The sequence below is a fragment of the Nuphar pumila genome, chromosome 12 (genome assembly GCF_984573655.1).
Source record: "Nuphar pumila chromosome 12, dmNupPumi1.hap1.1, whole genome shotgun sequence".
NCBI classification, from domain to species: Eukaryota; Viridiplantae; Streptophyta; class Magnoliopsida; order Nymphaeales; family Nymphaeaceae; genus Nuphar; species Nuphar pumila.
In genome coordinates, this window is record NC_143260.1 from 7,163,607 (window position 1) to 7,285,502 (window position 121,896).

The window sequence follows — 121,896 nt, forward strand, 5'->3', positions numbered from 1 at the left end:
GCCAGCAGCACTGATCATAGTTTGTCAAGTGAAGCAGTGTTCAAAGTCCATTAATAGACAAAAATAAGTTACTTAACAACAAAGAAAGCTGCCTGTCAGAGTAACTATGACATAAGCTTCATTTGGATGTTCATCCATAGCTTAAAGATATTACTCATCATTCAGAAGTTCAATTACGATGTTCATATCCTATTAAACAAGGATGAAACATTTGGGTAAAATATGTATGACGCAGAGCATACTTACCAGGTGAGGAAATCACTGCTCTGAATTGATCAGTGTCAGAAATCTCTTCCACTTCACCTCCAAATTTCATGTTGTAGACTTCCTCACCTCTCGACTTTTTCAGTGCAACTTGGGCATAAAACAATGCTTCTGCTACCTCACTGTCATCTGGCAATTCTTTCCTCAGCACTTCATAATCATGAACTGCTTCCAACCATCGCTCCAACTGCAACCCACACAACCAGACCCCATGAATGCATCAGCATCAAACTTGACTTGTAATCATGCAAGTGATGCAGTATTACAGTACTATAGACAGAACAAACTAGTCAACCAAGATAGCATGCATGCAGTCACTCAAAGCGGTCCTAGCTTATCCGCAAAAATCTTTACCAAGATTGTCTTCAGGCGGAAGGTAACACTGGTCTGTAACTAATGGAGAAATTACTAAGAAGTTAAGTCCTCAAGTGTTTCAAGATAAAAAAATCCAAATACCCCAATAGCAATCCACTGAACTTGAGATGACTTGCAGATAATCCCTTGTTCCAAACAATGTACAAAAGATAGAACAAGAATATAATAGAAGACTAGAAACTACCTTGCTGTTGGAAGCAGCTCGTCGAAGAAGGGCTTTGGTGTAATTGGGCTGAATTCTCAAAGCTTGATTACAATCATCAATTGACCGTTCCCACTGCCCAAGTTTTGATCTACAAGCTGCTCTGTTGCAGTATAGGACAGGATTGGATGGATCATACTCTAAACCTTCCCCATAAGCAGAGCAGGCCTCAGCAAACTTTCCAGCATTGAAAAGATCATTCCCTCTTGCTCGAGCTATGGCCACAGCTCTCACCTTGCTCAACACTACTGAAATTTCATGGCTTTGCGGATCTAATTGCCCAGCTTTTTCAGCAGCTGAAACTGCATTCTCGAACCTGCAACAGATATACAATGTGCTCTAAACATTGGGAATTATAAAACTAAAGCAAGAGCTTATGATCTAAAACACACCTTCCTAATGACATCTCGATCTGTGCACGGACAAAAAACAGATAAGAATCACCACTCATCCCAAAGAACTTGGTATGCGAACAGGAAGGTGGGGTTGATTCAAACTTGGGTATACTAGATAGAGCTGAATCTGCTTCATCCAGCCGATGAAGTTTGAGCAGAGCTTCAGCTCTGGATGCAAATAGCTGCAAATACATATTTCATATAAATACACCGCTTCTTTGCTTTCTATGGGAAAAATATTTGAAATATCATTCTAGAGAGAGAATTTTACTTGAGGAGAAGACTCTGCTCCAGCAGCAATGGCTGCATCACCTTCTCGTAAAGCACTCTTCCAGTCACCAATTTTCCGGGCATCAGAACATCTGTTTAGATGCCTCTCTATAGTCTGCAGTTTTTGCAGCTCCCCTGGGTCTGGCTGATGACCAAAATAATAAATATGGCTTCTTGCATTTTCCACTTGTCCTAATCTGCATAAGGAATAACATAAAAATAAACAAATTGAACCACATACTAGAATAGTCTTAATGCGATTAATAAACAATTCAAGCAAAACAAATGCTGCAATTAAGTAGTCATTTCAGAAAACAAAAGCATGAGCGCAGGGTATGAAGCCATAAGCAATTGTATAAAGCAAAATTCACCCGAAAGTTCGAAACGGTTAAGAATGATAAAATTCATTGCCCAAAAGCAAACCCAATAAAAAGTCCAGATGAACTGCATTAAAACATGAAGCTAAAGTCATGTATTCAAAGAGAAACAAATCGACTAGGAGGAAGAGAAGGCCCCATCACAATATCAATCAAGCACCATGCGCAACAGGGAAAGATTAATGAAAACCAGACTTACTCAAGCAACTCAATAGTGAGAGCCTGGAACTAGAACTTCTGAACCAATCTCAGCTGAAGTTCTAGAAAATTTCAACAAAAGGCATGAGCATCAATAATAAAGGCATGACCATGAATTGAAACCAGCAAGAACAGCTAAATGACAGATAATTACAACCTATAGCAGCAACATACTGCTAATTGAAATCAACCAAACCAATTGACAAACGTAGATCGAGAGCAGTAGAAGGAAATTATGATCTGATGAAAAATTAAAAATCAGACCATCTTATAAAACACAATTACGAAACCAAATTCCTCGAATCAAATTCAAATGATTGTCTTTAAACAAGAACAACAGCAAAACCAGTGCACTTTAACTAAATCATGATACAAAAAGAGGTTGGCATCCGGCAAATGACTGGACGTGCACAGAATAAACGAAACATATTTCACACAAAAGACTCGATCCAGGATCAACAATTCTCCCAACCAAACTTATAAGTTAACCATAACACAACTCCTACAGTAAAGATATAAATAATTCTAATGCTCAAATACATATTTTTCCAACTGAGAGTACCACGAAAAAAATCAAGAAATAATCAGAACAGAGCAAAATTTTCACCTGAGATACAATGCGACCAGCCTCTGGTGCGCCCTCCCATAATTTGGATCCAGCCGGATCACCTCCTCGCATTCACGGACTGACTCCATCAACCTCCCCAGCGCCGCGAGCGCTGCTGCCCGGTTGCTCCGGCAAGCAGCATTCTCCGGGGAGATCTCTATTGCCTGGTCATAGAAGCACAGCGCCTCCGCGAAATGCCCCTTCTTGTACTGCTCGTTCCCTGCCTTCTTCACCTCCTCCGGGTCGCCGTTCTCGATTTCCCGCCGCACCATCACCGATCTCCCGGCAAGCCGGATATTCCCGGACGCCGGAGAGTCACCCTGCCTCCCACCACCCCGCATTACGCTCCCATGCCCATAATTCCCCATCCCAGAACCAAGCACGTCGCTTCGTCCCATCTTCGCCGGTGTCACCGGTGAGCTGCTTCTCACTGGATTCCCCGACTGGATCAGCAGCCCAGTGGCCGCTGGGCCGACCTGCCTCCTTGCGCAGGCCGCCTCAGCAGGGGTCTCTGCTGCAGGAGCAGCGCCAAGGATGTTCCCCGCCTGAACAGATCTACCGGAGTTGCGGACGCTCTCAGCAGTAGGGCTGTTGCCGCCACCACCGCCACCGCCGGAGCTGCCGCTGCTCCCGGCAGAGAGCTCGCCGGAGTTGCTGTTGCTGGCCTTCCTGGGAGGTGGGGCGCCGGAGGAACCGGAGGAGCTGGTGGTGGCGCCGCCTCCGCTGGGGTGGGAATGCGTCAGGAGTGGGGACACCGGCGAGCCGAGGCTCAGGTCGATTGAGTCGGGCTTGTTGGAGAGCGCGGCGCGGAAGTCGTCCGCTAGGGCTTCGAGGCCCAGCTCCCTCGGTGGCGGTGGTGGCGGTGGTGGCGGCGGAGTCGTCGCCCTCCTCTGGTTCGCTGGCGGCCATCGTGGTCTCCGGTCCCCGGAGTGCGACATCTCCCCCTCTCCCACCACGACAATCAACCAAATTAACCAAAAACAAAATCCACTCCTGTCGGGAAACAGAAAACCTCTCTCTCTCTCTCCTCGGATCAAGAATATGTAGTGCGAGAGAGACGAGAGAAGGACGAAGATTTAGCCCGACTCCTCATAGACATGAGAGAGAAACCAAAGGAGGCTAGACCAGAGAGAGAAAAGGCGAGAAACCCACAAAAATGAGACGAACAAAAATAAAAGAAATCAAACAAAAAAAAACAGGGGAAGGGTCTCGCTTAGACCACTCTCCCCTCTCTCTCTCTCTCTCTCTCCACCCACCTCGCCCCCTCTTCATGCCTGCCTCTGTCCTCTTATTAAATTAATTGTTTTTTGACCTTTTGAGTTATTTTTGGGACGAAAAAAGCCCTCATCTCCCTTGGGCAATTAATAGCGGTGAGTTTTCCATTCTCGACTAGAGGGATACGTTCGTCTTTTCCAAGGAGCAGAAATTATTAGGCGACGATGGGGTTTGCCTTCCACGTTGACGAGGCTCCCTCAATTGATTCGTATCGGGATATTCCGATACGAATCTCAAGTCGATTCGATCTGCTCGTCGCATGGATTACCAGAATACCCCTCCCACTGTACTGTGTAATAATACAGTAGCCAAGAGTATTCCAAGCCGCCCTCCTGAATAATGACAAAAATATCCCTGGAGAAGGTTTTATTGTCTTCCGCACATAGGAAATTCGTAGCGTGATTTAAGGTGACTGCCTAAGGGTGGTTTAGTCATTTACGCATGAAACGGGATGGGACGGTAGGGGCATGTTCGTCCTTGTCTGAAAGACTGGGCTTTTCTTGGTAAACATTTTTCGCTCCGGGTGCGTTCAACCAGGGTCCGAACTGGCGAACACGGGTATCTGTTGTGGGTATTTTCGTCCTATAAAAAATTCATCTCATTCCTTTCAAAAAGAAAACCACGGAAAAGTCGAGGAGAGAGTGCGGGGGGTTGTTGAAAACGATCAGGGGTAATCTTGGCATCCCCTTCCCCACTGTCAATATTTGCTTCCAAAGAGAGGCCGAAAGCGTTAAAATGACGTAATTACCACTCATTTCAAACTGAGACAATTGCCCGCGCAGATGAAAAAAAGAACTTTCTTCGAATTGCGCCAAATGGAATCGTTATTACTTTTAGGTCGAAACTACCCCCAATCTTAACGATATTGACATCATTCCGAAATGGTCGATAAACCGTCCCTTCTTTTCATACAATTTACAACTTATGCCACTCTAGGAGAAATACGCGTTATTTACCCATAATACCCATCAACATAAAAAAAAAACCATTGCTTCCCAACCTCTTTTTAGGATAGGAGGGCAAATATGCATTTTTTATAGAATCTAATTGCTTGATTTACAAAGGACTCTATTTTTTTCCTAAGTCAGGGCTCTATCCTAAGTCTCCCCTAAAATATAAATTTCAGAACACCTGAATTTTCTCTCTTTTTTTACGGAGTAAGCTTCTTTGGGGCTGGGGTTTGCGTGGGGGAGGGTGAGAAGGGCATATTAGGAATAAAAAAGTATTCTCTCTCTAAAACGATGGAGCAGTAGCTGGCCATGTGCGGAGTGCCGCTCCAGCTGGACCATTAGCCAAAAACCTTGAAGATTCAGACGTCCCGCCAGGTAAGCAGGAGTAACGGAGAGATGACGAAGTTATCGGAGAAGGATATTCCGTCCGGTGGGTATGGGGGATAAGCCTCGGGTTGACGAGACGCTGACCAAGCCTCAGCTGTCATCCACGTTCTCTTTGGGCGCATATGAATGATGACCGGGACTCACGTATCGCCTCTAGGGGTGTCAACGGGCCTGGTTTACCCGGACCCGACCCCGAACCAAACCGTATAGGGTCCAGGTATGGTGACAGATAAGAAGACTCGGGTTCAGACCCATTAATAGATGGACTCGGATATAGTTTGTGAAATTTTATATCAGACCTACCCGAAACAAGTTCTTATTAAGGCCCTTAATTTTTTAACGTAAAAATGATAAAAAATATAGTTTTAACACGGTCCGGGTTTGGTTCATGTAGTTCTTATCGGGTCCGGGTATGCTTTTTCTTATAGTGGACGCAATTAAACCTGGGTCCTGACCCGATACCATATCCAAAAATCTGGTCCAAGTCTAGTTCTACCTGAGTCCGAACCAAACCCGACAGTTGATACCCCTTGCTGCCAGCTCACCACCTTTTTTTTCTAGATTTTTTCTTTCTATCAAAAGTCATAATATTGATGAAAAATACCTTTATATTTGATAAACTCGATATGAGTGATGTAAACGTTATAAAAGGGTTTATGGAGATTTTTTTTGTTTTATTTTTTAATTATGATTGTACAGTCTACGTACTTTATTTTATAAGGGTCGAAAAATCAAGGTTAGGCAAATCTTTGCAAATTTTCTAGGTTCTTCGTATGATGTTTTTTTTCGTCGTTAGTTCCTGTTAAATTGACCCTACTGAACATACCAAAAAAATCTGAAAAAAAATACCAAAAAAATCTGAAAACCCCATTTAGCTTGGTTGAAATCATGCAAATATGTTAAATAGGGTTTTCTAAGTTTTTCTTTTGTTATGACGGTATAGATTGTTAGGTGCAAGAAGGGAGGGGAGAAAAATTCCAAGAAGAAACGTGGGGTTGTTTTTAGCTTTTGGAAAATGTTTGGTTTTGAATAGTCCCATATTGATTGTGTTAGAGTTTGTTGTGGGGTTAACTTTTACACTTGTTCTTGAAAACAAGGCGTTGGGATGACTACCACACACGCATGCCCGCCTGCTAGGTCGGGTAATTGGCTTTTTAGGGCCATATCCAATCAAGACCAAAATACCTTTTTACCCAAAGTTTCTGTGGATACGGGTTATGAGAAATGATAACGGGTCACGACTCCTGAGTTATCCCGAAAGGGGTTGTTTTGCAACATTGGTTCGTAGAGGCTATTTTCGAAGGACGATCCATCGAAGTGCACCGTTCTGATCGCCATGGCTATTGTATCTTGGGGGAAGGAACTGCACTAAAAAAACCCTATTTAACATATGTTTGCATCACTATGTATAAAAATCTCGGTTCACACACTCTAGCAGCAGTCAGAAAATGTTGCTAATTTTTTGTGCATCCTTGATTTTGCGAGATTGGATGGCCGAACTTGGTCTGATTTCTTGTTCGTATTTTTGTAGCTCGTAGGAAAGAGTAGAGTGTAGGTCTCGAACAACATTATCTTCTAAATCATCTTAAATTGCTTTAAAAAAAACATGTATAAAACCATAGGAGTTAAGTTATTTTAAACTTATAGTTCGATTTTGTAAAATTTGATCAATTGAAAAAATGTTTTAGTTGAATCCTTTTTCAGATTTAAATGTTCTTTAGAGCAATAAAAATATCACTAACTCATATGGCACAACAACTTGACAATTAAAAAAAAGAAATTTTGCTAATTAAATTGATTCCATGTAAACCGCAATCTTTAGTAAATAAACATAGTGGTATTTAGGGCTAGTGTTTGCTACCCTCTTGGGTAAGGAACCCATTAGTGAATATTTATTTTTATTTTTATCAGTTTTTTTGCACATCTGACCCTTTAGACATGATCTCCATACTATGTTAGTAGAAACTAGCCATTAAATCATGTTTTTTTGAGATATATATCAGATTTTATAAGAGTTAAAAAATCAATGGTCTATAATGTACTGGATTTTTAAATCTCAAGAAAACATATTTTTACGTTAAAAAACTATGATTCAACAGTCGATTCCTACTGTTTTGAACATATTGAATACATCCATGAGGTTAGGTTTGGTGAAAACAACTTCTCCCTATGAGTTTCAATGAAGGGGTTTCTTACCGGTGAGCAGTGTTGAGGCATAGCCAGACGCTTCACCAAAAACTGAGGTGAGGGGTATGCCTCGAGACGTAAAGTATAAGTCTCAATTTTTTTTTGAAAACTTTAAAAAATTTATAAAAAATATCTAAAAATATAAATAAATAAAGAAAGGTTTTAATTTATTGATGAAGTAACAACCAATAAGAAATAGAAAATTTCAAATAAGTACTAAAAAATATAAAATTAACATATAAAAGTAACTAAGAAACTGATTACATAACTAAAAAACTGATTACACTGGTTAGCAAAATTTATAGAAAAACAAAGAAAATCCACTATCATGTTTGATTTAGTAGGTTTTGTATTTTGTCGATTTTCATTTCTTGATATTTGAAATATAACAATGTATTTTTTAGAATATTGTTAAAAATTGTTAAAATAAAAATAATATTTGTTCGGGTCCATGTCCAATGTCAGTATCATAGCGTGTCTGGTCGTGTCACGAGTGGCACAGGGCGGCACAGCGCCAAAAGGACGAGTCTGTGTGACATTGAACCCTAAGTGAAGAATAAACTAATAGTACATTTGATCACCAATATAGTAGAAAAAACCTTGTGAATGACCTCCATAATTTGCAACTCGTAAACTTTGTTTCATGTAATGTCCAAATGTACTCTTATTCTGAAGGCTACTTAAGGAGAGGATTAATATGACATTTGCACTTAATTGTTTTCAAAACATGGATTTCCTCTAGAAACTTGCTAATTAATTAACAATGACCTTAATGGTACATGCACTTCTACTAGGGATGAAAATGGGTCTGATCCAGGATGTAGGTTTTGTAATTTTTTACGTACTGCTTTGGTTCCGGTCCCGATCCAACTCCTCATGCATTCAGCTGTTCCAATTCAGATCTGTTTGCATCCCTAACTTCAGCATGCATTATTCACATGTAGATCATGACAACCAAGCTAAAAGTACATGAACACTTGTTAGCACATTTAGGGGTGTAGACGGTTCCTATTCGGGTCGATTGTGGCTAATACCAGATCTGGATACACATAATGAAAAGCTCATACCAAATCTATTTTTTTTTATATGTAATCAGATTAGGATGTCCATCAAATTTAGTTAATCAGATTTTAGCAGCAAAAAGTCAACACCATGCCTGCATCTGATCATAATCGGATATGGCTTTGGCTTACCAAATTTGAATAAATGGAATAAGATTCATTAGATAAAATCCAATCAGTTCATATCCCTATGAGTAGTGTATGCATGCATTGATCGATGCGTGAGTGCATGCTTGAATTTCACACTTAATTAGCTCTCTCTCTAAAACGTTTTTTTTTAAAGGCAAGCTGGGGTTAAGCAGACGCCCACCAGTTATTATTCAACGTAGGGTTTTTAACCTGCAAAGTCTCACCACAGGGAGACGTGCACCGATAGCTCCTACCAACCATGCGGAGCCCCCGTTGATCTCAGGCACATATTTTTCTTTTTAGTCAGACCCCCACCAGTTATTATTCAACATACCACACTGGGTTTTGAACTTGGAGCATCCCACCACAAGGAGACGTGCACTGATAGCTCCTACCAACCACGTGAGAGTCCCTGTTGGTGTCACACACATTTATTATCATTTGGGTACTTAATTTTACTAAGATCATGAGGTAGTCACAGAGAGAAATTGTTTAAAGTATGATAGATATAAAAGTGCAGGATGTTTGTCCATGTTTAAATGGCATGAAAAATTAGTTTTTAAGTGAGAAAAGACAAGTGGCTTTGTTGACATGAAAACAGTATCAATGAGTTAAAATGAGCAATATCTCTTGTGTGCAACTTTTTTTCAACGATAAAAAAATTGATGGATCATATCTATATGAGATGAATATCATGAAATGGAATATTAAATTTTTTGGTTGAAACAACATATCACCTAAAATCATGTTTTTAGCTCATAGAAGCACAACTCAAATATCGATTCCTAGGGTTTTGACCATACTGAATTCATCCATGAGGTCCAACTAGAACAGAACAACATGCCCAATGGTAATCTAAAGGCATTTATACCTACACATGTTGGTAATATATATATATATATAGTAAATTACTAATGAAGGTGAAGAACTGATGAGTAGAAATCATTTTTTTCTTCAAAAATTCTAATTTTTTGTAGATCAAATGTTACTCATGTGATTGACATCATTTGTTTAGTAGAAAACTTATTTTGAATAACGTGATTATGATAAGTAATTAGATTTTTAAAGGGATCAAAAAATCAGTGGCCCACAATGTACCAAAATTTCATAACTCAAAAGATCATATTTTTATATTAGAAAAGCACAATCGAGGCTTGATCCTTAGCTAACAAACCATGTTGAACACATTTATGTAGTTAGATTGAGTCGATACAACTTGCACCTATGATTTTTATCTCATTAGTTCCGTACCTTCATTAGTAGCTTTTTTTTCTATATATATAAGAGAGAGAGGTATGAAACTATTGAACTCAAAATCATAGGTGCAACTTGTATCGGCTCAATCTGACCATATAGATGAATCCAACATGATTTGTTTGCTAAAAATTGAACCTTAGATCATATTTTACCGATGTAAAAATATGATTTTTTGACTTGTGAAACTTTGATACTTTGTGGGCGGTTAATTTTTTAAAGTTCTTGAAAAACCTGATTACTTGTCACGATCATATGATTCAAAACTCATTTCTTACTAAACAAGAAACATGGATGCAATCTAGGCACCAGTTGGCCATAGGATGGTGGGGCTGACAATAGGATGGTGGGGCTGACATGAGTCTTGTTGGAGAGTGCCATCACTACCAACAGAAGGGTGGAGGCTGGCTGGAGCTGGAAAGAGCAAATACCACCATCACAATGACACCCAAAAGAGCAAATATCTGTTCATCTCTATGGACTGTGCATGTGTTTTCATCAACTGATGCATGGCCTAACCCCACCCAATGTGAAAAATGAATTGGATCCAATCCAACCTGGACTTTGGCCAGTAGTACAGCTGCAAGCCTAAAATTGTTATTTCTCTTTAGCATTCAAATCGACTGGATCTCGGCCAGATCCAAACATGTGAATCAGTCCAAGATGCAGATCTAATTTGACAATTCAAATCCATCGCATTGGATTATGGCCGGAATCAAACGTGTGAATCTGATTCAAGATAAAAAACTGGCTAGTGTGAGTGTTTGATCAAAGCTTGCAGTGGTTTTCAAGTTTGTCATTACCCAATCATCATCCAGCCCAGATCCAGATATGGGTATAGACCCGAACCGACCCCATCCGACTTGTCCAACCCAGCAGCATCTCCAAAGATAAATTATAATTTCCTGTAAACTAATAAGCTAAATCATTTACATGTGTGCTGTATGTATACGTTACAAAAAAAAGTAAATTTTGTAGGTCAATTTGTAATAAGTAGGTGTGCTGCATAGTTACAAAAGTTAAAAACGGCAAAATATATGCATCCCAAAACTCGCAAGAAATTGAAAACTTTTTGAAAATCTCACATTTTTTAGGCAAAATCTTGGCAATAAAAAAAATTAAAATTATAAAAGGCATTTTTATAAGGAAATAAAAAATAAAAGGCACACATTTTTTCATGATAAATGGCCGATAAGACACAAATATTGCATTTAAAATGTGATATTTATATTTTTGATGAAAAACTCATGAGAATTTGAAAATATCACGAGAAATTACCGTTTTTTAACTTTTAATGTATGGTGAGATTTGTCACTATGCTGCAGTGAAGCATAAATACTCTCTCTCTCTCTCTGGTAAATGAATTTGATCATGTTCATGTTCAGATCCAACTCATTATTACTCTTTTTACCACGTTAAAATCCAATTGGAGCTCATAAACCACAAGAGATGGATCAAAGGAAAATTTAAAATTGTAGGTTTTAGGATTTTTGTTGTGAGTTTTGGTCTAAAGTGCAGTTGACCAGATCCGACAGAGATGGACGCTAGAGTACCATCAGATCCAAACATTTTGGGTTCATGACTTTGTCCTGACCCATTAAAAGCTCCAGATTTCCTGACCCACCTGAACATCTCTGATGTGTATGCTATCTTACGCATATATCTCAAAGACCTGCCTCTGCCACAAACCGATCCTCATATAGATGTTTGTGGTCCTCAATGAGTGTTCTGTTTTGTGTTATTGGTGTTCTCATGTTATGCTGTTGTGTTTGTGTTTGTGCTTGTGGGTCTCAAAGCTTTGTTGAGTTTCACTTTTAAGTAACGTTGATCGCTTTTCGGCTCTCTCTCTCTCTCTCTCATGGCTGATAAATGATGGATTTTGGTATTAGTTGGAATTTGAGAAAGGAAAAGCCTTAAAAGTCTATTTTCCCCTTTTGTTTTGTAGCAAGTGGGTACCAATGTGACCCATAAGAAACCATTTTCTAACTCTCAATGACTTCTTAAGAAACGATTTTCTAACTCTTAATGACTTCTTGTCTAGAGAAACAACAAACTCCTTAACAGGCAACAGGAAAAATAAAAAGGTACTGATATATTTTCTCTTTTATGAGAAAACAAAAGGTGAAAAAGCATTAAAGTTTAATTAAACAGCATCAACCATAAGCGATCAAGAAGATCACAATGTCAATTGTCTTCAAAGTTGATTTTTCGGCCAATGACCATAATTGACCACGAACTAGAAACATGACATGATATAGTCCCAAAAAATTGGGTGCTTTGTAAGTTTTGATAAAGGTGCCTGATTTTTTCATGCTAGAACTTACATGGTGCATGATTTTTTTCAATCAAAGCGCTTGGTTTTTCAGGCGAGATTAATTTTTCAGGCGATAAAAGGGCAAACCCATCAAGAAAAAAGTAAGTTGGCCACGTTCGTCATATTTTCTCAGTCGTGGCCAAAACATAAAACAGTGCCAAAAGTTAGTGCCATCTACGTCTTTATCAGTTAATTTTATTTACTTTACTGTGAATTTAAAAGAACTTTTGACCAACCGCGTGGTTGGTAGGAGCTGTCAATGCACGTCTCCTTGTTGGTGTTGGTGGGAGGTTCAAAACCCAGTGGTACGTTAAATAATAACTGGTGGGGTCTGCCTAACCCCAGTTTGCATTTAAAAAACATATCTTTTGACTAAGAATTGAGGTAAGCTTTCGGGTTTGAAGAAAGATGAAATCATGAATCAATAACCCCAAAGGCGGGTTTGAAGAGAGATGAAATCATGAAACAATGACCCCCAAAGACACACAGTTATTATAACTTAACTACTTTCTCCTTTTTTTCTTTTCTTTTTGTTGACAAGGAACCAGTTTACAAACAGCCCCCGCATAGATAGTAAACCCCAAAGGGATTGTCTTAGCCCACAAAGAAAACCTATATATTAGGTAAGCCACTGGTATGATCCCAGGGAGAATCAATACCCGTTAAGATGGTTCTATCATCTTTCTAAGAATCACCTTGACCACTTGGGCAACCTAGGATAGGTCCCTAAGTTAACTATCCCTTTTAAGCTTTATAGACAAAAAAAAAAATCTTATAGGCCTATAACTTTTGCTTTAACTGCCATTTAACAAGAAAAAAGATTCAATCAAAGGATAAATTTCATCTTTTGAAAAAAAACAAAAAAACAAAAGGTGATACTTTGTGCGTGTGTGTGTTTTTAATAATTCAAGATGGCCCCTAGGGATGGCAGTGGACCGGGATAGTGGCAGGGGACAAGGTCCCCACCCTCACCCTGTCTAAAAATCCAATCTTCTCACCTTCATCCCTGCATAGGATCTCCATCCTCGTTTCATGTCTTTCATCCCTGATCCAAACGGTGGGAGGCAGGGCCCAATCTCCCCGTTCCACTGTCATCCCTAAAGGTATTTTAATTACTTTACTAACGGGGATTGAGGGCGGGGTGCATAAGTTCATCCCTGCCTCCATCCCCATACGGGTTTTGATTTTAACTTTCATCCCCGCCTCCATTTTCATTTCGTCCTTCATCCTCAGTCCAAACAGAGTGAGGCGGGGGGCGGGGCGAGGCTCCATTTTCCCCTGATCCACTGCCATCCCTAAAGACCCATCTAATTTATTGAGTTATTTGGCATAAAACAGGTGCATATGAGTCAGGGGCTCTTAACCCTAACCCAAATGTTGTGCCTCCTAAAATCCCACCCATCTCTCTCTCTGCCAGCTGGTCAATTTCTCCTTAATTTTGATTCCTAACTCTGCCACTGGCATAGAGCTCCAGGTCACTTGATGGGCCCACCTTGCTGTGAGGTAAAACTTCAGGACCAGACCACCCAGATTTACGGCACTAAGACCAATCCTAAGAGACATCTATACCACTGTATGTATTAATGTATAGTGACATGCAACATAGCACATGTACAGACTACACCCACATACAAACATTCATGTGTTTTTAGTGGGACAAGCCACTCAAGAAACGTGCATAATGTGTAATCTACTGAAGCATGTATACTCCAATTCACCTTGGTGTCTTGTGGGGCTGTCTATGCATGCCAAAAAGTGAATTATATTTAAGAGTAACACTACAATACCTAATCTTAAATACTAAAAATCATAGTTGTAGGTTGCATCTTCTCAATCAAACCATATAGATGTACTCTGCATAATTTATTTGATAGGAATCATGATTTTGATAATATTTTTTTGGATAAAAAATAAGATTTTTAAGTCATAAAAGTTTTGACACATTGTAAGCAGTTAAGTTTTAAAGGTATTAAAACCTACATGTATGTTATAATAACAAGGGGGCTTGGCATAGTGGGGTGGGGCCTTGGCCGTTAGACGGGCAGTCAAGGTTCAATGCTCATGGGTGTTGCACCTCTACGCAAGCCAAAGCGTAGCATATGCCCCAGGGGCAAGGGTCTTAGCCTCAAAGTTTTACGTTGCCAGCACGACGACCATAGGTATGAAAGGTTGATCCACCGTGACTAGGTCTTTGTGTCGAGTGTAGTTTCTTCAAGTTACAAATTCAAAAAAAGTAACTCTATTGAGAGGCAATGGTTAATAACCACACTCCTTAATAATATTTGAGATAGATGGATCACGTGAACTTTGGTCTTAGACAATGAGTCCTATGTTAGTATCTTATGTCTATGTAATGGGTAAGCAAAACTTTAATATGTTTTTAATATGATCGCAGTTAGTATTTTAATAATTATGTGTTTATTAAGTTAAAGTTGTAATTTGCTAAACAATTTTTTTGTAAAATCTTATGTTTTTGGGACATGTTATCATTATTGTATTTGTTAAATTTGGTTTTTTATAATATTTTAATTTAAAATATTATCTAATAAATAATGACATTGTTAATTAAGAAAGTGTGTGTGGTGGTTGGAATCATCTGGGACTTATTTTCATTGAAAGACTGGAGTCATCGTACTATATAAATAAAGGATCTCAACTTTAAAGGAACAATGGAGAAATCCTTATGGATAGTCATGTGCCATGTAACCATGACTCCAACCCAAGACTTTAGTATGTTTTTAATATGAATAGTCTTGTGTAAAACTTTATAATATTTTTTAATATTTAGCTTTTTATAATATTTTAATTAAAAATATTATCTAATAAATAATGACATTGTTAATTAAGAAAGTGTGTGTGGTAGTTGGAATCAACTATGACTCATTTTCATTGAAAGACTGGAATCCTCATACCATATAAATAAAGGATCTCAACTTAAAAGGAACAACAAAGAAATCATTATGGATAGTCTTGTGCCATGTAACCATGAGTCCAACCCAAGACTTTAGTATGTTTCTAGCTTGTGCTTAACTTTAGCATGCTTTTAATATGATCTCAGTTAGTATTTTTAATAATTATGTATTTATTAAGTTAAAGTTGTGATTTGCCAAACAATTTTTTTGTAAAATCTTGTTTTTGGGACATGTTATCATTATTGTATTTGTTAAATTTGGCTTTTTATATTATTTTAATTAAAAATAATATTTAATAAATGATGATATTGTTAATTAAGAAAGTGTGTATGATGGTTGGAATCAATTCTGACTCATTTTTATTGAGTCCTTATACTATATACATAAAGAATCTCAACTTAAAAGGAACAATGAAGAAATCCTTATGGATAGTCTTGTGCCATGTAACCATGAGTCCAACTCAAGTCTGTACGGTGTGCATGGACATAAAAGTTTTAACCAAATTCTTTTTTTATGCTTGTTCAAGTTAAAATAAGTTTATTTAACTTTGTGACTTATTTTTTTTTCAATCAACATGGATTTGAGAGTTTAGTTGATGAGAGGTATTTTTTTTCTTGACATTACTATTAATTAATGTATATTATTTGTTCAAAATTGTGCTATACATATATTTAGGTTAAATCATATTTGAAATTGGATAGCATTTCATATAGTCAACTTGCGCAAGCCATAACTTCACAATCATATATCAGAATTCAATTATTTTTGATACCTTGAAAAAATGATTCAATTAACTAATTCTTGCTTAGCCAAGAGAAAATTTTGCATCTTTCATGTTCAAAATTGCATAACAATCAAACAATTTTTGTTTTAATAGATTCAATTGTTTATCCAAATAAGTTTGCTCTTATTTATGATCTTATAACTAAATGTTTGTTTGTGATTGCACTATTATTTAAAATTTAATTTATCTAAATTAGTATAAATATTTTAATTGATTATTTATGATCATATATACTAATTTAAAATATTGATTTGATCATAAAAAATTTATTTGCATATTTAAATTAACATATCATATAAATCATATATAAAAATGTATAACATCTCTCATTATTATGCTTATTTTAAATAAATAAAAATTTAAAAATATATGATTGTTTTTCATAAAATAAAGTAATAAAATTCTATATTAAATTATAATTAGAGTGATAATGTTTCTTACAATATTTAAATTTTATAAAGTTTATAAGTTATTTTTTAATCCTAACCTATCATGTTTTTCATCATTAGTCTTGGTTAAGTATAAACGCCTTAGGTCACCTCAGGTTTTTTGTCATCCAGTGGCAACCTTAGTTTGGTAAGACTTTCTAGTGTGACAGGTCTCTGAACCGACACCAGTTTTCCCATTTAATAAAAAAAAAACAAAAAAAAAACTCAAAAGTCACATAATGATTAAATCTAGAACACTTAAATATACATATGCCCCCGATGGATTAAAAAAAAAGATAAAAAATAAACAATCGCATTTTCTTTTGACTCCTTTAAATACCATGCATTCATGAATTCCATTGAACGTATTTACGAATTGCTTCTCAATTGAGAAAAGTATTTATAATATTTACACACTGAACTTTTGAAATATTATAAATACATGCTGAACTTTTGAGAATTGATTTGTTAACTAGGAGTGTATCCATAATATCTGAAAAGTTAGGCCGTGTTTATAAATAAGCTCAAAGTTGGGCATGTTTTTATAATTTTTTCAAAAATGAAAGTTAAGGTCTTCCCTGGTGCTTTCTTATGGAAATAAACGGACACGTTAGGATGTCATAATCAATACACTTTGGGACAAAACGTTAGGTAGAATTTAGCTGAGCCATTTACTTATTCCATGTGGGCACTATTATTGCAGTTCATTCTTGTGCAGGTAACTCGTGATACATTGAAATATGAATGAATAAGTATTTATGTCACCTTTCGACAAAGTTCTTTTATTTGATTGGTACATTTCTGTGGCTGCTTTATCACCAAAAAGCAATCATTTCATTAATTTTTTGCTGTTCTAAGTGTCTAAAATAGACAGCTTACAAGGGCATTACTTCTTATTTCTTGGAAAAAGCTTCAGTCAATGTGGTGAAACAAAAGACTGGTTGAGTTTTTGTCATTCTAAAATAGCTTTCTGTTATGTCAGATTTGTTAGGGCATGCCCACAAACGGACCTCAACCATGCCAACCCCCAAAAAGGATCCATCCTTTGACATAGGATGGGTTTGATCTTAGCCGTCCAGCCGAAGCATTTGGACAGTTATGATCAGTCCACATCCTGTTGAAAATGTGGACCATAACCATTGATTGGATGACTAGGATTGAATGTAGGATGAAACCCATCCTATGTCAAATGACCCTTGTTCAGCAGCAAAACTTGGGTGCACAACCCAGCCCGCAGAGATGGTGCATCAGGCTTGATCAAGATGATTATGAGAGGATTCGAACACAGGATGTCCATGAAAACTCGAAAAATCATACCCGTCTCTAACCATGGCAGCAGAGCCCATAAGCACATCATTCTAAAATAGCTTAATGATAAAAATAATGCAATTTTGATCAATTTATAGGGGACAGTGGTCTTAATAACAAAAGGGTTGGTTAGAGGGTGCAGTCTTGGTGGGTTGGTTTGGTGTTCAAGGTTGAGGAACACTCCATGCCCTTTAAGAGCACGCAATGGCAGTGTTTCGAACCGCCATGTTTTTCACCTTTTTGCTATGATGTATATATCTCTTTGACACTCTAGAGTGCCCCACAAGGCCTTACGGCCTAAGAACCCTGTGTATTCGGACCCTCTCTTCCCCTCTTGATGTACTTTGCTTTTAAGTATCTATAAAGAAGCTTTTTGCATCCTTGTCTCTTTGCTCTCTCTGTGTTTGTGCATATGCGTACTCTTGCTTTCACTCGTGTGTGTGTGTTGTGTGTTGCTTGTGCGCTTAAAAGGCCTGCCTTCGGTATTTGTAATTGCTCGAAGCTACGTCGCGGGGGCCTTCGCTTTCAAGCCTGTGACAAGTTGGTACCAGAGCCTTGTCGACATTGGGAGTGACAATAGCACCAAAGAAGATTGTCATGACCCCTTCAAGCAGTATGGTTCCTGCTGAAGAGGACTTCATGGCTGATGATCGGGTGTCAGTCATCTCATGCGATGTTGTGGAGCTGACTGGGTCAGTGACCAACATGGAGAAGTTGGTTAATGAAACTTATGTCATTTTTAATGATCTCAATGCAGAGATCAAGGCAACAGTAGAGGGAGTGGAAGACTCGATGAAAAGTCTTGCCACTAAACTTAACTACTCGGTGGAGGACTTTTTCACCAGATTTGATGATTTGTTTGGTCAGTTTAATATCATGGCTACTGAATTGGTTGTTGTTCGATGAAAGAATGAACAGCTGGAGCGGCAGTTGAGAACTGTCTCAGCTGGCGGTGTTGCAACATACGTGGATAGGCCACGTTACAGGCTACCTAAGCCCGCAAAGTATAAAGGCACGCAGAACTCAAAGGATCTTGAGAATTTTATCTACGAAATGGACCATTTTTTAGAAGCTATGGGGATAGAGGAGAACGCAGATAGGCTGCGGACCGCAACAATGTACTTTGCGGATAAAGCGACCCTCTGGTAGAGACGTCGCTTGGGTGATGTTCGACGGGGTTTGGTTGTTATAGTCTCATAAGAGGACCTCCAAAAGAAAATGCGAGACTACTTTCTACCTAAAAATCAAGAGAAAATGGCCCGCAAAAGGTTGTTGGCATTGAAACAGACAAGGTCAGTGCATGACTATGTCAAGGCATTCTCTTCGATAATGCTGAAAGTGGAGAGAATGGATGATCAGGATCGGTTGTTTTACTTTGGCAATGGGCTACAAGGATGGGCAAACCAAGAACTCATTCGGCATGACCCTGCAATGCTAGCTGAGGCGCTTGTGGTTGCAGAGAAACTTGCCAAGCTTGATAGAAATGATCCTGCATTTCAAGGCAGACAACAGGGAAATGATCGCAACAATCAAAGGGACAACTGAAGAAATGGCCAAGGACAAAATGTTGGTCGAGAAAACCAACAGAATCATGGCCGACAAGATGGCCAAAACAATAATTAAAATTGAAATAACTTTCAGGGTGACAATTATCGTTGTCGTGACTGTCGTATCTGCCATGGGGATCATTGGCGTGATACATGTCTCAATAGAAATCGCGGTCAAGGGAATGAAGATAACCGTGCACCCTGAGTTGCAAATGTTGTTCATGGTGAGGAAGATGATCAACCGGCAAAGGCGCCAACAGTTGGCGTGATGCAGATGATGAATACAGTAAAGGTCACAACCGTTGTGGAACCGACAATATGCAAAGAATTGATCTATTTGGAACTTCTGCTCAACGGAAGACTTACCAAGGCATTGGTAGACACTAGTGTCACGAACAACTTCATCCCGCGTGAAGAAGTAGAACAGTTGGGATTACAGTAGGAACGAAAAGAGAGTCGCATAAAAGCGGTTAATTCAGAGGCTAAGGTCATCTACGACGTCGCTCAGGATGTACCAGTGTGGATCCATAACTGATCGGGAAGGATTGCGTTATCAGTCGCACCTATGGATGATTTTAAAGTCATCCTCAGGATGAAATTCTTGAGAAGCAACTAGGTAGTGTCGATGCCCCACCTCAACGTTGTTAGCTTTGAGAGTGAGAGTCATCCCTGCATGGTTACTGCGATGACAAGAAAGTCCTGTGAGCGCTTGGTGTCTGTGCTCCAGTTGAAGAGAGGCATGAAAAGCGGTGACGAGACTTTTCTTGTCACAATCCGCGCTACAGACGAAGCAGAAGAAGTCGCGGATGTCCCAGAGGCCTTAGCGCCAGTATTGAAGGAGTTTGGCGATGTTATGCCCATCGAGATGCCAAATAAGCTACCTCAGAGGCGAGAGATAGATCATCAGATTGAATTAGTATAGGGTGCACAGCCACCCGCAATGGCTCCTTATCGCATGTCAATTTCTGAGCTGCAGAAATTACGCAAACAACTGGATGATATGCTCGAAGCGGGGATCATCCAACCATCCAAAGCTCCCTTTGGAGTGCCCGTGCTATTTCAAGCAAAGCATGATGGGTCGAAGAGGTTGTGTGTCGACTATAGGCCACTGAACAAAATTATGGTGAAGAACAAGTACCTGCTTCCTTTGATCGCGGAATTGTTTGATCAACTTAGAAAGGCAAAGGTCTTCTTTAAGTTGGATTTGAGATCTGGCTACTGACAAGTCAAAGTTGCAGAAGGGGATGAGCCAAAAACTACCTATGTAACGCGATATGGGGTGTTTGAATTCCTTGTCATGCCCTTTGGCTTGACGAACGCGCCCGCTACCTTTTCGACCCTAATGAATAAGATCTTCTACCCGTACCTTGACAAGTTTGTCGTCCTGTACTTGGATGACATAGTGGTGTATAGCGACTCGATGGAGCAGCATTCTCAGCACCTTCAGATTGTGTTTCAGACTCTAAAGGACCACGAGTTGTATGTCAAGCGAGAGAAGTGCCTATTCGGCCAGAAGGAAGTCCATTTTCTGGGGCATATTGTGGGAGGAGGCACTCTCAAAATGGATCATAAGAAGATTAAAGTTATTCAAGCATGGGAGCCGCCCTCTAAGGTTCCTGAGTTGCGCTTCTTCTTGGGACTTGCAAATTATTATTGACGCGTCATCAAGGGATACTCCCAGATTGCAGTTGCGCTCACAGATCTGTTGAAGAAAGATAGACCATGGCTATGGTCTGATGCCTGCCAGAAGGCTTTTGATAGGTTGAAGCATTCCTTGATCGAGGAGTCAGTGCTAAAGTTGACTGACTGTCGGCAACCGTTTGAAGTGCAGACCGATGCGTCTGACTTTGCTATTGGTGGGGTGTTGCTCCAAGAAGGACATCCTATCACATTTAAAAGTCGAAAGTTGAACGACGCTGAATGTCGATACACTGTACACGAACGCGAGATGTTGGTGGTTGTACATCGTCTCTACACATGGAGACACTATCTTTTGGGATCGCAGTTTGTTGTGCACAGCGACAACGTTGCGACTAGCTACTTCCAAACTCAGAAGAAGTTGAGTCCAAGGCAAGCGCGTTGGCAAGATTTCTCGACAGAATTTGATATGGTCCTCGAGTATAAGTCAGGCAGGACCAATGTTGTGGTCGACGCCTTGAGTCGAAAGGCAAAACTTGCAGTTTTGCTCTCTTGGGAGGGCAGTGTGAGCCAACCGACGAGCGATCATCTTGAACAAGTGCGAGAAGCTTCAAAAAGTGACCCAATGGCTCAACAATTGATCGCATTGGTGAAGGAAGGAAAGATGCAAAGATTTTGGCTAGAGGATGGTTTGCTCCGCGCTGCGGGCAATCGTTTATATATGCTGCGACAAGATACCTTGAGGAGACTCTTGAGGCACGAGTGCCACGATACTACTTGGGCGGGTCACCCAGGGCAACAGAGGACCTTGGCATTGTTGGGACGTACATTCTATTGGCTACAGATGCACGATGACGTAGATGCTTATGTGCGGACTTGCTTGATTTGCCAACAAGAGAAGCTCATCAATCAGAGACCTGGCGGACTGCTGGAGCCCCTACCTGTGTCAAGTCGTTTGTGGGAGTGCATAACCATGGACTTCATTATGAGCTTGCCGAAAGCACAAGGATGCAGTTCGATTTATGTGGTTGTGGATAGGTTCTCGAAGTATGTTGTCTTCGTGCCTGCCCCAGCCACCTGCTCAGTTGCAGATACTGCAAAGTTATTCGTGTGGAACGTAATCAAGCATTGAGGAATTCTCGAGAGCATCGTCAGTGATCGTGATGCACGCTTCACTGGCAAGTTTTGACGAGAAGTGTTTTGCTTAATGGAGACAAACTTGCATTTCAGCACAAGTTTCCATTCTCAAACTGACGAACAGACAACAAGAATAAATGGCATGCTGAAGGAATACCTGCGACACTTTGTCAGTGCCAACCAAAGGGATTTGGTTGATTTACTTGATGCGGCTCAATTCTGCTACAACCTTCAAAAGAGAGAGTCATCCGGGCATAGTCCATTTGAAGTCGCAACCGGACAACAGTCGCAGACTCCGCACTCCATTGCTATGCGAGGACGTAGCAAAGTACCTTATGCATACCAATTTGTCAGAAACTGGCAAGATCAAACAGAGTTGGCGAAGGCATATCTAAACAAGGCAACTAAGCGCATGAAGAAATGGGCAGATGAGAAGCGTTGTCCATCAAAATTTCGTGTTGGAGACAAAGTCTTGGCCAAGCTCTTTCCTAACCGCACAACTATCTTTCAGGACCACCACCAAGGCCTTATTCGCAAGTATGATGGTCCTTTCACAATTATCAAACGTGTGGGGAACTTGGCATACTGACTGGACTTGCCTGCAAACTTTCGAGTGCATCCGGTATTCCACTTATGTAACCTGAAGTCGTTCCACGAAGATGAAGGAGATCCTCAACGGAGCATGCATCAACGTGCTCTAATCCTGCAGCGGGCTCCTTCAACAGTCAGTATACCAGGCAGAGAGCCAGATGTCATTCTCAACCATTCCAACAACTATCTAGGGGAAGTCAAAAAGTACTTAGTGCAGTGGAAGGGATTGCCATAATGTGAAGCTATCTGGAAAAAGGCCAGCAGCATGTTTCAGCATCGACAGCTTGTAGAAGGCTACCATGAATAATTGGCGTCGAGGATGGCGCCAACTTAGGCAGGGGAGCGTGTTTCAGACTGTCATGTTTTTCACATTTTTGCTATGATGTATATACCTCTTTGGCACTCTAGAGTGCCCCACAAGGCCTTACAGCCTAAGAACCCTGTGTATTCGGACCCTCTTTTCCCCTCTTGATGTATTTTACTTTCAAGTATTTATAAAGAAGCTTTTTGCATCCTTGTCTCTTTGCTCTCTCTGTGTTTGTGCATACGCGTACTCTTGCTTTCACTCATGCGCGTGTGTTGTGTGTTGCTTGTGCGCTTAAAAGGCCTGCCTTCGGTGTTTATGATTGCCCGAAGCTACGTCACGGGGGCCTTTGCTTCCAAGCCCGTGACATGCAACATGGGAGATGATTTAATGATCATATGTGCATCACAAGAATAATATCATTTTGCTCCTCTTACATCCTCTTAGATGACCTTCAGGGCATGTTTGATGTGTTGGACAAACGTTGCCTCAACAAGTAGGGTGGCGCTTGTCCATAACGTCCCAGTTTCACCCATAGGGGTGCGATTGGTGCCCCTTAAAAATGAATGCACTGGAACAAAACAGTCCCCCTAGAGACCGCTTTGTCCCATGTTCAAATGCAAGACAAACCTGCTCAGGTCTGCAGTGTGTCCTCTGTGCTATATTGTCCCATGTATCAAATAAAAATGCCTTAGGGCGTGTTTGATTGCTTGTCCAAGATTGGATGGAAAACGAGAGGATCCGAATTAGACCCCTCCACCTCAGTTTTTATTTCAAGTGTAGCTGATAAGATAGAATCGACCTGAATCAGCTGATTCGCAATGATATTGACTACATGGAAACATTTAACTGCGGGAAAACATGGAGCCTGAATTCGTTTCTATGTGAACCGCAGATTCATGTTCCACAACCGTTTACATCTCTGTGCGCGTGCGCGCGTGCATATGAGATCCAGCTCTCAATTTCCTAGATGACAAAACGAATTACTATGGTGGGAGAGTAAACTAAATGGATAAGGATTTTCATCTTGTACTTCATGCAATGCAGCAACTGTTGTTGGGCTTATGACAAATAGGGGTGGGCAACGGCCCGGCCAAAAGCCCTGTTCGAGATGGCCCGTTGGGAAAACCCTGTCTCATGGCCCGACCGTTAGCCCCATGGGCTTAATCAGGCCGAGTTGGGCCTATTATATATGTAATATATATATATATATATATATATATATATATATATATATATATATATATATATATATATATATATATATATATCACACGGACTGAGCTGGGCGGGACCAAAAGCCAGTTGGAGCAGCACTTGAGTCCTAATTTAAAGGCCCAAACCCGGAACCCCCCGGCCCATTCCCACCTTTAGTGGCAAACTTGGCTCCATGCAAAGGATCAGACAACTTTTACTCATCATCCAACAACATCAACGTACGTGGACTATAGGCACGCCCGTGACCTTTCTCACCTTTCAATTTATACCCAACGGCTTCCTTCCTGACACCACAACCGCATGTGATTCTCAATTTTTTCTTTAGACATTTCCACAAATAGATTGTGTATTTGTGTGCATATGCCAGTGGAGATCATCACGCCACCGTTGTCACGTTCTGGGCATAAGTGCATAATTCATTCACTCATACAGTCAAGCTCATATGCATAAACGTGCACGCCGCTCATGTTTTCATTTGCCGCAACCGGTTGACAGAGATCCAGGGAGCGTTTAAGGTGAAAAAGATGCACAAAATATTTGTACATTAAGCACTGATCACCCTCCATCTTGGGGACAGGGCCAGTTAGTTGTGAGGCCCAAGGCGATAGAGGGCAATCAGGTGCTTAATGCACAAATTTATGTTATGTGATTGCACCCGATCCGGACTCTTGTTTAAGTGCCTGCATATGTCACATGACAGTATTTCATGGACCCCACCCAGCAACTGAATACAGGCTTTGTTATGTGATTGGCTTGTGTCACATACACTTAAGCGATCCGTGTATGGACCCCACTCACAACAATAGGCCTCAACTAATAAAACCACTACGCCTCCCGACACTACTCTCAGTTTCAGCCTTGTGGTAAAAGACGTACAGCTTGGGTATCAAACTCACAATGTTCTTCAGTTTGAACCCTTTTAAGCTGGCTCACCTGAAAGTGTGAACATTTAACAAAGATGTGTCCAAGCCTTTCTGTTTCTAAAATTCTTGAAGGGCAAGTTCGAAAGCAAGAAAAAATCTCATAGGAAAAGACAATCATGTTGGATATAACGGATCTGGGTCTAACCCATTGAGTGACCTGATTTGACATCATTAGTAGGCCACGTAATGGGGAGTTAGTGGGTGAGAGTTACTTGGAGAGACCAAGTTCACATAACAATCTCTTTTCCTCCATTATATATGGGGGTAGGCTGCCACGAAAATGATGAGATTCATAGCAGGGTCCTGCTCACCGTCGACCTAAGGCTTGGGCTCATCGTGGGTGTCGGTTGGCTGAGGAGAACACCGAACATTCACACTCGCACACCATGGTGTCTTCAGGTATGCTTTTTGTGTTTGATTATGCAGATTCACCAACATTGGGTTATGGACTCACAACTGCACAATTCTGCTCCGCGTGTGGGTGCATTGGGAGCATTCAATTTACGCTCGTCGACGACATACCTTTTTTTGAAGGTTGATGTGGACTCGAGTCAGCTTTCATTTTTTTTTCTCGACGCCGACAGGTAGCAGAACGAGGTCAACATATGTGTATGTCCGTTCAGCTAAGTGGTTCTCTTGTGGATTCGCAACTTTGGCCAGGGGTGAAAGGGAGAGTCACACATTTAGTGACCGCCGACAAATAGGGGTTGTCGACAGTCGTTGATGCCTAGTCCTGCCGACCTCAGTGGCGACTATAGTCTTGACGATCCTTTGCTTAAAAATAATAAAAATAAAAATAAGAATAAACTGGGGATCGAACCCTTGCGCCATCGGGTTGCAGGGTGGTCATCTGTCACCGGGGTCACCGCAGAACGTCGTCGGAGGGGGGGAGCTATTTTTGTCGGATTGTCGGCGTTAGTCCGACGACGTGCGACAACCAGGGTTTTGAAAACCCCTATCTTTAAAACTTTGTTTGCCACTTTAGTCGTCGGGTTGGGGTTTCAGCAGGTGGCTTTTCACCGGGGAGTTGAGAGGGTCATGGATAGACGGCGGCCTTGCCAGCGCCGCTGGCTACCCAGCGACATCGCCGATTCACCGATAGCATCGCCGACGACTCTTCCTTCATCTTAGATGTCGAAGGGGCATTTGCCCTTACCGGTCGCCATTGTCGGCGATCGTTGACTGCATCGAGACCATTATCGATGTCGGTCGTCGTGGGGCGACGTGGGTCACCGGTGGAGCAACGCAGGTCAACAGCAATGCCAGGCAGCTCTGGCGACAAATATTAAAAAGGGGTAAATACAGAACCTTACCTCTTGTCGGGGTGTCGTCGGAGGTGTGTCGTCGAGGGTAGGTGATCATCGTCAACTGGGCACCGGTGTCGGTCGTCGTACGATGAAGTGGATCACCGTGGGGCGATGTGTTGGTTGAGGGCCTTTCGGTTTCTAAGAAACTGAACTTCGATTTCTCAGACACTGAAAGAAGGTTCTCATTTTATGTTGGGTACTAAGTCGGATCAGTCAACCGACCCGGTGACAGGCCTGATCCAAAGCCATTTTGGGTGTATCGGGTCTGCCCGTTTATCGAGTCAATTTTTACTCAGGCTTGAACCTGGACCCATTTGGGTTTCGGGTCAGGGTTTTGATTCGGATGCACCAGTTTCGGTATGGACTAGGTCTGACCCAGATCCAGTTTAAGATCAGGTCCAAACCTGGGTCTTGCTTGGATCGGGTCAGACTTGGTTCCTGTTTGGACCGAGTGCGACCCAGGTCTTGTTTGGATCGGGTTCAACCCGGATCCAGTTTGGACTAGGTCCGACCCGGGTCCAGTTTTGATTGGGTCAAACCCATGTCCAGTTTGGATTGGGTCATACCCATGTTTTTATTTGGATCGGGTCAGACCCAGATTCGATTTGGACCGGATTGGATCCATAACAGGATCCAGGCATTATTTGAAACTGAACCGGATCTCTGACTTATACGACACTTTCTAAGACCGGTTCAGAGCCATTTTTGACCAGTTTCCTTCAGTTTTTCACTGGTTCCAAGTTGAAGAGACCCTCTTTTCATGAATTTTATAAAAATAGAGAGATTTTTTCATTTGATTATAGGGTTTTATGAGCATTTGCTCATATTTTTACATCGATTTATTTGGTCCAGAACCAGTTTAGACCCTTAGATGACCGATTGAGGGCCGTTTTAGACTGGTTCCAGTTTGAGGACCCTGAGTTTTAGCCATATGAGCTTGTTTTTGTTATTTTTCATGCATTATAAGTATTTATTATTAAAAAACATGATTTATGAATGTTAATTCATGCATTTTATCTTGGTTAAGTTAAGCATAATGTTTTAGGCATGAATTATTACCAAATTTATGACATTTTATTATCAAAACTAGTTTATGCATATAAGTTAAAGCATGAACTTGTATTTTGATGATATAAAATATATTTTATAATGAATATACATTCATTAAAATGTGTGCATGGGCATGCTCCATAATACGAATATGTTTTTGATAAAAGATCTTGATTGACTGATTCATGTAATCACCAAAGTGATCTGAGCTGTGTTGATTAAGGATTCTTTCGACCATATTAAGATTCGTTATTATGATTATGTGTGAATTTATGAAATATCGATTCTACCCAAAGGTAGGTCATTGTTTTCCAAATTCACACAGGGTGTAATAGTATATATGTATTCCAGCCCATGAAGCATGTTTGTACCTAAATGTATAGTGTTGAATTGTCTCTAGTTACATGATCTGCTAGTTTCACCAATTAAAGTCAATTCCTTGAAAATTGAAGAGACAAAGCAACTATGAGTATTATCATTTCCACCAAAGTGGAACAATAATGGCTCAACTATGCTTGTCTTAGAAAAGGTGAAAATAAAGGGTTTCACTTTTACCTTTTCATCATGAGTCTCGTCTGAGTAATATTAATAATATCTTTTTGTTTTTGTTTCTTGTTGTATCAGGTTGTTTTCTTATCGACAGTTCTAGTAATATCCTCCTTTTAGACAGATCAAAATTTTCTTATTGAAACAAAAATATATTATTCACTTTGGGCTATATGGATCTAGATTTGGCCCTTAGAATTAACATCAAGAGCAAGTTTTTTGGTAATTGAAATATGCATTTGATGGGCAGCCTCTTCAAATCTTTGTATTCTCATGGAAGACGATGTCCAATAAGCAACACTATCATGAATTCTTTCTCCAATCACAGCCAAACCATCTTGGACAATCGAGTTTAGAATATGTGCACAATAACGCATATGAAACAATCGCCCATGTAATATTAATGAACCAAATGAAAGTTTATCCAATAAAATATCCATAACTACATCATTAGTGGTACAATTATCGATCGTCAAACTTATCAACTTTCTATCAAGGTTCCACTCGAACAAACAATCCATCGAACACTCAGCAAGAACTTTCTTGGTATGTCGATAAGGCACATATAAAAACCTGGACATAATATAACGAAGGTGATTAAATATTGATATTGAAAAAACATGTTAGCAATGAATGAAAAAAAAAATGATTGACATTTGATAAGTACCTTATGATTCGACTTTGCAAGCTCCAAGAATTATCAATGAAGTGTGCAGTGATAACCATATATCCCTTCTTTTGATTGGTAGATGACCACATGTCTGTAGTGATAGCAACTTTACTCTTAGTTTTTTCCAACAACTTCATTGTCTTATCTCGTTCCATATTATAAATTTTTTGAATATATTTTTTCACAATGTTTCGAGTAATCATTTTGAACAAGGGTTGAAGAGAATATTTTTTAAACCCATAATGATCAACCATACTAAGAGGATATTCATGTAAAATAATCATCATAGCACGATCCCTTCTTCCAGCATTTTGAACAAATTGTCAATTCTCTATTGTTTTCTCGGCATTCACTGTAGCTTTGTTTGTAGCCAAAATATATTGTTGAATATTATTATGCTTAATCTTAGAAAAGATTTTAATATGATCATGCAAATGAGTAGTTTCAGCCTTGGCACCACCAACAAGACATTTATGATAATGATTATACTTGGACTTATCCTTTTCACCAATCTTTTTCCTAGTGAAATATTTCCATACAACTTATTTAAGCCTACTTGTTTGTGCAAGTGCCAATGTACCACAATTAGTTGATTGGTCTTCATTATCTTCCATTGAAACATGGTTGCTATCAACTGGTGTTAACTGAGCTTGAAACATACTATGTGAACTTGAAGGTTGAGAAATTAAATTATTGGTTCTTGGTTCTTCTTCTTCCATATCAAATTATGGCACACCAACTTATAGATCTATAAAACATAAAAAAAAAATGACATACATATAACAATTTCACTAAAATCTAGTTCAAAATAAAAATAATAGAAGTATGATAATAAGACATAATAGAATTTCAAAGAGCCAGAATGATGCAATAACACATAAAAAATTAAACGTTAACAATAGAGAAAATGAAAAACATCAAGAATGGGCTAATGTCTAGTGAGTAGTGACAGAAGCTGGATGAAAATTTAAGAAAATAAACTTTACAAAAAATATCAGGAAAACTTTACGGTAATGTAACATGATGGAGAAATACAATTGCATAAAAAAAATTGTTGTATGTTGTTAAATACACTTTCATGTAAAATTCTCAAGATATTGTCGACCTCACTCATGTAGACACCCAAGATAATAACAAAAAAAAACAACACAATAAACAAAAGCATGAAAAATCTAAAAAAAAAACAATAGCATGTTGTCAAATCCTATATGAGATGAAGAGTTGTTCTCCTAGTTTGGCACCCATTGTGAAAGGGGATAAATTGAGCTTAAAGGATTGCCCTCAGGATGATATTGAGAAGGCTCAGATGACAGTTATCTCATATGCTTCGGTAGTTGGGAGTTTGCAGTACGCGTAGACCTACACTAGACCTGATATAGTGTTTTCTATAAGAATGCTTGATAGATATCAGTCAAATTCAGACATTGCGCACTAGAAGACAGCAAAGAATGAACGATTATATGTTGACCTATAGAAAAGGTGACCACTTAGAAGTTGTTGGATGCAGACTTAGGAGGGTGTATTGACAGTAGAAAATCCACTACTGGATACATTTTCTTACTAACGGGTGGTGTTGTCTCATGGAGAAGTGAAAAATAGTCTACCATTGTTGCTCATACCATAGAGGCAGAATTTATTGCTCTATACGAGACTTTATCATAGGTCATTTGGATAAGAAACTTCATTATAGGTCTTGGTATTATGGACTCTATTGAGAGACCACTAAAGATCTTTTGTGATAATGAAGCAGCCGTGACTTTTTCAAATAACAACAAGAGCTCAACCTCGTGTCGACACATAGAGTTAAAATAATTTGTTATTAAAGAAATGACTAAGAATCATCTGGTATGTATTGATACAATTGGGACAAAAAAAATGACTGTAGATCCTCTTACTAAAGAGCTAGCACTGAGATTTTATTCCCAACATGTAAAGGGGATGGGTCTTTTTTATTTCTTCTAATGTATGATAATATATTATGTGATCACATTTGTGTATATGAATTTGATTCTCTATGGCTTTGTATATTGTTGATTTTGCATAAAGGATCTCTCATATAGGTTAGAGAGAATAGCAAAATAAAAATATTTAAAGGACCAATAAAATAGGTAAGAGACCAACCTATTCATAAAGGTAATTTCAACATTCTAAAGCACTAAAGGTGAATTATAGTGTATTACAGGGAAATATGATATTTCATAAAGAAATGTTCATCTTCATGACTCATATGATTCATTCTTGTCATAAAGGGTAGCATGTGAACCCACATAAAGAATTAAATCGAGATAACAGTAAAAACCTTGATTTAGTGCACTTTTGGTGTCAATGGGTCAAGTGGGAGAATGTTGGACATAACGCATCTGGGTCCAACTCATTGGGTGACCCGGTTTGACACCATTAGTGGGCCATATAATGGGGAGTTAGTGGGTGGGAGTTACATGAATGCAAAGAGACCACATTCATGTAACTGCCTCTTTCCCTCCATTATATAAGCGGGTAGGCTGCCATGAAAGTGATGAGAGATTGATAGTTGTTAGCCTACCCAAATTCCACATAAGGTTTACGTGGTATAGGGTCCTGCTCACCGTTGACCTAAGGCCTGATTTCATCATGGGTGTCGATGGCTGAGGAGAACATCGAGCATCCACACTCGCACATCATTGCGTAAATTATGCAGATTTGCTAACAAATCTTGCTTATGAAAAGTTTTGATGTGATTTTTTTACATGAAAATTTTTCACTTGTTTGTGTAGCATAACAAAAATAAAATCAAAAAACTTAAAAAATGAGATAGGAGGGTGGTGGTGGAGCTTCTCCACCACCTCTCTCTTTTGCATACTGTCAACCCACCTGGACGGACAGTGCCTTCCCTTCTCCAACGATGTCTCTCTCAGGGGTGTCAATGTTGTGAGGCGATGAGATCGACTTGATGACAATCCAAAGGACGATTGCAAGAGGGAGTGGCAGTTGAGTTGCGACTCAACGGAATTCTATGAGAAGACATTGCTCATGTTGATGGGTGACTCAATGGAATTCTACGAGAAGACATTGATCCCATAGCCGAGCCCATCCGCAACGGGCCGAAAAGGCAAGAGAAGGCATTTAGGAGCTAATGGGTGGCGTGGCCTTGAGGTCTCGCAGCATCGAGATGTCGTCGATAGGGATGACACGAGCATTGAGGGAGGACTTCAATCAGCTCGATTGCAAGTTGTTGCCGAGGAAATGCAGGGTAGGGACGTTGGGCTGAGGCCATGCCAGGAATGAGTGACCAACCCCGCCGGACGAAGACATAAGTGACGTGAGGATGATCACCTGAAAGAAGGGAGACATGGCGGACATGCTCGATGAGGACGAACCATCATCGCAACCATGTCGAGCAGCTTAGAGAGGTCACGCCGGCCGGTGAATGGGAGGAAGATGAAGATGGGATAGAGATAGACTCAAATGCAATTTTTCTTTGGTAGGAAACATGCATCCACCCCGTTTCTAGAAGAATGTTTCTTATCAAAAAGTATATTTTTTGGAAAAACTTTCTAGGAAAAAAAACTCTTGTTTGAAAGGGTTAAAAAATTCATACATTTTTTCTTCCTACCTCCACTTTTCCTACATCTTTCGCACTTTCAAATTACATGCTCTAAGATTTATATTGGACATCATACATGTTATATAGGTGAAACGGAACATTTTGAGCCGTTTTACTAATTGATTCAATGCTTTTCCTATAGGATTGAAGCATATTTTGAAATGACGGTACCAAGAGTAGGGCTGGTAAACGGGCCAGAGAGCGTGAAAGCTTGACTTATTCTTGCGGCAAGTCAAGCCGAGCTCATGCTCATGGTGAGCTCCAGTTAAACAAACCCTAGCTGTATCATTTATCAAAAAATACATCTTAAAAATTGAAAATAACAAAATTGGGACTCTAAACTTATAGACCAAAGCTCAAACAGACCAACTTATAAAATAAATACATTGTTTCAAAGTTGTAGGCAACAAGATTTGAATTCTAAACTAATTGTTTGCAAGTCAAACCCTTTAATCATCATCTATGATATAAAATATATTTATTACCAGTTAATGAGCCTATATGAGTGGAGTCAAGCCAAACAACTCTTGTTCATCTATGCTGGTCGAGCCCATTTTATGAGTTTGAGCAAGCCACCAGCAGCTCATCTTGTTTCTCTGTTATCAGTTGCAGAAAAGTGATGGAGACAATCGTTGCACAGAAACGTTGGCCGTTGGGGCCTGTAATGACAACCATTCAGCGCATGATATCATTGGTTGGTGGATGCCTTAAATTTCCTTATAGATCGCTAATGAAAATGTGAAGATAATGATGATGGTGGTCGCTTTAGTGACACGTTGGGATTTCCACTAAAAATGTTTGAAGATTTCAGCAGGACTAAGTACTTCAAAAGTGGATTGAGCAAGGCCAAAGGTGCTAGATCTCTGATCTTGGGGTGGTTTCTCCTTGTAAATATAAAAGAAAAAAAAGGAAAGATCAGTGCCCAGATCTCAAGTTTGACCTTCAAAACTTACTGGTCCAATGGAGTTTAGATGGCATTGGTTGTTGAAAACAGTATTGAACAGTAAGCAACATTACCATCTTTTTTTTTCCACAATCAGGGAAAACCATCTCATTCACTGAGCTCATTGGTGTAAAACTCTCATGTCCTTACCCACCTGAGAGTACACCCAGCTTCGCCTTTTGACAAGGGCATAATAACCCTCAAGATATGTGATAGAGAATGGAGCTATACTAATGGATAGGAAATGGATAAATTCTTTTGTGCTTTTAAAAAAGCATTTTAGGCAAAGAAAAACGATCCCATTCCAGTAGTTATGGTAACCTTTCCGAACTCGATAGCCGTGCCCGGCCTTTGTCATTCCATCTTTTTTCTGACAAGGTCTTGTCCTTGGTTCTGTAACTTTTTCTTTGTAAGAAACTTCTCTGTTCTTAAGTATACCCACAGGAGATAGATCTCTTTTTTAGCTTTTTCTTTTATATTTACGCAGACGAACCACTCCTCTACTTACATGCACATACATGACAAACAGATGAAAAAACTGTAAATGGAACAATAGCGCCCTCCAAAAACGTGGTGGAGTACATTATACACCAGCAAGTAAACACCAACAAAATCTGCTCCAAGTAGTAATAACTACTACCAATAAAATGAACATCTTCCTGTGATGAACCTACAAAAAACTAACAGAATAAATGATTCAACAAAAAGAGGCTGATGTATCCAATTAGGACGGGGAAACAAGTTCAGCTCGTAAAGTGCTCATTAGAACTTGTAAAATAGGCTCAGAATATGGACAATAGGTATTCGGCTCAGCTCAACATGTATATGCTCGTTAAGTATTAAGAAATATATTTTACATGTATTTTTTTGTAATACTGTTTCTTTCAGCTCTAAACCAATGTATTTTTTCTATAAACAAGTCAGTTCGAACTCAGCTTGTTTAACTCGGACTCACTGTGAGCTCCAACTCGGCTTGACATGCTACAGAAATGAGCCAAAAAGAATTAGTTTTCCAAAAATATCGTGATACTATTGCAATAAAATATCATGATATATTGCCGATAATATTGGCTGACCTTAAATCACTGACATTATCGTAATATTTTTGAAATATCGACGATATTGTGTAACACGCCGATTTAGGACTTCGGGAGTCTGAGTTCGGTAGGTATTACAGTATTACTTCCCCGAGGGAAAGAGTACAGAGTTCACACAAAGCAAACATGGCTAAATTTTTTTTTTATTCTTATTCATAATAACTCATTTTCTTTACAATGTTCATTATTCATAACAAAAACAAATAACAATTACATGAAAGATAAAAACTACCAATTACTCTGTTGAAGAAGAAGTCGATCAAGTCCTGTCTTTACTAATATGCCTGGAACCTACAGTTGTAATCAAACATAAGGGTGAGTCTACAACCTAGTACGGAATAATTATAAACAAATAAACACTTAAACTTACAATTGTAGTGGGCTCTAAGCCCCTAATCTTCGTTTAGTTTTTGACACACCACACAAGTTTGTATATTTTAATTACTCTTATTAACTTTCTCAACACTATCTCACAACAATCTATCACTAGGTCGGCTATAGTAACCCCGTAGAATACCCCCATTTTACACGTTGTCCAGACAATAAACCATACACTTTCAGTGGTCTCCGGACCACCCGGCACTGCAGTAAATTCATCATGGAGACTCCACCGGTAGCTAGCCGGGAGGTCAGGCTCTCAATCTTGGTATGATTTATGCTACATCCTAACCATGATGGTTATCAACCATCCATGGTCCTCTATAGTCTCAAACCCTATGTGAGTGTAACCCTAAGTTATAACTAAGTTCAACACATTGAATCACATTCTCAAACTTGTAATTCACCCATTCTCTCACGAGTGATGTCGTATACTGATCACGACGGATCTCACTCTTTAATCTCATGATGACATTAGAACTCACACTATCTCTCACAAAGCACACAATAATGTAGTGTCTCTACATCGTTAAATCACCGATGGTTCACTCTCCATGGTGGTTGCACTCTGGCCATGAACCAGGTAGCCCTTGCCACAGGTTGCCACTTTCGGGATTTAAGGGGTTATGCATGTTGATCTCAATATATTCATTTACACAATATGAATAGAATAAATGGGACTCCAATCTACATAAACTCATCGCAATGCATGATAATCACATAGACATGCTATCACAAATATAATATCTTTCTAACATGCATGACATACCATAACTAACAACATATCACACTAAACATGTATATGAAATCAATTCACAATGTCAAGCAAAAAAAAATTATGCATGTCATGTCTCACTCGAAACTATCATACTAATCATGTTTATTTATAATATTATAATAGCATGCAACGTAAAAATATTTATTCACATCTAAAAATTGCTCATAATATCCCTTACCTTGAGTGCGAATATTATGCTCTGGTCAAAATCAAGTCTCAAGATGCTCTAACCGTATGATCTGGTTATTACACAAATATACTCGCATTAATGCACAAAACCTCTTACAGAACTACCAAAATACCCTTCCTAAATTTACTTATGAAACCTTAATTTAGGTATCATTGATTTGACTGAAACTAATAGACCAGTAGATTCTCATCTACGATATGAGTTCAACGCACCAAACCTCACCCAATTCTGAGTTCGGGGTACAAAGTCATGCTCATTTTACTGAATTGGATTTCGGGTACCCAAAAGGGTATTTTAGTTATTTCAGATTTATTTACAATTTGAGACTATCTCACAACCCGATTTAGATCCATTTATGATCTGGATCCAACCCTGTCTTATTGGATCCAGAACAGTCTGACTGGATCCAAACCTATTACTCATCTAGATCTAGACAGTCTCACTGGATCCAGAATAGTCAGTCTGGATCCAGATTTGGTCTGATCCAGACCAAACTATATTCGTATAAGAACCAAGACCCAGTCAGATTGAATCGGTTCAGTCTGACCCAGGTTGATCCAAACCGGTTCAAACAAAACCCCTTTTTCCTTCAGTCTCGGTCTTAAATTCCTCGAGTCTGTCTCGGTCTCGGTGTAACCCAGACCAACCCGGTTCGGTTTGGGTCGCACCTAGGCTGAATCAGCCACACTTTTTTTTGTCTCGGTCTAGTATGACTCAGACCGGCAGGCTCAGTCTGGGTCACGCCCAGACCCACCCGGTTCGGTCCGGGTCACTCCCGGACCAAGCCAGTCTCCTTTTAAAACATAAACCCTAAAAGCAGAAGGGGCTCTGCCCCTTCCATTTGTTTGTTTTTTCATCGCAGAGGGTCGGTCGTTGTCGGCCCTCTCCCTCTTTCTTTGTGGTTGAGGGGTCAGCCACCGGTGTCGGTCGACTCTCTCTCTCTCTCTCTCTCTCTCTCTCTCTCTCTCTTCTATTTTTTTCCCTCTATAAATCGTCGGTTGCCATGGTTGCCGGACCTCACTCACCGGAAAAGAAAAGAATGAAGAAAAAGGAGAAGAGGAGGAGGAACCTTACCTCATCGTTGGTGCCGATAAGTCTGAAAAAAAATCGTTCTCTCCCTGCTGCTCTCCTTGCTCCCTCTGTCACTCGTCTGGTACGAGAAGGAGGGCCTATGTGAGGGCTTTTATAGCCCTCACGCAGGGTGAGGATAAACCTCACCCTCCCACGGATTTTGGGGGGTGAGGTTTATCCCCACCTCCTCTGGCAACGAAGTTTCCCCAAAAGGGAAACCGTTGTTTTTTTTTTAAGTTTATCCCCTTCAAAGCTTTCGTTGGAGGGGGGTTACAACTCTACCCCCCCCTTAAGAGAAGATTCATCCTGAATCTTTCCTAGAAACAAATATGGAAATTGCTCACAGATGTTCGATTCACGCTCTCATGTAGCCTCCTTATTGCTGTGATGACTCCATCTAACTAATACCAGAGATAACTCTTTGTTTCTCTGTTTATGTATTTTTGCATCCAGAATCTCTATGGGCTTTTCATTTATGCTTAAGTCATCTTGTATTTCTAGCACTGACTCAACAATATCTAGTATGTAGGAGGGATTATGCACATACTTCTGTAACATAGATACGTGGAATACATTATAAAATTGAGATAAGGAAGGTGGCAAAGCCAGTCTGTATGTCGTCTGACCAACTCTCGTGATTATCTCGAAGGGTCCAATATATCTTGGATTCAATTTTCTTCTTCGACCAAAATGACAACTCTCGTAAAAGGAGATATCTTCAAAAATACATGATCACCTTGCTTAAATTCTAACTCACAACGTCTTTGGTTTGCATAACTTTTCTGACGACTTTGTGTTGTCAAAAGATGCTCTCGAATAAATCTCACCTGGTCTGACATCAGTTTCACCATATCAGGTCTTAACAATCTTCTTTCTCTGACCTCATCCCAACACAAAGGTGTTCGACATTGTTGACTGTATAATGTCTCAAATGGAGTCATGCCTATACTTGCTTGAAAACTATCATTGTAGGCAAACTCTATCAGAGGTAGGATGTCATTTCACGAGTCACTATATTCTAAAGTACATGCCCATAGCATGTCTTTTAAGGTTTGAATGGTTCGTTCCGATTGTCCGTCAAACTAGAGGTGAAATGTTGTGCTCATTTTTAACTGCGTCCTCATAGCTTCTTGAAAACTCTGTCAGAATCACGACGTGAACTTCGAGTCTCTATCCGAAACAATCGAATCTGGTACTCCATGAAGTATAACAATATCTTTAATGAACAATTGGACCAACTGGTCACAAGAGTGAGTTGTCTTAAAGGCCAAAAAATGTGCTGACTTGGTTAGCATGTCTATAATTATCCATACAGAATCCATCCCATTCTTAGATCTTGGAAGTCCTGAGACAAAGTCCATCGTGATATCTGCCCATTTTCATTCAGGTATTGGGAGTGGTTGCAGTAATCCACCAGGTCGTTGGTGTTCAATCTTTACTTGCTGGCACACCAGGCACTTGCTTACAAACTGAGCAATATCCATATTTATACCGCTCCACCAAAATATATCTTTCAAATCTTGATACATTTTGGTGCTGCCAGGGTGAATGGCATATCTAGAGTGGTGTGTCTCGCCCAATAACTGATGCCTGAATATGTTATCTTTTGTAATACACACTCTATTACGAATTTTGAGAAGTCCTTGATCATCAACTTTGAAGTCTGACTCTTCACTTTTCGAAATCTTCTACATCACTTGGGCCAATTCAGAATCTGAGGGCTGTTTTTTCTTAATTTGCTCTCACAATTTGGACCTCAATGTGGTTTGTACAAATAATAACTGACCTGGTAAGCATTGAGCTTTTGCTTTCTGATGCACGACTAAAGAAAATAAATCTCAATTTGTGAGTCGGGCTAATGCTTCTAACTTCACGCTAAGAGCATCAACGACTATATTCACTTTTCAAAGATGATACTTCAGCTCAAAATCATAATCTTTTAAAAATTCTAGTCATCTTCTCTACCTCAAGTTTAAGTCTCTTTGCGAAAATACATATTTAAGACTTTGATGGTCGGTAAAAACTTTAAATTGCTCGCTATATAAATTGTGTCTTCATATCTTGAGGGCGAAAATAACTGCTGCAAGCTCCAAGTCATGCATCAAATAGTTGACTTCATGTGTTTTGAGTTAGTGAGATGCATAAGCTATCACCTTACCATGCTGCATCATAATGCAACCCAATCTCTTATGAGAGACATCTCTATAAATAGTGAAACCTCCGGATCTATAAGGTAAGACCAACACTGGAGCAATAGTCAAATATTTTTTTATCTCCTGAAAACTCTGCTCATACTTGTCATTCCACTCGAACTTTACGTCTTTCTTAGTGAGCTTTGTCATTGGAGCTGCTAATAGGAAAAATCCTTCCACGAATCGCCGATAGTACCCAGCTAATCCCAAGAAACTATGAATCTCAGTTGGATTCTTGGGTCTAGACCAATTGGTGATTACTTCAATTTTCGTTGGGTCTACCATGATTTCATCTTAAGAAATAATATGTCTAAAGAAGGACACTTGTTTCAACCAAAAGGCACACTTAGAGAATTTGACGTAGAGTTGATATTCTCTGAGTGTCTGCAAGACTATCCTTAGGTGTTCTTTGTGTTGCTCCCTTGTGGTGGAATAAATAAGGATGTCATCAATAAATACCACCATGAACTTATCCAAATATGATCTAAAAACTCTATTTATCATATCCATGAAGGTTGTTGGTGCATTAGTCAGACCAAAAAGTATGACCAAGAATTTATAATGGCTATATCCTGATCTGAATGTCATCTTAGCTACATCTTCTTTCTTAATTTTCAGTTGATGATAACCCGATTTCATATCCAACTTCAAGAAACATGCAACTCATTTAAGTTGATCGAACAAATCATCAATCTGTGGCAATGGATATTTATTCTTGATGGTCATTGTATTCAGTTGTTGATAATCTATACACATTCTCAGTGATCCATCCTTCTTCTTGATGAACAGAATTGGATCATCGTAAGAAGATACTGACGATCGAATAAAACTTTTTTTCAACAATTCTTGCAATTACTCCTTGAGTTTCATAGGTCTCATCCAATAGGGAGCCTTCAAAATGGTGTTGTTCCCTGAACAAGATCAATTTGGAATTCAATTTCTCGACCAGAAGGAAGACCTGATAGTTCTTCAGGAAAAATGTCAGTATATTCACATACTATGTCAACATCAGATAAGGTGAGGTCTTCTCTCTCTTCGGTCGTCATGTAGACTAGAAATTTGATGCATCCTTCTTGAATGTGTTTGTTGGCCTTTAGGCATGATATAATCGTTGACTTTGGTAGTTTTCTAATACCCTGGTATGTGAAAGTTGGTATTTGGAGGGTTTGAAAACTGACACACTTTTTTATGCAATCAATGGTGACATGATGGTCTGACAACCAATCCATGCCAAGAACATCGTCTATGTCTTTAAAATCGAGTTGTAGTAAGTTCACAAACAACTCATGAATTTCTATTTTCATTATACAATTGTTATATACCATGTCCACAATGGTGGACTCGCTTATAGGTGTTTCTATCAAGTAAGAAATACTCAATCGAGAAGGTACAATAAGTAATCGTTTCTCAAAAGTTGAGGTAGTGAAACTATGTGTAGCTCCTGAGTCAAACAACTCATGAGCTACATTGAAATTATCACATAAGTAGCTTATCTTTATTTGCATCATTCATACCCGCACGAGATTTTATTACATACAAACAATTATGACACTCATATAGAAAATATTTGTTTTATTCATCATTTCATTACATGTAAGGAAAATATCACTAGCAAGCAAGAAGAAAAAACATTGCAAGACAAAAGATAATCGAACTAGACTAAATAAGCTAAGTATTCTTAAATGCTTCGCCATATCACTCTTTAATCCATTTGTGGCTTGGTTCTCTCCCTAAACTCCTTCGTGTCTGCTAAAGGTGAGTCATAGGAGGATTATTCAAGTCATATTGGGGCAAAGCAGGAGTGTAGGTAAGTAAAGCAAGAGTATAGGTAGGTACGACAGGATTAATAGTGAAATCTTCATCCTCGCCTCCTTTCCACAAACTTTTCGATGTTGCTCGACCCTATACTAGTCTTGGGCTGCTTCTGTTTGCCTATGTGGCCTGAATTGCTGCCCTCCTAGTTTCTTTAGATAAAAACTCTTTGACTGGATGTGGAACTCTTCGATTTGTTCTACTCGTGGCAGCCGCATAGCTAGCTCGGGACATATGTCGTCTCCATGCACTGGCCATACAAGACCCTCCCCGAGGCGCAAAGTTTACGCTAGGGGATACTCTTTTCGCGACTCCTCCTCATGCCGCCATTCAATCTCTCGTCATTCAGCTACGTACTGACCTCGTTCTCTGACGGTAGGACTGGTGAGTCCCTCGCCCGTATGGTTGTGATTGTCGCCTCTGAGTAGTGTAGGGGTAGTCATGTCAGTACATATCTCTTTCCTTAGCTATGATGTGAATCAGCGGGGGTCATGGCGTCAACTTTCTAACAATATGAGTCATGCTCGCCATGACTTTAGTAACCAACGTCATTTTAGCGATGAACTTTTCTCTTCCTATGACAGGTAGCTCAGAAAGGTCTTGCACCCTAGGGTCTTTATGATTTTCATGCTCGCTAGCAATTTCTAATTACAAAAAAATCTAATTACTAATGTGTTCTTATCGAGTAGAGACTTATATCATATCTTATATCATTGAACTTGTTATGAATGATTAACTTCTTTGTATAAACATGACTTTGATACCACTTTGTAATACCCCGATATGGGACTTCGGGAGTCTGATTTTGGTAGGTATTACTTCCTAGAGGAAAAGAGTACAGAGTTCAAACAGAGAAAATATGGCTAATTTTTTTTCATTCTTATTCATAATAACTCATTTTCTTTACAATGTTCATCATTCATAACAAAAGCAAATAACAATCACATGAATGTTCAATGACATGAAAGATAAAAACTACCAATTACTCTATCGAAGAAAAAGTCGATCAAGTCATGCCTATATTAGTGTGCCTGTAACCTACAGTTGTAATCAGACATTGGAGTGAGTCTACAACTCAGTAAGAAATAATTATAAATAAATAAATACTTAAACTTACAACTGTAGTGGGCTCTAAGCTCCTAATCTTAGTTTAATTTTTGATACACCACACAAGTTTGTATATTTTAATTACCTCTATTAACTTTCTTAACACTCTCTCACAGCAAACTATCACTAGGTTGGTTATACTGGTCATAACCGTCTATGGGCATAGCAACTTCGTAGAACACACAAATTCTACACTTTGGCCAGACAATGAACAATACACTCTGAGTGGTTCTCGAACCAACAGGCACTGCAGTAAAACCACCATGGGAACCCCACCGGTAGCTAACCAGGAGGTCAGGTTCTCAATCTTGGTATGGTTCATGTTACATCCTAACCATGATGGTTATCAACCATCTATGGTTTTTTAGAGTCTCAAACCCTATGTGAGTGTAACCCTAAGTCATAATTGAGTTCAACACATTGAATCACATTCTCAAACTCGTAATTTACCTGTTCTCTCACGAGTGATGTCATACACTGATCACAACGGATCTCACTCTTTAATCTCATAATGACATTATGACTCACACTATCTCTCATTAAGCATGCAATGATGTAGTATCTCTACATCGTTAAATCACTGGTGGCCCACTCTCCATGGTGGCTGTAAGACCCATGGATTCTTTAAGAAAAATATAATACATGATGAAATTTCAAAAGATATTTATGTAGGACTATGTATACGTATATGTAGGTACATGTATATACATATGTGTGTGCATATTTGCATGTATAAATATATATATATACATCGCAATGAATATTCAATCTTTAAGTTTTGTTCAAATTACATAAAATTAATCGAACTTCACATAAAAGAGTTTAAATAATTTAAAGCTTTTTCATTTTACGTAAGTTGATAGAGAATTGAGGATTTAGAGATTCTTAAGTTTTACTAGAACTTAAATCGAGCATTTAATATATATATGTATATATATATATATATATATAAAACTTCAAGTGCAAGATTTTGATGCAACAAAATTCATTTTTTTTCTTTGGGTTTGGTTGGGCTCGACTTGGTGAGCTCAGACCAAAACCTTAGCTGGGCGTATTTCACCAGTTGGGCGGTGGCCCAGCTGTAAATAACTCAAAAGGTTTTAAGAAGGATAAATTCTCATTGGCCATGGGGGTGTCAGCCCTATGACATTTTTGAAAGAAATTTAAGTGCTAAAAAAGAATGAATGTCTATTGGTCACAGGGGGCGGCAACCCTGGGACACTTTTTGAAAAATTTTAAAACCAAAAAGGGCATAAAAGACTTTGAGTAATGGCGTTTTTGAAAAAATTCTCAAAGAATTCAAATGCTTGAAGCCCATAGGGGGTGTGGGAGGCATACTTGAAATATTTCAAGTATGCCTTTGCCTAGACGGGTGTGAAACACATTCCAACCATCCCTTCTCTGAGATTTAATCTCAACCACACATTGAAAACCCTAGACTATTTAGCTTTTAAGAAGGAGGAGAGTGAAGAACAAGGGGCGATTTTGCTCCCTCTCTCTCTCTCTCTCCCTCTCGCCCTATCCGACAGTGGGCTCCATTGAAGCTGCCTCTTTGCCTTTGTGTAGGGGTGGGTGCCAAGTTTTGGAACTTCCCCCTACACTCCTACTAAGGGAGTTGGCATCTTCTCCTCTCATTGTTGCAGGAAATCCGATAGAGGTGAGGATATATCTCATCTTTTTCATTTTTTTTTCTTTTTGCTGGAAAAATGTGTTTTTGTTTATTCCTTCAAGCATGAAACTGAAACCCATAAGACATTTTGTGAAATGCACGGGTGGCTCGGTGGATTAGAATATAAATAGCATTGTTCTGAGCTTACTTGCATGCTACCACAAGCATTGCCACACACACAATCCACAATACGTGATGCTTTATTTTTTTGTACCTTGTAGTTCAACCCACACCTTGGTTGGGTCTCCCATGACCTCTTCATGGTCGTGTGGACCCCAAGCTCAGGTAGAATTAACAGTATTGTGGCTAGACCGCACCCTCTCAACCGTGGGTGCAAGGATTGCCATTCTGGCACCCTATCTTCAAAAGAAAAATATAGGTATAAGGCATTAAGTTGTTTCTCTTTTTTTTTTATCACCTTTCAGTTTTTGTTGGGGGACTCTGACCAGGGTCTGAACACGTGGTTCAAACCTGATCAGTCCGCACAGATCTACCTGCCCCAGGTCTGAGTCCATTCAAAACAGACCTGGGCATCCCCTATTTCCAACCGAATAGCCCGTAGACGTCGGGCGGCTATTGCATGCACCGCCCACTCGGCTAGGCTGAGTTGGGTGAAGCCCAAGTGAGTCCAGGAGCAACCCACCACCCTGGGGTTGCTCAGTCTTGGATCTGCCTGCGTGTAAAGAACATATGTCGGATGATTTTTAAGACTCAAAAGAAAAAATAAATAAAACAGAAGTTGGTTTCTTTTTTTTTTCTCACATTTAAGGGCTGAGCGAGTGAGCCCGGACCAGCTGGTCAGTGAGCTGACCAGGCTGTGTATGTGTCAACCCCATTTTGGTAGCATCTCATGGCTGCCTGGCTCAGCTGCTGGGCGCTCCAGCCGTGTGAGCCTGGGCAGATTGTTCTTGCAACTGCATGGCCTTCTTTCAGCTCACCAGCCGACGGGTCTGGGTCTGCATTTCAGGCCAGACCAGGTTGTATGTTGGCCCAGCCGTGGGCTGGTTACCCACCCCTCCAACCTGTCCAGCAGGGACAATAGTTCACACCCTTGCACAGTGAATGTTCGAACCTCTGCCTACATGGAAACCGGCAAGAGTCGGTGTGATCCTTTGTATTAGGAAAATAACCCTTAGGTCAGCTCTTCGCCAGCCCATGTTCCGCACTTAGAACACCTTGTGACAACACCTATAGTGTTGAGAATTCATGTTGCACGACTGTCCCCTCTTAGGCAGCACTTGCATCTCCGTAAATTCACCTTTTCGCCACAGTTGGACATCACCTCTCGTGTTGTGTTTTCCTAGTAGCAGTGCGCTTGCTGGCAGCACTTAGCGAGCTATGTTTCCCTGCACACCTGGAGTGCATGGCAACAAACTAGTTGCTGCATTGTTTCCATGCTCTTGACACGCTTGGGCAGCACTTTGGGTTGTTGTTATGGCTGCAGCTAAGCATTGTCACATCAACATATAGCTGCTGCAATTTTTTGGTGCACGTTTGACATCTTTGGGGCAACACCCTGGCCACTGTGTTGCGGCAGTAAGAGCGTGTTGGACAGCATATAGCTTTCATCTTTCTCTGTATACATGACATTCAATTGTATGCTTTTATCTAAGTGGCATATTTTGAATCCAAATAAATGATATTGAGGCATGTTTGAATGTGATGAATATCGCTCATCTCTAAGCGCAGTTGTGAACTTTACATGATATTCAAGTATTGTAGCTCTTTACAATATGCGTGATGAAATGACTTAGGTCGCATGCACTTGTCGCACGTCTTGACACAATTGTAAGTATACAGATGTGCATGGTATGACATGAAATTATCAATGTTATAGCACAGATGAAAACTTGCCACTTACACATCATGTCACTGAACTCAAATGGGTTGATTGAACCATGCTTATAGTCGAGTGCCTATACCTGCAGTTGAGCTATGTATGTGCAATGTTACTGTTGTATAAATGTCTCAAATGGATTCTTGTACGTTTCACATCACATGGATGTATTTGCACACTTGCCACTTGATTCGTTCCGTAAATGCAAAGGGAATTTGGAACACATTGTAGGGGTAGACTTGTCTTTGATACTTGGTTGAATGTTAGAAACTTTGTGGCGAGTTTTGTGCGGGCGATAGACCCACCTCATGAGTCAAGCTCACTTGTTTAAAAATATCATACACTCCTAATTGATGAATGTGATGTCGCCTTTACCGGCGAAGTGCTCCTCTTGGCTTTGTTGTGTTAGAGCACGTGAATAGACGGGCTAAACTTTTGTGTATTGTCTGTGTTGCCCTACGGGGAACACAAGGCCAGATGGGCCTAAGTACCTCAGAATGAGGGAATGTTGCTATAAGTCTCACTGCCCGATCACCCATTTCACAAAACGGTCAGCTTGAAAGAGCGTAGTTTGAAATTTGTTTCCTATGCGAGTTTCTTTCGCGTACCCGAAGAAGTAATCAAGACAGAACGATTAGGCTAACATGATTATGAATGTTATTTATGTTGTAGTTCATTTTCCTACTTGTTTACTTGCTCACTTGCTTAAATGTTTGATGTTACTATCTAAGCATGTTAGTTACTTGACATTGTCGCTTATTGCTTAACATTATCCTGCTTACTGCTTCTTTACTTGTTACAGTTACACTTGTTTAATTATTGCAAATGTCCTAATTGTTCCATAATGTTAGATTTACTTATTCTATTGCCTTGATTATCTATGTTAATTGTTGTACATCATGATATGGATACTCATATTTTTCATAAATGGATAGTGGTGGATATTATCTCACCAACTCGCAAGAGTATTGACCCCGTTATATGGGGATGCATGTGATTGACATGTTGTGTGATGAGGCTCAATGTGTTGTGAGGATTGGATCCCACACTTCTAAACTTCTCGCAATTCTAGCAGTTATTTAGGGAAATGTCCCATATTTTTGTGAGACATTTTATAAATAAATGAATTGTACATCTTTATGTCTCATTTTGTAAACCAATGGCAATATGTTGTTTCTACTTATTGATTCACCCTATAACCCGCTCAGAATTTTCAACTATCTTCCCTTATAGTTTTTCGCTTGCGCAATATTTCAAAAAAAAACTCTAAAAATCTAAGGATTTTCCAAGTTAAGATTTTGGGGCGTTACATTGGATGCACTCTAGCTGCGAACCAGGTAGACATTGCCATAGGTCGCCACTTCCGATATTTAAGGGGTTATGCATGTTGATCTCAATATATTCATTCACATAACACGAATAGAATAAATGAGACTCCAATCTATATAAACTCATCGCAATGCATGATAATCACATAGATATGCTATTACAAATATAATCTCTTTCTAACAAGTATGACATACCATAACTAATAACACATTACACTAAACAGGTATATGAAATCAACTCACAATGTCAAGCACGAAAATTTTATGCATGTCACGGTCTCACTCGAAACTATCATGCTAATCATATTCATTTACAACATTACAATAACATGCAACATAAAAATATTCATTCACATCTAAAAATTGCTCATAATATCTCTTACTTTCAGTGCGAACATTGTGCTCTAGTTAAAATCAAGTCTCAAGATGCTCTAACTGTATGATCTGGTCATTACACAAACATACTCGCATTAATGCACAAAACCTCTTACAGAATTACCAAAATACTCCTCCTAAATTTACTTATGAAACCTCAATTTATGTATTATTGATTTTAATTCCCCCTTGCAACACGAGTCTAACGCACCAAACCTCACTCAATTCTGAGTTTCGGGTGCAAAGTTATGCTCATTTTATCGAATTAGATCTTAGGTACTCAAAAAGGTATTTTGGTCATTTTAGATTTATTTATAGTTCGAGACTATCTCACAACCCGATCTAGATCCATTTATGATCTAGATCCAACCCTGTCTGACTGGATCCAGAACACTCTGACTGAATCCAGACATATTACTCATCTAGATCCAAACAGTCTCACTGGATCCAGAATAGTCAGTCCGGATCTAGATTTGGTCTGATCCAGACCAAACTGGATTCGTATAAGAATCGAGACCCAGTCAGACCGAACCGGTTTGGTCAAACCTGAGTGGATCAAAACCGGTTCAAATGTAACCCTTTTTTTGCCTTCAGTCTCGGTCTGACCGGCCACACACACACACACATACATATATATATATATTGTCTTGGTCTGGGTCGCGCCCAGACCAAACCGGTTCAGTTTGGGTCACTCTCGGATCGAGTTAGTCTCCTTTTAAAACACAAACCCTAAAAGCATAAGGGGCTTAGCCTCTTTCATTTTTTTTTCAATCGCAGAGGGTTGGTCGTTGTCAGCCCTCTCCCTCTTTCTCTGCGGCTGAGGGGTTGGTCGACGGTGTCGGCCGACTCTCTCTCTCTCTCTCTCTCTCTCTCTCTCTCTCTCTCTCTCTCTCTCTCTCCTATTTTTTTCTCTATAAATCATCGGCAGCCATGGTTGTTGGCTTTCACTCACCGGAAAAGAAAAGAATGAAGAAGATGAAGAACGAGAAGAGGAGGAGGAACCTTACCTCGTCGTTGGTGTTGGTAGGTCTGGTTTTTTTTTCGCTCTCTCCCTGCCGCTCTCCTTTCTCCCTTTGCCGCTCGTCTGGTGCGAGAAGGAGGGCCTGGCCCTCACGCAGGGTGAGGATAAACCTCACTCTCGTGAATTTTGCAATGCGGTTTCCCTAAAAGGAAAATCATTGTTTCCTTTTTTTTTTTGAAGTTTATCCCATTCGACGCTTTCGTCGGAGGGGGGTTACATATTGCTAGCACCGGTAGCATTTACTTAAATTGGGTGACACATTGTACTCAATCATAACCAACCTCAATCATGCTTCCAAGCCCTTGCTATTGTATATATATATATATATATATATATATATATATATTAGTAATGCATTCCTTAGGCCCCCTTTTTCGTTGTCTCGTTAGGCCCTTTCAAAAATCATAGTTTTAGGTATTTTTCTCACGTCTAAGCAGAAACCAACTTTTGGATCACCAGAATTTGAACTGTATATAGGTTTTCTGGTGATCCAACATCAATGGCTACGAAGGTACCAGTTTTTCTCGGCCCATGAAATCAAGTTTTTTTATCGAAAAAACATGATCCAAGAGTCAACTCCCACTATATTGATCATGTTAAACACATCTAATGGTTTAGATCTATCATAAAACACTTAAAACCTACAAGACAAAATGAGGCAGAACCATAAATTGGGCCTAATATGTTTAGTTCTCTCTCTCTCTCTCTCTCTATATATATATATATATATAGAGAGAGAGAGAGAGAGAGAGAGATAAAAACCTTCTCAATGAATATTTTTTTGAATTTTTGGTATTTTTTGTTTAAATTCCAACTGTACAGATATGATCTATATGCTTGTTTTTATAGGAATCGGTTCTTCGAGCATTTGATTTTGATGTATGTATAGGTTTTTATAAGTTTCAAAATCAACACCGTACAAATTTCATAAATTTTTGATGCTCCAAATACCATTTTTTCTATCCAAAATTCATGATCTAAGTATCCATTTATAGTAAATTCATCATGCTGAACGCATCTGTACAGTCAAGATTTTTCCACTGGGGATGTTTTCATTCCCCTATATATATATTGGATAATCCAAGGAAATCCCCCCACCCCCCACCCCAAATCACTGATTGGCTGGCCTCTAATTGGTAAAACCTTTGAGCTTGTCATTGTCCCACCTATGAGTACATCTATAGTCAACCTTGCGGAAAGAAATGCCAGCTGTGGGTTTTGAACTTGTGATGTCTTGTCAACTTGGTGACATTCGAAAGGTCGCCCCCACCTGATGAACAAAGGAGAGAGACAAAGCGATCCAAATTTTCATAAAGGTAAAAGATTATGAAAAGTAAAAACATAGATACAATAAACCTATGAGATTGTGTATACTAAATTTTCATATTGCACCCAACCTCATTGAATATGCACAAAACAAAAACAAACAAACAATAGTAACAAAAAAAAGGCTTTCAACAACGGCCCATAGTTACCAGAAGCTTCTTACTACATGGAAAAGCTCGTGTAGGAAGTGCGGAAACTCTTCGTTTCTCGAAAATGAGAAAAAGCTTTGAAAAACTCGATTCTCTTTAGTGGAATGTCCGCTTTCTTTTCACAAATTGATTCCCTTGTGCTTAACATTTTTCTCTTACTTCTTGTTGATTTTCACTTGTTTCCTCACTTTTTTTACACCACATCTCGTATCTATTTCTTCTATTTCTTTTCCTGCTATCTATGCACCGACCACAATCAAGCTTAGTCATTGTACCGGATTATTTCACTGCGACAAAAGTTTGCAAGAAATACAAAGGCTGATTGGCCATTTCTATGTACGTGACAAAGAACTTAGTTTGGTAGACAAAAGTGGCCTTCTAAACTATCAACCACCAAATTTGAAAGCTCGGTCTGGGAGAGTGAGAAATATTCAAAATAAGAAAAGAATCTCTCTCTAGAAAAATGAGTCATGGGGTCAACCCACTGGCTCGCTTTCTCTCAAAATTGGAGAACCATTTCCCTTTCGTCTCGTTATCACGCAACCATAGGAGAACTATTTTCTCACACTTGCAATCACGTGAGATTTTGGTTCTTCTAAGAATCATACTCTCCAAAACGATGAAAAATGATTCTCATAAGGGTCTAAGCAAACGTGCCATTTCTCTACTAGTTGGTGAGCGAGATAAATAAGTCCTTACAGTGTCTGCTGCCACTTTAAGGGTCATAAATGTTTTTTTATCCGAGTGTTTAAACATTAAAAAATAATAAAATACTATTAAAATATTGGTTGTCCCGGGTTCCCTGTGACAAAGATCCAACCACAATACCTCATGCGTTTCCATGGGGCCCACTGCAACGACACAAACACGAACTCTTGTTTCCCATGGAAAGAGGAGTTTGTTTTTAACAAGTGGGTCCTCCATTTTGCATTTTGTGGGGTGAGGATAGTGACCCAAGTAAAAAAACGGCAAATTCTCGAAAAATTCATGAAAAATATATATATTCTTGTAAATCTCGTGTTTTTGTTGATAAAATCTCAACAATAAAAATAAATAAAAATTATAATAAATAAATTTGTATAAATAAAAGAAAATAAAAATCATTTTTTTATGATAAATAGCAGATAAAAACATAAATATCACATTTAAAACATGATATTTATTTTTTGATGAAAAATAATGAGAAATTACTGTTTTTAACTTGTAATTTTTCATGAAATTTTCAAAAGATTTGTCATTATGGTGAGGCTTTACAGTTTTTTTAGAGAAAAAATTTGAGAGAAGGTGAGGGTTTACAGTAGGTGGTGCAGTGGAGCTCTTATCCGTGGAATAGAAACGTGTCGTAAGTAGTTATGGTTTGGGAATCTTCGTTATCCGGTTTAAGACTAATTAACTAATTTGACATTGAAAGCTACACGCTAATAGGGATGGAAGTGGACCGGGGTGAATGCGGGGAGCCAAGGTCTCTACCTTCGTCCCATCTCAAAATTGTGTCCTTCGTTCCCACCTTCATTTCTACATGGGTTTTGATTTTAAGCTCCATCCTCGGTTCAAACCGGGCTAGATGGGGCAGGACCCCGTTTTTCCTTGGTCCACCCTAAAGAAAGAGGTCAAACCGTTGAAGAGTATTTTAATTATTTTACTAACAGGCATCAGGGATCGGGGATGAAGTGAAGTGAGAGAACATGTAAGTCCATTTTTTATTAACATCTAAACAGAATGAGACGGGGCGGGGCCCCATTTTCCCCAGTCCACTGCCATCCCTACACTTAAATCCAGCCAATTAAGTAACCAAATTGATTCTATTGGATATCTAAACCCATGCCACCGATACCAGTTGGCCCATTGAAAAACCCTTCATCTAGAACGTTCGATTGCCAATATCAAACGGCTTATATTACAACGCATCTGAAACAATTCCCATGTTACGTACTAGAGCAAAACAAAGGAAAAGAATTCCCTAACAAGCTGCTGACTTAAAGATAAAGACCTAATCAAACAGTAAATTTCATATTAATGCTTGAAAATGACTTTTTTTTTCTAATGATGAAGTTAACCAACACTGAAGCCCACACGTAAAAGGCATAGCACAACCAGTGGGAGTCAAACTTGGGACGAAGGGTTCAACACCTTCTCCCTAAGTCAGCTAACACTGGAGCGACCAAGGACGGTGTTGCCCGAGTGGTAGCAGCGTGGTTGCGAGGGTGCTGAGTTTGAAGGTACCAAATCAAACCCCATTGAAGCAAGGGTGTGTCGGTAGCTTTCAGAAGTGGGTCACGTAAGGCACACTGATCGTGGGGCTCCACTCAGGGTTTTCCTGGCGAGGGTCTCTCGTCATAAAAAAAAAAAAAAAGACATCTTGACCCCAAGAAATTTTCCATAAGACAAAGCCTTCAGTGGTTACCTTCGCCTGCAAGTTTTCAATGCTCTCACTTCCCAATATCTCCTTGACATTTTTCTGTTAATTTCAAATATATCCCTCCTTACGCTTTGGAGACCATAGGAAGTCCAGTAAAATAGTGTTCAAGATCAAATCATTTGGGTCAGCTCAAGCTCGAGGCAGGTCGAGCCAAGTTCGAGCTCATGATGAACTAACCAAACAAATTTGAGCTGTTTGGCGGGCAAGGGTCCGCTGAGGGGTTTTGACGGTGGGGTGAGCCATATGGTAGAGCCCCAAGCCCAACCATCTGACCCATTTTTTTTTAGAAAAAACATTTTAATGTTGACATCAATAATATTTTTGCTGGCCAAAAACATTAATCAAAGCTTTTAGCTTATGTTGCAAAGATTTTGATGTGTAAGTGCCAAAATTTTTTGAAGGCTAGGGTAACCTCGCTGTTAAAATGAAGACCATACCATCTAAAGGTTCTGCTAAATAAAAAGAATCTTGCCAATGTCTATGAATGATAAATCATAGGTCGAACTACTAAATTGAAAAAATATAATTTGGTGCCATCATATGCTTTTAACTAAGATCATAAGTTGGTCTAATTCATATGCACACCTAACATTTGATAGCACCAAATTGCATTTTTTACAAATTACCAATTTGGTGCCAATATGTCCGACTCGTGTCAGTCATGGCACAACTTCTAAATGGCGAGTCACTGTGACATAGTATTTAGCTCACAAACAACAATTATTTTTCGTCCCCTATTACTTTCAACATTAAAAGTGATTTTCCTTCTAAATGAACCAGCTCGAGGTATGCCGGTTTTGATTGGGTGGGTTCATCATGAGCTCAATTTCTTTAGCCAAACACATTTTTGTTTTTGTTTTGTTGGTGTCAAGTCATCACTGGAGCTCGTTGTGAGTAGGGATGGCAGTGGAACAGGGCGGGGAGGGGGACAAGGTCTCCACCCCTGCCCCGTCTAAAAAATTTAACATTCATCCCGGTCCATCCCCGTGGCCGGGGAGACTTTGGGCCTCCACCCCCGCCCCGTCTCAAAATATTAATCCTCGTTCCCACCCCTGCCCCATCACCGTCGGCCTTCACCGAAGCCGTTCTTTGTAATCAGAGGGCGTTGGCTCATTTTTTTTTTAGGCTTTTGATTTTTGAGAAATCAGAAAGTGAAATGGCCCTCCATCGGCAGATCGGTAATGGCAAATAGTGGTCATCGTCATCATCGACCAATCTTCGTAGTCGGCTACCTAGGTTGGCGACCGACAACCATGATTGGTTGCCGATGGAATGGTTAAAAAAAATTGCAACCTTCTTTCGTTTAGAACCCTTTACTTTCATGGCGTTTGTCGGGGAGGTGAGGGGGCCGACGATCGCGAGAGACCTCGTCAACATCGCTGGCAGAGCAGGAGCATCGTCGTTCGCCGGTGGTGTTTTCAGTCGGCCTCAGGATCGGGTGGTCGATGATGGAACCCCTTCGTTAGAAGGGGGTTCCGTCGTGGATAGCTGGCGGCCTCGCCGGCACCTTTGGCTGTAGAGAAGGGTCGCCAGATTTTCATCATCACCGAACCGCTATGCTAGTCGAAACCCTAAATCCATTTGTCGGCTGGGTTTTCTCGCTAGGGTTTCTGCAGTTAGGTTGTCACCGAGATAGAGGGTTGTCTTTCGCAGGGGGTCACCGATTCACCGGCAGCCTCACCGACAACATTCTGTGTAACCGGAAGGTTGATGGGGCTTTTGGCTGCAACTTCTCATATATGGTATAAGAGAAAAAAAAATTACATTCTCTCTCTCTCCTCTGAACGACGATGGCTCCGACTGATAATATATAGGGTTAGGTTTAGTAAGTGGAGTATTTATATTTTGTAGTTTTATTTTTTATTTAAGGTATTTTAGTAATATTATTAACAGGGCGGGATGGGGCAAATGTCAGTCCATCCCCGCCTCCATCCCCGCACGGGGATGAAATTTAACCTTCATCCCCGCCTCCATCCCCATTTCATGCCCTCCATCCCCGGTACAAACGAAGCGAGGCAGGGCGGGGCGAGGCCCCACTTTCTTCCGGTCCACTGCCATCCCTAGTCATGAGTTGGATAGTTAAGACTTCTTCTTCTTTTTTCAAAAGGCAAGCTGAGTTGAAGTTGGGCAGACCCCTGCCAATTAACAACAATACCATTGGGATTCGAACTTACAACGTATCAATATCAACACAAGGTGACGTGCACTAGTTGCTCCTATCAGACAAGCGGAGAAAATGCAAATGGGCACATGGAGAATCAGACGCCAAACAACTAAAATTTGCAAAATCTCCATCCTGAATTAACCCATACCATTCTGAGAGCTTAACAGGCTCATTCAGAAGCAGCTCATCATCTTTCTCAGCTCTTATGAGGCCATGACAATCCACTTAAATTTTTAAAATGCCCTTGACTTTCCAAATGTCACGTAATATTGGCAACTGGACATTAAGGTGTCTTCTTGGTTCCCTGTATCATTGGAGAAATACATTGCAATAGTCCAATACAACAAAGACAACTCAACAACCAAGAGAGAGAGAGAGAGAGAGAGAGAGATGGTGGGGAGACTGTAAATACCCCAAATTTTCACCCTCACTCAGTGTTTACACTTTATGTGTCATTGCATATCATTGTATGCATTTGGCATATCATTTCATTGCATTTTATGGCATTGCATGTCATTGCATCTCATTATCGGGATCCAGCACTTTTGTTTTCAAAATATTGAATCCAAATTCGAGTTTTAAAACTTTTCTTTCGAAATCAAATTAAAAAACCTGGGTTTTGAATCGACATTCTACCATTTGCCAACCCCCAGGGCTTTGTATTTCTTATTTCAAAGACATCTTCTTCAGAAAAACAATCTGGATTCATTTTAAACTCAATTTCAATTGATTTCAAATCTCAGATAAGACCCATTTAGGTGGTGTCACTTCTGAAATCTTTCATTTATAATTTTTTTCAAAAAACACAGAGTCCTAGTTGAATCAGGACTTTGTCTTTTCATTTTTTTAAACTTTTGCAAGACTCCATTTTGATTTTAAACCAGATGTAGTCATATCCCTTGTCCATTTCCTCCATTTTTGGCCAAAATTCTAGAGTCTCAGTCGAATTAGGACTCTTTCTCAGGGTCCTAATCGAATCAGGACTCTGTCTCAATTTCATCATTTATTCATGTCCTTCACTTGTTTTCAAAACTTTTTTATCTGATTTTCAAAAGAGCCAAAATTCTAGAGTTTCAGTCAGATTTGGAGCTTTTCTCAGAGTTTCAGTAAGACCAGGACTCTATTTTTCGTTGATATTTTACTTGTTTTTAATCAAATATTTCAAAATCTTTCAAAGAGAAGTCAAAAACTCAGAGTTTTAGTTGAATCAGGACTCTGTTCGAAGAGTTCCAGTTGGATCAGGACTCTGACTCTGATTTCAATTTTGAGAGAATCTTTGCAAAATCTCTTCATTTATCTTTCCGAATTTTAAAATTGTTACACTTTTATCACAGGGTTCTAAAATTTTGGGATTCTATTCCAGAGTCCTGATCGAATCAGGACTCTATCCCAGAGTTCTGATCAAATCAGGACTCTATCCTGAGTTCATTTTCTCACTTTATTTTCACTGGTTTTCAAAAATCCTTTTTAAAATTCTCATCATTTGCTTTGCAGAAAATCAAAATTCTTCGAGTTCTAATCGAATTAGGACTCTTCTTTAGAGTCCTGATTGAACCAGGACTCTAACCTGACTTCAATATTTACCTCATTTTCACTTGTTTTCCAAAATCCTCTCATCTGTTTTCTCAGAAAATCCAGAATTTTGAGAGTCCTAATCAAATTAGAACTCTGCTCCCAGAGTCCTAGTTGGATTAAAACTCTGTCTTGATTTCAGTGTTTGTTGCTATTTTCACTGATTTTGCAAAAATTTTCATCTATTTTTTCGAAAAGACTCAAAATCTAGAGTTTCAGTCCGATCAGGACTCTGTCTCAGAGTCCTAATTTGATAAAGACTATTCTGAATCTTGTTTTACCTCCATCTTCACCTTCTTAACTTATTTTTCAAAAAAAATAAGTCATTTTTGCAGAGTTCCAGTTGATTCAGGACTCTATTTCAGAGTTCTGATTGAGTTAGAACTCTAACCTTGACTGTATTTTCTGACTTATTTTACCAGTTTTGATAAAAAATTTCAAAAACTTATTCATTTGGCTTTCAAAAATCTAAAATCTTAGAGTCTTAATTGGTTCAGGACTCTGGTCCAAAGTTTCAGTTTGCTCAAAACTCTATTTTCAAAACCTTTGAATTTCATCTGCCGGTTTTAACCCCCTTTCAAAGCAATTTTCAGTCTTTTTTTTTCAATTTTTTCAAAACTTCGATGTGGGGGGCACTTAGTTGGCGCCATATCTGGAGGAATTCTGACCCAGTCAGGACTCTATGTCATTTTGAAACTTTCAATTTCAAGTTTACTTTTTAATCTCTTTTGAAAAACCTCTCATTTACAAGTTTTAAAATCGCTTTTGAAAATTCAAGTGGGGCCCACTCAGCGTGGCGCAACATTTGAAGAAGTCAGGGTTAGTCAGTGTCCTAGTTAGATTAGAGGTTTAGAAGAGTTCAAACCAATTTCAAAATCCATTTCTTTTAGTTTTTTAACTAGTGTTTTTTAAACTTTTAAATTAAAGTTTAAAAAAAAATGTGGGCCCACACTAGGTGGCGCCACATTTGGAAGTCTTTTAGGTCAATTTGAGGTCTAGTTAGGTAGTTAGGGCTAGGGGTGGGATAGTAATCTCTCTTGAAAATTGCCTTTCATAAGGAGTCAAATTAAGAAAGAGTTCGGAATTTTCCAAACTCTTTAAACCAAAACCGAATTTATTCCTATAAATAGAGCCAAGGGGGGGGGGGGGTCGACCCCTACTCTCTCTCTCTTGAAATCTTGGAGCTTCTCTCTCCTCTCCAGCATCTCCTTCTTCCTCCATTGCAGTTGCAACCCCCAAGGTAATTTTCTATGCTTTATTTCATGTTTTTTTATTATTTTTTATGTTTTTTTAATTGATTTCACCATGGGCGCCCCCTTTGTTCATGGTTTTTAACCATGGATTTCATCCAAAAACACCAAAATCGATTCAAGAAGATGATCTAACTCAGTTTGAGGATGTTTTATAGGATTCTAATCCGTTAGAAACGTTTAGAGGTACGTTTTCTATGTTCTTAACTCGTGAAATATGATATTTGCTCGTTAAATGGGCTAAATCCATATTTTCAAAGAGTAAATCAATTCCATCCATGGATTCCCTATATTTTTTTATTATATTAGTGTTTATTTCATATATTTCAGTATTAAATTAAGTCTTGTTAGGTTGTTCATGTATTTTTAATTAGTTTCCATATTTAAATCAGTTTTTTTTTAGTGTTTTATTATATTTTCGTATGTTTTGATTTTAGGTTTATAGAAATCATGCTATTTCATGTTTAAATATTCAGTGGGAAATTTTAAATTTTTTATGTTTAGTCCACAGATTTGTTAGTAAGTCCTTGTAAAAAAAAAACGGAGGTTTTGAGGTTCGGAAACCCTATCAGAAAAATACAAAGTCGAATCATGATTCCTGTTATTTAAAATCGCTATTGATATTCAGGTATAAGTTGCATATGTGATATTTCTATCATCCGAGGTCCGATTTGCAAACCGTAAATTGCATTAACTTCGTGTTAATGCCTTGTTTTTTTTTGTAATTTTATTATATTTTTCTATCTTTGTCTGCTATTTTTTCTTTGTCAAAAAGTAAGATCAATGTCTTAAAACTTGTTATGCTTGAACTTGTGTCAATCGTATCTCCCTAACCAAAGATCCGATTGACAATCTGTAAAAAAGGGAACTCTTTCTCTGTATTTCTGCTATTCACTGCTAAAATTTCAAAAATTTTGAATGAAGTTTACTAATTTTCTCTGTACCCAAAACCAGAAGTACTTGTTTTAGCATATTTTATATTCGTAAAATTTAAGTACAGATTGTCGGAACGATATCTCTCTAACCGAAGATGATTTTTTTGATCTGTAAAAGGAAGAATCTCTGTTTTTGTCTATTATTTTTCTGTCAAATTTTATGAATTTCCATGGTGATTTGACCCCTGATTCAGGTTCGACACTGGGATAGGTACGTGCCCACAGGTAAAAATAACATATTTTAGGATTTTTGTACAATTTTCGTATTGGAATAATGTCAAAAATAGATTTTATAATTTTAATTTAATTTTAAAGTTATCAGAAGTGCATGTGTCAATTTTTATTAATTTTGGAACTCATTTGATGCTTGAATCAATTATATTGCGAAACAGGGTGCCCGCAGGATCCTGAAACACTGGCAAAATCATGTTTTTATGTTATTTTTAATTTTCTTCATATAAGTTCATGTTTACAATCATGCTAAGACATTGCATATTTTCTAAAATTTTACCAAAATATTTTCTAAAAACCCTGGTTTCAAGACCATAGTCTTGTTTTGGGGGGTATTTTTGTCATTTCCATCATATTATGAATTTCAAAATTGTTTATATTTGTTATTTCTTCAATTTTATTCTATATTTCATTGTGTTTATCTTAGAAAAATATGCAAAAAGGCTTATATCTAGGTAAATCCAGTAATTTATAGATATTATTGCATAAATCTAGAAAAGCCAACATATCTTCACTAACAAGTTTTCTAGTTTTGCAGGGATATTCAAGGCTGTATTTAATTTTGTTTTCCTTTGTTTAAATTCAATTAGTGATGTAAATTATAAATAAATTTGGAATAAGAGTTACATTTCTGCTTAGAATATGATGCATTGAATATAATTTGCTTTCATATAATTTCAATATTTGATGTATGATTAATGCATATTTTTCTAAATCTAATATGGTTGACACGAATGGTATGTGCACAAGCTCTTAGGGAGTTAACAAACTTGGTGAAATTCGTATTTATGGCTATAGTTAGAATATGAATGAAACTCAGATTTGTGATCTTCCTATTAGCCACATTCAACATACATTCTTAGGCTAACTTCAAAAATGCACTGCATTTTTCAAAAATTCAAAAGGATTTTCTTAGAAAGTATCTTTCAAATCTATATCCATTCATTTCAATCATTTCAAACAATCATATGCTTTCAATTTAATTTCGAGAAATCGATTTTGTCAAAATTTTGTAAGTCTTTGTCAGGAATTGATTTTTCCAAAAACTCTGAGTTTTCAAATGATATTTCAAGTATTTTTCAAGTTCAAATCATGATTTTCTAATGTTTTAACATTTTCAATTTTATTTTCAAAGTTCACAAATCGATTTTCTCAAAATCTTTGCATTACTTCTGAATTTGGTTTTCTCATAATTCAAAAAACCTCTTTAGAAATTAGTTTTCTCAGAAAAAGCAGTTCAAATATCAAAAATCGATTTTCTCAAAGTTTCAATCTTTCTGAGAATCAATTTTTCCTTCAAAAGTTATTTTCAATGCAATTCCTGATTTCCAACGAATCCCTTTTTCAAGAATTTCAAAATCTCAAAGCAAACATCTTATTATTCAAAATGTGCATATTTTCAAAACTTCATAGCACATGCTTGATTCTATGTGCATTTTAGAAAAATAGAGGATAATTTAGATAATTGAACTTAGTTAAAAACATTATTGATTCTTTGTTCAATTACTCTCGGTAAAGGCGTCAAGAACGGTTGAACCTCGTACCGACAGACGAATCCCATTTCACAGAATTTTTTCACAAAATTTTAAAAAACAGAGGCGAGTAATTTTCAAAAATTGATTTTTAAAACTTTGATGGAGTTTGACTCACATAATCATATATCTCTCTCACACAAATTTTTTTTTTTTTTACGATGATAGCATAGCGTCGTCTTCTTCCCTCGTCCGCATCCTCGGATCCAGAAGAAAGGTATAGATAGAGAAAACCCTACGAATTGGGATTCCGACGACCTGGTTTTCACATTATATTATAACACTGACGACTTGACATTAACGTATTCCTTAAATGCCCTTAACTTTCCAAATGTCACATACTATTGTCAACTGGACATTAAGGTCTCTTCTTGGTCCCCCGTATCATTGGAGAAATACATTGCAATAGTCCAATACAACAAAGACAACTCAACTACCAAGAGAGAGAGAGAGAGAGAGAGAAAGAGAGAGACAGATCTGAGGGGGAGACCAAGTCTGCGTCGTCTTCTTCCCTCTCCCTCCTCCTCTGATACAGAAGAGAGGTATAGAGAGAGAAAACCCTACGAATTGGGATTCCGACGACCTGATTTTCCTGGGAATTCCGATTCCGAGATGGCGCTGAACATGAAAACCCTAACGCAGGCACTCGCGAAGACGGCGGCGGTGATCGAGAAGACGGTGCAGACGACGGTGCAGGAGGTCACCGGCCCGAGGGCCCTCCAGGACTACGACCTCCTCGACCAGGTCGGCTCCGGCGGCCCCGGCCTCGCCTGGAAGCTCTTCTCCGCCAGGCCCAAGGTCAAGCCCTCGCAGGCTCAGTACCCGCTCGTCTGCGTCTGGATCCTCGACAAGAAGACCCTCTCCGACGCCCGCACCCGCGCCGGCCTCTCCAAGGCCGTCGAGGACGCCTTCCTCGACGTCATCCGGGCCGATGCCGTCCGCCTCGTCCGGCTCCGTCACCCTGGCGTCGTCCACGTCGTCCAAGCTCTCGATGAGAGCAAGACGTCCATGGCGATGGTCACCGAGCCGCTCTTTGCGTCCGTCGCGAACGTGCTTGGGAATTTCGATAACATCGCCAAGGTGCCCGCCGAGCTCAAGGGAATGGTAAGCAGACGACGGATTCGTGCCGAATTTCTAGTTTGTGTCTTTTACCCAATTTTTCTTTTAGAGTTCCAGGTTCCTAGTTGTGAATTCTTGGTGAATTTTTTGTCTGATATCGATTCGGAGAGACAAGTTCCTCTTTGTGTTTATTGGTGTGATTTTCGATTTATTTCTAGTGTGTTTAGTTCTCAAATCTGTTCAGTTGAACAATAATTGGGTTTCATCAAATGTGCAAGAATTAGTTATTGAATTTGTCCAATTGAATGGTTACAAGGGATCCTAGTTCATGAGATGAGGAGTTGAATGGTTTTTAGTACAAGGGATCCTAGTTCATGAGATGAGGAATTGAATGGTTCTTAGTTCAAGGGATCCTAGTTCACGAGATGAGGAATTTAATGGTTTTTAGTTAGGGGGTCCTAGTTCATGAGATGAAGGTGATTGGTTTTGAGTGGTGGGGTGTTTTTTTTAATTCCTGGCATGTTTAGATATGAATTGTATCAAATTGTACCTTTTATCCTCAATTTTGTTGAAATGGGTGGCCATAGTCGATCATAAGAAATCTCAAGTGTGGCGATGCCAGGGTCTGCTAGTAGTTTACTAAGGAACGATCAACGATGTCATTCTGATGACTATCCGACTTCTGACAGTGGAATGCTTCCTAAGGTTGTTTCTAGCCCCCCTGTTAGTTCATCATAATAAGCATGCTGATCCCCTGTGTGCAACTGGAATCTCTGACCGTGTCCTTATGTGGCCCATTCCTTTGCCAAAGGCGGCAGAACTCATCAGCTGAATGCTGAAACTTAAACCTTGAGAACACTGTTCATGACACCATTTCGCTCTTTTTACCAATAGAATGCTTGATAAACTTTCCAGCAGTCTTGCCAACCTTCATTGGTGCAGTTTGGAATGAGGTTAAATCTTTGGTCTACTGATTGTCCCCAACTTTTTGTCATCATGTTCTCCAATCTGTTCTCTGATCTCCTATCCCAAATTTGTGGTCCCTGTGGAACAATTTCAAGTTCTTACTGCAGTATGGAGCCAGGACAACTTTTCTTCCTTTCTCTCCTGATTTTCATCAAACTTTCCCTACTGAGCTAGTTCATCCTCACAGTTAATCTCAACCCTCATCCACTTTCCATTTAATAGTGAATTGCAAACATTCATTATATTGGTTTGCTTTGTTCCGTCTTCTTCCATGAGTTACGTACAATTACATGAGAATTTTATTACTTTTACTAAGCCTTTAACAGTTACGAGCAACCCTTGTGAGGTTCAAGTTCCAAGATATTCACGGGAAAAATTCAAACAACTTTCATTTGCGGGTGGTAACCTTGGTTTGTCTTCTTTTGACAACGTCAGAACAGGTGCCATAGCTAGAGTCCGTATTACTGTCCTAGTCAGAGTTACCGGAAGCGCCTAGGCAAAAGGGGAAGCGCGCTTCGGAAGCGCGAAACGTCGCGCTTCCGAAGCGTGAGGGGAAGCGCGCTTCCCTTTTATGGGAAGCGCATCCCCCTTTTATGGGAAACGCGCTTCCCATAAATGGGAAGCGCGCTTCCCCCACGCTTCCCCCTCGCTTCCCCATTTTTTTCATTTTTTTCGCTTCCCCTCGCTTCCGGTTCGCTTCCTAGGTCGCTTCCGGTTCGCTTCCGAGACGGTTCGGAATTTTCTTCTAAGTGGTCCCACGCTTCCCCGCTTCCTAAATTTTTGAAAGTGCCTCGCTTCCCGCTCCCGCTTCCCGTATCTCTTCCCGCTCCCGCTTCCTCGACTGGTAACTCTGGTCCTAGTTTGATTGTCGATTTTAACCTTGGAAACTCTCTCTCCCTTTGATTTGTGGATTTTGGATGTTTAGAACATGAAATTTCCTCCATTGAAAAATAATTGCTGAAAGTCACCATTCCTTCCTAGATGCTTTTGATCAGACTCAATAGTGGTCTATTATATTCTTGTCACGGTGGCCTTCAAGGGAAAACAGTCATAATATTGTGATATTTTCACCCAAATAGATGATAAATCTACTAACCCTATTTTGGGATCATGACTATAACTTTGTTTTTTTTTTTGCTGGGTTCCTAAATTGTAAACATTACAAGATAATATCATGTTGCTCCCTTACATTTAGACTAAATTATGTGCTGAATCTGATCGTGCAATGCGCAAATTTCAAACTTTAAGTAAACAATTGGACTCAGAGTATGCAGTGACATTTTTAGTTATATATTATGAATGTGTCTACATTTTATATTTCTATTATCACCACCTGACAACCTATGATCCCTTTAACAGAAAATAGTTATGCATTTAAATGCAAATTTCTCTCTTCTATTTCTTTCTTGTTTTACAGAATATTTTATGGAATCCAATATAAATTTAGTAAATTTCAAATTTATACAAAAATAATATTTCTTGAGGTCTACACACTGAACTAGTACAGGGCTTATGCCATCACTCTTTCGGTCAAACTACCGCCTATTTTTCTTTTAATCTTTCAGGTGTTGGTTACTCTTGACTTGTGGTCTGGCTATTACACATTTTGAAAGTTGTTTCTGATGCCTATGTTCCAGGCTTGAACCTCAATAACATCACTTTTTAACATAGTATAAGAATCCAATCTGATCCCAAATAAAACCAAATATATATCTGAATCCAATCTGATTTTATTATGCCACATTGAATTCAACACATTTATCGAAACAGATCTTAAAGTTTTGCCACATTCGACTAAATAGCTTTGGGCTGGTTGGTATCTGGCCCAGACCCGTGTAGTTGACATTGCTAATGACCATTACCATTATCATTAGATCTGCCACCAACACCATCAAGATAACCTGATCCATTGCAATTGCTGTTGCCACTATTATATCCTACTAGCCATGTCCACCATCATTTCATAGCAAGAATCACCATGCCTGCTACGGAACTCTACTCCTCAGCACTCCAATACTGTTTCTTCTGTCTTCATCAACCTAAAGCTACCTTTTTATCCCCCACCACAGCTACCTCTACCATCATCATTATTCACCAGAACCACCACTATACGTACTATTTATGTCAATCTCACAGTTATCTCCACCATTAACAGTTCTTCCATGACGACTGTGTTCTACATTTCCCTGTTTTCCTGTAAAATGCATACCCATAGCAATAAATTAAAGGCATAATTAAGATGATATTTTTTCTAGTGTCAACCAAGCAAGAAAGAAACAATTTCATTGAGTTCAGGAAGTCTAGCCAAACAACCAAATTGTTTTTTTTACTACAGTTATATAGATTACATGGATTTTTTTTTGAAAGAATTACATGGAAAAGTATCATTCTTTAGAAGGCATTTATTATGTTAAAAATGAAATTGTATACTAGCAGGGGCCGTTTGTGCAAGCGGCATCAGGAGCTTTTTAATTATTAATTATGCAAGAGTGATTAGCAAATACTAGCCTAATTTGCATAATTAGGAGGTTTGTGATGCTAATGTCAATGGCGGAGTTAATATGCAGGTTGTCTATTGATATTCATGTTGTCATTCATGACATTAAAGGGTAAGTATATTTCTTCATCATGAACAGGTTGTCTACTGATAATAATGTTGTCTTTCATGACATTAAATAGAGAGAAAGTATATTTCTTCATCATGAATGGTTCTTTTGCAGAGTTTTGTAGTTCTTTCTGTGCTGAAGACCTTGACTTTTGTGTAGGAAATGGGACATTTGGAGATCAAGCATGGTCTACTTCAAGTTGCAGAGTCCCTAGACTTTCTCCATACAAATGCCCGACTTATTCATCGGGCCATATCACCTGAGGTTGTTTTTGCTCCTTGCTGTTGATTTCATGTCAACTGGATTATTCGGTTCTTTTTTGCATAGTTAAAGTTTTTGTATAATGTACACTTAAAGGAGGTTGATTGTTACTTGCTTATATCTTCTAGTTTGATTTAAATGTATGCCCTTCCAACTGTGAGCATGTGTGCATGTGCATGCACGCATGCGTGTGTATATGCTTTCACTATAGATGATATACAAAAATTGATTTGTTTGATTGCGTCTTAGTTTGGCATCTATTGCAACTTGAAAGTTCAATAATTTGGCTGTTGCTTCAATAGGTTGTAGGTAATTTTTTGCTATCAAAGTTCTTTTCACTAATAAACTTTGGCCTCTATTCTTTGACATTTTTGCTAGGGCATCGAATGCTCTATTTTCTTTTCTTTATTATTTAGTCTTTGAAAGAGTTCTTTACTTTTTCTCTCTGCATTTCTCTAAAATATTATTAAACCTAAAACCTCTTTACAAATGGAAGAATGCAAATTATGGAAAGGCTGGTGTAAAAGCCTTTTAAAGTTTATAAACGCATACCAGAAGCTGATAATTGGGGATTGAGGTCATTCTGTGTGCTCTACCTTGTGTTATTCTATGAAATGTTCAGAGGGCATTGGTAATTTTCCCCACTACAAGTAAGGTAATATCAAATAGATTCAATTTATTTGGAACAAGGTATTACGACTGCTGGATTTCAAAATGGACTAGTGGGGAAGTCATGAAGTGGAAATACGTATGGATATGGTGGTTGTGCTTAACTTGGAAATTGGAATTTACACTAGGAAAGCAACATGTTTGGAGTAAGCTTATTAGAAGAGAAGAATGCTCAAGATGACATTGGTCATGTGATGAGGAATTCTGTTTCTGGCCCTGTTAGATGTGCGCTGAAATGTTCCTGATTTGGTTAAAGCTTCTGTCTCTTTTGCTAAATTAGAAAATTATTTTCTTGGTTTTTCTCTGTGGGAAAATCGTTAGAAACATTAACCTTTGAGTTTCATGGTTTAAGTTCTGAGCTGTTAACCTTCCTGTTAACATTGATATAACTATGTATCTTCTCACATGTGCCAGCGTCAAATGGTAGAATATACCAGCTATATATTTTATTGAAATATGACAAAAGCATGTTATTAAAAAACATAAATCTTAGACATGAAATTAGGATTCAGAAGATTGTTTGCATTCATGACATAAATGATGGGGGGAAGATGCCAAATATCAAAAAGGTTGTATTAAATAATGAGTTGCTTGTGCATGTCTGTTCTCTCAAAATGTGCGGTGGTGATTTTATGGGTTTGGTAATTGGATCCTGACTTTGTTAAAATATGTATATATATATATACATATACTTATATATATATACATTCGTATATATATATAAGTATATATATATATATATACATATATGTATATATATACAGTTTTCCCTTTCTTGGAATACCCGATAGGGGTATTTTTGTAAAACCACAATGTAATCTTTTCTTTTTTACTTTTTTTCTTTTTTCTTCTTTTTCTTTTTCCTTTTTTGTTTTTTATTTTCTCCTTTTTGTAAGACCACAAGGGCCCCACACATGTAGTCGTTGGGGCCCCAACGGTCAGATTTATGACCGTTGGGGCTCCCAACGACTACATGGGAGCCCCTTGTGGTCCCTTCCTTTAGATTCCCTCCTCTATAAATAGAGGAGGTATTCTCCTCTTGTAAGCAATGGGTTTTCACCCTTCTCTTCCTTTCTTCAATAAATCCAACTTTTGACAAAGTCAGCTCCACTTTAGAATCACGTTGGATTGATGGTCATTTTCTACTTTTGAGAGTTTTGTGTGTGCACTTTTAGTGTTTGTGTTCTTGGCTCTTGAGGTCACTCTTAAAAAGTGCTTTTTACTCCATTGGTGCTTCCGCCTCTTTTCATTACATGGTATCAGAGCTTGGTTGGTGATTTGGCTTCTCTTTATTATCTTGGGACGTGTGCCTCTCAAATTTTAAGAAGGAAGAATATTTGGTGCCGATGGAACGTGATTCTAAAGTGGAGCTTTCTTTTAAGCTAAATGGGTCCAACTATCTCATGTGGGCCTCCGCATGAAAAATCATCTAAGAGGTAAGAAACTTTGGGGTTTTGTTATGGGAACTACTCCCGAACCCTCTCTTGTTCTCACTAAAATCGAAAATGAGGTTGAAAAAGCTTTAGATGGCGATGAACGCATCAAAGCTATCAATGACCATCAATCCAAAATTGAGGATTGGGAAAGTAACCATGCCAAAATTTTGGCATGGTTTATCAACAATGTTGACCTTAAAAATTGTGCTAATATTGCCAAATTTAGAAGGGCTAATGAGGCATGGTTTTTCCTTAAGGGTATGTATACCCAAAGGATCTTGCTCGACAGTTTTTTGTCAAGAAAAAATCCGTTCCACCAAACAAATGGATATGAGTGTCCGAGACTATTTTAACTCTCTAACCCCTCTTTGGGATGAACTTGCTCTTCTTGAGCCTAAATGGGTGGCTCCGGAAGATATTGAGTTAAGAAGGGAACAAATTGAAAAAGAGCAGTTCTTTCAATTTCTTCATGGTCTTCGCCCGAAATTTGAACAAGTTAGGGCATCTCTTCTCCATAGAAGCAAAGCCTTATCTATTAAAGATGCCCTTGCCGAAATATGCCAAGAGGAAACTCGACTTGGCTTAAGCATTAAGAATGATGAAGTTTTGGCCGTTACTAGACCCGGATCAAATGTGAAAGCCTATAGACCTCCTCACTTTAACAAAAATAGTAATGGGCCTAGAAAAGGAATAATATGCCATTATTGTAATGAACCGGGACACATTAGACCGGTTTGTCCCAAACTTAAAGGAAAAGTAGCCGCGGTTGGAAAAAATTCTCCAAAGAAAGAAGAAGAAAGTGCCAAAGAAGGAGATATCAAAGAGACTCTTAATCATATATCTGAAGTTCTCCAACATCTTCTCAAGACTTCTTCCTCAACATCCGGAGCCGCCATCGCCTATTCTTCATCACCTCCAGGTATGTGGATACTAGACTCCGGTGCTTCTTTTCATATGACATCTCATAAAAACTCTCTTTCAAATGTTTTTTCCGAACCCATATCCTCTTATGTTTCAACGACCGATGAAACATCATTGAAAATTGAAAGTATTGGAACACTTGATTTTAAAAATTCTCAAAATTTTTTCGTTCCTAAAGTAAGAATCGTTCCAAAAATTAATTTAAATCTTTTTTCCGTTTCTCAAATCACCGATCATGGATGTCAAGTCTCTTTCTCACCTAAAGATTGCACCGTGCAGGATCTCCAGTCAGGGAAGCTGATTGGGCAAGGCCATAGAAGGGGTGATCTCTATTTTATGGACTTTTTGACTCTTCCATCTAAGTCATCTTGCAATCTTGTAAAAGACAAAAGTATTGAAATTTGGCATGAGAGGCTTGGTCATCCGAATTTTGTAAAAATGTCTCTTTTTCCGTTTTTGAACAATACTTGTAAAGACAATCACATGACTTGTAAAGATTGCATTTTTGGGAAATCTAAAGCTACTTCATTTCCTCAAAGAAGTTACTTTACCACTCGGCCATTTGAACTTGTTCATTCCGATGTATGGGGACCTTCCCCTATTTTGTCTAAAGGAGGATTTTCGTATTATGTGGTCTTTATTGATGACTTCACTCGATTCACATGGATTTACTTCCTAAGTCGCAAATCCGAAGTTTTCTCCTTCTTTAAAGAATTCCATGCAATGGTTAAAAATCAATTTTTGGGAAATCTATCTATTCTTAGGTCCGATTCGGGAGGTGAATATATGTCCAATGATTTTCAAAGCTATTTAAAAGAAAATGAAATGTCATCAACGTTCTTGTCCCAACACTCCGCAACAAAATGGTCTTGCGGAAAGAAAGCATAGACACATAATAGAAACTACAAGTTATTAATTTCAAAAAATATCCCAAAATCTTTTTACCATTTGAAAAACTTTACAATTCTAACCTCAACATATCTTATCAATAGAACCCCTTCATCCTCTTTGAAAAATCTTTCTCCATTTGAAAAACTTTACAATATGTCTCCTGATTATAAAAGACTAAGGATTTTTGGATGTAAATGCTTTGTTCTAACTCACAAAAATGATAAACTTTCTCCTAGGGCTATTGAATGTATTTTCTTGGGATATGGCGAAAAACAAAAAGGTTATCGATGTTTTGACATACTCAAAAACAAACTTTATATATCAAAAGATGTCACATTCCTAGAAGAAGAAAATGTTTTTTCACACCAACCAAATGAAAATATTGATTATTCCTTTTTATTTGACTTATTGCCTCAAGAACACATCATAGATGATCATATTGATCCTAGTGAACCTCTTAGTGAAGATCATTTTGAACATCCAAATGATGATCAAAACTTAGAAGAAAATGTTTCAAGACAAATACAAGTCTACTCTAGAAGGAATGAAAGAAATCCTCCTTGTGCCCTTGAAAAATTCTCTCAAAGTGAGTCAATCGAAGAGACCTCTCAAAGAAAATCAAATCGTATTTCCAAAATACCCAATAGATTTGTTTCTTATGATTCTTTTTCGCCTAACTTTCGAGCATGCCTACTTGCTCTTCACTCCTTTCATGAACCATCTCATTACAATGATGCTAAACAATATGCTCATTGGAATGAAGCTATGGAACTAGAACTTAATGCTCTTAAAAGGGCGCAAACTTGGGAAATCGTTGATCCTCCCAATGGCAAGAAACCCATTGGATGTAGATGGGTTTTAAAGTAAAAACTAAGAGTGATGGTTCATTGGAAAGATATAAGGCTAGGTTGATAGCCAAAGGATATGCCCAAGAGTATGGGGTAGATTATGATGAAACTTTTGCCCCAGTTGCTCTAATGACTAGTGTTCGAGCTCTTATTGCTATAGCCTCTGTTAAAAAATGGCCAATCTTTCAACTTGATGTCAAAAATGCATTTTTGAATGGTAATTTAAATGAAGAAGTTTATATGGAACCGCCTCCAGGTATGAATTTAAATGGAAAAATTTTGAAATTAAAAAAGGCTTTATATGGACTTAAGCAAGCTCCTAAAGCTTGGTATGATAGGTTTAGTAATGTATTAATCAATTTAGGATTTTCTTTTTGCTATACTGACACTGCTTTTTTTGTTAAAAGGACAGGTGACTCCATTATAATGCTTTTGCTGTATGTTGATAATATGATCATCACTGAGAATGACAAAAAGGGAGTAAATGATGTAAAGTCTATGTTAAAAGAAACTTTTGATTTGTCTGATCTTGGATATTTGAGATATTTTTAGGAATTGAAGTGGCTTATTCCGCGCGAGGATACATCCTATCTCAAATGAAATTAGCTGCAGAAATTTGTACCAAATCAGGAATATCTGATGAAAAGAAAGTTGAGACTCCCGAAGTTATCAATGCGAAACTGAGACTTGAAGATGGTGTTCTTCTTGAGGATCCAACCCCCTATCGTCAATTAATCGGATCCCTCACCTATCTATCCATCACACGTCTAGATATAGCTCATGCGGTTCATGCAGCAAGCCAGTTTCAGCATGCACCTACTTCGGTTCATATGGCGGCCGTAATGAGAATTGTGCGATACATCAAAAATACTATATCCAAGGGACTCTTCTTATCCTCTTCCTCATCTCTTGACTTAACTGCTTTTACTGATGCTGACTGGAGAGAAAATCCCAATGATCGTATCTCAATAACAGGTCTTTGTATTTTTTTAGGTGAATCTCTCATTTCGTGGAGATGCAAGAAGCAGCAGAAGGTTTCACTGTCATCCACTGAAGCTGAGTATTGGGCCATGGCAATGACAATTATGGAAATCGTGTGGCTCAGGAGTCTCCTTGGTGACATGGGCGTCCCCATTTCCACTCCCACCAAGCTCTGTTGTGATAACAAAAGTGTGGTATACATTGCCAGCAATCACATTTTTCATGAACGGACCAAGCATATCGAAATGGATTGCCATTATGTTCGAGACGAATATCTCAGAGGGACTATCTCATTACCATATGTTACTTCAGAATATCAACTAGCTGACTTCTTCACCAAGGCGCTCCCAACTCCACGATTTATGTTTCTTCTTAGCAAACTTTCGGTCTTCTCCCCGTAAAGTTTGAGGGGGCGTGTTAAAATATGTATATATATATACATATACTTATATATATATATAAGGTATATATATATATAAGTATATATATATATATATATATATATATATATATATATATATATATATATATATATATATATATATACAGTTTTCCCTTTCTTGGAATACTTGATAGGGGTATTTTTGTAAAACCACAATGTAACCTTTTCTTTTTTACTTTTTTTCTTTTTTCTTTTTTGTTTTTTATTTTCTCCTTTTTGTAAGACCACAAGGGCCCCACACATGTAGTCGTTGGGGCCCCAACGGTCAGATTTATGACCGTTGGGGCTCCCAACGACTACATGGGAGCCCCTTGTGGTCCCTTCCTTTAGATTCCCTCCTCTATAAATAGAGGAGGTATTCTCCTCTTGTAAGCAATGGGTTTTCACCCTTCTCTTCCTTTCTTCAATAAATCCAACTTATGACTTTAAGTCATTTTCTACTTTTGAGAGTTTTGTGTGTGCACTTTTAGTGTTTGTGTTCTTGGCTCTTGAGGTCACTCTTAAAAAGTGCTTTTTACTCCATTGGTGCTTCCGCCTCTTTTCATTACAGACTTGCCACTCAATTTTTGTGGTTAATATTCCTTCTGTTTGCTTTTATTGTGCTAGCAATATGTGATTTTGGTAGGAGGCTCCAATTGATTTTGGTGCTTGTTTACTTATATACTTGTAACCCTCTGTCACTCTCGCTCCTTTTTCTTTGTTCATTATAAATTGACTGGTTTGGACATCTGGTAGGCCAGCCTTCTAGTTTCTAGCAACTTCTTTTGGTCAGTGAGATTTTAATCTGCAAATGCGATTCTCTTTTAGGACTTTGTTATATTACCTATACTCGTATTTTCCAATCTGTCTCTTCCTGTATCATCCTCATATATTTAGTTTATGAAAATTAGTGTGATACTTTCATTTTGCTCTCATGTTTACACTTTTACTTTTTTTACTTGTTGGATAAAGCATTGTTACTTGATCTTGTTTTAGGTGATTAATTATTCTCACTGTTCTTCATGATACTTTGATCATCAATAGATGCTGCTTACATTTGATGGGCTCTTGTCATATTAGGCTGTCTTTATCACTTCCAGTGGAGCTTGGAAGCTCGGTGGATTTGGCTTTACCATTCCTGCAGATCAGAATTCAGGTGATTCAACTATCGTACAATCTTTTCATTATGCGGTGAGTAGTTTATGTTACTTCCCTCTTTGCTGTTTTGTTTATTTATGATGATGGTGATTATGCATATGTGCCATAATTCTGTTAAGGAGAAAGAAATGTCTAGGCTATTGTATTGTTGTAGTTAATGTAGTGAACCTTTGTTAAGGACACAAGTCCTTTCTCTTGGAAATTGTGAACACATGCCTTGGCATGGTTTTGTAGAAATCATGTGCCCTGATGACTATTTACTCATAAGTTTCTCTTTGTCATCATTCTGTTGATTGTTTTATATTTTGAATGTGGAAGGGCCTCTGTGTCTTGCATATTGGCAAATAATTTGCTTGAAATAGGTTTTTGCTGCATCACTAGGCTAAAGTGTGATAGTTTTTGATAGAAGTTCTTGTTGGTTTAGTTTTGGCATTTTCGGTGGCTTCTATTGAAAAGAATGAAAAATAAGTGTGGGTGTGGTTAGGGATGGATTTGTGGCTGACTTGGTCTAATGGACATGTATGCTTGACCTAGGATGGGCTTGGTTTCAGTCAGTCTTTTAAGCCCAAGATGTCTCTCTCTCTCTCTTTATATATATATATATATATGTATATATACACACACATACATGCATACATATATCATAGTCATCTATATCCTTCAAGGTAATTTCTGGTTGAGGGTTTTTCTCGGCAAAATCTTGGGGTTTTAAAAATAAAAAAATGTAATAAATAATAAGATAAGAAAATAATAGGTTTTATATCATTTTTCTTGCAAAAATATAAGGAAATAAGTTTGAAAAGTTTTAAAATACAAAAGAAACAAAAAAAAAATGAAAAATGGGCTTAAATATATATCAGTAAATTTTTTAATATCACAAAAATATCGTGACAAAATCGTGGTATTTTCATTTTTGGTGAAAAGGAAACCCTTTGTTTTGTGTGGCATACTCATAAAGTTAATTAGTTAAACTATTAAATCTTTTTGAAGTTTATGAGATCTACTTTGGATTCTTTGATTATTTTATCCTTATAATCTATGTCACAGGGATTCGCCAAGACAGGTGCCGCACCCGCGTCGATGTGACGCGGGTGCGCATGCGGGTGCGGCACCCGGTGCGGTCAATCCGACCCTGGGTGCGGCCAACACACCCAGGATCATTTTGGTCCATTTTTTGGATTAAAAAAATCTGCTTTGGAAAATAAAAGAGACCCCTGCTTTAATTTCATTTAAAATGCATTGAACAACATTATTTTCAAGTGAATAAATTCTCATTAAACTCTCTCTCTCTCTCTCTCATTTAATAGTAATAAAACTTCCTCTCATCCACCAAAAACCTAAAACGAGTTTCTCAACAAGGCAGCTTTGGAAAGTGTTGATAATAGAAAACGGTTTCCTAAAATCTATTTTGGAAATTAAAAGCTTTCATTGAGAATAGGAAAGGTCTCCTAAAGTCCAACGTGTAAATTAAACCCATATTTTGAAGTTTTAAATGATTTTATTTAGAAGTTTCAATTTTGGAACCCCCTTCTATATATATATATTTACATTTTTGCCCCTGCCGCACCCCCGCACCCTAGGTTTTTGAAAGTGCCGCACCCGCACCCGCACCCATGTGACATATCTTATAATGGTTAAACTCTAAGAAGAATACATTCAACCAATATATCAGGCAACATAGTTTAGCAAAAGTTTAGGACTTAGGAGGGTTGTGAAGTTAGAAGGAAGAAAACAAAAAAAGTTACAATATAGGAAGGGGTTGCAATGGCTGACATTGAACAGAGGGTTGAATTTTTGGACTTTTTTTTGTGCCCCTTTGTGCCTTTTTGAACAATGTTTTACAAATCAAGTTGATTTTTATATTAAATGATTTTTCTTGTTTGCACTGAATGATTTTCTGTGGTCTACTCATTTAGGACGCATGCATGTAGTTGTTATGTTCTGCTGCAATTCTTTCCGTTGCATTAACATAAGTATTAGCATGAATGACATAAATTGCTTTTCTGCTTAGCCAATTCCTTGTGCAGTACACTCTTGCTGGGCCAACTCATATTGGTGTGAGATTGTTTATGCTTATGACAATCCAGTTGAGTAGTTTTCTCTTATTTAATTTTTTTCAGGAGTATGATATTGAGGATTCTGTGCTTCCCCTTCAACCTTCTCTAAATTACACTGCTCCAGAACTAGTACGCAGCAAAGAAATGCAAACTGGATGTTCTGCTGATATATTCAGTCTTGGATGTGTTGCATATCATTTGTTAGCTCGCAAGCCCCTTCTAGATTGCAACAACAATGTTAAAATGGTACACTTGAATTTTGTAACTTTTTTGTATTGAGCTTGCATTATTGCCATTTATTTTTATCAGTGGCACCTAGAGCATCGTAATTCTGTTTTATATTTCATCATTATCAAAGCCAAATTATGCTTTCCTGCATATGCTGGTCCCTTGATGCATTCCTTCTCAGCTGAATCTGTTTGGCTGTGAAACAGAAGCCCTTGACAACAAAGACTTGGAAAATCTTAAAGCTATATTGGTCTTTGGGGGTTGTTAGCGGTTGTCTTTGTGCTGCCATAGCTCTTTCTGTTCAAATCCAAAAAATTGTGTCATTCTGCAAGGGGTGTAGATACTTTATCACACTTTGAAAGAACCTAGAAAAGGCTGTCTCAATGTAAAGTAGTTAGTTCTATGGTGTTCCTCTTTGGTGTTAAAGCAATGCCCTTGATTACAAAAGACTAGGAAGTGGTTGTATTTTGATAAGGTGGACGTCCTTGTATGATTTGTATAGAGTCTATAGACTATGAACAGGACCAGATTAAAGTTTCTTTTTGGGGGTTATTTGCCTTTCTCATTCTTTTTCCGTTCATGTGTTTAGCTTGGTCCTAGGGAGATTTTCCGTTTTTCTTGTTCTTTTTCTTTTTATTGAATAGTTCTGGAATGGTGGGTGTGTCCATTATTTAGTAGACTCGAAGTGTGAGAATTATGTGTATGCATTTTGTCTTTTTGTTCCTTCCATTAAGCTGATGTTAAATGTTCGCAGGTTAGCCTGGGAGATAATCATGTTTAATACATAAAGAACATGCCTTTACTATTCCTTTTATAGATTAAAGACATGGAGGCAATTATAAAAAGTGAAATGCTACTATTCAAATGTATTTTATTCCAAAACTGTGTATGTCTTAATTCGAGCTTAGTTGTGATAAAATAGTTGTAGTCGCTTGTGTATTAATAGCATTTCTCATTGTGGCCTTATTATCCTTTTTCTTTATTCTTGTCTTCCTAGGTTAGACTCATAACTCTTGCCATTTATTCTTTAAATAAGAGCAACATAGTTCTTTTCTTATTATTTTTTTAATTCTTGTGTTGTATGTAACCTTTGTAACATGCCTTTTTGACATGGTGACTGAGCATGAATTCTCCCTTTTGGTCCCTACTTTTGAGAAATTGATCTCATGTAGGAGTGCAGACCCACTGCTCTACTGACTTTGTGGTACAAAGAGATGTGCAACTTTGCTGAATGTTTGCCTACAAATTAATATATTAGTACCATATTGGTGGAATTGCCCTAACTCAGTAGTGGAACAATCATGATATTATTTTTAAGTCAGACGTGTTCATTTATAATTCCTTTCTTACTTTGATGCCTGTAGTATTGTATATTGTCTTGAGAGGCATTTTCTGATTATTATATCCTACTTGCAGTATATGAATCGATTGATGTATCTCTCTCATGATGTTTTCTCAAGCATCCCGACAGAGATCGTTAGTGATCTACAGAGGATGCTAGCTGTTGACAGCATCTCCCGGCCTACTGCCTTGGATTTCACAGGTACTATCTGATTATGGTTTATGCTAGTCAAATGCATAAGGCTTGAAAATTTTAGTTTTTGTTCTTTGTTGAAATGGCTTAAATGAGGATATATGCCAGTGACATTTTTTATTTCTATGGTCATGGAAACAAAGTATGCAGCTCTTCAGAAGCATATTTAATTGTGATAAGCATATTGCTTCTTGGTTGCTGTTATCAATGAAGGCTTCATTTTCTAAGGGAAAGCTTTTAAAATAAGGAGTAATTTCCATTGAGAAACTGATTCATTGGGACTTGGGAATCATTTTCCCTAAAGATGGTTCTCAGGATGGGAGTGTCTTTTATAGTTTTACTTCGGAGAAGTGAATTTTTCATGCATTTTGGGAAGCCCCCTTCTTCCATTTACTTCTCTGAGACTTATATGCATATACCATTGGCTATATGTTTTGAGGAGAGGCCTTCTACCAGTCTTCTTGTTGAGTCCAATGATAGTGCAAAGTATTGGAGAAAATGAACTACTTGTATGAGTTAGACAAGACAAATTGATCTGACATTAATTCATTTGTTTGCTGTGCAAAGGGTCAAACATGGGCAAATACATGGTCAACCGATCAACATAGTGTCTTTGACAAACATGCACAGTCACTTCACTAGTGTGTGTGAGTCTACTATTTCTATTTTATTGCATAATTTTGTTGAAAGAATTTATGTTTCTACTCTTTCTTGTTTCCTAGGGTCTCCATTCTTTCGGGATGATACCAGGTTGCGTGCTCTTCGCTTCCTGGACCATATGCTTGTACGTTCATTTACTACTACTATGTTGTCTTTGTGCATTTTAAAAGGATACATTAAAAAATTATATAAAAGAAAATTGCTAACTGATGGCTGATTGGATGCCAGGAAAGGGATAACATGCAGAAATCTGAGTTTTTAAAAGCATTATCAGATATGTGGAAGGATTTTGACATTCGAGTACTACGGTACAAGGTCTGCAAGAAGACTTCGTTTTTATTTGTTGCTCATATTCTGACTTTAATGACTCTGATTTTTGTGCTATTTGGTCTTTCTTGTATGTGTATTACTTTTTTTCTCGATTGAATTTCTCTCTCTCCATATATATTTATATATACACACACACAAAAGAGACTGTCCCATACTCTCTAGCAGAAACTCATAGGTGCAGGCTTTATCTGATCAATCTGACCACACAGATGAGTCCAGCATGGTTTGTTTACCAGGAACATCACTTTAAACAGAGTTATGTAAAAACACATTTTTTACAAGCCTGAAATTTCAGTAGACTACGAGCCGTGATTATAGAACTTCTTAAAAAAATCCTGCTTATGTACTGCAATCAGATGATTCAGGACTTTTTTTGACTAAACCAACCATATAGATCATATCTGTAGGACTTGATTCTCAAAAAAAGGAAAAAAAATAGTAAATGTGAAAAATGAGTATTTTTTACTAGAGACTATATATATTTATGTTTATATATGTATATATATATCTGTCTATGTGTGTTTGTTCTTCCCTCTCCCCCATCCATACCCCCCCCTCTGTGTGCACCTGTCTTCATGTTCAATTTAATCCATCTTTTCTCATGTCTGATTTCATTAGATTAAACTGTAAAGACATCAATGCTGCATGGCACCCTTCTTTTAGACTTTTAATTTACATAACTGTCTTTTCAGTAAGTTTTCCTGCTTCGTGATCTTGAAACCTTCTTATGAGTTCTTTTGGATCCATTTATCAGAAAACCCTATCAATACTTATAAGTGAATTGAAACTTTCTATATCTTATTTGGACCCTCTGCTTCCTGTGTTTTTTACGGCCTGTCATCCTTGTGTTTTATGGGATAATTGTCCTCTTTCACTCTCCACTTGGAAAATGTATTCATCCATCACTACTATTGCCTAGTAAGGAATTTTTTCATCTGTAAGCTTGTGCTTTTAAAGGTTTTATATGTTTTTACTCAATCTTAGTCTGCTGCTTTTATTTCTGTTGTCTACAAGTCCACTTTGTGTTTTTCCTTGCTTCTACCTCTGTCTCATCTTTTCTGATCTTTTATTTTCCTTGTATCTTTCTCTTGTTTCTTCTGTTGAATTTTCATTTGGCTTCAAAGGAAAGTAGATGTTTGTATATAACTCCATGTCCTTTGGGGGGACATTGCCTAGAATAACATTGTTGTGACCACAATTTGTTGGATTTGCTTGTAACTGTCTGGCGGCTTCTGTATCATTTGTGGCCCAGTTGGAGCCATTAATGATATCCAATTGCCTTCATCTCAACCAGAAGGTGACTTTGATAATGTAACAATCATATATCCTGCAGGCATATTGGTGTTTCTGAGGTGTATTGTGTAAAGAAACGGCTTTGAATACATTAGGTTCAATAATGAACCAATACACATGCACATGAAGTGCGGATATACCCACTAAAGGGGAAAACACAAGCACATAATGTGCTAACACATAAACCCACAAAAGGGGCAAAAATGCCTATAAGGCATAAGTTAATATTATCGAAGAGAAGAAGGGAGTAACACCCATTACAATGGGAGCAAAAGCTTCTCCAAGAAGTAACAAATACATGGGGGAAAGTCCCTATTTATCCACGTTGGGGGCTCCCCAACGACTCTTTGGGGAGCCCTCCAATGTGGCGCAAACCACAAAAAAATAAATTTAGAAAAATAAAATGAAAAATAAAAATAAAAATAAAAGAGAAAATACAATTATATTCCAAAATGGAATATGCATAAAATGACTAAACTACCCCTACGGCTAATATAGGAAAATAAATATTTTATATATATAAATAGGAAGATACATATACATATATACCATATATGTATATGTATCATCTTATATATATATATATAATATATCTAATTACAATAATTGATGAATACATTTTAACACCCCCCCTCAAACTTTGCATGGGGAAACAAAAAGATTGAAAAAAGTTGCAAGACTCCAAGAGGCTTCAGTGAGGATGCCATTGAAATTTGCAAATGCCTTCCTCCAATTGTCTTCTAATAGTGAACACATTTCCCGATCTATCCCGGGTGCTTCTTTTTATTCCATCTCCAAGATCCTGTAGAATAACAACAAAAAGACAAGTAAAAAATATCTTTGCACTTTACTCAAATGGATCATTCCTAACAAGATGAATTAATCAAAACCATATCGGATGACTCACCTACAAAACAATGGTGCAAAAATATAACTTATGCATAGTAATTTGAAGCACATGATAGGATAATTACTTTAGCATGAAAAGAAAATTTAGAAAACCAATATTTCAAAAACATATATCATGTTAAAGAGAGAGAGAAAACAAATTACAAGAATGCATAATGCTTTCACAAGCTCTAAAAATGTTTAAAACACAACCCCACAATGGGGAATAAAGCAATGGTCCGCCATGGGACCCCATAAGAAGCTCATAATGAAGTGCCAAACAAGAGAGACGAAATCTCCAAGAGTAAGCACAGAAGTACTCACATATATAAGAGGCCACTAATGGGCAAAATAGACCACAAAAGTGGTCAAACACACAAGAGAGGTGGAAAAATATATTTCACTCATAAAAGGCTTCATAAGAAGCTTATAAAGAGGTATGAATTAATTCAATCATTTTGAGGGAACCATATGCATTTTGCAATGCATAATCTACACATTTCTGTATTTTAGTAGGGAACCTTACACATTTAGGAACATCTCACTCAAATGATTGCGATTATAAAAATTCATTTTACATATTAAATACAAAGGTGGCCAAAACCATATGCACTTAATATGTAGATTAAATGCCAAAATATTAAATTGGTTTCCAAATATACATATCAATGATATGATTCACTAGAATATCTTAAAACACAAGTTATGAATGAAATTTTGCAAATTTCAACAATAGTTCATTCACTACAAGCAACTACCTCATTAGTCCTCCAAAACCCATAAATCAAGTGTATAAGTACTAGATCAAGAACATAAATATAATGCCTTTAAAGGCCAAAGGCACACACAATGGTGTGTAAAAGAACCTTTTGTCTACATGTAATAATACTTGAAATGAGTGCATCAACGACAAAAACAAGAGAATACACGCCAACATGGACCAAAAGTATCTCTTGTCTACGTAAAAATACACTCAAGATCAAGTATGTTCAGCTACTAGAACAAGAGTATCAAGCCAACCATGAGCTAAAACACAATACATCTCTTGTCTACATAAAATGACACTTGAAATGAGTGAAAGAAGTCAACCATGGGCATACATCTCAGAGACTAGAACAAGGACACAAATGTCAACATGGACTAAAATCACACACCATGGTGTGAATCAACGTGCCTTGTCTACATATAATAACACTAAAAACAAGTGTGTTCAACTACTAAACCATGAGAACAAAGCCAACAAAGGGCTACCAACACACAAAGGTGTAATAAAATTCTTGTCTACATATGATGACACTTAGATAAGAGGTATAAGAGGAGAAGACTTTTGAGACAATAAAACTTGTAATGACAAACATATAAATAAAACCTTGAACAATATTTTGAAAATAGATACGTGCACATACGCACAACAAGAACACTTGAAACACTTGTGCACAAAAAGCACAAAACACGAACTCACAAATGTGCAAATGCACTCATAAGATTCATAAGCAACAAAAGGTTGAGCAATAGTCCCAAAACCCTTGAATTTAATATACCTTAAAACATTTAAGGTTCCAAACACCATATATCCATCACATTTATGTATAGATAAGAGCATCCATAAGATCAATGGCCAAAAGAAAACGAGTGACACACTCATAATTAGAGATCATATAACAAATCATTCTAGAGTCCCAAGGTGCCCATAACTCACCTTAACAACCATCTATAATATGACAAGTGGACAATCTAAAATGACATAACACAAGGTGCCCATAACTCACCTCAACAATCATCTCTAATATAACAATAAGGCCATAAAAAAGGATTGATGCATCATATAACTTGTGATGGATAGTAAATAAATGCCATAAAAAGACAATGAACTCTTAGGAAAATCATTTTCCAAATATGTGATTTTACAAAGAGGGCCGATTCAAAGGTCCAATATAATTAATCACAACAATATGCCTTATAACAATAATTTTGCATAAACACGAAATTATGTTCAATCATGATCATTATAAAAAAGACTTAATAAATATAACATGAAATATATAAGCAATGTTATGTGTGAGAACGGATTTGGAATAACCCAAGAATCAAATCAAGCCTTTATAAATTGCAATTATATGCATACCAAGATGTAGAATAACAATAATCTTAAATGAGCAAATTTAGGACATGTAACAAGGCATTGCGGAAGCACTTATAATGATAAAAGAAACAATCTCACAAGTCCATTAAGAGACAAAAAACAAGCCCTAAAGAAGGCAATATAAACATCTCTGTATTGAAAAAAGAGTACCATGTGAAAATTGAAATGAAATGGGGATCTTCGAAACACGAGCTTTGATTAACAAGAGCAAGTGTCAAGAATGACACTAAAGCATAACCCTTAAAAAGGGTATAACTGGAAACAAAATAAAAATAAAAATGTATTCTTTATTGATATGAAAAACCAATTGCTTAAGAAGCATTGGAGTGAAATACAAGAGGGGCTGCACCCCTTTATATACACAGCTGAAAGAGGACTCAATAGAGCTGTTGGGCACAGTCCAACAGCTCTATTTAGAGCTGCAGCTCTATTGCTAGTCAAGTCTGGACATGACTTGACTAGCAACAGTCATTCTAGTTCAAACTGAACTAGATGACATAAAGACAAAAAATAAAAATAAAGGAAAAAAATACAGAAAAGAAAGAAATTAAAAAATATATTTATATATATATAATAATATAATATTATTATATATACATATATGTACAGTTTTACATTTTAACACTCCCACTCAAACTTACGGTACAATGAGCGAAAGTTTGTCTAAGAGAAAGTGAAATCGGGGAGCAGCGAGAGGCTTTGTAAAGAGGTCTGCTAACTGATATTCTGAAGTGACATATGGCAGATCAATTATCCCGTGTAGATATTCCTCTCTGACGTAGTGACAATCCATTTCGATGTGTTTGGTGCGTTCGTGGAATGTTCTGTTACTGGCAATGTAGATCGCACTTTTGTTGTCACAACACATTTGTGAAGCCTTTGTTGCTTCAACTCCCATGTCAGCAAGCAGTCGTCGGAGCCAAACTACTTCCATGGTCGTGGTTGCCATGACTCTGTATTCAGCTTCGGTGGATGAGAGAGATACCTTCTGCTGCTTTTTACACCTCCACGAGATTAATGATTCCCCTAAAAAGACACAAAAGCCAGTGGTTGAGTGTCTGTTATTGGGATCACCTCCCCAATCAGCATCAGTATATGCAATTAAATCAAGAGAAGAGGAGGAAGATAAGAAAAGTCCTCGTGAAAGAGAGGACTTGATGTATCTGATAATACGCATGACTGCTCCCATATGAACAGAAGTAGGAGCATGTTGAAATTGATTTGCTGTATGAACAGCATGTGCTATATCTGGTCTGGTAATTGATAGATAGGAAAGTGCCCCGACAAGCTGTCTGTAAGGAGTAGGGTCTGCAAGAAGTTCTCCATCATCAATTTCATTTTAACATTAACAACTTCTGGAGTGTCAACTTTCTTATCATCAGTAATACCAGACCTGAAAACAATATCAAAAGCAAATTTAGTCTGAGATAATAAATATCCTCTAGGAGAATAAGCAACTTCAATGCCTAAAAAATATCTCAACAAGCCCAAATCAGTCATTTCAAAATGAGATTTAAGAAGTGTTTTGATTGTTTCAACTCCCTGTTTATCGCTTCCGGTGATGATCATATCATCCACATAGAGAAGAAGCACAATGATCCCTGCATCAGAATTCTTAATAAACAAAGCAGTGTCAGTTAAACAGAATTGAAAACCAATATCAATCATAACACGACTAAACCTATCATACCAAGCTTTTGGTGCTTGTTTAAGTCCATAAAGAGCTTTTTCTAAGCGAAGGACTTTACCCTTAGGAATACTTAGACCAGGAGGGGGTTCCATATATACTTCTTCAACTAGCTTTCCATTTAAAAAAGCATTTTTGACATCCATTTGAAAAATAGACCATTTTTTGATAGAAGCTAAGGCAATTAAGGTTCGGACAGTAGTCATACGAGCCACCGGAGCAAAGGTTTCTTCATAATCAATCCCATATTCTTGGGCATAACCTTTGGCTACTAAACGGGCTTTATATCTTTCAAGAGTACCATCACTCTTGGTTTTAATTTTATAAACCCATCGACATCCTATAGTTTTCTTCCCTGGAGGAAGATCTTGAATATTCCATGTAGAAGCCTTTTCAAGTGCATCTAATTCAACTTTCATGGCTTCTATCCATTTGATATCATTTTTTGCTTGAAAATATGTGGATGGTTCTTCATATGAGTGAATTAATGCAATAACTGCCCTATATGTGGGTGAGAAAGACTCGTATGATACAAACTTTTCTGGAGGCCTCGAGATTCGGGATGATTGTCTAGTTGGAATGTTAGAATATTTCTCAAGTGCACATGGAGTATTAGACTCTTGTCGCCTGGAATATTGAATACTAGTATCTCTATGAACTTCTTCATTTTCAACATTAAGATCAATAATTCTTGGATCATCATCAAAGTTACAATCAAGGTCATATTCATCAGATGTTGATGTTAGATCTAGCAAAAAGGAGTACTCAGTGACGTCTTTTAATTTTCTAAAATCAAAGAAGCTCTCCTTTTCAAGAAAGAAAACATTTCTAGACACATATAGTTTATTATTTTTGAAGTCAAAACATCTATAACCTTTCTGGTTTTCAGCATATCCTAAAAAGGCACAGGGAATCGCACGAGGGGAAAGTTTATCATTTTTGTCAGTAAATATGAAACATTTGCACCCAAATATTCTTAATCTAGAGTAGTCTGGATAAATGTTCATAAGTTTTTCAATGGGAGTGATATTTTGTAACGAAGAAGATGGCATCCTATTAATGAGATAGGTGGCAGTTAAGGCAGCTTCTGCCCAAAAGTCTTTAGGGATTTGATTTGCTATTAATAAAGTTCTAGTGGTTTCTATAATATGGCGATGTTTTCGTTCTGCCAGTCCATTTTGTTGAGGTGTATAAGGACAAGATCTTTAATGTGTGATGCCATGCAATTTAAGATAATTTTGAAAATCTGTGGATAAAAACTCTCCCCCTGAATCTGTGCAAAAAATAGTAATATCATTTTGAAATTTGTTTTTAACCATATTATGAAAAGTTTGAAAGTATGAAAATACTTCAGACTTATGTTTGAGAAAGTACATCCACGTATGTCGGGAGAAATCATCGACAAAAATAACATAGTAAACAAATCCTCCTTTAGAAATTACTGGTGCAGGACCCCAAACATCCGAGTGTATTAATTCAAGTGGTCTTGAAGAGAAAAAGGTTCTGTTCTGAAATGGTAATCTTTTCATTTTGCCGAGAATACAATCTTTACAATCAAATGATTCAGAGTTACAAAATTTCCCTAGATTTGGAAAATGTTGGATTTTGGCTATATGTGGGTGACCAAGTCTCTTATGCCACAGTTCCAACTCTATTTTTTGAATATTATAACAAAAAGCTTTCTTCGGCATTTCCAAAAAATCCATGTAATAGAGTCCTCCTTCTCTATGGCCTTCCCCAATCAGCTTGCCTGACTGGCGATCCTGTACCCAACAACCATGAGAAGAAAAAGAAATATTACACCCATAATCAGAAATTTGAGATACAGATAAAAGATTTAAATTTAATTTGGGAACATGTCTAATTTCTGGAATAAAAAAATTTTTTGTTTTATAAATTTTTTCAAAATCTCCTATTCCTTCTATTTAAAGAGAAGTCCCATCAGCAGTAAAGACCTTTGACACACTTGTTTTATTTTTAACACATTTGGATAGACTTTGATTATTTGGGGTCATATGAAAAGATGCACCAGAGTCAAGAAGCCAAGAAATTTTACCTAAATCAGAAAAAGATGAGGCTGCTGCTCCGGTTGAAGCTTCAGATGAGGAAGAGGCACCTTTGATGAGAGGCTGAAGGATCTCCATTAGTTGGGCCAGGGAAACTGGTGCATCCTGATCTTTAGGCTCCGATCCAGCAATTGCATCTCTTTTTTCTCTCAGCTCCTTAAGTTTGGGACATTGTGGCCTGTAGTGTCCCGGTTCATGACAGTGATGACAAATAACTTTCTTCTTATCATAGTCACCATTTTGTCGGTTAAAGTGAGGAGGCCTATATGATCGAACATGATTCCCTGGTCTAGACACGGCTAAAACGGAATCATCTTCAATTTTTGAAGAACCTTTCCAGAGACGATTTTCTTCCATTGTTAACTCTTCAATAGTTTCAACAATAGAAGGAATTTTTCCCCGGTGAAGTAGGGCCGATTTAGTGGTTTCAAATTCCGGCCTTAATCCAGTGATAAACTGGTAAAAATGTTCAACATCGAGTTGTTTCTGACGAAGCTCGATGTCTTCGACACAATGCCACTTTGGTTCTAAAAGGGAAAGTTCTTCCCAAAGTTCGGACAACCCATTGTAATATTCACGAATAGTTTTGTCTCCTTGTGTCATCATTCGAACTTTTTCTTGGAGGTTGCACACGTGTGCAATATCTTTAAGGGAATACATATTCTTAAGGTATTCCCATGCCTTATCGGCATGATCAAATTTGGCAAGACTTGAGCATTTTTTAATGTCAACGCTATTGATAAGCCATGACATTATCTTCGCATGAGATATTCTCCATTCTTTCCATTTCTTCTCGTATGAGGCAATAGCCTTGATTTTCTCTTCTTCCGATAGAGGGACGTCTTTATCTCCCTCCTTTTTAGTAAGAGATAGCTTAGGTTCCGAATCGGAACCATCCACAATCCCCCATAAGCCTTTTCCCCATATATGGTGCTTCATGATTGAAGCCCATGTTACATAGTTCGTATCGCTTAGTTTCATAGGCATGATGGTGACTTTATCATTGTCATCCATCGATTACAAGGAGAGAAAGAATAGGGATAGAAGAGAAACAAGAAGGAAAATGAGAAAGAAAGAAAAAAAAACAATACAACAAGATGTGAAATCTTTTCCAATGAAGTGATAAAACACTTCTCTTCAAGTGGCGAACACTTTTGCAAACGGGCACGGAAACCGAGGCAGCTTTTCCTCAAGATTTAGTACTTCCGCGGCTCTGATACCATGAAATGAAATGGGGATCTTCGAAACACGAGATTTGATTAACAAGAGCAAGTGTCAAGAATGACACTAAAGCATAACCCTTAAAAAGGGTATAACTGGAAACAAAATAAAAATAAAAATGTATTCTTTATTGATATGAAAAACCAATTGCTTAAGAAGCATTGGAGTGAAATACAAGAGGGGCTGCACCCCTTTATATACACAGCTGAAAGAGGACTCAATAGAGCTGTTGGACTGTGTTAGTCCAACAGCTCTATTGCTAGTCAAGTCTGGACAGGACTTGACTAGCAACAGTCATTCTAGTTCAAACTGAACTAGATGACATAAAGACAAAAAATAAAAATAAAGGAAAAAAAATACAGAAAAGAAAGAAATTAAAAAATGTATTTATATATATATAATAATATAATATTATTATATATACATATATGTACAGTTTTACATTTTAACAAAAATGTTTATGAAGAGACAATACACATACATGCATAAATACTTTATAAAAGAAGTGCACGAAGATACTCTCACAACACTTGAACAAAATACGCAAAAGGCGTAAAAAGTAGCAAACATGCACTAGTGCATGTATTTAATAAAAAGAACAAATGCTTGAGTCTCTCAAATTTTCATAAAGATGGTAATATTTAAGAAGTTTCATAAAAACCAATATTGTTATTTAAAAAGAAGCTTATAGCAATCATGAAATCTTCTCAAAGAGTATATACTCATAAGAAGATTCATAAGGATCAAAAGGCCTCTCAAAGAGAGATCCAACACAAAAAAAACAAATCCCCAAATGAGGGTACATACGAAAGGAAGAAGGAAAACTTTATTAAAGTGGAGAAAATCCCAAAAAGAATAATAGGATTGCGTTATGGCATAAATCTATAAACAAAAATTCATAATATTATATGACTTAATCGATTATAACCAACTCCTAATGTAATAAGTATGCAACATTAATGAAGACCATAAATTTTATAATAAAGCATATTCTTGAAATTGAATTGAAGAATGTAAAGAGAATAACCTTATTTTATGAGATCATTTTTAAAACTTAATTCAACCGGTATTATAAAATGCCTTCTTAATCAAACATTGCTCGTAAGAAAAACAACTCATTAGGTAGAAAAATAAAACATCATTTTTCAAAGACATGATATTATGAAAAGCCTCATATAGGACATTTTAGAGGGTAAACACATACCTTTAATATGAAATAATTATGATGAGGGTATGTGAGCAATGCTACATATCTCACAAACATTTTACTTCTAACATAACTTTCTTTAAAAAACTTATTTTTCAAGAAAAGACATGCGAAAGAGAATAATATAAAAAGTTCAATGGAATGTTAAGAATCCAAACTCATAATGACAAGGAGAACACATATGCAAAAACATATCTAATTCTTTATAATGCACAATACTTAAAGAAATATAATGCATACCAAATAATTTTAAGAAGAAAAAGAGAGAAACACATATGCAAAAACATATCTAATTTTTCATAATGCACAATACTTAAAGAAATATAATGCATACCAAATAATTTTAAGAAGCAAAAGAGAGAAATGAGAACTTCACCATTCTTCTTTAAAATTTCTTGAATAGCACGCTTCCCAATGCAACAAAGAACAACTCGATCTCAACCTTGCTCTGATACCATGTAAAGAAACGACTTTGAATACATTAGGTTCAATAATGAACCAATACACATGCACATGAAGTGCGGATATACCCACTAAAGGGGAAAACACAAGCACATAATGTGCTAACACATAAACCCACAAAAGGGGCAAAAATGCCTATAAGGCATAAGTTAATATTATTGAAGAGAAGAAGGGTGTAACACCCATTACAATGGAGCAAAAGCTCCTCCAAGAAGTAACAAATACATGGGGGAAAGCCCCTATTTATAAGCCTTTGAGGAGCCACATTGGGGGCTCCCAAAGGAGTCGTTGGGAGCCCCCAACGACTCTTTGGGGAGCCCTCCAATGTGGCGCAAACCACAAAAAAATAAATTTAGAAAAATAAAAGAGAAAATACAATCATATTCCAAAATGGAATATGCGTAAAATGACTAAACTACCCCTATGGCTAATATAGGAAAATATATATTTTATATATATAAATAGGAAGATACATATACATATATACCATATATGTATATGTATCATCTTATATATATATAAAATATATCTAATTACAATAATTGATGAATACATTTTAACATATTGTCCATCAAGATTTGCTTATAGTCATCCAAAGTATTATTCTGACGCGCATATGGTTTAAAGTTTCATTAGGCATATCTGCTAAGTTCATATAGTTTCAATGCTTGTGTCAGGTCTGCATTTTTGTTAGAAGGAAATCAATGCACTGTTTGTCATTTGTTCCTGTCCATATGCAAGCTTCTGCACAAATAGTTTCTAGCTTCCAACCATAGTGACAAAACGTTTAAAACAGCAAATACTGGCAGCCAAAATCTCATGGGAAATTGAAAAAATGTTATATTTCCCACAATTTGGCAAAATATCAGCAAAAAAATAATTTGAAAATATCAATTTCTAGCGATATTTATGATTTTATTGGCATGGCAATTTCTCAGGCTTTTTTTTTGCTGATATTTGTCACTATGCTTCCAAGTAATCCAGGTTTCTACAGGCTAGGGGTTGTGTGAAGGCTCCACTTTGCTGGATTATTTCTTAGGAAGACAGCCATTTGTTGGCTTTTGTAAAAATACTTGTCCCATTATTTATGTTATGCTGATAGGTTTAGTTTCTCTCCATCTTTTCGCAAGAGCAATGTATTGGTTGCACTTATGATCCACCTCTTCAATTTACTTTGGCTTGTGAATTTTGTGAGAAGTGTTATTCTATGATTTCTTATACTGTAACCAAATTACCACATTATTTTGTGCATGCAGGTGCTTCCACCTCTTTGTGCAGAACTGAGAAATGTGGTTATGCAACCATTAATATTACCTATGGTTCTAACCGTTGCTGAATCTCAAGTAAGTCCATGTCATTACTTATTCTGCTTGGAGATGTATTTTTGCAATTTTGATTTTGTGCATGCATGGCTTGGTGGTTTCATCAACTCCAACATCTGTGTTGCTATCTACTGTGAATTAGTTTTGCCACTCTTGTGGACTGGGTGTTGGTTATTGTAAATGAATTTTTGTCCTCATTAATATCACAGTGAAATCTACTTCTTGTCATTCATAAAATATGCTGTAACAAGATAAGTGTATTGTTATTTTGAAACTTGTGTAACATGCAAGGATGATACATGGCTGCTAGATATATGTTTGCCTTCTATGAAGTTTATCATGTTATCTGATAACAATTTCTGTCTTTCAATTAACTGTTTTACTTCTTTTCTTAGTGTTAATGTGTATGTCAGCAATCCTTCATACTCTAAAAGTTGGATTTTAGACTTTGAGCACATTGCAGCCTGCTCCGGTTATAACTTTCACTCAATGGAATTAGGTTTTCATTTAATAGTTGTAGGATAGTGAAACTGCAATTTAATTAGTTTCCTTATTGGCTATGAGCTGGACAACTCAACCTTCTTTTACCTATTCTTTTTTGGACTTCAAAAAAAAAATGCATTGGGGCATTTAGAAGAGATACTAATGGAACGACCCCAACTCATCCTCGTAAAAATAGTGATTTTTTTTATACAATTGCAAAAACAAACCCAAGGATCCGAGGTCTCACATATTTAATATACCAAACCACAACCAGACTCTGCATTGAATCAAAGAAGAATGAATCAAACTTTATTAATCAATAAATAAATGTCAAATAGACTCAAAACAAAAATCGTCTATATGATATCATATAGGTAGGCGTTGCACCCATTGAAAATAAGATGAGAGAGAATCGTTTACGGTGGTTTGGACATATTCGGCGAAGGCCTAATGATGCTCCAATTAGAAGGATGGAGAAATGGGAAAATATATTAGTTAAAAGAGGTCGGGGTAGGCCTAGGAAGACATGGATGGAGGTGATAGGAAAGGATATGAATGCTTTGAACCTCACCGAGGACATGGCATTGGATAGAAATGATTGGAGGAGAAGGATTCATGTGGAAGACCTAGAATGATTTTCTTTTTTGGTTCATATCGCCGACCCCAATTGTTTTGGGATGAAGGCGTAGTTGTTGTTGTTGTTGTTGATATCATATAGGAGCCACTTTGTCAGAGAACTCATAACTAGTCACATAAGGCTTGCAATCTCCAGCTAGCTAGTCAAGACATAACTGAGCATTCAGACCTGTAAAATACAACAACAACAACAACAACAACTACGCCTTCATCCCAAAACAATTGGGGTCGGCGATATGAACCAAAAAAGAAAATCATTCTGGGTCTTCCACATGAATCCTTCTCCTCCAATCATTTCTATCCAATGCCATGTCCTCGGTGAGGTTCAAAGCATTCATATCCTTTCCTATCATCTCCATCCATGTCTTCCTAGGCCTACCCTGACCTCTTTTAACTAATATATTTTTCCATTTCTCCATCCTTCTAACTGGAGCATCATTAGGCCTTCACTGAATATGTCCAAACCACCGTAAACGATTCTCTTATCTTATTTTCAATGGGTGCAACGCTTACCTTCTTACGTATCTCCTCGTTCCGAATCTTATCTTTTATTGTATTTTCACACATCCATCTCAGCATACGCATCTTAGCTACACTCATTTTTTTAATATGATGTCTCTTGGCAGCTCAACATTCCGTACCATATAGTAAAGTGGGCCTAATAGTCGTCCTATAAAACTTTTCCTTCAACCGCAATGACATTCTACGATCGCACAACACTCCAGTTGCACTTTTCCATTTCATCCACCCAAACTTTATCCTATGACCATCAATTTTTCCATACTTTTGAATGATAGATCCCAAATATTTGAAACAATCATCCACCGGTATTTCTTGCTCACCAAGTTTCACTACACTCCCATCACTACTTCGTTGCTTACTAAACCGACATTCCATATATTTTGTCTCCCCTCCACAAGTGCGGACATTGGTTACTACTCCTTCATACATATCTTTAATTATACTAATGTACTTAGAGAGCGTGATTAACACCTTTCTTCATCATTGTCTACCAGAGAACGTCCCTAGGTACTCTATCGAATGCCTTCTCCAAATCAATAAAAACCATATGCAAATCTTTGTTTCTCTCTCTATTTCTCTCAATAAGTTGTCTAAGAAGATGTATAGCTTCCATAGTTGATATTCCAGGCATAAAACCAAATTGATTCTTCGATATCATGACAACCTTCCTCAACCTAGACTCAATCACCCTCTCCCAAAGTTTCATAGTATGACTCATGAGTTTTATACCACGATAGTTTGTGCAATCTTGTATATCACCCTTATTCTTATATAGAGGCACCAAATTTTATAAAAATGGGTAAGAACCAAAGTTCTTTGTACGACCTCTAAAAATTTAAATAGTAAGGAAATAATATAAACCAAATTCATGCATAAATTTAAGAGGAATATCACAAAAAAAATTTACCACAATAAACTTACCATTCAATCATTTAAGCAGGATATCATGCATTGACAAGTATCATGCGAAACAAAATAAACATGAAGGCATGAACTAATGTTGAACCGTAAAGATGCATGATTCAATGCACATGCATGAATAACTTATTAAGTTATTTATTAGAGTTGCTTTTGCATGCATATCTTTATTAAATGCACATAAATTTAGTTTTCACTTTTTCTTAAACCCGCAGATATTCAAAATAAGCACAAAATTTCAGAAGTCCAAGTTAGGTTTTCAGTTGTAGTTTAATACACAATTTGTATTTTATTATTGGGTTCTACACTTGTTACTCGACCGATATCAAGAATCAACACCATCCACAATATCTAATATCAGAGCATCAATATCCATTGACACTACTTTCTTGGTATACCAATAACTACAGTTGAGTCAACAACTTCACTCCCAAGCAAAGTTGCTGAATCTCATTAAAACCGTGGTCGGGAAGTGAACCACCATATCGGGTTTAGGTGCACAATCGCACACAAAATTTTAGTATCCTCACGGTTCTCCAAAACCGTCATCCAATATTCTCACACTGTGGAAGAGACATCAAAAAAGAGATTAATTACGTTGTTTGGTCTCTTTTATAAATAATTTTAAGTTCTTTACACAAGAACCGCTTTGCAAATCAACATGCAAAACTAATTTCAGGCCCTGGCCTACAAAATGTAACAATGCAATTAATTTTGAAAAAACCGTTAATTTTTTAGAAATAAATTTTGCAATGCATAAATTAAAATCAACAATAAGTAGAACAACACATGTTCTTGGCCTACGCGGCCCGCAGTGGTTCACATCTAACCACCAACGCATCTTAAAAGTGATTTATGCATCTTTTGCAAATTTTTATTGAATATGCAACACACACCTTGTTTCAAAACATGTTCATAATGCACATTCAAACATATAACATGAATGCACATAAAGCCAAACACATACGTAAGAAAACAGATGCTTGCAACACACATTATCATGATCAATTCTATGCATAAACGCCCAAACATGCACATGATCATATTTATATAAACATCAAAATAAACTTCAGATTCATGCGTATAATATGCACCTACACAACAAAGTATTCAAATGCATAAGCATACATAACTAAATCAAAACATATAACCATGTACATAATCCCACAGTCAACATAAATGTGAGGCTGAACATGGCAAAACTGTTTAGATTTAACAGACACGACACAATAACAAATCTGATCAGCTGCAAACCCAACACACTAGCAAATCTGATCATATTGCAAACCCATCACACTAGCAAATCTAATCAGATTGCAAACACAGCTCACACTGACAACTTTGATCAGATTGCACGTAAACACATTGGCAAATCTGATCAGATTGCCCAAACCCCACATATCGACAGTCTGATAAGATTGCTCATACACATACACATCGATAGTCTGATCAGATTGCACATGCACACATACTGCACATACTGCCAAATCTGATTGGATTGCACAAGAATAAAACATTGGCAAATCTGATAAGAATGCACATGCACACACATGGCCAAACATGATCGGATTGCACAAGAACAAAACATTGGCAAATCTGATCAGAATTGACATGCACACATATGACCAAATCTGATTAGATTGCACAAGAACAAAACCTTGACAAATCTGATCAGAATGCACATGCACATAGGTGCGGGTGCGGATGCAGCGATGCGACACTTTAAAAAAACTTGGGGTGGGGGGTGCGGGGATGATATATATATATATATAATTTTTAACAATTTTAAGTTAACACTATGTGTATTTGTATGCATTTATATATTTATATATATAATATAGATAAAAATAGACTTGATTAGGGTTAACTGAATCTACTTTTGGATAGAAATGGACCTCAGTGTGGTTGACTTCACCTAACACAAAGGAAGCTGTGTTCAAGTGTCGCACCCGCCGGGGTGCGGATGTGACACGGTTGCATTGCCCTGTTAAAAGAGTCTGTGTGGCATAGATGCACACACATGACCAAATCTGATCAGACACCAACACAAAACCTTGGCAAATCTGATCGTAATGCACATGCGCACACATCAGCAGTCTGATTAGATTGCACATGCAAAATACCAGAGTTGCCAGCCGAGGAAGCGGGAGCGGGAAGCGATACGAGAACCGGAAGCGGGAAGCGAGGCACTTCTAAAATTTTAGGAAGCGGGAAGCGCATGATGACTTAGGAGCGAACCGGGAAGCGTCTCGGAAGCGACCTAGAAAGCAAAGAAGGAAGCGACATAGGATTCAAATGAGAAGCGAAAGGGAAGCGAATAAGAATCGAAAGAGAATCGAAAATGTAATTATATATTTTTATTTTATCACATACATTTTAAACACTTCTTCTTTTTTTATCTTTTGCCAAAAGAAAAATCTTGTCTTACTTTTTATGTTATATTTCATATTCCTTCAAATTTAAAGTGAAATTTCCCAAGATTATTCACAAACTTATAATGTCCAGAGACTAATATAAGTGACTATGCTTTAAACAAAGGAAAAGAGCAAACCTACTTGTAGAAAGTTGGCTTGTGCGTGAGTTTGTGGCTAATGTAGGAAAAAGAAAAGAGAAAAAAACATTCTACTGCTAACCACAGGCAAAAGGCAAGATCATGATTGCAACAACCATACATCATCATCAAGTTGTATTTTCGCAATATCATGAGTCTGCTTTCTTCTGTGTACATAGATTATTCACATTATTATGTGATTGTATTCTTCTAAAGGTGAAATTGATGATCAAAGAACACGTAATCAGATGGAATCAAAGATGAGCAATGTCACAAATTCAAGAAAGATCAGTGCAAGACTTGTTTTAGTGATGGTGATGAAAAAGCTACGGACATCTCAGTTCACGAGCATAAGATCCATCTCAATTCAATCATTATTTGAGAGCATGTGCTGGCATGTTTTTTTATGGCATCTCAGCCCAAGGTAGCAACATGTGGGAAACGAATGACAACTACAGCCATGGCAACAAGATTCCTCGTAGGACCAACTGTGATGGCAATCTCCTCCACGATTGTGGGGTTGAGAAAATCATTATTAAAGATTGCTATTGTACATGTGAGTGATGAGTTGTGGAGCCTGATTCAGAGTTTTTGCCCTTGCAGTTAGGGGGTCCGAGGGCTCCCCCCGACGTGGGTCCCGCTGCGCGGTCAGCGGACGGGGGGTCCAGAGGGGCCGCCCCTGGCGGGGGGGGCAAAGATTTTTTTTTCTGATTGTGACAGATTTTGCCACAATAGTAGCCTTGCCAATCGATAAAACTACTGCAAGATCAACACATTTGATCCATTTTATCATCATCCACTTCACAAAGCAAGTATAAACATTCACATCCATGAACACAAATGGAAGCATGTGCAAAGTCTGCAGACACACATTGCCATATGTCTGATTGCCTATGCATGCACATATGTGTGAGAGTGAAAGTGAGAGAGAGAGGGTGAGAGAAGAGATAGAGAGAGAGTGAGCGTACCTGAAAGGATTAATCGCCGGAATTTTTTGAGGTCGCCGAAACTCGGAACTCGTTGAAAACTCGAGAGAGAGAGAGAGAGAGAGAGAGAGAGAGAGAGAGAGAGAGAGAGAGAGAGAGAGAGAGAGAGGAGTCGGATGATACGTGAAAAAACAAAACCCTAAGCCCCTTTCGGTTTTGTTTTTTCACGGGTTTTATAAAATACCCATTTTACTCTTAGTAAGAAATAGATTCACGTGTTATTTTTTTTAAAGGGCAAATTTGTCTTTCCAAATTAAGCATCCGAAACGCATCCCCCTTTAAAGGGGTACGCATCTTCTTTTATTGGGGTACGCGTCCCCTTTTAAAGGGAAACACATACCCCTTTAAAGGGAAGCGCATCCCCCTTTAAAGGGGGATGCGCTTCCTCAATTGAATATGCGCTTCCCCCACGCGTTTCGGAAGCGCTGCGTTTTGCGCTTCCGAAACGCGACTCGGGGAAGCGCGCTTCCCCTATACCATAGGCGTTTCCGATAACTCTGCAAAATACAGTGGCATGGGCAGTCTGATTAGATTGCACATGCAAAATACGGTGGCAGATTTCATCAGCTCGCACACACAACACAATGTAGATCTGATCAGATTGCACACATGTCACCTAGTGCATATATGATCAGATTGTACACACGCTACATGGTGGCAGATATGATCAGATTGTACACATGCTCAACATGGTGGCAGATATGATCAGATTGCACATGCTCAACATGGTGGCAGATATGATCGGATTGCACACACGCAACATAGTGCAAATCTGATCAGATTGCACACATGTAATATAATGCAAGTTTGATCACAACATTGAAAAAAAGGACATTTATGGATCAAATTACAACATCAAAAATATCATATTTGTAGATCTGATAACATCAAAACAACATATCGGCAGATCTGATCAGACATGCATCAAATACATATCGGCAGATCTAATCATATTGTACAGGCACAATATATTGGCAAATCTGATGAGGTTGGCTAATATGCTGAAATTGGCAAAATCTGATCAAATCAAATCTGATCCAATCAATATATTTTTTTCAGAACATGAAAAGAATCATTAAATATCAAGGTCGATAAGGGATATATATATATATATTCAGTATGCTTGACTATAAAAAGAAATCAACAACATGTATCTCACACTGTATGCATATCCAAAGTTAACAAAAGTCGAACACATGCGTAAGCAGGAAAAAAATATTCGATGGCATGCTCTTATCAAATCAAGAGAAAAAACGATATTTATGAACACCAAAGACTGATATTTCAGAACATAATACTCTAGGAAAAATCGAAACCTCAAGAAATAATCTCATATATGTATATATGCACGAAAAATGTCACTTTATACAGGTATATATACATATTTTTGAATCAGATTTTCCTTCTTTCCTCAAACCTATACATGAATCAGATTTTTACCTATTCCTTCTAGTAAAGACTTAGATAAAAACCCATACCTTAATCGAAGAGCAGAAAGAGACCAATTCATTTTTTTTTCTATTCTTTCTTCTTTTTTTTCTTCTTCCTTTCTTCTTCTCTTGTCTCTGTCTTTTTTTCTTTGTTTCCTTTTCTCTTTTTCCTTCTTTCTCTCTCCCACATGAGTTTTGTGACTCTCTCTCTAATTCTCTCCCTCTCTCTCTAGATTCACGATTTATAGAGGGTGAGGAGTCCAACCCCCTTTTTATAAGTTTTATCTTATTTTTATTTTCTTTTTATTTAGATAAGTCTATCCTCTAGATTATCCTTTACTTAATTAATTATTTATTTATTTTATTTAATATTATATTTTGAAAATATTCCAGAGGATGTCGCCCCTAGGTAGAACTCTACCTATCCAATTTAAATTTTAAATTGATTTTCAAGTTTTAAATGGGCCGTACATGGATTTCAGATTCAGATCCGAATCCAAGATCCGAATCTATATCCAAAATCCGAATCTATATCCAAAATCCATATAGATCCTATTTGGATCAGAACTTAGTTAATATGGGTCCTGGACTGGTCCAGATGTATTTTATCTTGGATTAAACGGAGCAGATGCAGTCTGATCCAATCTAAAAAAAGGCAAAAATAGAGGCAGGTTATTTTTGAAAAATGCGATTTTCGGGCCAACCGCAACCCGATTTTAGAAAAACAGGACACCAACATGCTCAAAATTTCGAGGTGCATGTAACAATATACATACTCGATTTTCGCCTCTAAATTTTGCTTGAATTTAACTTGAATTTCGCTTGATTTTAAAGGTTAAAAACAAAAAGTTTCTCAAATTACAATTGACTCGATTAGGTCTTGTCAGTGGGCTATGGGCCACGCCCAAACCCAGCTGATGTCACTTATATTTTAATGTATTTTTCATGATTTTTATCAATTTAATTAAATATTAAATAAAAATCATGTTTTTTGAATTTAAAAATCATGGAAAAATATGCGATATTACAACTAAACTGATGGATTCTGTCTTTTCATTATATGCATATTTTTGGTTTCTGTTAATGATATTTTTAATTACTCTTTCATCTTTTTGTACTTGCAACTTTCTTGGAATCAATGCAAACTTTCATGTAACTGTGGCGGTTTAAGTGCTTGCCTAAGGAAAGGCTGAAAATGTGCTATTGCATGTGTTGAAGCAGTCTGTTAAGCTATACATTTTGCAGCAGTAGCATAACTCTTTTGTGTCTTCCTTTTTGTCTAAAGCATTTAATATTCCTGTTTCTTAGGATCACAAAGCCGGTCTATAGATTGTGTTCTTAAAATTTTAAACATATTCATGTGCATATATTGCCTACAGTACAAGGTTTTGATGCAGTTTCTTTAGTGTTATAAGTGTAGCCAGAGCAGGGCTTGGGTCGTCCAAGCCTGCCCATTTTTCATGCTTCTGTTGATTCTCATGCCCTTGCTTTGGTGTTCTGTTATTTCTTTCACTCTACGTTCTTGGTGTTAGTGAGATCATGAATACTCATCACAATGCACCTTAATAAACTCTGAACAAATAGTAGGCCAGGTGTATTTGGGCAAAACTTTTGGTTTCTGTATAAGAAAATGATATACTCCATGCAGATAGAATATTTAGATTGGAAATTTCATTGTTGATGTTGCACGGCATTTATTGACTCTGGATTTTTTTGTGGATATGTCATCCACAATATCAATCATTTCTGTGCAAGGAGGTGTTTGATCTTTTGTCCTGAGAGGATGGGAATCCAAACCCCGTAGGTTGTTTAATGTTGAAGCTTTGGTTGGAGAGGTGATGACATTTTGGTTTCTGACAAAGTTATTGCATAAGGGATTGGTGGTGACAATATCTGAGGCCAGAAAGGATGGGCAAAGAATGGAAATTGTGTGGTAGATGGGGGTGGGGGGAGAGATTGTGAGGTCAAGGAAAAGACTATTCTGTTGGTTTTTGAGAAGGGTTTCACAAGGGGACAGGGATAAAGTTACACAGGAAGTCATATTGTTTTTTCTGCCTAATATTAAAATTAGTGATAATGGTTTCTATGCATCTTGAAGTGATACAATCATACAAACAATGAATTTTCCATGGTTCTGCATTTTGACAAGAATAAGTCAATAAACAGGAATCAAGCATCTTCTAGCTGCTTTAGTTCTTGCTTTTCCTCCGTTTCCTCTTTTTGACAATTCATGCTCTGAGTGCTTCTAATATCATTTCCTGCACATACACCCAGCATTGGAGGATTATATGCTCTTGTCATCATGTAACTATGGTATTATGAAGATGTTATTGTTATCTTTGATTTACCTGAATGGTAGCCAGCAACTCATCTTTCTATATTTTGTGGTTCTTATGGTAGTATCTGCATCTTCTTGTTCCAGGATCATGGCTCAGTGTTGTATGTTAACATGGAATTATTTATTTGTGTTGATCTTGAATATGTTGAAAAATTTGTGTCTTATTGCAGGATAAAAATGAGTTTGAGCTCTCAACAATGCCAGCACTTATTCCTGTACTGGGCTCAGCTGCAGGTGAGACACTGTTGCTGCTAGTGAAGCATGCTGAATTGATTATCAGCAAGGTAATGGGGATCTCAGCTTTGCTACTTGTGTACAAGAGTCATTGGCACCTTCAAGTTACTTTCTAGCACACATCGAAGACTTGACATTTTTTTATTAGTTCAGATTTTGATTTATATGTTTTTTGGATATGATATTTTGATGTGCTTTCTTGGCTTGCTTACATGATTGCATTTCATGAAAGTACATATGACTTTCACACTTCATGCTATCTTGATGTCACTGTTTAGGAAGATCTGATGTTTTTTTTTGTGATTACCAAGTTCTGCTAATCAAATAATACACTGCATGTTTGAGGAATAAATCAGCTTGGCTAGTAGGAGCAGGAAATATAAAAAACATAAAACAAATGCTGACTACTTAATGATAAGAGAATGAGAAGAGGGTTAACTTTGAGTTGTTTAGTTTTGAAACTGATCGCTTAGAATCAGAAAAATTTACTGATGAATATATCAAAGCAGGAAGATGAACTCTAGAAGAGAGATGTTGAGAGGAAGCACAAGGAAGCTTCATTCATTGAAAAGAATAGGAGAATACAACATATAGGGGTCAACCCCATTGACTAACCAACAAATACAACTTTTACAGATTTAGACCTCTTACTTTGACTGCTAAACACTTTGTAAGCCAAAATATGAAAATGCCCTTATAAATACAAGAAAGTACATAGATGAGTATTGCCCAAATATTATGATATGCTATGTTACATTTCTCAACACTCCCCCTCAAGAACTTGAGATGATGTTAGAGGAATCATTCCTAGTTTTGGAAATAAATGTTCTAAAGTAAAATGAAGCAAGATTCTTTGTGAACACACCTACAAGTTGCTTTTCAAGGCTCATATGCTTAAGTAAAATAATTTCATCATCATAAGCCCTCTTAATAAAATGACAATCTATCTCAATATACTTTATTCTCTCATGATATTCTGGATTCTTTGCAATGTGAATGACATTCATGTTGTGACAATATAGGGGGTTCTCCCATGTACAGGTACACCAAACTCTCCCAATAGTCATCTAACCCATATTATCTCATTTGATACTTGAGCTTTAACGCTATACTCTGCCAGTCTGCCTCAACTGTAGATAGAGCTAATCTACTGTTTCTTGCTCTTCCATGAGATTAGTGAATCCCCAAGAAAACACAGAAACTTGTAGTAGAGGATCTATCATGAGTAGACCTTCCAAAATCTGCATCACCATATTCTCAAAATGCTTTAGAGGTCGATGATGAGAAGAATATAATATACTGCATAGTATCTTTTGACCTATCTGATGATTATAAGCACTTGAACAAATGCATTAACTGTAATGAAATGGTGGTCTTCCACAAAAGCACCATAAATCTTCAAAAGAGTGTCTATTGGAGACACTTCAAGCATAACCCATAAAAGGGTAAAAATGAAAGAACACACTAAAATAAATAAATCTTTATTTCTTCACAAGAAATGCTTAAGAAGCATTGATACAAAGTGGAGGGGGATCACCCCTATTTATACAAGTGGAAGAAATGAAGGAGAGCTCTTTTAGAGCTCTCCTTGAGAGTAGTTGGACCTAGTCCAACGGCTCTAAATATAGCCATTGGACTAGGTCCAACGACTACATTGCTAGTCAAGTCCTAGTTGGGACTTGAATGGAATGTAATGTCTACTTCAAAATGAACTAGACAATAAATAAAATAAAAGAAATAAAAAGAAAAGAAAAAAGAGAAAATAAAAAATATAATAATAATAATATAATATAATAATATTATTATATATGTTACAGATTTTACATTTTAACACTAACTTCGGTGAGCTCATAAACTGACTCACTCTACGAACAATATAAGTGATACCTAACCTAGTTATACTCAAGTATATCATACTCCAACTAATTGGTTGTACATAATTGGATAAAAATTCTTCTCCATCAGATGCTCTTAGCCTTAGTTGTCAAAAGCAGCACCTAGGAGCAGCCCACCGCCTGGACTTATGGGTTTGGGTGGCGGGGCCTTTTTTTCCTGACTAGGCGCTGCCTAGGTTGCAGGGACACGTCATTTTTTTAAAAATTTATTGGGTTGAAAATGGATGGGATATTCAATCTAGATTTGAATCCATGTTTTTATTTCAGATTCAGATTCAAATCTGGTTCACGATCGACCTGTTTTCACCCCTATTAGGGCAAATATAAAGGGGGAAGGGCTAGTCCTTCCCCCTTTTTGTGCTCTCACGCGTGCACGCACACCCAAGTCATGGTTGCGAAAAAGAAGAGGAAGAACCCTTCTCCTTTTGCTCTTTCTGTGGTTGTGGCTGCGAGAAGAAGAAGATGACCATGTACACTTTTTTTCCTTCCTTTTTTTTTCTTCTCTTCGTTTCGTATTCCTTTTGCTCTTCTTTTCTTCTTATTCTTCTTTTCCTCTTTTTTCCACCATCTATTTCTTCCTCTTTTTTTTTTTCGTCACTTTTTTTTCTTGGTTTTGTTTTCTCTTCTTTTCCTTCCTGCACTGACCTCATAACCTCTACTTTCTTCTTTTTCATTTTCTTTCATTTTCTTCTTTTTTCCTTTCTTCTTCCCTTTTTTCTTCTAGTTGTTTTTTTCCTCTTCTTTTTCGTCCTCCTTTGACCTCACACCCTCCACGCTCTTCTTTTCCTTCCTTTCTCCCCTTTCCTTTTTTTTCACTTTTTCCTTTTTTCCCTTCTTCCCTTTTCTTTTTTCTTCTCTTTTTCTTCTTCCTCCTCTCACCCCTCCACTCAGATATATAGATGTCTGTGTTTTTTCACAAGCATATATTATCTAATATATAATCTATGTTTTTCACAAATATATTATATAATTTCTATACAATATTTTTTTCAGTTATATAATATAACATAGATATTGGGTTTTTACTCAGTGTTTTTAGTATGTATATATAATATATAATTTATATAATCAATGTTTATATATATATTCGAGTTCTTTCTGTTAATGTTTAATGTTATGGAATTATATTATGCTGAAGTACACACTTATACTCCATTCATAGTCGCAATCATATGTTTTTTACTTAAAAATTTAATAATTTATTGTGATATTTCTACTTTTTCAACATTTTTTTCTTTTGGTCCCGCCTAGGCCTTTTAGGGGTCTTTCGCCTAGGCTCCACCTACTGCTTTTGACAACTAAACTCTTAGCTTCATATTTGGTTCCATGGGAGAGTCAACTCTCTTAGTACCATCAATCAATCTGATCTTTGGCAATAACTCGGTTGCATATTTATGCTAGGGCAAATTAATTCTTTGTTTTGGGTATGCCACCTCAAGATCAAGGAAATACTTCAAGTTTCCCAAATCCTTCATCTCAAACACTTTAGCCAAACTTTTTTTTAGTATCTTCAATTTTTTGTACATCATCACCTGTGACAATCATAGCGTCTAAATATAAGAGAAGTATGTACTTCGCTTGATGACACGAACAATGCTGGATCATGGCAACTCAGCTCAATATTTGATAGGAAACCAAGTTCATGGTGCTTATTTCAGAATACCCTTGTGGAAGCTCCATGTATACTTCTTCATCTGAGTCCTCATTTAATAAGGCATTCTTCAAATCTAACTATCACAAATTTGAATATTTCAATGCATCTACAACAAACAAAATTCTTATAGTTGTCATACGTGCCACCAGTGCAAATGTCTCTGCATAGTCGACGCCATTACTCTAGCCTTGTATCTTTCAATGAAATCATCTGTCTTGGTCTTTATTCTATAGACCCTCTTACATTACATTATATGCTTTCCAAGTGGAAGTTTCACTAACTCCCAAGTCTGCATTCTTTTCAGCACACTTGACTCAGCTATGGCTAGGGGTGGCAATCGTGTCGGGTTGGCGGGTCAGCATACCTCAACCCGAACCCGACCCGTTTATTAAACGTGTCGGCTGTGGCAAACACGAACCCGACCCGTTTAATAAACGGGTAACCCGACACGACCCGTCAACCCATTTAATAAATGGGTTGGGTCGGGTAAACGGGTTCTCAGGTTGGCGGGTTGACCCACCCGCCTAACCCGTTTATTAAACTGGTCAGCCGGGTTGGCGGGTTGGCATACCCTCAACCCGAACCCGACCTGTTTAATAAACGGGTTACGCGGGTCGACCCGTTTATTAAACGGGTTGGCTTAAGCCCAACCCGAACCCGCCTAAGAGGCGGGTTGGTGGGTCGTGTCAGGTTTTGCCACCCCTAGCTATGGCCCTCTACCACTTTTCTTTAAGAGTAAGAAGGTGAACTCTAGAAGAGAAAAATTGAGAGGGAGCACAAAAGAAGTTTCATTCATTGAAAAGAAGAGAATACAACATATAGGGTTGACACCCCCCCCCCCCCCCCCCCTCACTAACCAACAAAATACAGCTTTGACAGATTTAGACCTCTTACTTTGATTGCTACACACTTTCTAAGCTAAAATACAAAAATGCTCTTATAAATACAAGAAGTACATAGATGCATATTACCCAACTCTTGTGATACACTATATTGCATTTCTCAACAGAATACATGGCTGATTGAGCAAAGACAAACTTGTAGATGTCTGCTGACCTGTGTATAATTCTTCTTCCAAATTTGTGCCTTCTGCTTGAGCTAGTCAAGGTTGCTTTAGTTTCCTTTACTTTTATTGCATCAAAATTGTGTTGCACCAGACTCCAGTATCCCGACCTACCTGTGCTTCTTGATGTTTGCATCCTTAACTTATATTGTATTGACCCACTTACAATGTGTGATTTTCATAACTTTGGCCAGCTCTCTTTCTGCTCTAGTCATTAGCTGGAATGCTTGCTTCTTTATTATTATTATTATTATTATTACATACCTTGTGGAGTATGTGAAGAATCTAATCTTGGTTTGTCATTCTTGTAGGCTAATCATGATCACTTGATTTCTCATGTTCTTCCGTTGCTTGTCCGAGCTTTTGATGATGCTGATGTACGCATACAAGAGGAAGTTTTACGCAGAACTGTTTGCCTTGCAAAACAACTTGATGGTCAGGTGATTAATGGTTTAAACACTTTTATTAGATTGTATTTCTTGCAACATATGTTGTGGAGCCTATGCCAGTTACATGTAATCTCTGGTTGATAAAGAATTTCGTAAATTCGCAGAACGTGCACATGCAAACACATTTATTTTCTGTAAACAATATCTTTCGAATAAAGATATGCTACCTTCAGAACACATCTGCTTTTTGTCCTTTTTTTAATACGTGACCATTTTGTCTACTGGATGGTTAATCATTGAAAAGAGAAAAGAGAAACTTGTATGTCTTGAACATAGTCACAGATATCAGTGGTATTTTGGAAATATCGCCTATATAAATAATTTTCTTGAGAAAATGATTTAAATGCTAAAATGTCATGAGATTTTTAAAATCAAATTTATTGCAAAATTATCATGGTAATATCATGATATTTCAGTCACTTTTATATTTCTTTTGTACATTTTAAATATGTTTTTCCTTCTTTCTTTTATATGTTTTATATTTCAAAAATTTCGTAACTTATATTTACATTTCTACAAAAATTTCTTATCTAAACATATTCTTTTTTATTTATTATATTTCTAAATTTTTTTAAGTGAGATTTTCCCAGGATTTATAAAAAAAACCTATATATTCTTTGTTTTTTATATGAACAATGTGATTGAGAATTATGTTAGCTTATTGTTGAATATTCATTACTTCTATTGCAGCTAGTGAAGCAAGCTATTCTGCCCCGTGTTCATGGCTTGGCCCTTAAAACTACAGTTGCTGCAGTATGTTTCTGCTCCTGAATATCCTCTTTTACATCCACACATACACATACAGATTATGCTCTGAAAAGGTTTTCTTATCAAGTTCTTAGATACTTCATTCTCTGGCAGGTGCGTGTAAATGCACTGCTGTGCCTTGGGGATTTGTTACCTTCATTGGACAAACATGCAGCTTTAGACATCTTGCAAACACTGCAGCGTTGTACTGCTGTTGATCGGTCTGCACCTACTCTTATGTGTACATTGGGTGTTTCAAACTCAATGCTCAAGCAGGTAAAGTGTTGCTCCATACCATCTCTTTAAGATACTGCATGGCCAATTTAAAACAAAATGTTGACTGAAGGCCGAACTCAGAACTCCTGTTGATCTTCATGTAACCTGAAATGGCTATGCTGTCAGTTCACATTGCACACACAAGTCAATGTGATTGATCAGGTTACTGGGTTGTATTTGACTTGCTTAGACCTATCTGAGATTCTGAGGTGGGTGAGCTCTGACTTGAGCTTTTCCTTTACTTTTGCTAGTGGTTGGACGATTTTACCTGTGGTTACTGTTAGGGGTGGAGACATTGGTTCGGGCTAGGCCTGCCCGATAATGGGCCCATAAAGGTCCGATAGGCCTGGTTGCTTTGAGTAGCCGCCGAGAGCCTGATCCGATTACCGATATGATAATCATGACCTAATTATGCTCGAAATGGCCAAACCACACCAGCCACACAAAAGAACTTGGTTGAGCATGATTGCGTTTTCCAATGAATTCTATGAATCCAAATGATTGAGGGAAAAACAGGAAATTGAAAACTTGAATAAACAAAAAAGGGAAAAAAAAGAGAAGAAAAACTCCTGTGGCTCTCTTCCTCTGGGGGAAGTTTGTCTTCTTGAGTATGATTCTCCAACCTCCCGTCCTCAGCCTGTCATCTTCTTCTCCTCCCCTCCCTCCTATCATCGCCACTGGAGCTTTAGAACACCGTTGCAGAGAGAGAGAGAGAGAGAGAGAGAGAGAGAGAGAGAGAGAGAGAGAGAGAGAGAGAGAGCTATCTCCAATAGAAAGAGGGGAAAGGAAAGACACCTAGGCCCTGGCCTGCTGCAGTTGTCATGTCAATCATGACATCTGTCGGTCAAGCCAGGCTTAGCCAGAGCCCTCTCTTTTTTGAAATTTGAATTGGGACTGCAACTCGTTAGGGTTTTGAGTCTATGTATTTGAGTTTTTTTAATCTCGGATGATAAGGGCCCGAGTCCGACCTGATAAGTTGTCAGGTCGGGCCCAGCCGAATTTATTCAGGCGGGTTCCTCAAATATGGGCCCGAGCTCAACCCGAGTTAGGCCAGGTACCCGGCCCTAGTTACTGTTTATCCTAGTATAAAGAAATTGTTTTTGGATCATTGTGTTCCATGTTTCTTCTTTTCTTTTGGGATTTTTTTCACACTTAGAATTTTGTCTGTTGATATCGAAATACGGTCGTTTTTGTGAAAATTCCAGTATGACTTGACATATAGGGGGATATGGAACAGGAGTCATAATGGAGTATTCATGTGACGTAGCATTGAATATGTAATACGAGGATGCAATACATTTTGAGTGCATGCAGTGCATTGATTTGTATCTTTCTAGTTTCTCGTCTTCTTCTGTCTACTGCTTTTAATGGGTAATCTTTTTTACCTGATCTTCCCTTGATATCTTTTGTATACCCTTGTGCTCAGTATGGCGTCGAGTTTGCAGCAGAACATGTTCTTCCTCTGCTTGTGCCACTTCTTATAGCTCAGCAGTTGAATGTTCAACAATTTGGGAAGTTTATGTTTTTCGTCACAGATATCCTTAGGTATGTTGTGCTTTACCTGGCTTGATTATTTTCTGTTATCCTGAATATTATACAAGCCAGGAACACTACACTCGGGGTGCCCAGCCATTTGATACAGCTGTTGATGCACCTACAGTCATGGGGATTATGGCAATCGACATAAATCATCGTTCTTGGTTCCCTCAAGAGCGCGCGCACACACACACACACACACACACACACACACACACACACATATATATATATATATATATATATATACAGTGATGGTTTCTCCTAACAGTAGGAGGGTGCAGACTGTGGAGTCTGCAAATTGTCTTAATTTTTATTTTTTAGTTATTTTTTTTAGAATCTAACCTTACAGATGTGATCTACATGGTCTATTTGGTAGTAATAGGCTTTTGGATAATCTGATTATGGCATGTGAGCAGGTTTTTATAAGACTTCAAAAATCAATGACTCGGACATTTTGTAAATTTAAAGACTCATAAAATCACATTTTTTCATTAGAAGACATAATCCGACAATCAATTTCTAGTATATGGATCATGCTAAACATCTGTAGGGTCAGATTTACCAAAACATGTCTTCAAACATCAAAAATCATAACCGTCTACAGTGTGGATGCTTAAGAGGGATCAATTTTCATATATATATATATATATATATATGTATGTACCTATGTGTATGTATGTATGCATGTATACATATTTATTTATTTGTATAGCCTGTTTCCAAATTTTCTCATCAAAAGATATGAAAACTGTCTTTTAATTAGTTCAAGGAGATCATAGGAAAAATAAAAAAAAGGGAACATATTGATGAAAATATATAAATGTATTTGGAAATATCAGGAAAATGCATGATTATGACAGTAAAATTGCAAATCATGTCATGATAAATGAGCATGTCCAAAAACTTCATGTTTTATAATGGGCACATAACACACGTGGAGTTTTTACCTCATATCTTAAGAACCAAAGTTGGTCTTTCTTGTCTGTTTTGAATCTAGTTTAGTTGGTTTCGTGAACATGGGTCATAGGTGATAACTAACACTACAAGGATGAGGGTTAATAGCGGCGATTTTTCTCACCGCTATTGTCCTGTAACGACGCGAATAAGTCGTCGAAAGAAAATGACATTTGTTGACCAATAACGATAACATTTATAGCTCGTCGTTAAAGGGTGAACTAATACTAACGAAGAATCTCGCCGGAACTGGAAACACTAATAGTGGTGAGGTATCCAATAATGACGAGGTTGTTTTAACGACAAGATACCCTATAACGGTGAGCAAAAGATCTCACCATTATAGGCTACCTATAGTTTATAACATTCTAGTCTAGCAACGAGCATTAACTCTTGCTGTTGTAGACGATAACAACGCGACAGGATTTGGCCTATAATGACGAGACAGAAATGTCGCCGTTATAGGTTATAAACGTGGAAATTGAAAACTAAAAAGTAGTTTAAAAAAATTGTTTTTACGTTCAAATACATACACTTCAAATATACTAAAATTAACAACTAAAACATACATTCAACAAAAATTAAACAAAAACTTCAAATACACTTAAAAAATACAACCCTCTACATCCTCTCCAAGCCTGCAACATAAATACTTCAAATGTAACCCACTACATCCTCAAACATTTAACATACTTTAAACTACTGACATACACTTCAAACGTACATTAAACAAAAACTTCAAACACACTTCAAAAAATATACACTTAAAAAATGCAAACCCCCCTACATCCTTTTCAAGCCTATAAAAAACACACTTCAATATTCATATAAATCAAAATTTAATTATAGCAATTGTAGCAAAAAATTTAGAAATCAAAAAATATATGCAAAGAGTTCACAAATTGTGTCTTTGCACATTTATGAAGGACTGTATCTCCTCTCTGAGCTTCCTAATTGCTTCTCTCTCTCTCTCTCCATTTTCTGTCTACTCTCTTACTCAATTTCCTATCTAGTTGCTTTTTGTTGTCGCTCCATTTCCTCTCTTAACTGTTGGACCTTCGTTTGCCTCTCCTCCAGCTGAGATGATAGCTGCAAAATTTGGGCATGACCAGTGTTGTGAAAAGCGTTGAGGCGTAGTGAGGCGCTCAACCAAAATCTGAGGCGAGGCGTAAGCCTCGAGGCGCAAAGCGTAAGCCTCAAAATTTTTTTTTATTAAAACTTAAAATAGACTATAAAAATTATCTAAAATTATAAATAAATAAGAAATGCTTTATCGATGAAGCAACAACCAACAAAAAATAAAAAATATCAAATAAATACGGAAAAAATATGAACTGCAACATAGAATATCAGTAAGCATCCTTGTGGACAAAAAACAAATGAATTATTCTTTTCTAAAAAGAATCAAAACTGCTCTGGAACTTAACACATAGATCATTTTCTGTCAATGTGCTTAATACAGAAATTCAAAACTGTCATTAGGCTTAATACATCTATATCCTGTTATGGAACTTAACATAAATAAATTTCTGTCAATATCCTTAATACAAAAATTCATCAAAACCAAAAACATGCAAAGTAGGGATTTCTACGTAATTATTCTTTTTATCAAACACACGTATCAGATTATTAAGTCTACAAATTTTTTTAATGCTGGAAAGGCATATCAGATAGACTTGCAGATTATCATCAGAAGCAAAACACGCAGATGTAGGGATTTCAACTTATTATATAATTTTTTCCTCAATGTCAAATCCGCATATCAAAAATTTTCCCTAGGCTGGTAATGCATATCAGGTGTATTTGCAGATTTTCATTAACAACAAAAACACGTAGATACCGCAATTTCAACATATTATATCTTTTTCACTGTCAAACACGCGTATCAAAATTTTCCCCAATGCTGGAAATGCATATCAGGTGTATTTGCAGATTTTCATTTAAAACAAAAACACGTAGATACCACGATTTCAACATATTATATCTTTTTCACTGTCAAACACGCGTATCAAAATTTTCCCCAATGTTGGAAATGCATATCAGGTGTATTTGCAGATTTCCAGCAAAAGCAAAAACACGCAGCTGCAGTGATCGTATCCATTAACATACAAAAAAATTAACCATCTAATGAAACATAAAACACATACATTTTTTAATGTAACACCAGGTTTCTGTACATAAAAGAAAACGCAGGACCCCTAGCAGAAACACGACAGAATGTATTTGGCACAGAATCATTCAGACAAAAATAAATAAAATCACACCTCATAGCAAAGTGCGCAGGTTTCTAATCTTTTGTTTTTCTTTTATTTTCAGATGCATATTGAGAATGCCGAGCACATTCAGAGGTGTATTGAAAACGCAGAACACCTTTGGATGTGTATTGAAAACGCAAAACATACTCGGAAGCATCTTGAAAACGCAGAGCACATTCAGAGGTGTATTGAAAACGCAGAACACATTAACTGAAAACAAAAAGAATAAATTAGAATAGTTTAATGCATTTCTGTGCATGAACTACGGCAAAAAGAGAGACAAAATCTGTGCATCTGTGCATTTTTTTGTATCACGCGAGAGACGAGAGAAGAGATAAGAAGAAGAGGAGGAGAACGAGAGAGAAAAAAAAAATCATACCTGTTTCGGGGCTCCACCACGCGAGAGAGAATGTTGTGAGCCCGTGAGAGCCGTGAGGGAGAGAAGGTTGTGAAAAAAAAAAAATCAAAACACATAAAAGGAGTAGGTAGGGCTTTGTTTAAGCCTTATTTTTTTGGTCGAATGGGGGTTTTGACCCTCATTTGACCAAATAAATCGAGGCGGGTACGCCTCAGTCCGAGGCGCGCCTCGCCTCAAGGCGTGCGCCTCAAGGCCTATGAGGCGCACGCCTCAAGGGTATTGCGTTTCAAGCCTGCGCCTCAAGGCACAAAGGCCCTCGCCTTGAGGTGAGGCGCGCTTTTTGCGCCTTGAGGCGCGTTTTTAACAACACTAGGCATGACTAGAGTTAGATGGTTTGGATGAAGGAAAAAATGTACCCATCTCCCTTACATGTTCGTACCGCACCTCGAGGACCTTGGCAAAGATGTTTCACTGCGACATCGACAAGCCTCCTTGTGAAGATGTTGAATTTTCAATCTTCACATATTGCAGCTTCGTCTGCACATCGTTAATAATTTGTTGTATATCGGTAACTAATGATAATGTACAAAATAAAATGAATGAATGTGACACTTCAAAGTGTGAGTTACTAAAAGGGTGGTTTCTGCTTCGCTATAGATGAACGTTGTGCGATCTGAATTAGTATGCGTCTCTTTGTAGAACGCACTCGGTATCAGTTTTTGTCCATCTATTTCAGTCTGTAAATAACAAATTAAGAATGTATTAGATCAAACATATTTAACACTACAAGTATATGAAAAAAATAAACTTACACTAAAGAAACTTACCCTCGTATGATATCTCAGGAGGTACAAAGACGATCCATTGGTATGTTGGACCGTCTCTTTTACTTTATGCATCAAATTTTTCTTCGACGCCCGCTATTAACCAAAGAAAGATCAATTAGTTGATGAAAATCTAGAAAATTGAACATTTATTTACTTATAAATATATATATCCAATATTTATCATGTAATAGTTTCTAGTGAAAAACATTTAAATCCCTTTCCACACTTCAGGGTTGACTCTCTCTGAAGGATGTTGTTTTGCTACGTCGTGGTTTTGAAACTTTTGGTAATGCTTGTAGAAACCTTCTCACACCCTTGAATATGATAGTTGAAGCTGCTTATCCACGCAACACTGATGGTTAGGTATATCTTTATCTAAATCAAACTCTTCCTTCACTAAATTATCAAAATATAGTTAGTAATATTCTTTTAATGAATTAATTTGTTTATCAAAATATAGTTAAATAATATACTTACATAAACTGCCTCACATAACACTATCTTCTCGTCGTTTGAGACCTTCCATGAGTTGTGAGCGAGTATGGCCTGCTCACTGATGATGCACGAAAGCCTCCTAGAGAATACAAAGGACCCCTTACCCGCAACACCTTGCATCTCAGGATAATTACCAATGCCTTTCGTTGCTTGATTTGCTTTTGGTGGGCTATACATTTGTTCTTTCCACGTTTGCGTTGAGAAGATTCTGCAGTTGTTAATTTATAGTAAGAAATAAAATAAATATTAATATGAATGATAATAATAAATTTGTAATTGTAATGAAGAAATACTAGATTAATATTTACATGAGGCTGTCGTGGACGACTTTGGAGTTGCAGTGGCTTGTGGTGTGTAAGGAGTCACCTCTTCTTTCCTTGAAGTATCACCCACGTGTGATCTGAAGTCGATCCTGTCTAGGTGTTTACCTTGGCTGGCGGGTGGTGAACCGAATCTTACGGAGGAAGAACCCCCACATCCTCATCGTGACTATGTCAACATTTGTTAATTTCATGCAAACAATATTAGATTAGACTACACTGTACAAAATTGAATCATACAAGAACAATATTAAATTTGATATATATTATGAAAAACCGAGGTCGGGGTAGGCCTAATGATGCTCCAGTTAGAAGGTTGGAGAAATGGGAAAATATATTAGTTAAAAGAGGTCGGGGTAGGCCTAAGAAGACTTGGATGGAGATGATAGGAAAGGATATGAATGCTTTGAACCTCACCGAGGACATGGCGTTGGATAGAAATGATTGGAGGAAAAGGATTCATGTGGAAGACCCAAAATGAATTTCTTTTTTGGTTCATATCGCTGACCCCAATTGTTTTGGGATGAAGGCGTAGTTGTTGTTGTTGTTGTATTATGAAAAACCGATTCACAAATTGCATATATATCAAATGAACGACAACAACAAGATCATGGATGGAGTTAAGATAATACACATTTATGAAATATAAACAAGGGTCATATACATTTTTAAACTCATTTTGAAGAGGAAAAAAGAACACAAATGCATAAAATAGAGATAACACATGCACTTACATTGCACCCTAGATTCTTTGTCAACTCTTCAATAGGTAAATATTGAATTGTACTTATATCAATTTTTGGGTCTAGCCCTGAGTCCTTCACCCAATTAGGACTCTTTGACAACACATAGTTTTCCTTCTCAACTTGTGATGTAGACTTGCTGCAGTGTTTATGAATTCCGTAACAATAACGTGACCTATTAAGACCCATGTATCAAATTTAATACCGAATTCATCCTAGAGTAACAAATCACATTGGCATTCATTTCAAAAAATATTTTTTATAACCTAATCACATAGACATTCATTTCAAAAAATATATTTTAGAACTTAATCACATAGGCACATAAGCATTCATTTCAAAACATATATTCCATCACCTAATCACATAGGCACATAAGCATTCATTTCAAAAAATATATTTAAGAACCTAATCCGGTATGCACATAAGCATTCATTTCAAAAAATATATTTCAGAACCTAATCACATAGGCATTCATTTCAAAAAATATATTTCAGAACCTAATCACATAGGCATTCATTTCAAAAAATATATTTTAGAGCCTAATCACATAGGCATGTAAGCATTCATTTCAAAACATATATTTTAGAACCTAATCACATAGTCACATAAGCATTCATTTCAAAATATATATTTCAGAATCTAATCATATAGTTACATAAGCTTTCATTTCAAAAAATATATTTCAGAACCTAATCACATAGGCATTCATTTCAAAAAATATATTTCAAGCATTCATTTCAAAACATATATTTCAAAACCTAATCAATTACTACTAGAGGCTGTGGGAACAATGAGAATACTTGTGAACTGGAAGTCGACATGTCTCATTTTGGGGATTTTCAGACAAAATTGAAGAAATGCTAAGACATTGTAAGACTTCATATCCAGACATCTCATAAGTCAATAACAAGAGTATAAATTATAATTGCTAAATCATGTTTGCTTTAGCGACAAGGAAAAATCTGAGTTAATTTGTAATAATTTAAATTGTCAACTTGATCATTAACATAAAGATGAATTTAAATGATTTCTCGACATAGTGCATCATATATTCAATCAACTCAAACTCTGGAAATTGGACCCAAGTGTTTTAGTTTAAATGAAGCATTGTCTGGACTCTAGAAACTCAGATAACTTTGTTGGTTTTAGATTATCCAGTTGCTAATTGATATAGCTACATGGATCCGATTCAGTTTCTTTTAGTCACGAGTCTGTGCCTTTTATCCAATGAAATGGAACCTCAAAGTCATTAGCTTTGGTGGCTAGAAAGTGGGCAAGAGAGAAGGCTAGAAACAAAAAGGTAAAAAACCTGTAATGAAAAATAAACTAATGCCTACAAGAAGGTAAAGAACCACAAAAAAATCCAATACATATGAACCACCATGATTACAAATAAACAATAGTTTAATCATCGCAGAAACTGTATGATCAGATGCAACTCTATTTTTTTTAGATTAATTTGTTGGAACATTATCCACAAAAACTGTCCACATAAAATAGTAGCACAAAGGCTTGCACCGATAGCCACTAGAAGCTTTTACTTGTACTGGAAAACTTGTTTTTTAGGAAGCTGCTTTGGAAGTTGGAAACTAAGGGCTGTGAAAACTTTTAAGCTAATTTGGGAGACTCATTTGTTGGGAAGCTGGAAAGCACCTTGGAAACTCATGGGGAAGAATGTCCAATGATATCTGATTTTTAACATGAGAATTGGACCTTTACTATGTTGGAACATAATCCACATAAAACCATCCGCATAAGACAGTAGCCTGAAGACTTGGACACATGGCCACTATAAGTTTCCACGTATTCAGGGAAGCTCATTTATTGGAACTTCACTTCTGAAGTAGAAAACTAAGTGCAGTGCTGTGGAAGTTTTTAGATATTTTGAAGGGCCCATTTATTGGGAAGTTGCTTCGGAAGCTGGAAACAAAGCACTTTCGAAACTTGGTTCTCTTATCACAGGGAAGAATGCTTTCAATGATATCAGATTTTTAAAATAAGATATTTACTAAAAAACAACACTTAGATAATGAATTAAAATTTATAACCAGCACTGCAATTGTTCCCTTGCGACTTACAGTGTACAGTTGCGCTAGATTCTGTTTTGCTTTTGTTGAGTCTGATGTAAGCTGCCCGGTTCAGGTGAATCAATACCCCGAAGGGGCAGCCCGTATACTTGAACTGTAATCGCCTGCGGGCAAAATTGTGAATGAATTAAATGCGTTGAGCTTTCTTTTGTTCACCCTCGTTGTGATTGCTTCTTGTGATTGCAATTTCTCTCCCTCTATTCTCTCTTGCTCTCTTGCACTCTGATCACAAGCTTCCGCGACCGGCAAGCGAGCTGACGAGTAGGCTTGCGGCGGTAAGGAAGGACCGTCGCGCCGCGCTGGCCCATTGAAGGAAATAGGCCCGTGACAAGTGGTACCAGAGCCCGTTCTCGTGCTGGGGAAGGGACTCCGGAGTCGGTGTCGACAGACACGCCGACAGACTGCGATTTGTGAGCAAGACATCGTGGCGCCTTATCAACACTTGCGCAACACCAAAGGCAAGGCAGTTGCCAAAGCTGAGGAGATGGGTTCACCTCGGGGCCAAGAAGAGTTGGCTGCAACTGTTAACAAGCTGGTGGAAGATGTGACTTCTCATGATGAAGCGATTTCACGCGCATGTGAATCATTCAATGGATTGAATGATGTGGTGGCGAGCCTGCAAGAGCAGGTGAACTTACTAATGGGGCAGGTCACTTCATTAACGACTACAATGACCGATCTTGAGTTGAGGAACCGTACGTTGCAGCGGACGGTGACCCTAAATGGCGGAAATGGTGAGAGACCATCAAGGATTGATGTACCTAGACCCGCAAAATTCAATGGTTCTCGTGACAGCAAGGCCATTGAGAACTTCTTGTTTCAAGTAGAAGACTACTTGGATATCCAGAATGTGACCCTCGAAGATATGAGGATCAAGGCTGCAGCGGCCTTACTTGATGGTGATGCTATCGCTTGGTGGAGGCGGAAGCGCAATGACATGGAGAAGGGTCAATGTGTGATAGACACCTTTGACGACTTCAAAGTAGAGTTGCGCAACTACTTCATGCCAAGAAATGCGCAGAGACAGGCTTACCAGATGGTTCGTGAGCTCAAACATACTGGTTCGTTGCAAGACTATGTCAGAATGTTCCAGAAGCTTATGCTGGAGATACCTAACATGCCAGAAGACGACATGCTCAACTGGTTCATTGTGGGACTTCAACCATGAGCACAGTCTGAAGTGGAAATGAGCAACCCTCGCATTTTGAAAGATGCATATGTGGCGGCTGAGCGCTTAGTTGACACTCAGCGCAAGCCTTTCACCCCATCAACCAAAGTTGGGAAGAAGCCTGACCACGGAGGCAAGAAGGATGAGCAGCGTAACGATAAAGGTGAGGCGTCGACACGCCATTAATCCGAAAAGAAACAGAACTACACAAAGCATAACAACAGCAACAAGGGTGCAGTTGTGACATGTTGGTTCTGTGGTGATAGACATATCGCCCGGCAATGCCCAAAGCGCCTTGTAAAGGACGACAGGCAAGCCAATGCTGCACAAGAAGAATGCAGCGATACTGAAGGCAACGACACTGAGATCATGCAACCGAGGATGGGCGCCATGCGATCGATTAACGCAGCTAGAAGTTGCGCAACTAAGAACATGCAGGTCAGTAAGGAACTTATGTACGTAGAAGTCATTATGAATGGAAAGTCTACTTCGGCAATGGTAGACTCCGGGGCCACACACAACTTTGTCTCGCGGGAAGAGGCAGAGCGGTTGGGCTTGAAAACTGGGCCAAAGCAGAGGACTATAAAAAACGTAAACTCTGAGGCCAAGCCCATCCTTGGTGAAGCAAGAGATGTGGCTACTCAAGTGGGGAGTTGGGTCGGGAAAGCCAACTTCTCTATGGTGCCCCTGGACGATTTCAAGGTGATTTTGGGTATGGAGTTTCTGCGAAACCGGAATGTGATGATGCTGCCAAAGTTTAACACGTTGACGATCATGGGATCAGACCTGTCCCACACAGTGCAGTGCCTTACGCAGAAAGGCAAGTCTTCAGTGTTATCAGCAATGCAACTGAAGAAGGGTGTCAAGCATGGGGAGCAGACATTCTTAGTTGCAGTGCGTGCAGATGAAGGGAAGGTAGAAGCAACAGTGCCGCCGACCCTAGCCCCTCTATTGGAGGAGTTTCGGGGGGTGATGCTTCCGGAATTGCCAAAGCGTCTTCCGCCAAGACGCGAGGTCGACCATAAGATTGAGTTGACCCCGGGAGCAAAGCCTCCCGCAATGGTTCCATACCGTATGGGGCCAACAGAGTTGAAGGAGCTGCGCAGGCAGCTAGACGAGATGTTGGACGCAGGCATTGTTCGTCCATCAAAAGCCCAATTTGGTGTCCCGGTCCTTTTCCAGATGAAACATGATGGCTCTAAACGGTTATGTGTGGATTACCGTGCTTTGAACAAGGTCACGGTGAAGAACAAGTACCCATTGCCATTGATAGCGGACTTGTTCGATCAGCTAGGCAGTGCCCGTATCTTTTCCAAGTTAGATCTGCGATCGGGTTACTGGCAGGTGAGGATTGCTGAAGGTGATGAGCAAAAAACAACTTGTGTCACCCGCTATGGTGCTTACGAATTTCTAGTAATGCCATTCGGGTTGACAAATGCTCCAGCCACATTCACGACTTTAATGAACCAAATCTTCTACCCTTACTTAGACAAGTTTGTGGTAGTCTATCTGGATGATATCGTGATCTACAGCAGTAACATGGAGGAACATGTCGGGCACTTGCGAACAGTGTTTCAGGTGCTGAAGGATAATGACCCTTGTGTCAAACGAGAGAAGTGTCTCTTCGGGAAGGAGGAGATCAGCTTCCTTGGCCACGTGGTGGGGCGTGGTGTGCTGCGTATGGATGGGCAGAAGATAAGGGCCATCCAGGAATGGGTTCCGCCAAGCAAAGTGCCAGAATTGCAGTCATTCCTTGGCTTGGCAAACTATTATCGGCGTTTCATCGAAGGTTATTCCCTCATTGCTGCGCCCCTCACTGATTTGTTAAAGAAGAATCGGGTATGGCTTTGGACAGGAGCGTGCCAAGATGCCTTCGAAGGCTTGAAGAAAGCCTTAGTGAGGGAGCCTGTGCTGCGACTGCCTGATCATTCGAGACCCTTCGAAGTCCACACGGATGCCTCAGACTTTGCCATTGGCGGAGTTATTATGCAAGATGGTCATCCGATTGCATATGAGAGTCGCAAGCTGAAAGATGCAGAGATGCGTTACACAGTGCATGAACGGGAGATGACCGCCATTATGTATTGCCTCAGGACCTGGGGTCACCAGAGTGAGCGGCGAAGAGGGAGGGGGTTGCCAGAGTGAGCAGCAAGGAAGTGGGTTGCGAGTTCAATCAGTTTTTGACCCGAGTGACTGGGCGATCCGGGCCGAGTCTGAGTTACTCTGTTGACCCGGGAGCAATGTTGTGAAAAACGTTAAGGCATAGTGAGGCGCTCCACCAAAAATTGAAGCGATGTTTAAGTCTCGAGGCGTAAAGCATAAGCCTCATTTTTTTAAACTTTAAAAAACTTTAAAAAAGTATCTAAATTACAAATAAATAAAACAAATGCTTTATTGATGAAGCAACAACTAATAAGAAATAAAAAAAACTCAAATAAATACTGAATAATATTAGATTAACATGTAAAAGTAATATTAATGTAACAACTTGATCTATGTAAGTATCTAATAAATAAAATGTGAGCATTTAATAAAAAATTAAGTAACAAAATCTCTTAACAATCAATAAAATCTATTAATTCTTTTCTTCATTATTATTTGTATTCTTTTTCAAGTTTTTATTGTTGTCTAAGGTATAAATATAAAGGATATGTGGCAAACCAACTACCGCCATAGTTTAACTTGAGAAATTTTAAAATTTGATGTATTTAAACAAAAAAGAAGAGATAAAGACAACACCAACTTATTTATATGCAAAAAAATACGCATCAATTTCATTATAACACTCATATAGGCTTACATTTAGAGAAAGAACAAAAATGAAAAAAAGAAAAGATCACCCATTTAGGTTTCGTACTTCTTAGATTTTCAACTAAAGATTTTGTTTTTCATCCATATAACTTTTAGAGAACAACAATGAGATGGGTACCAACTTTGTGCAGAAAAAAACATAAAGAAAAAAAAATTAAAGGGTTATCAGGAAAAAAAAAACAGAAAGAGAAACGAGAGAGAAAGAAAGGGGAGAGCGAGAGGGAGAGGCAGATGAGGAGAGCGAGAGAGACAACGAGAGGGAGAGACAGAGAGAGGGAGCGAAAGACGAGAGAAAGAGAGGGAGAGCGAGAGACGAGAGAGAAAGAGAGGGGAGAGCGAAAAATGAGAAACAGAGGCAAAGAAGAAGAAGAACGAGTCAGAGAGATAGAGAGGGTGCACGCAGTTGCTCCTCTCTTCTTCTTTGACAGTGAAGATGAGGGAGAAGAGGAAAAGAGGAGAGGAAACAAAAGGGGAGTGCCCTAACATTTGGCCCCTTTTTGTTTAGTTTTTTTTACATGGATTTTCTGTCAAATGAGGGTTTTGACCTTGTCAAAATGAGGCGTGCGCCTCGTCACAAGGCATGCGGCGCACACCTCGACCATAGTTGCACCTTCAGCTTACGCTTCAAGGCAAAAAGGCCCTAATCTTGAGACGAAGCACGCTTTTTGCACTGCGCATTTTTAACAACATTGCTCTGAAGTTTTTAAACTATGGTTGAGGATCTCCTAACAGGTATAATTTTAGTTGTTGGGGAGCCCCAACAGCTATATTGATTGCTTACAAAAATGCCTTTTAACATTGGTGAAAGGGACATCAAATAAAAAAATAAAGAAAGATTACAATGCTGCCCCTAATGGGCAGCTCCTATTTCATAGAAAAAACTGACGAAAATGCCCCTGGTGGGTATTATTAATTTGCAGTAATAGGAACATAATATATATATATATATATATTAACAAGGTGGTGATGGCAATGGTGATGATGGGGATAAAATTGAAGAAAATATGTAGTTAAAAAAAAAATAGGTCTCCCTATTTTTGAAAAAAGGTGAAATTTATAAAAAAATCATTGAAAAATAAAATAAAAAATCCAGACACCAAACTTGCTATCTAAAATAAGTATAAATGGCAATGGGCAATTTTATAAAGTGATCCATATTCCAAACAGGGGGTTAAAGCACTACCGCAGGAGACCGTAGGGGTTGCCTGCTTGGCGAGCAAGGTTGTTGAGATGAAGGCACCTGATCAAATCCCACTGGCTCATGGGTGTGTCCGTGGCTTTCAGTGGTAGGCCACGTAAGGCAAGGTGGTTGGGGGCCCCACCCAGGGGTTTCCTTGCTTCAGCGAGGGTTCCTCATCATAAAAAAAAAAACAAGGGGTCAAACCATATAATTTTTCTTAACATTTTTTTAATCTCTGATGCTTTAATTATAGACTTCTTAATTTGAGATTGAATATTGAGGTTTACCCAACCCAATGCAAAAACCAATATTTTGCATTTCCTCAAGAAACTCAATAAAATTGCGTGCTATATTTGGAAGATTTGATTGCTCTTGTCCCGAGTGTTACGTCTATGTTTTACCATCTTTGCCTGAATCGCTTCACTGTGGGAATTCCACAGGAAAATAGAAGAGAAACGTGGTGTATTGGTGAGTGACTCAGGTGCTTCAGGTGTTGGTGTCAAGCATGCTGGAGCTAATGGGCATCTGCCTGATCCCCTCCAGAAACCAACTGGGCATCTGTCATCTTCAACAAAGTCTACGAGTGCATGGGATGAAGATTGGGGTTCGATAACCAAAAAACCTACTTCCTTACAAGGGCCCAACTTACCCCCAAAGTCTACAACACCAGCTTCTCAGCCAATGCTGGTTTCTAACACTCAGTTTCAATCAACATCGAAGCCTGATATACAAGTTCCTGTATCTTGTCCCGCTGTTGATATTGAGTGGCCGCCTCTGGCACCTTCTAACAGTCAGGGTTCTCAGGTCATTGAAAATGAGAAACAAAAGTCGACTTCTCAAGTGCCTGGAGATTCAAGTTTTGATGACATTGATCCATTTGCTGATTGGCCTCCACGCCCAGGAAACACGGTAAACAGTAGTCTGGGCTCGACAATGGGTATCTCAATTGGGATATCTATGCCAAATCAAGGAAGACCAGTTGTAAATGCAAACAACCCAGCCAATGTATCCTTCAACAATCCAATTGGTCTGTCCAAACTCTATGAGCAGAGTCCATCCTCTAGCACAAACACCACAAACAGTTCCAGCTTTTCTATCAACAGTTCAGTTGGGCTATCCAGACCAAATCAAGGAAGCATTGGACAAGGTACTGCTGCCACTCATGCTACTAAAAGAGAAGTCAACCTGGAATCAGTATTTGTGCCAGTCAAAAGCCAACAGCCACCCCCACTGAGAATTGCTCCACCCCCACCTGCTGGGAGGGGAGGAGGACGAGGTAGACATCGTGGGCGCTCAGATTCTACCCCGTTATCTTTGTCAAAAAATCCAAAAGCACAATCTGAACAACCACCTTTACTGGATCTGCTAGGATGAGTTGAATTTGTGTCTATGATTTGCTGAAAAAAAGGAATTGGGCAGTTTGGCAGTGGCCAGTTAGCCACCATGTGAAGCAGCTGGGCTCTTTTTACACAAAGCACATCACCCACATCACAAAATTAGGTGGGTATTAAATGATATTGTCCTCATGCATATGTTGCCATTGGAGCATGGTGCATACAGATATGGATGACCAACGTGCATCATTTCTATTTGCTGCATCTCTACTGGTTTGACATGAGTGGAATTTGTGTACTTGGGGTCTGGTCTTTGTTTTCCTTTTGGTTATCCCTCATCTAAGGGTCGGTTAATGTATTCTTTGAGATTGGCTGCAGACACTTGATAAGGTCTGGCTGTAATAAAAGAACAAATTCTCCAATGACTTGTTATACATTCCCCAGTTTGCACCCACCAGTTTGATGTATTATTTGAGATTGTCTCCAGACACTTGATAAGGTCTGGCTGTAATAAAAGAACAAATTCTTCAATGACTTGTTCTACAGTCCCCAGTTTGTGCTGACCAGTTTGATTACAAAATGGGCATGGTGCTAAATGATATATTTTTTGAATTTATAACCCGAAGAAACTGCACGAAGACCTGGTGGCACTGGCTCAGCTTGTCATACCTACGGTGGTCATTAAATGAAAAATGATATTGGTTTTTAATGTTTTTTTGAAATTCTAACCGGACAAATGTAATCCATATGTTTGTTTT

At 38.0% G+C, this 121,896-nt stretch overlaps 2 protein-coding genes across 4 annotated transcripts in view; one reads left to right on the forward strand and one right to left on the reverse strand.

Moving 5' to 3' along the window:
• The window catches only part of LOC149819829 (TPR repeat-containing thioredoxin TTL1-like), a 5,456-nt gene extending 1,492 nt beyond the window's left edge, over nucleotides 1-3,964 (reverse strand). For both annotated transcript variants that reach the window (XM_089982046.1, XM_089982045.1), the window contains exons 1-5: nucleotides 2,689-3,964; nucleotides 1,508-1,703; nucleotides 1,234-1,418; nucleotides 824-1,157; nucleotides 247-451 (exon numbers count right to left, since the gene is read on the reverse strand). In XM_089982046.1, the coding sequence (XP_089838172.1) occupies nucleotides 247-451; nucleotides 824-1,157; nucleotides 1,234-1,418; nucleotides 1,508-1,703; nucleotides 2,689-3,626 (1,858 nt within the window). In that variant the 5' untranslated portion in view covers nucleotides 3,627-3,964. The remainder of the gene's footprint in view (nucleotides 1-246; nucleotides 452-823; nucleotides 1,158-1,233; nucleotides 1,419-1,507; nucleotides 1,704-2,688) is intronic.
• Nucleotides 3,965-59,954: 55,990 nt separating this feature from the next.
• On the forward strand, nucleotides 59,955-121,687 carry LOC149819830 (SCY1-like protein 2 A). 2 transcript variants are annotated; one of them, XM_089983637.1, is made up of 14 exons: nucleotides 59,955-60,671; nucleotides 64,358-64,462; nucleotides 71,707-71,817; nucleotides 73,905-74,087; nucleotides 75,486-75,612; nucleotides 76,326-76,387; nucleotides 76,492-76,578; nucleotides 88,817-88,903; nucleotides 98,917-99,030; nucleotides 103,904-104,032; nucleotides 104,732-104,794; nucleotides 104,903-105,064; nucleotides 106,491-106,609; nucleotides 120,245-121,687. In XM_089983637.1, the coding sequence occupies exons 1-14, from the start codon at nucleotides 60,180-60,182 to the stop codon at nucleotides 121,176-121,178; spliced, it is 2,775 nt and encodes a 924-aa protein (XP_089839763.1). In that variant the 5' UTR covers nucleotides 59,955-60,179; the 3' UTR covers nucleotides 121,179-121,687. The 2 variants fall into 2 exon arrangements, with proteins under 2 accessions (XP_089839763.1, XP_089839764.1); XM_089983638.1 differs by lacking the exon at nucleotides 106,491-106,609 and having other exon boundaries at nucleotides 120,245-120,414.
• Nucleotides 121,688-121,896: the final 209 nt, after the last annotated feature.

Bases quoted from the DNA above. Each gene is read 5' to 3' on its own strand.
- LOC149819830 (XM_089983637.1), top strand. From the start codon at position 60,180: ATGGCGCTGAACATGAAAACCCTAACGCAGGCACTCGCGAAGACGGCG. The intron at 60,672-64,357 runs GTAAGCAGACGA...ACTTTTGTGTAG, and splicing joins CCGCCGAGCTCAAGGGAATG to GAAATGGGACATTTGGAGAT. The intron at 88,904-98,916 runs GTAAGTCCATGT...GTCTTATTGCAG, and splicing joins TAACCGTTGCTGAATCTCAA to GATAAAAATGAGTTTGAGCT.